Source organism: Meleagris gallopavo, chromosome 3 (assembly GCF_905368555.1).
Source record: "Meleagris gallopavo chromosome 3, MGAL_WU_HG_1.1, whole genome shotgun sequence".
Taxonomy (NCBI): Eukaryota; Metazoa; Chordata; class Aves; order Galliformes; family Phasianidae; genus Meleagris; species Meleagris gallopavo.
In genome coordinates, this window is record NC_139406.1 from 76,225,947 (window position 1) to 76,347,842 (window position 121,896).

A 121,896-nucleotide genomic window follows, 5' to 3' on the forward strand; every position below is an offset into this window, starting at 1 on the left:
CCTCATGAGGCGTTGGACATGCGGACCTTTTCATCTTTTGCTGAGAAGAGCGTGATGAATGAGTTTGGCAGCTACCCTCTGGCAAGTCTGGCTCCAGCTGTTTGTAGCTGTCTTCTGGAAAGGTTGTTCTGCCAGAGCTCTTGGGGAAAGCAAACAAATTTCTTCCAGCTTCTGCTGTTCCTCGGCTGTCCTGGGACACCTCCCAAGCTGCAGCTGAACCTTACTTGTGCATTACCTGGTTCCAAATGAAGCTGCTGTTATGTAGTAATCTTCAAGCACAGTCCTCTTATTGAACGAAGTCTTTCCCAAAGCTGTCTATTGGTATGATTTTGATTGCTACTTCATTCAAAATTCTCAGTGGAACTAGTAATAACTGCTTCTGTAAGTAATAGATTCTGCTTATTGTTTTTTGTTTGCACCAGTCAGAAAATTTGTGTGTCAAACTTCCACAATGTTTGATGTAAATTCTTTTTTTTCCTATTGATACTGTAGAGAGGCTTTGAATTTGAAGAATCTATCAATGGTTTAAAAGTTCTTTTTGTCAATTGATTTATAACATGATTTATAAATTATTTATAACCCAGCATGATTCAAATCAATACTTCAGTAGTAAGAGGCAGGCTGGATGCTTTCTAATACATATTTGGGATCCCATTCTTTGAGCTGGTGAATTCCAATTTCCAAAGCTTCCAAGGAGAAGTAGTGAACCCAGCTTTGGTTAAGATTTACTTAGAAGTAATTCCAGCAGTATCTCTTTTTGGACATTCTGTGCAAATTATGCCTAAGAATGTTTGCAGTTTGTACAAAGCAAAATAATAAGTATTAGGAAATATTATTTGCTCGAGCATTTTTTTAGACTTGGTATTTGCAGAAATAGATGAATAGCTGTGGGTTCTTGATGTGGAACAAAACGTTAATCTGAAATACGGACTAAAACATTAAGAAATAAGTAGTAGCTTAGATGAACCAATAAATCTAGTGTCAAATTTAACGACACTTCCTAAATATAACTTCCCACTTCTCTAATGTGTATGGTCCATGAAACCCGAGTCTATAGTCAGATGTTACCAAGGATTAAGCCACTTAAACATAGATATGTGAATGGTTTTCTGGATAGGTTGTTTTTGGTTGGTTGGTTGTTTTGCTTCACTCTCTTTTTCATTCAAGAGAATGCTTTCTCTTTGACTGTGTCTTGTGAATTATTTTTTGTCCTGATCTCATTTCCCTTCTCTCAAGGAATTTTGGTCCTGCGTAATGGCCTGCTTAACTGACTATTCCTGATACTGTAACAAAGGTGTTTTACTTACAGAGATGGTTGTTTAATCTTCACAGGGATCACCTCTTGGCTGTTGTCCTCTGGCTCAAGTTTGTCTTCTGCTTCCCCGTAGCCACTGTCTTCTGTATCCATGCTGTCATCATGGTGCTTCAACAGCAGTTCTTCCCTAGTTCCTAATTTGTTCTCTTTATAGCCCTCAATCAGGTCTGATACTCTGTTTGAACATTTTCTCCTTATAGTGGGAGATAATTTCCAATTAAGAATTTTGTCAATACCATTTGATTCTTCTTTGAACTTGGTCATCTCTGAGCTGCCATGGTTGTTCTCATATCTGCCACTGAGGAGGCTAACATCGCTTGCTCTTTCATAGGCTTTACTTACAACAGTTTTCAGCACCTCTTTGCTTTTAATGTTGACCTTTTTAAGAGCTTCATCAGATTCTCTTGACTTTTTTTCAGCATCTCTTGTCACCAATTCATTTGCTGAGGATTTTTCATCATCCCTCTTGGTAGATGGAACTGGCTGTTTTTCAAAGTGTCTTTCTTGCACTGACTGAGCTGATATGTCTCCTGCACTGGGGACCCACCCAGGGGGTTCTCGGGCTTGCTTTACATTGTGGTCACTTGCCCACTGCTGCCATCCTCGGGCTAAGCTGAAGACAAGGCTGGCGGTTCGGATCTTGTGGACAGCTCTTTTCACAGGAGTCGTGCTCGGTTTCTTTTCAGGAGCCATGTTGTTGTCTGCCGCCATTCTGCTGTTTAGCTTTCTGCTAAGCACCTCTTGAAGGAACTTTCTGAAGCAAGTAACGTCCAGCAAAGAGAGCTGCAGAGGTTTAAATAGAAGTGGGAGCAGATTGTGCCCGTGGAAAATATGTGAAACACTTCTCACAAAGATACAGTATCCTCACCATGACGGAGTTCTTTTTTTAAAACAGGATCACATTTCATCACAGCAGATGAATGATGCATGGTGCAGACAGGGTGACACAGGCCTGCGCAAGAACAGTGAGAAATTCACAGCTTCTTTGGGCTTTCTTCCCTGGGACTGTTCAATTCCCAGTTTGTTGGTGTGTGACTTGGTCTTCTGGAAGTGCATAACTTGGGTTAAAGATATTGAACAAGGTGTCTGATACGGCTACATGTTAGATGCTGTCAGTTGCTGACAACTTTGGCCAGAGCAGAGACCACTCAGCATCACAAGTGCAGGGTTCCCTTACAGTGTCAACAGTCTATGAATGAGACATCTTTAGATGCATTTTCTAAAATGATACTAGGTGATTTCATTTTATTGTTCATATATCCAAGAAAAATAAGTTTGTTTTTTTTTTTTTTTACAAGGCATTTACGTGCTCTATTTTTTTCTTATCTACTTATGTCTGCCTAGGAGAAGGGCTGCGAAGATGAGACTACAGGGGAAGATGAGAGGGGCACTGAGGTCTCTTGTTTTTGGCCCAGAGCAGAGGAGCTGAGGGGAGGCCTGATGGCGGCTGCAGCTCCTCGCAGGGAGCGGAAGGGCAGCGCTGAGCTCTGCTCTGTGTGACAGCGCCAGGGCCCGAGGGAACGGCATGGAGCTGCGTCAGGGAGGGGCGGGTGGGGGTCAGGGACAGGGTCTGCACCAGAGGGTGGTGGGCATGGAACGGGCTGCCCAGGGCAGTGGGCACGGCTCTGAGCTGCCAAAGTTCAAGAAGCATCTGGACAGCGCTCTCAGACATGTGGTCTGATTTTTGGGTGATCCTGTCCTATGTGGAGCCAGGAGTTGAACTCAGTGATCCTTATGTATCCCTTCTGACTTGGGATATTTTATGATTCTGTGACTTACAATGTACCTCTAGGGGGTTTAGGAACACTATCGTGTTTGATGTCAGCACTAAGAGTTAGTGAATAACTATTTCTAGTCCAAAGATGAATAAGAAGATTGACTTGATTGGATAGATGAATGACCTAATTTTTATGTCAGGCTTTGAAAAAAAAATAAAGCATAACCTATTTCATTTCTGGCTTTTTTCAAGGGTGTCATGTACAAAAATTATAAAAAATAATATTTAGTTGTATGTTATTTGCACCAACATTATTCTTAGTACTTACAATATAGGAAAAAAAAAAAAAAAAAAAGAGGGGGAAAAATTGTTTCTTTTTCATTCCAGAGGACTTCCTGGAGAGCAGTCATACTCAGATTTATAAAATTATTTGTTTATTTGGTGAATTGATACATCAACTGTTACATAATAATAAACAATTTCTGAGTTACAGTCCTATAGTATTTTATTTCCTAGTATAATGTTTCCTAAATGGGAAATGAAAATGGCATTGCTTTTTCCATTCATCATACCTTGCAACACAGTGACTGACTTGCCATGTGGCAGTCAGGCAAACTGAACTTGAAGGAATTCTGTTGGCTTCACCGGTGGCGTACCAGAGATAAATATGGACTCCTACTGCTCTGCTTCTTTCTCTTCTGTCTATTAAAGGCTGTGCTGTTGGAAGTAGGTTAGATCATATTTAGTTTCTGTTTAATAATAAAAGGCTTAATCATACCTTTGACTTCTAGGCAGAATTCCTCATTAATCTCTTGGGTCATTTCCTCTTCAAAACTGGTGACATAATGTAGGTTAAGTATTGCTATTTGATATTTACTCATACTTTTTTTTTAGCAAGAAATGTATGACCTCAGTATACTGTACAATCTTAGCTATTACCAGCTGCATCATAATTCTGATATGGCATTGTGAGGTTTACTGGGACAACCTGATCAAGAATTGTGTTATTAAATGTTTATTTATTATTGCTAAAGGCTAGTCAGGAATTGGAGCTTCTTATGTTTAAGAGCACACTAGTGCATGCATGCATACGTACAGGGTGATGCAGTTCCCTAATTGCTACAGAAGATGAAATAGAAAGAAGAATATAATGTGTGTGCCTGTAGGATATAATTTTTTTTTATCTATTATTCCAATTTTTTTTTATCTATTTGGTATGATGAATCTGATTTTTAATGCCTGTTCCAGTGTTCTTGCAACTTCAGTAACAGAGTCATCGAATGGCTTGGGTTGGAAGGGACCATAACAGTCATCTAGTTCTAACCCCTGTAATTCATAAGCATATTGTTTGTTTCATTTTTGGAAATGAGCAAAAATAACAGGTATGTTTAAAGGAAACAGTGAGCACATCTAGTTTGTTGGAGAGTTATTGTTATTTGTTTTCATGTGGTTTTCCAGTTAATTTTGTACAATTCCAATGAATTTTGCAGGTGTGACAAAAATGAAAACCAACGTTGCATTTGCTGCACTTACCCATCCATAAAAGATGGCCATTTTTTGCTATAAAAAAAAAAAAATTAAAATCTGTTTAATGTGGTTTTTCAAGTCAAAATTGTTTGTACCTCTCCTTGCTGTAGGGCTCTGCTAGATTTATTACTGTAATTACTGTTGAGGTTCTTGAACTACTTTACTCTCCTGCCATCTTTGCAAGTCGTTGTCTTGAAATTCAATTCATAGTAATGAAAAAGTATTCCACTCCTTAGGAAAGTTTGGAAGTTACAACCCATTTCTAAGAATTTATGAATAAAGAGAATTTATGCTTTTCTAATAGGCTTTAATGTACTAGTCATTATCTCACAGACTTAGTGCTTACAAAGTTTAGATAAATGGTAGCAAAAAGTCACAGACTATTGAAATTGAACACCAAGATTACAGTTGCAAACTACTGTTAATCTATGTTGCATGATAGTATGTTAAGCATATGTTTAGTTTAAATTTGCCACTATTTTAAGCTGAAGTTTTAACATCAGCTTAGGCCAGTGAAACTTTGAACTAGTTATTCCATGACAACTTAATGTATTATATTTAATTTTTGAGTGTGTAATCATGACTTGAAAGTATTTAATGGTACCTTTTTTATATGATGACATTTCCAGTGAGAAGTCAATCGTGAGAAGAGTCTAAGTAAAGTTTGAATCATTCAGTCCGATTCATATTTTGTGGGTCAATTGCTTATGTTTCACTGCACTATGAGTAACTTTTTTTAAACATATATACATATACAATTTTTTTTATTCTTAGTGGCCAATGCTACATCTGAATGTCTGTGCCTAACACCCTTACTGGCACTTCTGAAAGCCAACAGCCAGCTACTAGGGTGTACCTCATGTTCTAATGCACAGCAAGACGTGGTGGTGTGGTGACTACATCACGGACTTGAGGCACAATTTATTACAGAAGGTGTATGGGAGGAATCATGTCTGGAGCAGGTAAATAAGTGAGTAGGCTTGACGTCCTGTTTTGGGATTCAGTCTCTGACATCTTGGGACATGTCTTCTCAAGTTCTTAGGTCCTCATTGCTCCTTTTGAATTGCTGCACTGCAATCTGATTTCCTGAATCTGTTCTCATGAAGGACCAGCTGAGAGCTTGCCACTGTTAGTAATAGAAATTGAGGGTTTTTTATTTGTTAGGAAGCTGTTGGTTTTTTCCCTATACATTAGTATTAGTCTGTAGTAAAAGCCGTAATGTAGAATATTATAATGTAATGTAGAATATTAACAGTCTCTGAGGGGCTGGTTTGTTGTTCATTTTCTTTTTAAGGATACTTAATTTTAGAAAAAAGACAATATCCTTCATTCACCATTTTGCCTTATCAGACATTGTACGTAAGTTATTCTATGTTATGACATATTCTATGTCAAAACAAGAAATTTCATTTTCAAACAGTTCTAAGTATATGAAGGATGCTCTTTTCCTCCCCAGAGTTAGTGGTGAAGAACAAGATCAGTCTGTGTTTCATAATGAAACATAACCAACTGCCACTATCAATAAGGAATTTCAAAACAGAATTTTCTTTTCCTCATGACACTGATAGAGCATGCTGTATCACATCACATCATCATACATCGTCAGTGAATGCCGAAAACTTGCGTAATGAGTTAGAGTTCTGGATTTATTTTTAGAGCTTGAGTTGAACGTATCACTTCTAACAATAGTAATGAGCAACTGTGCTTCATTCAGTGTGCAGTTTTCTCTATAGTGCCGATGTCTGAGCTCTAAGAAATGGACCACTCTTATGCCTTTGAACTGAATCCTCTCTATTTTTTCATTCTTGTTTTTTTTCTTTTTAATGAAAACAGTCTACACATTTCTTGGTGCAGTATTTTACACTGACATCCTTTTATGTTTGAGTTTAACCTCCTTTTTTTTTTTTTTTTTTGCTGAGATTCTGTTGTACTGAGTCATCTATCCCTCTGTAATTAACAGGGATTCTTGAATCTGCATTTGATTATGTGTAATTTCAATATTAACTGCAAGAGAGACTAGAGTTAATCCATGATCTATCATGACAGCCCTCCTTTGTGAAGAAAATGCACCAAGTACCAAGAAAACCCTGTTCAGTCCTTCCCTGAAGGACTTCATTTTGGAAGAAGGGGCTGAGACTGAGAGGGAAAAGCCACCATCCAATAGTGCAACTAAAGTTAAATGAATTGTAGGGTACAGCCCCAAAACTTATTTCATTCTGGGTGAGACAGACCTAGATGAGGGTAAGATGAATGACAGAAAGCAGCCCTGTGTAATGTGACCTGACTAAAGATGAGCATTCAGCATGACTTTTCGCTGTAGTCTGGTAGAGAGATCTGGGTGTTACAGTGAGAGAAATCCAACTCAGGACACAGAGCTGTCTCCATATATCTTCAAGCTCCCATGTGTGTCCTACTGAGGTGATAAGTCTTTGTGGTCTTTAATATATTCTTCCTCTAAAGTTGCCTTCAATTTACAGAGAAGGAAAAATAATGCTGTAAAGCAATTTGATACTCTTTGATACTACTTTAGCAGATAGTGCCCTTTACTTTCCATGGCAATTGCATGTCCACATATCCATGATTTAATTAAATCTATACAGGAAAAGAAAGAGGCTGTAAACTCAGATTCTTCAAATATCATTGTGCCTTCAAGGACAAACACATTTGTCTGAATATCTGAAGGGAGTGAACAGAAAAAAAGAAGCAAACAGTAATGAAGAAAATTCATTTAAAAGTGAAAATAAATATTTGCAGGAAAGCATTTGCATTAGGCATTTCAAACTGTTTGCAGTTTGAAAGACTTTCTAAAGATTGTGAAAACAGAACAGCCTTTATTTATTATATATATATATTATTTATATATATATAAAAATATATATTATTATATACATTTATTATACCTGAAAATATGCTGCTATTCAGAATTATGTTGATCGTGTCTCTTTGTCATTGAATGATCATCTTTTCTTTTTCTTTTTCTTTTTTCTTTTTTTTTTTTTTTGTAATAAGAAAATTGTTTAATGTTGTATTATGAACAATTTAATTTTGGAGTTCTAACTTGCTGACGTATCTTAGCTTACCATTTACCAAGTAATACTTCAGTGGCTTTGAGAGTATGAAATTATTGGCTGCTACTGAAACGTGTCCCTGAACACAACATTAGATATGAGGAATTTAAAGTCTTCACATAAATCAGCAATATGAGATGGATGGGAGCCATACCAGAATAGAACTTGAAAACAAACCCCTAGATGTAATATGCTGGATAATAAATGTATTTTAAACATTTGCAAGAAAGAAATAACAAGTTAAAAAATGTGTTACTGCTGTTCTCCAAAGACAAAAGGCGTTACAATTCTGGAGATGAGATTTAATCTGTCAACTATTACTAAGTCAGTATGCCCATGCGTTATGACTTGTAAGTTTTTTTTTCTATTCAAGGTAACTGCAGATTTCTGTTTATTGATGTTTCACAGATATCAAGGTGACAAATGTCAGTAGAAAAAGGAGTTTTCAGTTTTTCAGAAAGTTTCCTTTCAGTCTTTTGTTTAGTACAGTTTGCCTTAGAGCAGAACTAAATTAATATTTTCCTTTACTTTTGTCATCAGTCTATTTAAAGAGCACTTATTTCCAGTTGTTACTAGATATGAATCAGCTTGTTTTCCTGTATTATCTTCATAGTGTATCAGCTGTGTTCAATAACTGATAGTACAGAGTATAAAATGAACATAGAAACAAAATAAATGTGCCTTTTCCATGTTATATCCAATGATTCATAAAGACAAGAACAGGTTTCTGAAGTATTCTTGAAACTCAAATTTAACCCAAAAGCTTCTAATTATTTATTTATTGTCTTTATATAACATTTGTTATCTTTTTTTTTTTTTTTTTTTTGAGAACTTAGTTTTGAAATCACGGTTTGAGGAAAACAAACTGAAAGAGTTAGGGGATGTTCTGAGCCCCTCAAATGCAGAAAAGCTTACACAGAACAGGAAATAAAGGTCACAGAGAAACATTTTTTTTTTTTATATATAAAATCCAGTACTTCAAAATTTCCTTTAAAATGTTTGAATTCAGAACCAGACTCATAGGAAAGAAACAGGCCATCTCAATATATTTTCAGGACTTTTTTGTGTGTGTTTTTTGTCTTGTTTCTTTGTTGTTGTTGTTGTTGTTGTTGTTTTTTAATAACCACTGAAGGAAATTTCTTGTATTAGACAAAAAACAAAAAAGCAGTTCTGTTTTATTCTAACAATTAAATAAAGCAATTAGTATATTTCCAGTGCTTCCATCAGAATTAAACTGTTCTTTTGATTTCATAGCCTGAGAGGTCTTAAAAGAAAGCGTCTCTTCCTTGTGAAAAGAGAATTCTAGGAATGTTTTTGTTTGTGTATTTTTGGGCCCAAATCTGTGTACACAGCAATGTGACTCTTGTTAAAGAAGTTGTAAAATGGGAACTGAATTCTGGTGCCTTCTGTCAGGGAAAATCCATTCTTGCGTATGGCTAAAATCCCTTCAGCCAAGGAGGGAAAAGTCATTGCCCTTTCACCCAGCCTGGTGACTTGAGATATTGTTCCCCCAGATCTGGAGATATCGGTGGTAGAAAGCAGAAATCCTCTTGACAAGTACATGACGATGATTCCAAAAGAACAGGGGATCTCATTTACAAAGCAATGCTAGCCCACTCGAGCTTTAAGCGGAGGATGCAGTCCTTGACCTTTGGGTAACAAAAACAATCTCTTAAGCACTTTTGGCTGTGTCCACTCCCCCACTATCACATTCCACTGCACCACGCAGGACACACTATTATTTATTATTTCTTACTTAACCACCAACTGCTTTAACAGCATGCAGCTGTGTTATTGTTAGTAGAGGTAGACCCCTAACTTTACATGCCTTTAGCTAGGCAAAAGTCCTGTGGCCAGTATGTGACAGGAGTGCTGCTCCAGGAAGCTTGTTGCGTGAGCCCGGCTGACATTTGGTGTCAAGAAGTGAATGATGGGAATTCCCAGGAGGTCAGCTGGTATTTGCACTGCTGCCTGGGTATTTCCATGGCTTGCAACTGGTCTTCAGCTGCCAGGGAAGTTAGAACAGATATTCCCAAGGCTCTCTGGGTTTGGTTTTGATCAAAAAGATCAAGTTATATTAAGTTACATGGCTACATCCTTCTTAAGGAGTCTGTCTTATTTGTTATATATGAGTAATTAGAGGACTGTGCTTTAGTCACATAACTCTTTGCAAGAAACTTTGCAAGAAAGAAAGGAATATAATCTTGAGGACTGTCCCTCATGGATGTTATTTAAAGCTATCCATCATTTGACTGCATAAAGGGAGCAACTTCTACTTTCCTCTTGAATTCAAAGATAGGTAATTGCTGATAACAGCATACAAGCTGGAATGAACAGTTCTATGAGAGGATCATAAGTATTTCAACTAAATTTTCTCTTCAGCTTGCACACAAGTATACTGATCAATCTTGTGTTTGATTTAGTGATTTTAAATATAGATCAGTGTATTAATATAGAGAGAGAGAAGAAAAAATTGGCACTTCAGTCCTTTTTCTTGACTGAATCAGCATTTTATGCACTTCCTTCACAAGTAGCTTAGGCCTGCTTAGCATAATAGAAGGTTTGAGGAGATGGTGAATTTTCAGGAATTGCCTGAAGAAGGTGTATGACTGGTTGGCTTGAGGTGTTTTGCTTCTTGGAGAGGTAAACTCTTCACAGCTCTCACTGGACTGGACCTTTCTACCTCTTTCCTGGCATCACTACTCATTGCTGACTTAGTCCAGTGTTGTATGCCTCAGGAGACGATTAGAAGATGAATGTGTAATGGGATTAAACTGAGCAACAACAAACTTAGCATTTTTTAACAGCCCCAGAATACTGCCTCAGCATTTCTAGCTCTTTTCTTAAAATAATGAAAACCACAATGAGATTTTTACATAAAGAGAAAATAAAGAGAAAGGAGTAGCGCATGTTTATGTTTGAAGAGTGTTATGTTTCTCATATCATTTGACTGGATATGGTAATTTTGGAGCTACTGCATTCATCTTTTTTTTTTTCTTCTGTGGAGAATGTTCAAGTTTGTGGCAGAAGCCATTGAATCTGTCCTTAAGGGCTTAACAGGTTTTCTAATACAATAACAATAGCTGAAACTTAAAGCAGAACTGATCTGTTTTTGCTCTTTCTTAGGCAGATGATGTCAATGAATATTTGTTGCTGAAATTGCTGCACTATATCAATATTAGCCTTTATTTTTCTCCTGGTATTTCTTTTCACATGTGATTTATAAAGTTTGAAATTTACTCAGGAAAGAAAAAGAAAGTGACTGGGAGATATTGAATGGTAGGAGAGAAGTAATAATGATAAAAGACTTGACATATATTTTGAAAACCTCTGGGAATCACATAAGAAGCATTTCAGTGACTGGAATTCATAGGCAAAGTTTGGCACAGGAAAAAAAAAAAATTGACCCAGCATCTCCACTCTCAGGCTCACTTTTAAGGGCTCTTCTATTTTGGGAGTTAAATAATCACAAAGGCAAAGTTGAGTTGAGCCCCAGGGCTACAGTATTCCTCACATTTGACAGCTTAGGAAAAGTTCACAGGAAATAGGTCCACTGTGTACATTAAAAGCACAATAAAAATAGTTGAATGTAGAAAGAAAATTTCTCATTGTCATTGTTTTGGACATGTTGATTATGAGCCTTTGAGGGTATGTTCTCATGAATTTAATCTGCTAGCATTTGTGAGAGTCACAATGAAAAGACATCAGGAGAGGTTATGTGCAGTAATGAATGCTCAGTGCAGGCTCTGTTTTTGCGCCACTGTTGCTGTCCTCCTTAGCACTGAAGGTCTTTTAAGAGTGTCATGGGATGCAGACATTCACAGAAACATGTCAACCAGTCACCCAAAGAGATAAAAGGGAGGAAGACTTTCTGTTGGTTATTAATGGCAAATTTGGATTCTAAGCTATTCGTATTCCTATTACTAGGAATAATACTTAATGGTTAAGGAGTTTACCAATACATAAAAACCTCTAGGGGAAGATTTGACTCCTATGCCTGAATTTATTTGGTCATAGTATCTATTAAAACTACCAATGCCAACTGTCTTATGCAGAAAGATTTGTCTGGGTGGTGAACTGCAGCTCTGTGCAGGATTTCAGAATTACTTGTTACATTTTTCCCCTTGTGAAATAAAAGCATGCTAATGATTCTTGGTCTGTCTCTTCAGTTTTTCTATGTCCTCAAGCTCCTATGAGCTTTAAATATTCGTTATTTATGTCTTCATATTCTGTTCTATTGTTTCCACAGAGACTATCTGGTAAGTAAGTGAGAAGCTTGCTTTTTGCTTTTTCTTCAGGTATTCTTTTGTTCCTAGGGTCTCAGAAACCATCTGTTTTTCCTCTCTCTCTTTTGTATAAGAAGCAAAAGTTGACTCCCCTCCTTTAGGAAGCCTGCTTTTGTTGGTTAACACCTTAGATGAAGAAGAAGCTGAGGAAGGCAGTTACTTGAGTATCCCATTTTCCCAGTGCAACTGCTGCATTCCTTGTTCCTTGATGGATTGTGCCAGTGGTCCTCCACCCTGCCCATCCACCTCCCGTCTTTGAAACACATCTGCAGTCAGAGAGCATGAGCTGTGTTCAATATGGGCCGTGTTCCAGTGGATCAGTATCAAAGGTGCTCCTCACTAACTTAGTAATGCTGAATTAGATTTCCCATTGACTTTTTCAGCGTTTCAATGCACTCCTCAAGCTGAAGTTCAAACAAATACTTGTGGCTTGCCAGGAGAGAGCTAAGTCATCCAAAGGCTAGAAGTAGGGAATGAATTTTCATATCTCTCACCTTCTGGCAAAGCTCTAACCCAAACCACCCAGCAAAACCCATGTGAGAACGCTTAACTAGGGTAAGCAATTCTGGGTTTTCACTTCATGTCCAATATCACTTGTACATTTTATCCAACCACTCATCAATGTAGTGTCCAAACTAAAATTTTGTCTGTGAGAACTTGCTTTGCTTTCCATCAGCTTGAAAAGGCACAACCAAAGCTGGAAAGTGCTAACCAGAATTTTGAGGGAATACTGCCACACTGGCAAAATATAATCTATTATGTCCAGCTATGCCTTATCAGTATAGGTAACATCTGTCCAGGCACTGAACTATCTCCACCCTCTTTCCACAGGCACTGAACTATCTCCACCCTCTTTCCATACTGGTATATTATTGCCTGCTCATTCTTGGGCTCAGTATGTTCCCAGTAACAGCTTAGCTCTTTTCTAAATTTCACCTGCCTTCTTGAACAAAACGATTTTCATAGATTAGTCAGGACTAGCTCATAGAACTGCATATAATTGTTACTTTCAACACTTTTAATCGTTTTCTGATTTCTTGCACAAATCAATTCACAGGTTAGATTGCCTTGTGTAATGCTAACTGTCTTTACTATATCTTAACTATATCTTTATTTTATATATTTAACTATATCTTAATTATATCTTTGAGGCACTGTAGCGCCTCAAAAGAAAATCTCCCTGTTAAGTGTGACCGTCTTTAAAAAAAATATTCTGACCTCCAAGTCTGAGTAAATAGATCATTTATGAGAATATATAAATTACTGCTGAAGTCAGGCTTGTTCCATATTCTTCTGTGAGCAGAGAGCTGGATTTAATTGTGATATCAACAGTCACAAGGTTAATGAAGTCATACCGCCAAGGTCTACTCTGGGTTTCCTATAACATGAAAGACTCCGCTCTGATCCTGACTGGAACATTCAGTTTGGGTCTGGAATGGTATTGCTGCTATCTGTACAGAAACCTGAAACCACCTTCAGTGAGCCCTCATTTTGCTGTGTGATGCCATCAGAAGAATATATTCCTCTGCATGTTAAATCATTTAGACCAACTACCTCCTGTTGGTTGTAAACATGTTCATTAAAGAGAGAGACTCACTAATGGAGGTCCTCCTTTTTCAAATGTGGAGGGTCTGAAGAGTTCATCCAAAAAGATTATTAGAGTTGTGGCAAAAGATGTTGGGGAAATCTAACTATCCACCAGGCTGTCAATCAGCTCTATTTGAACTATGTAGAATGCCACATATTACATTGCAAATTAAAAAGTTTTTAGAATCAATAGCTCATGTCTGAAGAATGGAAATCACGAACCTACCACTGCTGAAGGTTTTATAGGGTCTGACTCATGTTGGCAGATAGCTGCCATGAATATCAATTATGATGTTCTCAGGACAGTATGTCATAATGAAACAGATAATACAAATACAGTATAGTGGCTTGTTTCTATGCTTTTTGTGTCCTGTGTATTGAATGAGGATAGGTTTCTGATGGAGGTAAAAGTGGACAAAGTGTTTGAGCTCAGATAAATGCCTGGGAGAGAGAAGAGTGGAGTGGCGGAAGCAGAGTCTCCTTTAATGTGGAGTAATACTCCTGATATTACAGGACTACAGATGTTCAACAAAAACAGTTATTTGCTTGTCACACAATATTTTTATGAATTCTCTAGGAAATTTTCCAAGGATCACTTTCTCTATTAGGATATAAATTTAACTGAAAATCAGTAGTTTCTAGTTAAGAGCTCAGCTTCAAAAAACTTCTGGCAGAACAACAGCAATTTTCAAAACTATATCTTTTGGTGCCAAATCAGAAAGAACCTGCCTTCATCTGCCCTCTGAAGTACACTTTGTGTTTAGTGTTATAATAATGTTACTTTAGATATTACGAAGTGCTATGGTCAAAATTTCTGTTGATTTTCAATTGTTTGATTGATTGAACCTTGCTGACTCCCTCCTTTCTGTTGGCTCATCCGTTTGATATGTTGTTTCTTTGGATTGCTCTGCAGTAACTCTTGGAACAACCAATATCTATTTAAAACATTTGAGAATCAGCATCATAAGAGTTTTATTTTCTTTTGTTTAAAAAGAGCTTTCAGATTTAAATTTCTAATAAAATACTTCAGATTAGATGCAAAGCATCAGCACATTTCTTAATTGCATTTTACTCCAAAAGGTAACTGGTCCTAAAGTCTTCTGAATGTGCAAGGTAATTTTAAAAAGCAAACGCTGTATATAATGTGATTAAAGACAATTTTAGTGGTACCTTGATCCAATTTTCTGTTCCATGGTCTTTCAGCTGATGTAAGAACCATGGAGAACTGCTTTCACACTTCATTAAAATGATCCTGACACCATTCAGGAGCACTCTCCTGTTCCTGTTGCTTATACATTATAGCAGAACCAAGAGTGTAGAAATGCTATGTAGCATAGCACTACAGTGGAGTCCCAAATCCTCCATTCCCCAACAATCACAGAGAAAATGCTAAAATCATTTACAAGTGTCTCTAATTGAAGGTAACACTTTAGATCAGTCACAACATAGTTTCTAGCCACAACAAGGAATGGAAATGATTTTAGAGTCATTGATGGATGGTCCCCTGTTGGTAATAGATGCTGGGCAGGAACTGATCCTTGTTTTTTAGAGCTTTTTGCAAACCACAGAAAAACAGTAAGACCTTGAGAAGTGTACTAAAATCTGATAGATTCTTCTTGGAGGTCCCCAAAAGGTTAAGAAAGGAATGTCTGTCATTACCCTGTCTTCTTCCTATTGTGGTATTCCATGAATCTTTTTTTTTCTCCCAAAGCCTATCACAATCTGTTTGAATCTGTGAGGGGAATAGATGAGGGCTGTGGCTGGATGCTGGCAGCTGAAGGCTGTGAAAGGACAAAGGATAAGCCTTGTCACCTTCCTCCCAAATTATTTCATGTATTGTTGTCCCATATACAGCTCCTGTTCACCTAAACTCTTCACTGAGCAACCCGGAGCGGCCTTCAAAGTTTAAAAAGCACAGGTTGTGAAAGCATGATTGGTTTGGTGGAACTGTCTCAGCTAACAGTTAAGGGCAGAACTGGCCACTAACCATCACCCAGAGCTGTTAAAAAAAAACTGTTCCATCTCCTTCCTAGGAGATGGCACCAGTGGTTGTTTTGCTGTAGGCACAGGATGACTTCAGCTCCTCTGATGACTGTGAAATTGGACCCCTTGGGCAGCTGTGGCCATGGCTATGCTGCCTTGTGGTACTTGTTGCTGTTGTCAGCAGCTGAAGCTTGTGGCTGGAACCAGCTGCTGCTCCTTCTCCACCAGTGGTGCATAACTCAGCTTTGAGAGCACCAGCTGCAGCCTATTATTTCTACTTCTAGTATCTTGAAATCGTATTAAGTCTGAATAATTGAGGACTGAGGCAGTTTGACATCAACAGCAAGATCATACCCTGGAGTCATCTGTCTGAGTGGCTCCCTCAGCTGCAGACCTATCCTTACGACTGCTCTTTTCAAACTTTTGAAGACCATTTTTTACTCGTTTCTTCTCTTCTCTTCTCCTTATAAGCTCCCTTTAAGTACTGGAAAGCCGTAATGAGGTCTTCCTGGAGTTTTCTCTTCTCCAAGCTGAACAAGCCCAATTCCCTCAGCCTTTCTTCATAGGAGAGGTGCTCCAGTCTTCTGATCATCATCGTGGCCTCCTCTGGACCTGCTCCAACAGCTCCACATCCTTCCAGTACTGAGGACCTGGACACTCTACTCAGTTTTGATACAGCTCAGATGGGAGAGGAAAATCTCATGGTTTGTTTAATAAGAAACAACTTTCTCTGTCAAAAGAACTCACTCCTGTCACCCGAGCTGGGAGCAGGCTGGGTCCTTCCCATTTCCTACTGAAGTTGTTTGCTCTGGGAAAATACACAATAATTTTGCAAAGCACTTAATCAATTGATGTTCTGTGACTTTCTGGAAATATTTCAGCTAGCAAACTATGCTAGTCCTACAAGAAGAATTCTGGTTGAAGGGGAATGCTAATAAACATGGGGCTAAATTTATAAGGAATGAAAAACTGCTAGCAGTGCCTCTCTGCACAAGTTGTGCTGCCAAGCTATTCCTCCTGCTGTGCGGTGCCCAGCAATGCCTTTGCTGGGACATTGCTTGTGAAGTTTTCTGCTGCAGCAAGGACATCTGCTGGTTAGGGCCAGGGCTCGTACTGGTGGCATGGATGGCAGTCACACTGCTGGACAAAATTCACCTCCCTGCCCTGCATTTGTGTCAGGGGGACGCGCTGAGACATGGTGGGAGCTGGAAGCCCCTCCCCGTGTTCTTTGCTCATTCATTTTGGTGTCCCACAGCTGGCTGTCTGAGGTGCTCCAAGCAGATTAGGTGCTGCAAATAGGTTGTGTGTTTTCAGTGCACAACGACAGTCACCAGTGGGCACTTCTAAAGATGCTGCCTGGCACAGCTCTGCAGTTCTGCCTCGGTTAGCAGGGTGTAACAAGGAAGCATGCAGTCTTCAGTCTCTTTTGTCTCTTGGAAGCAGCCAAAACAGTTTTTGGAACATATCACTAAATGCAGCAAACAAATCAATTGGATGATAAAAGTAACAGCAGTGAGTATCCACTTCAGCTTTTGGTTTCCTGCATGACTTAGAACGATGGGATATTTGATCTTTAAGGTTATTGATGTGTAACTGTTTGCCTATTCTGATTTTTCCTTCTCTTTCCAAAACCTCCTAACTAACTTTCTGGAGTAATTTTCCATTGCCATTTATTTTCTTTCCTGGGCACATAGCATAGTTTAATGTCCTCAGCTGTTGCCAGGGAAACAGGATTTAGAACCTGGCTTGTCATGGAAATGAAGGAGCAATTTTTTTTGGAAGTATTTCTATAAATTTGGATCAAAGATGATCACATATTTTTGTAGGTAGTGTTAGTAGCACTCTTCTGTGTGACTATTCAACACTCCCAGTGGCAACCCCTATTCAGTATGACATTTAGGTGCCTCATTTGGAAAGTCCCAGCAAGCCTGATTCAGCTCTTTCTGAGGAAAGAGAAAAAAAAAATATTTTAGATGTTAAACTAACTCTTACTGCCATCTGTAGCAACCACTCTAATGCAACCAGTGTGAAATTTTCCAGGGATGAATCACGCTGGTGATAGAGACTTGGAATGAGGAGGGACAGTGTCCTCTCAAGTGTTTGGGTTAGCAGATGAAGATGCAGATGTCCCTTTCAGTGGTGTCTTCCTTTCTGTGGTCAGCAGAAGTGAATGTGGAAGTGAGGACAGCCATCAGTCTCTGCTTATACCATGCGAGGAATGTCCAATGGGAAATGTGCTGCATGGACAGCTTGGAGTCCTCTCATTTGTCTTCTGATGTCCAGATGAGTACACAGCATCTCAGCCTGGTGTGGAAGGCCTTTGCTATGCAGCTTGTTTCTTTGATAGCTTTCTGTAAAGGCTGGTAGAGGGACCAGGGAAGGTTCCTGGACAGTTAGCAGCAGATCTCATCTCCTTGTTCACATTTGGCTCATTTCCATATTTAGAGGCAGATGGAGAGAAAAACCTCAGAGTGGAGAAGACAATTACAGAGAGAGCTTTGCTGGAGGCAGAACCCCCAGAGACCCAGAAACTGGAATCGGGCACTCCAAGATGTTTGAAAATCCTTACAAAATACCTCTCGCTTGCCATCCTGCCACACACACAACAAAAGAATGTATATTTTTTCTTTAACTGGAGCTTCTTTCCAAGGGAAAGAAAAGCTGGGTGGCAGGGCCACATCATCTTGGTATCCAGGAAGACTCAAAAGCAGCAGATGCAAGAGTGAAACAGAGGTGTGAGCAGTTGAGGTGTTGCTGAGGTGAGCAGCATCCTGTGCAGCATCTCAGGCTCTCTTAGAGAATGGGCAACTCATAAGCTCAGGGGATATTTTCACCTTCTGGTTGAGTGCCTGTACTTTCCTATACTGACTGCATAACCTTGTTCCAAAAGCAGCAGGTCGTGTTTCCAATTTGCTGTGTTGCTATCTACAGAGTCTTCAGCTCTAGCATTAAAACAAATAATAGTAATAATATCAATATTATCTTAAACTTCATATAGCCATCCCAGGGAAAGTACTCAACATAGACCTTTAAGTTAAAAGAGCCTGCACTGTTTTTACAAAAAGCATCTTATACTTTATTTATGTTAAATCCACAAGGATATTTTTTTTTCACTTACTACTGTTTGTCATTGAAAACCATTATGCACTCAGAACTTCATCTTAGTAGTGGACTTACTGAATTTTGTAGGGATTGGATTTTTAATGTTTAGTAATGAAAAAATATTTCTGTAAAACTGAGAATAAAAGTAATAAATATATATATAGACTGTCAGTAACTTATGATTTAGTTAAGGTAGTTGATATAAGCAAACTCTTTCCCAATGCAATCTCACAAGTTGTGGTACAGTGTTTCCCAAGCCCTGACTGCAGGACACCCATTGAGTCAGACTGACTCACCAGCATCCTGGGAATCCTCATGAGAAGTGATGTGACACTCTACTCCTACATAATTTTCCAAAAGAGCTGCTGGAAAATCTCATAATACCTACCCTTTTCTAGCATGAAAATTTGATCAAAAAATGTCAACTCGGAACAATTCAGGGTAAACATTTTTATTTTTGTGTTCACGATTTTTGTTGCTGAAATGATTTTGTCATTCTTTTGTTTTTCCTGCCTTTTTGTAAGATGTAATTTTAGACCTGTTTGCATGCTTACACTGATAAGTGTTTTGAGTGATTGAGATACAACTTAATAGCAATTCTTTTTATTATTATTTGAAGTGATCATATTGCTGCCTTGCTCTTTTTCTAAGTAGAAGAAACAACAAAAAAAGGAAAATAAATCAAAATTAATTTGTGATCAAAAGTGTCGATTTCATTTAGAATAAGTATTTTGGGAAATACTGAAATAGATTTTCACTTGACGTTCAACTAATACCCTGTAGTTGCAGGTAGGCAGCACCAGTGCTTCATAGTATTGAGGTATCCATAGAACCTTTCCTTAGTGTGGAACAGACGTACAGACATGACCCTTTTTGTTACTTATTGGTTTTTGTTTCTGAAAGTCTGAGTACGTAGAACATTCTGTGGATGTTTGGACTGCATAATTTTCCTGAAAATATCTGAAACTGAGTCCTTTCTGCTTATTCTCCTGTTGTGAGAATTAATTAGCTTCAGTGTTGGTTTTGTTTTGAAGTGTTCTTTGTTCTGCTGCTTACAAAAGTGAGACCAGTGTAGAGGACTGATGACTGACAGCAAAGGTACAAGTGCAGTAACTGCTGAGTTTTCCCAGCCAATCTTGACAGAGCTTCTTTTTGGAAGGTGGAAATATAAATGAAGACTTTGATACCCAAAGAAGTTAGCAAAGGACATATTGTCACACATTAGGTCCCCTATTGAAACTGTGTTTTTTCCATCTCTCAAGCACTCTTCAAAAGATGAAAAATAAGTTAATTTCCACCTTAACTGAGAAGTAAGCCACTTTCAGTTAATTGGCTCATATTTACCATAAGGCATAAACTGACTACAGAGGTAAAGAGAGAAATTAGGTAGAATAGCACAAGCTTGTCTCTTTGCTGCCTTTTCCTTTCCCAGCACCTCTTCACTTACACTGGGACTGGGCTCAAGGTATGCCTACAGGTGATCCACTGACTTACAGCACTCAATTGCTCTGCCAAAACCAGCACAAAGTCACCCAGATCAACCCATCTGTCCTTGTGAAGCAAGGGAAAATAGAAGGGCCTTTCAGACACCCCTACCCCATGAGCAGACCTGAGTAGAAAAACAGGGTTGATTTCACTCCCTTGCTCAACTTTTTTTCTAAAGCCAGTTGAAGGAAAGGACTCATTAAGTCTTTTAACTTCCTACTTAAATAGTCTTTTAGCCACCTGCAAGAGGTTTTTGCCTCCTGGTCTTGAGGCTTCTATTCTCAAGTGCTTGCTGACACCTGCTGGCCTCTTGCTCTCACAGAACTCAGGATGTTGTAGGAAATTTGAGTGGTGAGAGTTCTTTAGCCCTATTGTTATTTCACTGCTGCTTTTTGGCCTCTGTGTTGTTGAACCTCTAGAGGAAATGAGTAACTTTGAACAAATATTGCTTGGGCCAAGTTTACTTTTGTGCAAAATAGAGGCTGTCCCACCTCAGTACCTTTGAGCAACTGTAAGTATGGTTCTTGGGTGCTTCAGTATTCCTTTTGAGCTCCTAGAGAGGGCCAAACTATGCTGGTGAAGAGGAGCAGTGATCTTGAACTCTGTGGATAGGGCTGGTTGCTGTAGGCTGATGTATCCCACAGTCTGTGTGCCATGAACATCAGCAGTGCAGAAGCCAGGCAATTTAAATTGGTTCATCATTTTCTTTTGATGTGAAGCTGTTACTAGTACTGACAATTTGCCATCATTAGTGGCAGGTAACTGCTGCGTTGTTAGACCCACTTGATAATATCTGACCGTACAGAAGCACTCAGTACAGTGCTGGAATCAGGCAGATGTTAAGCTTGATAAAATTCAGTATTTGTTCTCCATCAAGTCTGAGTTGTGCAGATGGCAAACTCTCTGATGCTTTGCCTGAAATATGTTCTTTTATTTAGCATGCTAAAATAAATACAGTATGCAAATAACATTGCACTTCTCTAAATGACAGTTCAGCCAGGGTGGAAGGAGATGCAGAGCGAAGGTTTCATTGCAATATCCTTATGTACATGTGAATATCCTGTAAACTGAAATGAAACAGGAATATTTGTGTTCTTCCTTTTACATGGTGGGTTCAAACCTCTGAAATGCAGTACAAACCAGTTACAAACTTGTTGGAACCAGAAAAGAAATGAAGCTGAACATTGCAGTTTGTGACAAACTGCCCTGTAGAGTCTGAAATGCTGTTTTTGAAATGCTGTTTTGGGAGTGACCTACATTTAAAATCACAGTCCTGGTCCTAGTTCGGTTGTATTTGTATTGCTGCAGCTTCAGTGGTATCAAAGTAAAAGAGAAACGCTTTCTGTGAGCTAAGGAACATGTAAGCAGGAAGAAAGAAGAGCTGCCATCTTGTGTAGAAAACTGAGACTGCACTAAAAAAAAAAAACAACAATATGAAGTTCAGGTATTATATTTTCAGAAACACTTGGGTGAAAAGTTTTCCTTTGTAATAACTTATTTCATCATTTTTTTTCTTACATATGGTATCTTTTTTTGACTAATACACTTGTCACTTTGTTCACAAGATCTGTTTTCCTAGCTTTGGCTGTGCTGCAAGATTGTTGAGAGGATGTCAATGCAGCTGTGACCCATTCTTTGTCTCTGTAGCTGGACTGGCTGAGCAAGAGCAGGATGTCTTGCACCCACAACAACAGTCCTGCACAGAAAATATCTGTAGGCAACTTTTATATAAAATATGATGTGCAAAAACAAAGTTATGATCTGCTGCATCACGCTGATAGCAGAAAGAGCCTTCCTTTCAGGACTCATGGTAGGTTCTTTGTAGGGTCTAGACTCTAGAGAGGTCTTCTTACTTTAGCAGCTGGCTAAATCCAAACAGTAAGTTGGACTTCTAAATCAGCTACCTCTTGTGGAATCTTACTGCTTTTTCTATCTGAAGTTTAAGAGCAATACTTATGGTGGTCTTTGTCTTTATTCAGTTGTCTGAGTCAAGTTAACACTTTTTGTTAATGCAGTTAAATAAATAGTATTGCCTCTAATTCTTAGGTTTGTGGAGACAATTCCAACTGTCTGCTGCTAAACTGGTGCTGGGAAGGAAACCCTGCTGAGCTAGGGACTTCTAGGGAATAAGGGACTAGGCATTTCTTATTCCTTGTTAAAATTGATCTTTCTGAAGGCCTTGCCCTGAATAATTAGGATCAACCTAGAACTTATTCAGTCATTCCAACTTGCAACTTTCTTTTTAGACTCCTAAGACCAAGGAGGAACCACTGACACTACTTGAGTAGTCTTACTTTCATCAGTGACAGTTCAGCTATTCCCTCTTTCCTTTCTAGTAAATGATAAGCAGAAGAGAGAATTAAACTTCCTACCTCTGCCTAAGCCACAATTTTACAATGAACAAATATCAATCTCCAGAAAACCTTACATGTGTAAATGAGAACTGTGGACATCAGGCATTTCTCCCATGTAAATTATGATCTGATGTGATACTTTTTTTTTTTTTCCCCCCCCTAAACAGACAATGGTTCTTTGTGCCTTACAAAGAGGCTCTATTCAGCCCCAGGGGTTGAAGATACTCAAACCTCCTGTCAGACACAGCTGCCCTGAGCTCTCCCTTCACATCTTATTGCTACCTTATGAGATGGTATTAATGCACCTTCTGTTGGAAATAGTTGCCTACAATCTATATTGTAAGTTCACATTTGTAGTATAATATTTGAGAATACATAGTCATTTTGTGATTGCCTGACTGTCTCACTGCATTTCATTCCACACTTTGAAATTAGTTTATACCCACAAATTCTTACTAGACCTTATGCACATGAGCATGCACTTGGATTTCCTCCTGCTTGTAGTTCTGTTCCTTACAACCTTACAGTGCTAGTGATTGCCTGTTCTTATATGATATTTTGATCTCCATGTTGCATGATGTTGCTTTCCAACCATGTATCACTGACAAATCTTATAAGCATGCCTCTTTTTTTGTGCCAAAATCCTTCATAAAACTTCTCCCAGAACCGAGCTGTGCAGGGCTGCATTTGAGCCCTTTTCCTTCTCTGTGCTGATACTTCTCCTTTCAACACTACCCACAGATGTTTTCAGTCTTTCATATCTCTTTTATTACTTTCCATTTTTTATCAATTGTCTTTTCATGTCTCAGGTAATACTATATCACATTCACTGAAGTCCTGGAAGATCAGGTCTTTGCTTTTCTTTGCCTAGAAATTCAGCAAAGAAAGATATATGTACAGTGTCCTTGATGAACTCATACGTGTTAACCCCTTTGTTTCTTTTATTATTTATTCCTTCAAATTTTAGGGTGGTAAGGGAATACATTCAGACATGAATACTTTTGGGGATGATAAAATGAGACCTATATGTTGCTTTTTTTTTTTTTTTCCTGTATCATATTTAGGTAATAAGATATATTAATATATTAAAACATATCAAGAATTCTTGTCAGATTCCGATTCCGTGTTTCCATTTCTTCAGTGTTTTGAGACTGAAACCAACTCTCAATTTTTGAATTTCAGCACAGGAGACAATGTCACTCTTAGTGTGGGCATTAAATATTCAGATTGGAACTAAAAGTAATGTCTGCTCTGGCATTAAGAAACTTTCTTCACTAGGAAGCTCAATCTGGCCTGTTCTCGAAACCATAGAGAAGGTCTTGACATGCAAACACAAATCTGCTCTATGTGTGCATATCCCAATTTCTCATATACTAATTCTTACACACATGAATCAAGGAATGCTCTGTTTGCAATCCTAACTCCACGCCAGAAAAGTCTATGCTTTTAAATGTACAGTTTTTGTAATTAGGCTTAAGCTGTTTAAATTCAGCACTAGAAGCAGATGTGGCCAGTCTATCTGAGTTTATGGAATTTTGTTAACCAGTTGAGATAAGTTCACTTGCATGTCTGGAAGAGAATTAAGGAAATTTATTTCGATTCACCTAATTGTGTCCTTTTGTGAAGTTCCCACCACAGATCAGAGAGTCTTAGCCAGGAGGAACAGCCTATTTTTATAAACTCTAGCCAGAACTTCACACTGCTGTGATCTGTGATAAGTTTTCAGGTGCTCTGTTTTCTTATTATCTGTCTTCTATTTGAAAAAAGAGAGATGATAGGATAGAAAGAGAAACAAAAAAAACTCTAAATCTTGCTTTACTGAGGAAAACAACATGAATGGAAATACACATAAATGTAAAATCATTTCAAAACCTGAATGAATTAAATCTACTGTAACAAGCATAGTAGAAAATATTACGAAAAAATGTGAAAATATGGAAAGATCTAGGAATGTCTGCCAGATTCCTGCAGAGTACTTTTAGCTGGGATTGTAATTTTGATTCGATCTTTCAAAATAGTGATGACCTTGCAATTTCCTCTCTTCCTGATAACAGAAAGATTACAGTTTCCACTCCTCACTCGCAATTTTTATTCTTCTCTTCCCAGAGCTAAGACCTCAATGTGCTTTAAAAAGCACTTGCATAAAGCATGAGTCAAGAAAAGTGATGGGTGGCCCAGCAGGACAATTCTACCACTGTTAGAAATTACCTGAGTTCCCGGCATTAAAGGAACAGCACTTCATGTAGTTCTCTTCCCTAAAATAAATTATTGTATCCATATTAAATAGTGACTTAGGATTTACCTCACTGGGAAAATGAATCCTTTGTACTTCATTTTATGCTTTCTTAAATATGGTAGTGTTAATTGTACTGTATCTTGCTGTGTATTAGGATATTCCTCACGTAGCATGGTAAGAAACAATAAAAAAAAAATAAATTAATAATTAGAAGGTAAAATTTACTTATGGTGACATTCAGAATTCTACTCTCAAGTATAATTCTAAATGAAATATATGGGTTTTTCAACAAATATTAAGGCTACTAAATCATGAAGGTCTTATTTTCATGGAGCTCAGTGGGTAGCTACTTGGTACTTTGAGTCTCCTTTCTCGTTTATTCTCTGATGTGCTCTACTACAATGGAGCAAATTGTGTGATCACATACTCTAGGGAAGAGTAAGTGTGAACTTCACATTTTTGGGTAGAGGTAGTGATGTTCAAACTCTAAGTTGGTGGTGAGATAAATTGGGAAGATGAAGGTTCCTAGCACATTTCTGCTTGTTTCAGTGCTGCTTTTATACACAGATTAGACTGATGTTGTTCAGGGATCTCTGGAAAGGCTTGCCACACTTTCTTCAAAATGATTAATGCTACCTTCATCAACTCCTAACATTTCTGTGCATGAGTTAAAATAATTCATCCTACACCTGGATCATGTTATCAAACTCCTACCAAGCCTGGGATTTGGATGTGTGTCCTTGTTTGTCAGCAAATACTTCTCCTCTTAGGCTATAAAGCTGGCTCTCTGTGAGTGTAGTTTTGAAAATGTGAATGCACTGGACCATGTTTCCCATAGGATTAAAATAGCACGCAATCCTAATTTATTGCATTCAGTGATTGAACATATAAATTCTTCCTTATGTATTCAAATTCTCGTCCATCAGCACTTTGAAGATTGAATCAGTAGAGCCTCTCTAGTAATGTGGAGAAATAACTTCCATTAACTATCACACATGGTGTTACTACTACTTGTACTCAGCTGGCTGCAAAAAAATAATTTGTATATTCTTAGTTCTAACTTACTGTTTCTATCTTGACAGCAAATGTAGTCACTGTTCCTCCAGTCTTATGAGGGTAACAGAGCACTATACACACCTCAGACTTGCTTGGAGATAAATGCTACCTTAAAAGTAGCATTTATTTCATTTGTGAGAAAAGCAGATGTCATACTATGTAACAAGGAGAATAAGTAATATTTTCCTTTGAAGTTGAGGCTGCATTGCAGACTTAAGCTGGGTGCTAGAGAGACTGGGGTCAATCTGTTTAGATTCCAACCACAGCTGCAGTGGAGAGTTCTTGATTTCTTATAGCCTTGTTAACTGTAATGTATTCTGCGGTCACATCCGCCTAGGTGTTTACAGTATGCATCTTTATTTTTTGCCTGCAGGTATTATTTGGCTTGATCTTAGAAAACTGATTTTAAATTCTTTGCTTTGGCTGTTTTCATCCTACTTTTTTTTTAAGGTTCTTGCACTTTGCTGGTAATGAATGTATCTATCCTGCTCTGCCCAGCTCCAGTAATTTCCTAACCAGAACCATTCATTCATTTAATATGCTAAGTTCTTGAACTATTTGCTAAACTAGTCTTACTTAATTGTGATATAGCTGGAGCTAGAATATTTTTAGTTCTTCCAGTTCATTATGAAATGCTTGCAAAATGCTCAGTGCAAAGCACTTCCCCACTCTTCTGAATTGCTGTATTATTCTTCTTGGCTACAGACTATTTCAATGCACTTCTCAGAGACTTCCCTACAGTTGTTTGTAGAAGGAGTTTCATACAATAGCCTTTTATTGATGGGTGGGCAGTGCAGATACACTGCTGGAAGTTGAGTAAAAACTTCTGTTTCCTTTCAAGTATCACACCTACAGGATAGCAGGACATGTCTAGCATGAGGAGAACGGAACTTCATCCTGCTTTAAATTCAGACCCTAATGTCAATTGCTACTGTCAGTGGACTTGATTGTCTAGAAAGTTCTACTGTGTGATGTATGTTTTTTCCAGGTTTTCTTGTAAGCTCAGTTATCTCTGATTTTCACTTTTACTCTATCTCCATCTCTCTCTGTGTCTTATTCAATAAAAAGGCATTTCTAGCATAATTTGCCTCTTTAATGATAGTATGGAAAGGCTAAAAAGTGTTCTTGAATACTATTCATAAGGACCGCAGAACAATGAGAAATGTTTAAAATTATCCATGTGGGCCAAAGCTTTGTTTGCTGGCAGAAAAATTGAAGTGGGGTGTTTATTTCGTATTTAAGAAATGCATTTGGGTATTTTTCATTCTTTCCCACAACAAGAAAAGGTAGGATAATGCAAGGAGCTCAGTGCTGCTCCTTGCTCAAAAAATAATAAACAAATATATGATAACTGCATAATTTTCATGGGGGAAACAGTTTGGGACAAAAGGATTATCTTTCAAGAGATCTACCATTTCAGATGTGTAGGTTATTAAAAGGCAGAAAAAGGCGTTGAATAGGACTCTAGACTTGCCAACAGACTTCTGTGGGATTGCCAGTGGTATAAGAGAGTCAGATTTGGCTGAGCTCCTCTAGGTTATTCGCGGGTTGGCAGACATGAGAGCTTCTGGAAAAGGCAACTTTTGTTTCTTACAACCTGAGGCCACTGAGATTATTTACATAGACCTGCATGTGTATTTTGAAGAAATGATGTGCTAAAAGTAGAATTTGAAAAGGAATTCTTCCTTACTTCTTTCTTCAAATACATATGAGATAGGACCTTTTAAGCTAGGTATTGGTATCATATACTTGTCTATCTGTTTTTTCCAGGTGTGCTCTGAGAGGAGATGCCTTTGCCTTCCAGGCTGAAAGCTCATGGCTCTCCTGCCCTTACACTAGGGGAAGGCTATGGTACTTTTGCATTTGAGTATGTTCATCCAGAAGACAAGCCAGGTTATTCTTGCTTCTGTAAGGACATTTATTGCTTTGGGAATGTGAGAAGCTACTTCAAATAAAGGGCTTTTTACTCTTGATACAACATAAAATGACAAAGTATGTTTTTAAAACTAAAATTATAAATGAGAACATGAATACCTACTGATTGGAGCTTTTCACTTCTGTGGGCTATATGCCAGTTTGTTGCAGTCATTTCTGTTGCTTACACTGCATCTTTATAGCTAACCAAAGACATTTATTTCCATTGCTTGGCTGAGCCATATGAACTAGTTCAAAAACACTTAGAAAGCATAAACAAAAGTACTGACATTAAATGCACCAGTTTGACATTTTGGCTAAGAACATATTATCTGACTGTTGCCTTTTTCACTATTGTTGCTTTCATTTTCTTCCAGCTCTGCTATTGAGTTAATGTTGCCTAGGCCTATAGAAAACATCTTAACAGGCAGATCATGGCATTCTGATGAATTATTATGGGGAAAATGAAATCTGTCACGGAGGAGGTGAACTGGAACTGATTTTAGGTTCCCACTCAATTTCACAAGAATGTAAGACTAGAAAAGCAAGAAGGGGGGGATGGTAAGAGCAGAAAGACTTTAAATAGTATTCCTGACATTTTGAAATAATGATCATTGGCACTAATGCTGAGAAGTTTATAAACCACTGCCTTATGTGGATTAGAGAAGTAAAAAGGCCAGCTCCCCGGTAAGCAGTGTACTTTGTAGTATTATCTCAATTTTGGGGATTAAGATGGGTTTCAATAGGCTTGCATTTCCTGCCCAACCTACGACTATCAAGGCCTCTTATAGCTCTCTCAGCACAAATCCAGACCACCTGCAAGAGAGAGAAATCTTGTATTGCTGCTGAATATAGTGCATTTCCTGAGCTGTTGTCTACATATATCCTGTATCGTGTAAAGTAATGTGGATTATAACATAACTGGAGAGTAATGGCAACACTGACGGGTTAGTCTGGAGCTCTTGGCAATGCAGAAGAATACAGATATGAACAATTTTTTTTCTTTTCTGTGGCATTTGCACAGGTGGCCCAGAGAAGTGGATGCTCCATTCCTGGAAGCTCTCAAGGCTGGGTTAGATTGGGCTCTGAGCAACGTGGTCTGGTAGGAAATGTCCCTGCCTGTATGTAGGGGTTTGGAGCCTGAGATCTTTAAGGTCCCTTCCAAATCTAATCTATGATTCTAGAATTCCTTCAGTCATTTTTCATCTGCTCTAATCTTCAAAATCTTTCTTTTCTATGCTGCAAAATGCTCCTGCTTTCTGTGTTTTGTTTTGTTTCCAAACAGCTTTCAATAGCTTTTGAATTACTGAGAAATTACACCTCTTTCAGGGTTAAACTATTCTTTCCAATCTGCAAGCAATTTCAGTGTGCTTGCAGAGATAGTCAGGCTGTCTTCTCTCCTAGGAGCCTGACCAAGAAGGCACTGGTGGAAGTGCAGTCAGCTGGTGGTACTCGAAGGATAGGAAGCCCTGTTACAACTAAGTGTTTCTCACCAAGTGTAGGAGAGCTGTACATGCATAGAAATCAACCTGAAGGGAGAGGCAGGCATCTGTACATAAATATTCTGTGACAGAATGTGATCTGCCTGTACAAAATTATAAATGCTGCTGAGGACTGAGTTCTGAACTTGCCATAATCTCCAAAGAGCTCACAAGGATGCTTGGCATGTTGCAATCATGACCAGGTGAGTGCCCTGCTGTGTCCTCAAAGGACAGCTCTGGAGATAGGACTGTGATCCCAGGGGCTACAAGCACCTTGTTCTGAAGGGGTTGAGGTCATCCAGCGCTGTCAGCTCAGCCCCAGGTACAGTCCTACCTCCTTCCTGTGCACCTAGTGTTGGATAGGGAGGAACCGGGGTAGAGAATGCTGCACAGGATGAAGTTTAGTGGTTCACACGTCTTAACAGAGACACTGACTTAGGAAATCTCTTCCTTCTGTCTCCTTGCTCCCCTCCTCAGACTCTAATTCCCATTCTGCATCACAGCATGCTCTTCCATCATCTGTATTACAAAAATTGCTTTTGAACAAGCTGTAAACATGACCTCTATATAAGGGTGCCTTTTAAAGTTTTCCCATCGGCTTTTCCACTACCAAAAGCACTCACAGGCAGTTTGCACAAGCTAATTCATTAAAGAAAAACACCTAATCTGTGTTATTTTTATCCTCAGTTCATCCTCAGGGATTAGTTCTGCACCTGCCTGAGCTTCCTGCTCCTCCTGTTGGGCCTGCTATTAAAAACATGACTAATTCTACCAATCTGGATCATTAAATCTTCAAAAAATGATAGATTCTTCTGGAATGATGGAAGTGGAATAGCAGGAATGAGAACTAGGAGATGTTTTGGAGACTGGAATGATTAAATCTGGCTGCAAGAGCTATTGCATTGGGTACATAGTCTAAGAAGCAAGGTAGTTCCACTTGAATCTCTTCAGAAATGCAGTCATTTTTTGGAAAGACTGTTTTACAGATGATACCAAAATAATGTAGCTGGTGTAGCAGAGACAGTTCCTCCCTCTGTGAACAATAGGTAAAAACTACACACTTTTCAATCTTCTTCTCTGTTAAGGGGAAGTGAAACCAGTGAGTTTGTCCAACAATCTGTAGTAGAACAGTATTGTCCAGCAGGATATTGGACTGCAATGTAATGGATGACTAATGTTAAGAGAAGAAAGTTTCATTTCATATTTTTGAAAGCATCTTTTGAGATGCTTCTTTTAACAGTTCCCTCTAGGCATTTTTTTTAACAAAATTGTGCTTTTTCAAAAGAACTCAAACTGATTTATTTTTTTTCCTGAAATCCCTTAAAACACTGAGATTCCTGTCTCAGAAATAGACCTGAATAAATTTGATGCTAAGAATTTGAAGATTTCTTTAGGACTTTTGACCTGAAGCACTAGGAAAAAAAAATGCTTAGAGATAATGCTTCTCTGTCATTGCCTAAGTAAGAGTTTGGCACGAATCAACTTTTTGACTTGAGTTCAGATACTTAAGGCTGTCATACATAATGTCTATCTGGTCATAAATGAATGACACCTCTTTGCTAAAAAGAGCCTTTTCCTTAAAGGTAAGCAATCAAAGGATTAAGTGCAGTACGTATGGGTTCACATTCTGCAACTGAAGTCCAGACCAATCTTTTAAAAGACAACAATATTTTTCACTCTTCTGTGAAAAACATTTGCAAGTACAGAATAATTTGGAGAGTAGTGATGTACGTTTTTAAAAAATGTAAGAATTTTTTTTTTCAAACATGCAGTGTAGTTTTTTTTGCTGTGAGATTTTTAACAGAATATACCAAGTCTTAGTCAAGCAAGGCTACCAGGAATGGCTATCAGATATGGATGAAATTGTGACCTAGGACAGAAAAATAGCAAATTTCCAGGCATGAGTGGATATCCGTCTTAAGTGAAAGATGGGACGTCCATCAGTCACTTAACAGTGAATTATGAAATATTGCATTTTCTCACCAGAAATCCATGATAGATTTGGACCAAATCTGCAACGCATATTTACAGTTTCAGTTATGCTATTGTTAAAGATTGTGGTGGTGTTGTGGTGCTTATGCTAGGAAAAAAATGACTTGTACTGAAGATTTTCATGAAAGTGGATATGTTAGAATAATTATTTCTTAATTTTTTTTTCTACAAATATCTTAGATTAGGAAATTTTGTGTTAATTTTGAAGTTACAAGGACGTCAGTAGTTTGGGTGTGGAAACAATGTTTCTGCAATTTTAGGTTTTCTTATATGTGAACACAGAAGTAATTTCCTTCCATTTATCTATGCAGCCTTTGATTTATAAAGAATATGCTTTCATTTTTCATGATGGACCTTTGACTGCTCTTTTACTTGTTACAATACGGTTTAAAAAGAAGAATGTGCTTTTCAGCAACATGGTGTACTAAAAATGAAACTCTCTGGAAAAGCTGAGGGAATTGGGAAAATCAGCAGTCTACTCCTTAAAGCTGGGCAAGAGAAAATACAAATAGTTTGGCTTTCTAAAGCAGATCTATTTTGAAAAGATAGATATAGAAGGACTAAAATACTACTCTCAGGTAAATAACTTGATCCTTCTTCTCTTTGAATTGGCTTTGATTAATATTCCCATAACAGAAATATATTTTGTTGAATTTCTGATGTTCAGAGATGTTTTTCACTGGCCATGACCATTATGATGCTTTGATTGTACGTATAATTTTTAACAAAGCCCATGCTGATAAGCTCTTTTGTGTCGCTGATTACTGTAAATAATTTAGATTTTATCTTTTTTCTTTGCAAGTTTAAAAGTTTTTATAATCCATATCTGTGCAATGCAAACGGACCACAGCTGAAACTTAATGATGAATCCAGAAACGTGTCTTACAGCAGCTTCTTCTTCCTATATTGTGATTTGTCTGCTGTGTTTTCATAATAGAAATTCCTAGATGGACAGCTGAGGAAGTAGTAGTAGAAGCAACTATGTTCTAATGATAGATGCACAATAGCCTGGCTGAGAAAGTGCACTCTGATCGTGTTACCCAGGAAGAAGCCCTTAAGGAAAGCATCTGTGTTTGTATAATCAGTGATTATGCCTCAGCATTTAGATATGAAAGCATAATTAAATTGTTATGCTACTGAGGGTATCATTGGAAGTCTCACTTAACAAACATCCGCACAATACAAGTCTCCCGACCCAAAAGAACAGTTAAACGTACACATCCTTTAGGCGTGGTGGCTATTGCTTGGGTCCTGGAAATAGACTGAACGCCCTGTGGTGCAGCTTTCATGGGGAGAAGCAACTGTATCTTTTCTCCTGACACGGGGTTAGAGGATGAGTTCAGCAGAGGAGGTTGGGCAATCACCCAAATCAAAGAAATAAATATTAGCAGAGTGTTCTCATGGGAGGTCCATAGTGTTTAAAATTGGCTTCTTTGATTGGTCTCAAAGTTTGGCAGATCCATGTATTTTCTCAGGCATTAAGTGAACACAGCTTGGATTATTTCCTTAAATGTTTTCTTTCTTCTTGGTGAAGTATAAAAAACTGTGGAATGAGTTAAAAAAAAAGGAAGAAGAAGAAAGAAAGTGAAAATTTTGTGTCCTGAATCTGTATTTATCATAGAAAAAAGGACTATGAAAGATCTCAGAAGGTCACCTTCTCTATTTTCTATTTCCAAGGCGGGATTAATGATACATGAAGTAGAGTTCCCACGCTATGGTATACTGGTGATGCATGAACCCCTTTAAAGTGAATGCAGAGAGTTACAGCATTCTGGGGCAAATCTTCAGCGCACAGGAAATACTATTTCCAGGAGATCATTTGGGATAGGCTTGTCGAGGCTGCTACAAAGGGAGGGAGGCCTGTAACTAATTGAGGGTGTTCAATGTTGGAGAAAAGTGAGAGCAGCTGAGAGTGCTGGATGCAGTGGGATGTGTCCCTGCCTCCCATTGCTCAGCTAGGCTTTCTGCCTGGGACAGATTTCCTGGCTTACTTCCCCCAGCTTGTGCCATAGCTACAGTCCATGGGATTCTCAGACACTCTCATTAAACCAGCACAAGCAAAGTAAATGTGTCCATGTCCATTTTCAGGTAAATGCTTGGAAAGAAACAGCTTTTGTCTTCATTGTTACAGTCGCCACTCCCCAAACAAGGAGACTGCTTGCAGGACAGTTGTCTATTGCAGTTGACCCATGGCCCATGTGGGTCCCCAGGCTGTGAATGGGAGTCAGAAAAACACATTTTTTGGGAGGCTGAAAAAGAACCAAGAACTATTCTAATAATTTTACACAAAAGGTAACTGAGTCCCCATGCCTGGGAACATTCGCTGTTGCAACTAAGTTTATTTTGATACATGTAGACCCAATCCCTGCAAGTGCATCTACTCCCCCTCTTGCAGACTTTCTTTGTGCATGATCTTTGTGAAATTATTTTATCATCTTCATCTACTTGGGACTTTTTATTTAAGGAGTAGGCTTTTCTCTTGCAGCTTTCTAGTCTGTGGCTTCCTCCTACATTCAAGACTCTCTCCCAAAGCTGGGATGTCCTGTACCACAGAATGATGCAGACAAGCATGGTGCTACTCAGTGCTGTTCACTTGTCTGTTGATACTTGCTGCTGTGATCTCTTCAGCTTTTTGTGCCTGCTTTGGGGATGCCTCTCCTAGTCCTGTGATCCATATTTCCCTCAGGGGTATAGGGCAGTGATAACACAGAAGTGAAAAATCACAGATTTTTGGAAATGAGAGTTGCTTTTGCTAGTCAAGGGAAGAGAACATGGTAAAAGGTTGCAAAAGGTAGGGAATTTTTTGGAGGAGGATGTTGAATGGGGTACCCATCTGAGGAATGGATGTAGGAAATGATGAAGTAACAGAAAGTCTAGTGGTTGGACATTATTCATAACATTCACAGAAAAAGACAATCAGAAAAGCACTTGAGGTAACATACAGAGCTGCTGGATCATCAGGGTGCCAATGACAAGTGCTTCTTCAGGAGTGTAACCCTGGCACTGGGGTAAGAGGTGAAGGCTGTGTTATCAGATTGCACCAGATTGCGTAGGATGGTGTTTTATCCACTTCTGTTATAGCCTCATAACCCATATATCAAAATTCAACAGCTGGCAAAAGAAGACTTTCTGAATAAGAGGTCACTTTTTTAGATGAAAACATTATGTCTCCTCAGAAATATATCTGTTAGAGGTTCAACTTTTGGAGCTGCTGAAGGAGTAGGAGGAGGAGAAATAGAGGCACCTGTATGACCATGTCTTGTGTTGACATAAAAATATTTATCTTGGAAAAAGGTAAAAGCTGGCAACTTTCACTGTTGTGAAGAGGAATTGTGCTATTCATGCTAATTTTCTTCAGAGTAGTGCACGTGGTCCTATGTTTTGTATTGGTGGTGAAAATAGTGTTGAAAATACTCCAATGTTATTTCTGAGCAATGCTTGTATAGCACCGAGAACTTTCGTGTTTCTGACATTTCCCTGCCAATGGGGAGGCTAGGGTACTCAAGAAACTGGCAGGGGACACAATCAGGACAGCAGACCCAGGAGGATTGAGGGGATATTTCCACAGCAATAAAAGCTGTGGAAAAGAAAAAAGAGGATGCGTGTGATTGACAGAATGGCATTTGCCTTTCAAACAAATCATTATACAATACGAAGCCTTGCTTTCGTGGAAATGGCTGAACATCTGCCTGCTGATGGAAAGTAGAGAATTTGGCTTTGCTTGTATGTGCAGCTTTTGATTTAGCTATAAAACTGCCTTTATCTCAACCCATAAATTTTCTCACTTTTACCTCTCTGATTCTCTCCCCCATCCCTAAGAGAGAAAGTGACTGAGTAGATGGGTGGTGCTCATCTTCCAGTTCCGGATTACACATTATAGGAAATCAGGGAGGCAGTTCAGAAAGACATGATATGCTATTATGGTACCTTTATGTGGCAATAAAATGGGAGATATAAATTTACAATGTTAGCCTTTGATAGTGACCATTTGCAGTATTCTGTGAAAAAAATCCAAGGTAGTCAGACATAACTAATTCTAGGACCCAGAAAGCTTCAGGTTAACAGCTTCTGGAATGAGATTATCATCTTGACATTCATTCCATAGTGTATCTCTCCTCTATTGCAGTAGAGGACAGAGCTATGCTGAGGTCTCTTGTTGCTCAAAAGTATATTTCTTCTGAGAAGTAGAGCTAACAGAAGCAGAGTTTACTTTGGCTAGAATTTGATGAACCCTACAATGATGTCCTTCAGCTTGACATAGACTTCCTTTCACTTGTCCTTTTCCTAGTGGGATATTGTCATTTGACAGAACATTTTGGCAACCTGATCTCTCAGATAGTTTAACATCATGATGTTCAGAAGACAAGTGATCCTCTGAGAAGTGCAGTTTTTGTGCTATTAGGAGACACTGTAATTACTGACTGCTGAAATGTTAGCACTGAAATGTAATATATAATAATTCCCTATCCTGATTTTATGAACCACAACATATTGCATCATGATTTATGATGTGCTCAAGGTATTAAATTATTTACAGACATTCTCTCCTAAACCCCATAAGGGAAAATGTGGAGAAAAAATACCTACCTTTTAAATTATAAATTAAATTATAATATTTGAATATTAAGGTAGAGCATCTACCAGCTTGTGAGCAGTTCTGACACTGTCATCAAACGCCAGGAAATCCAGCTGTTCAGAAACAGGATCATAGTTCTTGTACTGACTATCTTCCTGCTTTGTCCTCTTATATATTTTTGTAGGACTGTTCAAGTTGTCAATTTCTAGACTCTTAGCCAAATGAATATGACTTCATTTACCAATTGAGATCTTTACACGTATAAAAGTTAGCTATTTTTTCAGTAACTTCAGAAGAACTCTGTAGTGGCTGAAAACCTTGAGACTGAGGAATAGCTTTATTATGTTTGTGGTTGTAACCTAAGTCTTTAACACAGATAAATATTTTTAACATAGACATTGCTGTTATATAAAATATTGATCACACTTTAGTGATGTTATTATAATTTGCCTTCTACAAGTTGTTGTCAGGGAAGAAAGAATTGTATGTATGGGTTGAATTTCATTATTAAAACAACATTCTGAAGTTTGGTGTGAGACTGTGAATTATATTTTTGGAAAACCAAAGAACTCAGCACTAAAACAATTTATCAAACTGAACACAAGAAAAAAATTCTTTGATCATTTTGTCTTTAAAATAGATTTGTTGAATTTCAACAACTACTGTTAGGAAAACAAATTGAAAGTCTAAGTAATCCAGAGAGGAACGTGAATAATTATGAGAAGAAAGTGAACAAATAACTGAGTTATGGTTGGAAACCTCTATGATGAGTGTTTCATCAAATATAACAACAACTTTGTCTTCTGCAAAAATGTTCTGAAGTACTTCTGAGAAAAGTGCTAAATACATTGCTGTTTTTCTAGTTGGCTAGAGTCATTAACTACACACTGAAATTTAACTTGTATTTCTTAGTATTTTTTTTTTTTTTCTCCAGACTTACTATAGATTCAGATGGGAATATGGCTCCTATAAATTGTAACTGTTTAACAACCTTCTGTTGCAGAAATCTTAAAAGAGTGCCGCAAAGTTTTTAAGAGTTTTTTTTCTCCAGAGCTTTTTTTTTCTTCCCCAGTCTTCTTCCTTCTCAACTCCTTTGATCACTTTTTAGCAGAGTTCAGTCTTTGTAATGATGGGATATAAGGAAACAACCTCGCCATTAGCCAAAAATTTTAAAAATGCCTTCATAGAAAGAAGATGTCTGTATCCCACAAAGGGCTTCCATCTTAAAATCCAAATCCTTCAGTCTGATGTGGAGAAACTATGTCACCTGTATGGAGACACTTGAATGCAAAGGACATTTGAAGAAAAATTATTAAATGACCTGGAAAATATTATCTAAGATGGAAAATGTATAATGATGTTCTGGCAATAATTCTACTGCATAAGCACTAGGAACATCATTATGAACATCTGTTGAAAGCACACAAACCTTGCTTATGATAGTTATTTGGCACCCATGTGACTGATGTTCTGCTGAAATCTGGGTGTGAGATGCCAAAAGAGAGAATAAGACAGATCTGCTAGTTTTTATAAATGCAACATTGGTTTTTATAATGGTTACTAGTCTTTAGAATGCCATCAAGTATCTAGAGATACTTAAACAGTCATGCTGTTACATCACGCCATTATATGAAAAATGTTTAGAGCTCTGAGATCAAATGATTACCAAAATTGCATCTATTTTAATGTTAATAAGCAGTTAAGCATAAGGCATAAGCATATAAGAATCAATGCTTTTTTGTATTTATTTTTGGAGTGAGGATATGATTTTTTTGAGATTGACCATGAAAGAGAAAAAAGGAAGATAATCTAGGTGTGACTGAGATGTTCTTGACTTGCCTACCAGTTCATTTCCATTAATTTCTGTGGCAGGAATCAGCCTGCAGATGTCTCCAAACACATGTTGTGCTATGTCCAGTAGTTCAGTGCTGTTGAAAGCAGCTATCACATTTATAAATTACCAACAGCTGAAGTGGAAGAGACAAAGAGATGAAAAGCTGCCCAGGAATGGCCATTCTGTGGGAAGACAGTGAAGGTAATGACAGAGTGAAGAGCATCTCAGACCAAGAGAAACATGAGCTAAGCAAGAGCTGATAAGAGAAACAGAAATAAGAGTTATACAGAAGGCTGAAGACAACAGAATAAGGGAGCCAAAAAATGACACACTTCACTGTGGCTCGTAGATATGGAAATGATAGATTTTCCTTTGGCCTAGTGAACCAGAATTGACCTTAGCACTGTAATACATGATGAAAAGTACGCTGTACTTCCATAAACTGACAAGTTTGTGAGTACATAGCTTCTCTGACAAAACCAAAAGGTTAGTGGGAGAAAATATATCTCAGCCATTAATCATCCTAATAAGATTATGTATATTGTATATCAACCTTTAACTGTGTTTTGCTAATATAATTCAGTTCTGATCAGTGTCGGTACCAGCGGTGAACTGCCTGCATATCTTTTGGCAGAAATAGTTGAATCCTGAATATAATTCAGAAACATGAGTGGAATCCCAAATAGTTATTTACTTCACCTATTTTGCAATCTATTCTTTTCCAATAAACAGTCTGGTGCCTTTTCATGTAAAAGTTTGATAAATGAACTTATTTATATCAGTACACACGTTCATATTCAAAGAAGTGCATTTGTCAAAGGGAAAGAATATCCACTGGTCACAATACACTATTTACTCTGTTATTTGTCAGCTTGATCATTTTTCTTCTGCTCCCAAAACTATCCAATGAGGACTTTGAAGAATACAGAGTAAGCTTTCTCAATAAGCTAATGATGGGTCAAAGAAAATGGTAATGAGTGACCTTGAGATAAAAACTTCTAATTCTGTATACAACAATATTTCAGAGAATTTATGCGCTACCCTACTGCTCTTCAATCACAAATCACAACATGGTAAATAGAAAGTGGGCTGCAGCACTCATTTTACAAGTGTGGAGTATGTACCACGAAGTCTGGAGCAAATCTCATGATCATGACAGATTTGGGTCTACCCATGTCATTGCTGACAGATAAATAATAATAATTAGTCCTTAAAGCCTACAGTAGTGGGGTCTCCCTAGCCTCTCTCCAGGCAAACTACGATGATATTTCACTACTGCTAGCTTTAGAAAAAAACTAAATTTCTTTGATCTTCTTTTCTTTATTGTACTTTCTGGTCCATTGTGGCCCAAACTGATGACAAAACTCAGTAAAATATTTGTTTCTCTTCTAATGATCACAGAATTGCAGAGGGTGGCAGTGACCTCTGCAGATCATCAAGTCCAACCCCCTGCTAAAGCAGGTTCCCTACGGTAGGTTGCACAGGAAAGTGTCCAGGTGGGTTTTGATGAAGACCAGTATACTGGAAGCCTGAGATGTTTCGTTCTTTCCTCCATTTTCCTCTTCCTTAGGCTGAGCAATCCTGTTTCTCTCAGCCTTCCCACAGTACAAATTTTTGCAAGATTCTGATTGTCATTTTTCTCTCAAATCTCCCCAGCCGTTTGCATTTTTCTGGAGGGAACAACATCATATTATCTTGTCATGTTCAGCTTTCCCATAACATCCATAGATGCTTCTGCAGAACTGATATTTTAATTATATTTTCCTCATTACTTCTGCCTATACTGAAATATTTTGATGATAAATCATAATCACCTATACTTGGTATTTTGGTGTTTTTCAATATACTGAAGGTAGTTTTCTGCAAATATCTCTTACTTGATCTCCGTTGAATCAATGTAATCCTCCTCTGTAGAGGTGGAAAATAGCATAACAGGTATAAAATGTAAGTAGGCATTAAGATATCTTTATTTTAGTAGGATTTTAGGGATATTATTAGTGAGGAATTCTTGCTGTCTGTTACTCAACAGTTACTCATTTGTTATGAATCAGAATGACTTTCCCGAAATCACACATAAAGCATTTTGATGTAACTAACACAGTACATAAACTGAGATCACATTCTGATCAAATCATAAACTAACAGTGAAACATAATTAAATTCTGAAAGCACTAAAAAGTCATTAAAAGTGTTGTCAACTTATGTATTTCTAGAACTGTATTTTCATAGATCAACCACAGTAAGTTATTCTTTTTTACTTTGTGCATGTGTATGTGTGTATGAAAGGCACCACTTTAATGCTTCCATAAAATTAAGTTCTTGTAATTTATAGAGGAATTTGTTAAAAAAAAATTCCACAAGAAGAATTGTGTATCAGGAAGCATTGCCATATTGCATGCCAATGGTTTGTTAAGCAGCTTTTTCTATTTTTTCTCAATCTGAGGATAAACTAAGATGTATAAATTTCTGCAGGCCTATTGTTTCTGACCTGTGAGAGGAAGTGTAAGTGAGCTCTTGTAGGTTGAACCCCACTCTGAAGGAATGTAAAAAATTGCATCTAGCTTTCAAGAAACAAGTTACACACATGGGACTTACCCTGAAAGAGCTGTTGAAATGTAAGGTGCTAAGACTTTTATAACAAGGTAACCACATACGTGGACCCTTCAGTATGATTGATTGTGTTTTTAGTGGGCTTTTTTGGTGTTTTTCTCTTTTTTTTTAGCAGTGGTGATGTATTGCATGTTGCTTTGTTTTCTGAGGCTAACCTGTCAGTGGATTGTAGGAGGCAAGAAAAAAGAGACAGCTTGAACTGCTGACTGCTTCAGTAAGTCTGAGGGTAAAAGGGACATCTCATTTTTCATCTGCCCTCCAAAATCTACTTGGGAGATTGAGGAAGGCAAGAATCTGGTTTGGCTGAGCAGTCCGCTCTGATTAGTTAGTGAAAATTAGAGATAAGTGCTAAAATTTACTTCTGGACTGCTACCCTGTCAAACATTTCTCTCAAAGTCAGAGCAGGTGTGTGAGAGTTGTATTTGATAAGGATTGATTCTACGCAGTTAACCCAGAACACTGAAAAGAAGTTTCACTTCAGGTTGATATACCCAAGCAAGTCAGCTTAGTTGGCTGAGGTGCAGTAAGAAAAGCTGGGAAATTTTCCCGAGTTTCAGCTTTTTGCTGTATTTTGTGCTCCTGTCTGGTGACCTTTGGCAAAACGCTCTTAGAATAGCTTTTCTCAGCAGCACAGTCAAGGATAAGTCCATAAATTAAACAAATCCACTTCATCTGTTGCCACTATGGAGTTCACACATTTATTTCTCCTAAGCAGGTGGGATTCACACTATCAATCAGTCAGCTACTCGCTGCTTCCACTTGTTCTTGTGTTTCTCAGAGTGAGGGGAAGTTGATCTTAGCACTGGAATTTTTCCTCTCCAGTTGCATCAGAATGCAGAAGGTCATTTCTTTCGCTGACTCCACCACAAATACAAACCACTGGAGTTTCAGCGTTCTGAGACAAGACACCAAGGGAGCTGGGGATATATGCCATATCCATATCGCTTTCCTTCTTCTGACTTAGTCTCAGTACAGGCCTGTTCTCTGTTCTTTTCCTTCCCAATTTAATGAATGTATATTGATCTGGTTATTATGACATCAGAATTAATTCTCTGGTTATACAGCAGATATACAAGAAATTCACATATTATTGAGAGCTTTCTTAACAACAACTAATATTGTATTTGGAGGAAAAATTGGCTAGTTTGCTAATTACAATTAATAAGACAATATTTGGCAATGGCTACTATGAAAAGTAAAAGAATAAAAGAATATAGAGAGAAAAAATGGAGAAAGACAGACAGGCAGGAAGATATACAGAGACAGCAAAGCAGTTCACCACTCCTCATTCTAGTGATGTCTTGGAGTCAGGTGCTGATCCTCTGTAGTGGCAGATCATCCAAGGTTGTGTTTGTCAGTTGATGACTAACAATGACAGCACAAACTCTTATAGTCCAAAGTGGTCAAGCTTACTCTTTTGGAGTGACAGCTTCTGGCTTTGGGATCTCAGCAGGACCTCCTTTGTTCACATCTTCCAGGCCTTGGAGGTTTAAATGAACAGATAAAAGGAAACAAGGAGATGCCACCTTCTGTCTGGCCTTCACAGGCAATTTCCTATATCAGGCTGGAATCGTTTGCTCCCAGGCCAAGTCTTCAGCCAATGAACATTCCTGAACACTCTCATTTAAGGCAAACAACTCCAGAAGAATGCTTTCAAATGTACCACAGAATGCGTTGACTGCCTCCTGTTGATTTGAGACATTCTTTTCCAGCCTTAGCCAACTGTTCTGGTTGTTTGTTACCAGGACCTCAGAATGAAGGCCAAGAGGAAATTGGTGTGGTTATCTTCTGCCAAGAAGAAAATGCTGTGGTTATTATCTACCTATGTACTTTAGTTTTCTTTTGAAGGAACTGGAGATGAGGGCTGACAGGAATTTGGGCTGGGGTGTGGTATGCACTCAACCTGTATCACCACCATAGCCAGAGTATCTCCATGAGACCTCTTCACTACATGGAAACAGCACTGATATCACCAGCAAGGGAAGACCTTGGCAGTGTCTGCAGGGAAATCAGCTGCCTGTGCAATGCAAAAGTGGCAGAGCAAAGCATCACATGTCCTCACAGGAGACTGTGTGCAGCCCTGGAACACTTCTCTCATTACTATCACAGCAAACACTCTCTCCTATCCAGATACCTTTCTTTTGACCAGAAAGAATTCTTCCTATGAGATTGTATTATGTCCTACTGTACCCTCTAGCAAGAGTAGGGCTAATAAGACCTAGAAAGTAGCCTTGCTTCAATTCAATTTTTAAACAAGATCTTAGCTGTTATAAATGCAATATACATTGTTTTTAAACTTGATCATTTATAAAACCTGAATTTCTATTGTATTATATGAAATATCTACAAAGATATAGGACAAGAATAAAATGGAAAGAATAAAAAGCCACAACTTGTGATTACACAAGTGCTCTTTTTTCCCCAGTTTTCATAATGATGATATGACAGAAAGTTTTAGTAATTAATTAAAATGGTTTTGTTCATGATAAAGAAATTATACAACTTTGTTGGCCACTTACTGTAAACATAACACTACAGATTCTGAGGGGAAGTTGAAATGTAAACAGCACTATATTACGTAAACACTCAGCAAGAGTTTTGCTCTTTTTTCATGAAAACTCTATACCAGAACTTGACTGAGAACCTAAATTAAATTGTTTGAAGACTGGGTTTAAATTTTTTTGGTACAGATAAACACTGTACTTCAAAGTAAGCACTTTCATATGACATTTGCAACCTTAGGAATATACCATTTTAATTGTTACTTCTGATTCTATTTGTTTATCGTTGGCACAACATCATTAGTGAAATTGAAGTGAGATTACCTTTGATTTTACTAATATGAATGGATAAATATTTTTAATTTGTAATATTTAAATAACTAAGTTTCCCATGACTCTTATGAGGATAGGAGATATTATTAACTGTCAATATTAGGTTCATGTGGATGATGAACAAAGCAAAGGCCTGGGGCTGTTTTATGTGATAAGGGAGAAGGTGGTCTGAAACTCACTTGCTGATATGTTTAATTTCTTCTTGTGTGTGCTGCTATATTTTTCTTGTACCTGTAGTTTTCTGTGACTGCTTGCTTTCTACAACCATGTTATAGCCTCAAGGCAATAATTCTTCAAGAACATGTAAAGGAGAGCCCGTTTTGTCCTGGTCAACCCACACCCAGTTAATATCTGCTTTTTTTTGCTGGAATGTAGAACAAAGCCTGAAATGATGCATCCACATTTTTCCTTACAAAATATCTGTCCATTTAGTTATGTCTTAATGTTATTCTGACTGAAAAGATATCTGTATATTCCTCATGTCTGGAGGAGTGCAGCACTCTTGTAATGTAAATGACCGCCACTGTTATATCTGCAAGAAGCAGTATCACATCATGTTGTGTCTTGAGTCTCTGTCCTCCCACTCAGCTCTCCTAAAGTGGCTTTTTTATGACAAGTGTTGCAAAACAGAAGCCAGTGTGAAGCATGCCTTAAGAACAGTAACCGTGAAACTGAAAGTCAGAAGCAGAGAATGAAAGGTTAGTTTTCCTGTAGGAAAGATAACAGCTTGAATCTCTCTCCCTCTTCTCTTTCCACATTAGAAGAGGGTACACTAGCGAGGTTAGGTCAGCACACACATGTTTTAAATTAGTGGTTTCTAAACAAGGAAGTGACAATTATTTGTTATGATTATTTGTCAAATAATCACATCTGTACTTAATTACCACATATGCACCAGTATCTGCGTTTCTCACTAGGCTAAATTGAGAGAGAATAGCTCTAGATAGTAAATTGTGGGACCTCATTTTAGTGGGCACAAAGAATTACCACAGAATTCCTTGTGTTAAAAGTTATAAATAAAAATGCCATATAGTGACATAGGTTCTGTGATGTGGGCTTCTCTCATTGTCAAAGCCTTTTTTACCAGGTAAATATTAGTCTTGTTATTTTATTATCAAACAGTGCTCTCTCTTTGTTAATGCATTTATAGCTCTGCTAAATCCAGGTCATGCAATTGTTTCCTATATTCTTATTTTTTATACATTTCTTTCTTCTGTCATTACATGTAGTCCATTCCTTTGGTAACACAAGTTTTCTCTAATGGTTTACTTTCCAATGACAGCTGTAGTCTTAACATTCTAAGTGTCACAAGCTGAGCATGAATATCAAAGATTTTTTAATGCTCATTTAAAGAAAAATAGATTTTTTTACATTGACCACCATCTCCTTTGGAAGTTCTTATCTCAGATTCCATCCAAAAGTATATTTGGGGAAAGTGAAATTTTAAGATGCATTTATATGAGTGTTTGTTTGCCCCAGAGGTGTTTGTGCTGTCATTTCTTTAAGTGTTTGAGTTTAAGAGTCACTTGGGGTCCGGGAAAACATAACACACACTTTAATTATTGCAGAGCTTTGGACTGAATCCTTGGAGTATGTGCGATATTGTCTTCCCTGGTCTGAAAGAATGCTTTCCCAGCTGTGCTGGGGGTTTTAACACTCAATTATGTCATTCCTCTGTGTCTTAGAGGGAGGCAGAAGGAGATGTGTATCACAGTCCTGTTTGTGGTCATAAGGTGTGTCTGTGACGGATGCAAATGGGGGAACTTGGTGGGAGTCCTTGGCTGGAGGAATGCCTCCATGTTTCAAGCTTGTCTTGAAGTGTCATCTTTCCATGGGGATCATGCTTTGGTAGTGTCACACTACCTTCCACAGTGGGAAGTCTGAGGCCTTGCTGGTCAGCCACGTCCATATAGTTTTGGTCTCTTTAATGTCTTTAAATGAACTTCTTCAAGGGATAACTTTTTGGCTTCTTTTTCTCAGACCCCCACTGCGGCTTCTAGCCCCAGGCTGCAAGCTGCAGTCAAGTGGGCAATAATGTGATACAAGAGCTACAAAAACAAGTTTAATTGCAATGCAATGTGTCTGTGGAATTACTAACCAATCACTGATATTCACAATCTACAACGAAATTACGTTACATTCATCACACATTCCACAATCTTTCCAGATAAACTGAGGCACACAGGAATAATCTCACATGCTTTTCTGTATCGATCTTACTCCACTGATAAGAGGAAAAAATTACCCTTGATCCTTGATCCACCTGGAGTTAAGCTCTTCTTGTTTAAGTCCTCTCTTGGCTTCTCACTTATCATATTTCTGGTTTTAAATGGTACTGTCCTAGCTTTATTGAATTTTGAATATTTCTAGCCTGTCAATTTCCACCTTGCTCTGTGTTAAAGTGGATTCAAACTACCTATATCTAAGGAGAATATAAAATCCAATTTTCCAATGTTCTGACCAGATGTTCTCATGAGGATGTCACTACTCCTAGGTAAATGTCTCTCTTTACATTCCTCTGTGTGCCATTACATCATCTAAGTGAGCGATCTTTGCACCGGACTCAGTCTGTCCAAGAGAGCTAGGATTTTCAGCATACTTACTGGATTGTTATTCAGTGGGAATTTAGATAAAATTCAACCTTCTTTCACCAGCAGTTAGACATGCTCCCTAGTGCAAAGCACTTCATGATCCTCTTTAAGATACTCTATGTTATGGCCCCAAAAGTCATTGCTTCATAATTTTAGGTCCTTGAGAACAGATGATCCGAATCAGGAAACTTATGTCTGAATTCACCCTCAGTTTGAGTTGTGACAAAATTTATGTGGTCTGAATTCATTCACAGCTCAACAGAAACAAGATCTCCTTTTCCAGCGGGAACAAGTTGATACATAAGACAGAAAACGTTATGCTGACAGCAGAATGGGTGAAATTTGTCTTGCAGTTGTAATCAGATTTCATGAGAAGCCTTGTGTGACAAAACTATTAAAAACCACAATCTATTAGGGACCAATGAGAGACATACTGTCTACTTCTTTCATTCCACTGACTACTAAGAATGAGCATTTCAACAGATAGCACAGAACATGGTTATTTAGGTAGCAGATCGTGCTATTTGGCAAAGTACATGTGAAGACACAGCTACGTACTGAATGGAATGCCTGTGTACATTACCATGGTGGAATTCAACTTGAGTAGATACTTAGGTCATATTGTTGGCTATACTAGAACTTCACGATTCTGGAATGATAAATGGCTTTCTTTTTTAAAATGAAAAATTTTATGGGAAATTCTAGGATTTCCCATATTGTCAGGAAAGTATCAGTACCAAAATTAAAATCTAGTAGATACACAGATTGTAAATATTGTAAGAATTGAAGCAAATGACCTCATACAAATAAATACGTAATGTCTTAAGGGACTTTAATTTCACAAAGCTGAAATTAATTATGAGTCAAATCATCCAAAAGAAAATTTAAACAGAAAACTATGATTCATAACTGAAAATGCTATAAAAAATCTTTAGCAAAGTCCTCAAAAACCACAACAGGGTAAAAAAATAGATGAAGTTGATTTTAAAAAAAATAATACATATGTATAATGATCTGGTACAGAGAAAAAATTCAATTACCTAAGTTGAGTTTGAAAGCAATAGTTAAAAGTAGTTAAAAGAGTCAGGAGAGGGAGAAAATTGCTCTTTTTTTTTTTTTTAATGAAGTATATACTTGGAATGAAAAATAAAGTATATTATTGAAACAAACAAGCAAAGAAAAAAAAAAAAAGGGAAGGGAAGGTATTTTTCCAATGAAGTAAAGTAGAATTTAAAGTATTTTTCCTACAAAATGTCAGTAACAAGGAAAAATAGAATTAAAATACTGAACTGAATAACAATACAGATAACTTTTAAGTGTTAGTTCCATTTTTATTTATTTTATCTTTACCATAAAAGGATGTGATTGTATAATGGCATGTATGTACTTTATTTTCCACTTGTTGTAAGGTAATTAATGAATGTAGGGTACTTTTAAAATTAGTAACTCAAATACATTCTGTCCAAAAAAATTTAAAAGTTATGAGCTGTCATATATTTTCAGTAAACCAGGGAACACTGAGCAAAGTAACCTCATATCAAGCCAAAATTGGGATACGGAAAAATTTGAATAATCCATAGATCTGTCATTATAACTGTGATTGTATGATAGTCAATTGTTAAAGAATTAGAGGTGTTAGTGAGAAAAAAATATATAGTTAAGATTGGCTTGTGAAAGATCTAATCATGTTAATACTATATAATCACTTGGTCAATAGATATAATTTTAATGATAAAGTATGTTTAAAATTTTATTAAATATTTGTCACAATTGTGATTTTGCTTAGGAAAAATTTCAAAATTATTATATGCTAAATGAATTAAACCCTGATTAAATGTAGGTGTATTTTAGGATTTATAAAATAAATTGGGATAAGAGCAGCATTTATTAAAGTGCATTTTGTTGTAATGATTCTTAGTCCCAAGGCTTTTTAAAGCTTTCATAAATGACTTGCAATAAGCATGAAATCATCACTGATTTAAGTCACATATTATTCCAGGCTTAGGTGACAAATAAAGCAGATAACTGGAGTGATCTGGATCTGCAAAGAACTAACCTATGTTATGCAACTCTATTTCGTGGCCAAAGGATAAATGTGTATTCAGTGGAACTTAGTATTTCATGCTTCTGCACTCTCCATAGGTGTTCAGATCTGTGAAACACAATTCAAGAAAAATAGTGCATGAGGATCCAAAAACAATTCAGAGAGAAATCAATTGTTAGTAAGGATATGGCTTACAGAGTGAGACTGAAAGATGTCAGTTTATTTATCAGGGAGAAAATGTTGTGGTAACTGACCATTTTTTTAAAGTATTGTATATGAAAAGCTTTTTTTCACTAAAAAATGTCTGTAATATAACAGGAAAAGATACTATTATAAGATTTCTATTCTCCGGATAGAAAGTAGGCAAATTCATTCTAAGATAAAATGTTGATACTTATGAGTGACACGAAAATAATGTGAATCACATTTATTTATTTGTAAGAGCAATATTATATTGTCATTTGATATACAAAAGTAATATCATAGTTGGATATGAAACAAAACAGCTGAATAATAATGAGAGATTCTCAAAGCTTATGAAATACCTCTCTCTAGTCATTTTAAATAACACTTCTTTGTCAACAAGTTCTCTCTATGATACATACACCTCATGAAAAATCACATGGTCAAGATTATGTAGTAGGTCATTCTTCATAATCATGGTGGCCTATGTACTTTCCTTTTCATCTATGTCATGGTGAAAACAAGGCCGTGGTCAATCTTACCAAATCAGAAAAGAACTCATCTTTCATGAGAAAAATACTTTCTGGAAGAAAGTTATTGATACTAATAAAACTATGGGGCACTTTGGTGGTAACACACAACTCTAGACTGAACACATCTCTTAATTACCTGCTGCTGCTCCTGTTAAAATACATGCTAGTATGATTTGAAACTTTAACCACAACTTTTCTAGGAGAAAAGCTTGCTATTTTTTATCTGCACAATAATTTTAATGATAAACACAAGATAACTCCTGAAAACTAAAATTGTACATTGTGCAGTCTTGCTTTATTCATGTTTATGCAACTGCACCCAGCAACTGTGTCTAAGCATGATTATTCTAATGACACTGTTTCTGATGCGTTCTGGCTTTTCCTCTGTGTGCCATATATTTGTTCTGATGACACAAGGGGCATCAGATTTGGTTTGTGAAAGACCTCTTGAGTGTTTTAAAACTTTCACGTTGGTAGAGTGGTTGTCACTGCAAAATGGTTCCTAATATATCACTCCCTCCCTACACTTCCAACAGAAAATAACTGTGTGTATTTTTTGGCAGATGCTGATTTCTTAATTGTTCCCAATGGCACTTCCTTCATGTAATGCAATTTTAAGGACTAAAATTTGCCCTTAGATGAACTTATTTTCTGTGTTTTTTATCCTGCAGTTGCTTTCCAACACTAGAAGACTTCCAAAGTGACTTGTGAAATGTTAGTCTGTAACAGTGAAATGTTAGTCTGTAATAGACCAGTGTAAAGGGTTATGCACTGTTTTGGAGCAAGTGGTCAGTAATTGCTGGCCTAGTGCTCCACTGGAAAGTGAAATGTCTTTACAGGCACTGGGGAAAGCATACTCAAAAGCAGCCTTCTCATGGTTTTCACAGATGTAGGACTGGTTCCTGACGTACTTCCTAGAAAAATGTTGGCACAGATGTTTCCGAGATAGATGGCCTTCTGCTCTGTCAGTATCATCCCTGCTTCTAGTTAGATATGGAGGGCCACTGGCTGCTGATGACCATGGGAATGTATCACCCTGCCACCCAAAACTGGGTGCCCTCAGCTCTCATCTCCCAGGAGGTGGCTTTCAGGCCACCAAGCTGTGCCGCCTTCTCAAGAAGGGAGGCAGCCTAGGACAGCAGCCATCATGACACTGCAGAGGTACAGGTCCCAAGAACAGCAGTCAGTTCAGCTAGAGAGGGAAGAAAAAACTCTCAATACACAGAAAACATATATATATATATATATAAAACAACAACAAACTTTTAGCTCTCCTAGAATGGAATTTTCCAGAATTCTCCTCACTTCCCTCCAATTTACTCTTTTCACGGTTTGAAAGAAAAGTAAGCACGCAAGCAAGCAAAAAAAAAAGAACCCTCCAGGAAATCTCAATTATACAACAGCTTTACTTATGCTGCCACTTGTTCCCCAAGACTGTACATTCATGATGAACTACATCAGTATATTTTACATTATTTTTACAGAATTTCTCCTCGAATCTGACTGTACTCTGAGAGGGATTCTTTTGAAGGCTGTGAATGATTTTAAGGGTTGGTAATTTCCCTTGGGAAAGTTTTTATGTGAGCTGAACAATCTATAGAAGCGTGCAAGTGTTCTGAGTTAGTTTCTACATAGGCATATGCGTGCATAACCATGATTACTGCTTTTACTTCTTTCTCTCCCTTTTTTTTTCCTTTGGATTTCAGGCTCTAAAATACTATTTTTGCTAGCAGAATTTGCAAACACTTCCAAGTCTGAATCTTTGAGATTACTTCTCTTCCCAAAAAGCCACCACCAATGCCAACAGAGTTTATGGATGACTGGATGCTATAAAAGTTGGAATTTATCATTTTTATGATAATACTGACAGCTTAATATTAAGAATTGAAAAATAATATTTTATTTTCTTTATTTTTTTATCCACCTGTTTGAACGTTGACAGATCTGGTTGCTGCTGGGTGTATCTTTTTCTGCTTAAATCTTTGAATGATAAGAAAATTTATTCTGTGTTCCAGAAAAGTGCTGCCTGGTTATTATCTTGGTAATTGTTATTGCAAGTTTACAGCATTCTCTGAATTCTTAAAGGTGATTACACAGAGAGAGCATTTGCGTGGCACGTTATGCTTTGGAGTAGATCTTAGATCTTGCTTCTCTCATTTCCATCCTCCGGTACATTAAGTCTTCGTATTGAACATGTGTTTTACAATTGCTGTTTCAAATTTCCTTAACAGAGATCTTTGTGTTGCAACAGGCTTCAGTCAAACCAGGATACTGGCATAACTTCTGTGAACTAAATGCAAACAGTTCTGACAGCTTCGTGGCTCTTTGCCAGCAATTTTGCTGCACGAGTCTCCTTACAAGTTAGGCTGCCACCTGCTCATGATGGCTCTTCATGTGCTGGGCTCTGCTTTCCCCTGTGCCCTGCTCTGGAAATGGATAATGTGCTGTCAACCATTCAGCATTTTGCTTTCTCTGATACCATTCCATAAAGAAGTGTCTTTTGATATTAACTCTGAGTTTAACAACAGCAAAGGTACAAGGCAACTCCCTCACAAGGAACAATACAGAGTTGAGAAAAGGGTATTTGGCTGTTACAGTGATGCTACTAACCTTAGCACTGAATATATTGCTTCAGACTTCTTGTCTTCAGTTCATTAGCCAGAACTCTTCTGACATTAGCATGGTATTGCTATGTTTCTATCTCACAGCCCTTGGTTCTGTCAGTTTGACTTTGTTGCTATGTATAAAATCAAACTGAGCCTTGTTTTACAATCCCAGTGTTGTCTGTGGAATCTGAGCAGAGCAAGAGCTCCATTAGCAATGTTATTCTTCTCTATAGTCACTGTCACACTCAGTTAAGCTCCAGTTTTATTTTCTGTCATAAAACAGCATTCTTGGTCACAGTAATTCTGTTACCACAACGATCTGAGAACCAGTAAAATATATTAATGAATTAATAAAGATGTATATGGCTTAGTTTACAGTCCCCAGAGGATGCTTTGCCAGAGGTGGGATGGCTGAAGGCATTATCCATAAGTATCCAGCCCTGGGGTTAACCACAGCTCAGTGAGCTGTCTGAGAATGGTCTACTTTGGTTGGGCACTGACTCAGGCTGTTGGGGGCTGGGAATCCTGAAGCAGCAGCAGGTCAGAAAAGATTCTTTGTTAAAATGGCTGTGGGTAGGAACGTCAGGTTACAGCTTGCAGGTAAGAAGAGCTCTTTCAAGAAGGGAGTTTTGGGATAAAGTCCCCAGTAAAATACACTATCCAAAGGCTATAAAACACATGAACTGAAAACACATTCTTGTGGCTGTCTTTCTCTCCCTCTAGTGATAGATGAACATTGCTCTTTGTGAGAGTTCAACAATTTATTATTCATCTGCGAGATGATTATCATCTTACCGATCACACAGTGTTATTCATTCTGAACTCTCTTAGCTGCCTCCTAGCTCTTGGGTGCACTGGCACTTTGAATCTCCTGTTGCTTGCAGTAGAAAGAGAAAAGTGAGAATGTCTTGGCCAAGGCACTGGTTAAAATTAATGGTACCGTAGAGACTGATATGGCAGAAAATTCCTTTTTATAGCTTGTCTTCTCCAAGGAGAATAGAAAGAAGTTGGTACAATTTGATGAAAGGAAGGTGCTGTAAGAAATGTCAGGTTTTAAATGATTTCTTCTTTATTGATGGGCCTAAGAGAAAGACCCATGTAAGTATAATAAGTATAATAATAAGTATAAAGCTGGTCTCCCTATGGGATCAGTAATAGCAAAACAAAAAAAAACTTGTTTTGACTAGGAAACTAATCTAGTATTTTCATTTTGCATTTTTTGGACAGCAGAACTTCCAGTACTGTTTTGTTCTGCTTCATGTTGGGACCTTCTCCTTGCTTGTGCTATGAATCTGGATGGACTTTATCCTCGTTTGTATGTGATCAAAACAGCTTTTTCCACGTGACAGCTGTAGAAGAGTTCATTAGCTAATCAAATCACGCTTCGTTACCATTTCAACCCAAGAAAACAAAATTCATATCCAGGTATTGGCAGTAGGTGGGGCTGCAGGGTTGGATGCTTTGAGAAGAGAGTCACAGAATGGGCTGGAGGAGAACCCAAGGATGATTAAGATCCAGCCCCCCTGCCAGAGGGCAAGGCCACCAACCTCCAGATCTGGTTCTAGACCAGGCTGCCCAGGGACCCATCCAACTGGCCTTGAACACTTCCAGGGACAGAGCACCCACAGCCTCTCTGGGCAGCCTGTTCCAGCACCCTACCACTCTCTGTGAAGAACTTCCCTCTGACGTCCAATCTAAATCTTCCCTCCTTAAGCTTAAAACCATTTCCACTTGTCCTTTTACTATCTACCCAAGTAAAAAGTTGATTCCCCTCCTTTTTATAATCCCTTTTTAAATATTGGAAGCTGCAATTAAGTCTCCTTGCAGTCTTCTCTTCTCCTTTGTAGGAGAGGTATTCCTGCCCCCTGATCATATTTGTGGCCTACCTCTGGACCCTCTCCAACAGCTCCGCATCTTTCCTGTACTGGGGAGCCCCAGACCTGGATGCAGTGCTCCAGATGGGGCCTCAGAGAGCAGAGAGTAGAGAGGGACAGTCACCTGCCTTTCCTGGCTGGCCACCCCTCTTCTGATGAGTTTAGGATACCATTGATCTTCTGAGCTGCATGAGTTCAGTTCATGTTCAGTTTTTCATTCACTAGGACCCCCAGGTCCTTCTCTGCAGGGCTACTCTCAAGGAGTTCTTCTCCCAGCCTGTATACGTATCTGGGATTACATAGATGCAAGTGCAAAATCTTGCACTTTAGTATGTTGAACATCATTAGGTTCACAAGGGCCCACCTTTCAAGTTTGTTGGGGTCCCTCTGGATTGCTTCCCTTCTTTCTAATGTGTCAACTGCACCACTCAAACTTGCTGAGGGTGCACTTGAGCCTGTCATCGATGTCATTGATGAAAGTGTTGAAGACACCTGAGACTGCCCTATCCTGGACACAGCCAGTCACAGTGGACTTACTACAAGACACAGCTGAACCATCAGCCACGGTGGTTGGTGCCTCTGGAGAACACATTTAATACAGGGCAAAAATACTGGTCATGTAGTGAGGAGTGAGGGGAAAAAAAGGGAGCCCATGTTGGAGCAGGTTTATCTTGAAGAACTGCTGACTCTAGAAGGACCCATGCTAGAGCACGGGAGAAGTCTGAGGAGGAGGGAGAGGCAGAGGGGATCTCTTACAGAGTACTCATGCCTCATCTGCCTGCACTGCTTGAGGTGGAGGAGCTGAGAATGAAGGAGTGTTGTTAAATCCAGCTGGCGACTGGTCAGGAGTGGTGTTCCCCAAGGGTCAGTAATGGAGTCTATCCTGTTTAATATCATTACTGATGATCTGGATGAGGGGAATGATCTGCAAACTCACCCTCAGCAAGTTTGCAGATGACACCAACTCGGGAGGAAGTGTCAATCTGCCTGGGGGTAGGAAGACCCCCAACAATAATTAAGGAAATACTTTCCTCAAGAATCCATCATCCCTTCAAATTTTCTCTTATTTCTTCTGTTTGTCAAGTTTAAGTCTAAAATTACATCGATTGATTTCTTTGGATTGTTGAAAGAAACGTGAAATTATTACAATCATATTATCAGCTTTGACTATAAGATGCATTTGAAACCCAAGATAGGATTCCAATCTCATAAAATAATAGCAAGTAATATTAAGGTGTGGATTTTCCCCCCTATATTCCTATATGTTATATCTTAGTTTTAAGAATTCATGGTATGTTCTTCCTGTAAAACTTGATCTTCCATGGACGAACAGAAGGTTTGACAAAGTATTTCCAGAAGTTGATTCACCAGCTTAATCACGAGCCTTAAGGTATTGCCTCTGTACTGACTACAGAAGAAAGCTGAAGGATAACCTTTGATTATATACCTAGCTTTGAGATGTCTCAAGTTGTTTGAAATAAACCTTGTAAATGACTAAGGTTACAATATGAATTGATAGTACAATGTGAATATATGTTTTACAGAAACTGATTTATACGCTCAGCTCTTGTATTCTCTATGCCAAGAATACTTTTTAATTTGATCTGTGGAGTTTTCAGCACCTTGTAGACATGATATTGATGAATGAATAACAGAAAAACAATGCTTCTTTTTCCAGAGAGTTTTTATTAGCATGAAAAAATAATATTTCATGGTAAGTAAATTGTTCTTTCTGCTGTATAATCAGATAACACTGAAATCTCACAAGAACCAGTGTGAATTGTATGCATCAGAACTTCATCCAAAAACCAGTTATGACTAAGAAATTTTTGGTGGTTTTGGTTTTTTTGTTTGTTTTGAAAATTTTTCCTTTCTATCATTCTACAGTGTATGAATAAATTTACTCAGTGAAGGAATTCTTAACAGATGGTTACCATTTCAGTGTCAGATGGCAGTAAGCCCTAGAACCAAGCAATTACAGAGTTCTTTGATGCAGAACCAGCTGAACAGATTTTAATAATTTCTTCCAAATTGGATGCACCTGGCCCCCCAGAAAGTGCTGCAAGCTGGATGATGGAGGTGTACCATAGAAATATATTCTTGATGTCACCATACACCATGAACAAGTGTATGGTGACAAAATTGTAAGAATCAACAGAAAAACAATTTAAAAATTATATTTTGTTGCTGTTACTTTCTACTATTATGCAATGCAACATTGCAATTGAATGAATAAAATGATTTTAAAAAATACTTTGAGGGAAGATTGTATTGTTTTGGTTTTCTGTTATAGAATATGGTTTACCTCTCTTCAAAGAGTGCTGTACAGGATATGGATATTCAACTGTTCCAGCTTTTATTGCTCACCTTTGTAATGCTCATGGGCCTAATATGGAAAAGATCAGGAAGCACATGTAAAATGTTACTTTGTCTTACACTTATTCTATTTTCTTGATGAAACTCCTGCATTTGGAAGATTTAAAATACTCTCTGGATTGCAATATGTGCCTAAGAGAAGGCATTAGGCCAAAACCACTACTGTGACACTTCAGCAGCAGTTATATTGCCAGGAGAGGAGAGGGACAGCCTAAGTTACTTCTGAGATTTAGCTTCATCTGAGTCACCAGAAAATTCTTTCATTCTTTTCTCCTTCATTCAGCTCTGTCTCTTCTACATTGCATATTCCTGTCCTTGTCTCTGATATGAGGCTTGCAGCTCAGGTCTAATATTCTAACAATGCTTGATATAGCTGAGAAGCTACAAGGGAATTTTATAATATGGTTGCTGGACTTCATAAGACATGAGTTCACGTGAAAACCTGCAGTCCAGTTTTACTTAAAGCATCTCAATTTCTTTGTATGATACATTAGATAAGTTAATTTTGTTTGTATTTGTAAAATAGTAGGTATTTTCTGTAATGTGAAATGTGTCTGTAGGAATGCAGAAGTGAGTGTACAAAATGCTATTTATTCCAAGTGGATCTGGTGAATTATTTTGTTTGAGTTCATAAATATAAATGTGATCATTGAATGTGTTTTCTGTGTACTTGCCAGTTCTCAAAGTTTCTAGAGAAACAACTGTTTTACAGGCAACGTATCCTCCTTCATCCCTGCACCACAATAGCATTGCTGAAGACCTCGCACTTTCTGGAAAAGATTACAAGGCACAAAAAAGTTAAACTTTATTTTCTCACATGACAGTACTTTGAACTGTAATGAAGTGGGGTGACTATAAATGATGGAAGAAATATCCCCATTCTCTTTATGGAAGGCAACCTCTTAATCCAAACTGAACATGGCTAAAACTTGCATCCCAAAGCAATCTCTACACAGAGAGTATGGCCAAGATAAAGCATTTTCTAAAAGTTGACTACTTTTATGTGTTCAGAATCAAATTTCGGGTTCATAAAAATCAAAATCAGAAGAGCTCCCTGTGCATAAAAGACACAAAAACTCAGCACAGACATCGCACAAATTCTTTTGGATTTCCTCGACCAAATTGTATTTGACTGATTTATGGTATGTTATCATACACAATGGCTTTTTACAATGTGTATCTGGCAAAGATAGCTATTAAACTGACTATAATAAGCATTACAATGAAATAAGTTTTAGTTTGAGATTTGGAAATTAGTTCCATTGAAGCTGATTGCTTTTCACAATACAATCAATGTGATTGCATGCTTTTTCTATTCATTGGAAAAACCTAAGTAACATAATTGTAACACATAATAACACAAAAGTAACTTAATTTGATCTATTATTTTTTTCTTTCCTGCAAAAAGAAATCAGTAGAATCAAACATATTTCTGACCATTTTTACTGCCAATACAAAGGAAGTCTGGAGGGAGAGGAACCACCTCATTCCATTTTCTCATGAGGTATTTTCACATAAACAAGCAGAATGCATAAAAATATTTAATCTCAGTTATACTACTATTTTCACCTTCACTTTAAATATACAAAAAACAAACAAACAAAAAAACACAATTGGACATACAGTGTATCTCTTGTACTCTAAATCCTTAAAACTCTTTCTCTTCTCTTGTTACTTTAATGCTTTTCTTTCACCCCTATAATTTCTGTGAAATAAGAGTGTTTTGTTTCTATTCCCAGGATTTTAAGATTTTGGGATGTCAAGACTCAGATGATGTCACCCATTTTGGGATGTGATTAACTGCCATGATATTGCAGAAGCAGGGATTTAAAGGTTGCACTTCATGATGCAGGAGATAGTGCCGTTGAAAGAAAAGTATTTGGAAATCTCCATTAAGATAGAATGGATTATCAGGCAATTGGTGATCCTTTCTGTGAATGAGGTGCAGGTAATGGTGCATCTAAGTGGAAAGAATGTGCAGCCTTTATCTTCCTGTTTGAAACACAGTTTCCCTTGAAAATGGGATGAGGAAATGTTGGGCTGAAAAAGAAACTTTGCTCCATTGCAACAACTCAGATATGTAAAGATGAGAAATGGTAGTTCCAGAAAGGTGTCAGACAGTGTGGAAGATGTATACCTTAATTAGGACATCATTTTGCACTTTCACAAAGTGAAAGACAGCTGTTGTGAAAACAAAAGCAGCTATAGTTTGTGAGATCTGACAGTACCATGTCTTCAAACTGGATCAAAAGATAAATAACAGTTAAGTTAAAATCTAAATAAAAGCTATATAGTATTAAGGCTGCTTCCTTTATAATAGACACTGAAACTGGCAAATATAATTAATTCTGATTTCATTTCAAAGATATTAACTACTTAATAAAGAACATCTGTTAGATCACATTAGATCCCCAGTATGCTTAATTCTTGGACAGCATTTATATAAGGTCAGAGTATGAGTTGCTGACTGCACAGTTACTGGCTTGTTCAATTTCACCCTTCTGTGATGATAATGATTCTTTTTTTCCATCAGTGATACCATCGTTATTGTTGTGAATTGTTTACTTCTATAAAACAATTTGACCTGGAATCATGCCACATAATTGCTTACATTTGACTGAAGTATCTCAGTTAGTAGATAATTACCTAGGACTCTCTTGAAGAGAGGGAATATACTTTCCCTCCCATTGCATTTTGAAGAAAGTATTTCCAAGGTAGGTATAGCCATGGTCTGTTTCCTGCTTCTGTCCATTCCTGTGACTGATGTACAGTAGTCATAAAAATATCTTCATATGATTCCAGGAATTCATCCACCTTATGCAACTCCCTAGGCTGGGACCTTGATCATTCATACCAAAGAGGACTGTAATCTTTGGTTGCACTTGGTACAAGTGAAGTTGAAATTATAGTAGCTCATGCATCATGCAGTTTTGGAAAAGATAAAAAATACAGTGATATTCTCAGTGATCTAGTCATTCCAAAATGTTCTTTCAGTCTCCAAAGTTTTGTGACCCAAGAACATACTGAGCCTGCAGCTTTGTCTCTGTAAATAAAGAATGTTAAAAGAAGAGGGAAAATGTAATATTCATTTTGCCCAGTGATGTTACAATAAGACAGCACTATACCAAAATAAAATATAAGAGTTTTGCACACACTCTTAATAATGACAGTAGTGTTGGTGGGAAGCTACTGACCTCTTCCCTCGTCTTCTGCTCCAAATTACTGTCACTATAGCAAAGTTGGCAGAAGATATTTGGAGTCACTCTTGGTACTCTGCAAGCACATTTTCTGAAGATGCCCTTTGTGATTTAAGATAACTGTGATCTGTAGCAGCTGAGGATGGGGCAAACTGAATTTTCAGACATACCTACTGTCAGCTGCATGGTGATTTTCAGCAAAGGGTCGGTTAGGATAGCTGAAGGTGATAGTGATTTAACACTACTGTTTAAACCAAGGAAGCTCTAACTTCCAAAGTAAGAGATACAGTCTCAAATGTGATCTTGATATGAACTTCTACATTCAACTTGAATTAGGCTTGAAAAGAAAAAAATCTGGATTCTCACTCCTGTGAGCTGAGGACTTTTGAAGACCTCTATTCACTTTATAAAATTTTCAGCAGCCCAAACAATGGTGATAAAATTCAGTAAAAACATATCTGTTACTAATTGGCATTTAAAACTGCTAGGGAGCATTATTTGGCAGTAAATATACTGTGTTTGAACAGGAAGCATACTTTACTAAATAACACATGCATGTTTGTAAAACATCTGTGCATTACAGAAATTTAAAGGATAATGAAGTTGTTAAAAATAGGCATAGACTTAATAAAAAATATTTTACATTCAATTCCCTAATTAGACTGCTGTAGCCAATTTAGCATAAGTTCAAACTCTTCCTTCCATGCCTTTTTTTACAACCATATCACATTCCACCATAAAAGGAAAATCTCTGTTGATGGTACTTGATATTCTTTAGCCTACTGGAGCCAACAGTAACCAAATAATATTTTCATTATATTTCATATTCTGCTTACTAATATTTGTACTATGTGGCTAAGTTTCACTAGAAAAACAGACAGTGTATCCAGCAACAGAAATAGAATGGAAAAAAAAGTAAATTAAATACTTGTTTCAATAGCATAATTTGTATAGATTAAAACAGTGTAAATCTTAGACTGCCATGCATTTCCTGATTTCTCAGAAGAGCACCTATGGGTGTCCATGGTAGGGTAAAATGATAATATTTGTATTGGTTTCTTTGACTCTGGCCTTAGCTATAAATATTTCAATAATTTTTCATTTACAATAGATTTATAGCTTTCATGTCTTGTTTCCATAACCTTCCCAAATTTTTGTATCCTCTTGTAAGAATGCTTTGAATCATTTACTTATTTTGATGTGCCTAGAATAATTCTGCAGCCTGTCCAGATAGAACTGAAATCTAAAATTAATCTGTAAATACAAAAAGAAGAACCAAAAAGAAGATACCACTTGCACAAAATGTTTCTGCCTACTTCTGTTTGTATGTGGTTGTCAGTGGTTTATGGGCAGGTTCGGCCAGGTTCCATGACTGGGCAAAGGGCAAAGGGATTCATGAATCTGCACCTCTGGAAAGGGGAAACAGGGGACCCTGAATAATTAAAAACAGCAGCAACAATCTGAGGAGAAACAAACTAATTTACTAAATAAGATATTGGAATGCAAGATAACACACAATAACACAATATAATTAAAATTGAAGCTAATAAATCAAATACAATGAGAGTGTCTGAAAACTGAAGACCTCACCATAACGCTGAGGTGAGATGCGCAGTCGGGTCGAGCTGCAGCGAGGAGACGATCAAAAAGAGGGATGTCAGGTGAACTACCAAGGTCTTATATCCTCCTTATACTCCTCCTGAGCAGAACTGATAACAGAACAGGAAACAGTCTTCTGCGGAATGCAGAAGTTCTTCTCTTCCAGGACAGGTACCTGGACCTGAAGCATTAACTCTTTAACTCCCAGTGCACTACATGATGTTGTGATGTGGAATACCAATAACCAAAAATCATAAAATCATGACAGTGGTATTTCAAATTCCTTCAAAATGTTCAGGCATTTATTCCTTGAAAATTTTAAGAAAGCTGAGAAAATATAGGCTTCCAGTGTGGGCCTTTCAGTTGGATGGGGTAAATCTAGGACATGCTTGACATTTTTTTCAAATATCTGTAAAAACTGGACAAGCATTTCTTGGGACAGGCAATAGATATTTTTGTTCTTGTCCTGTTACTGCCACAGATCTGCTTTCTTGCTTCAAATAACTCATAGTGCATTGGTTCATTTTCTATGTGTTTGATTGGTTTTATCTTTTGTGCCTGCCATGGATTTGAAAGCAAAATAAAGTAAAAAATAACCCCCACCCTTACTAGGCTTGAGACTGTCACATTCTAGCAGTCTGTGAAGTAGCCTGCACAACCCAGTCTCAGTCCCCATGTAGAATCAACAGTATTCCTGCAGAACCAGGTTACTATATGTAAACATCTGGGAATTCTCAAAATTAAGGTTCATGGATCCAAAAATATTAAGTATTGTTTTTCTAGTCAGTCACTCTGAACTAGATTATTCTTGGGAATTTTCAAAAGATATTTGTTGTATTAGAGGACAGTATTCAGTTACTGTAACACCCACTGTCACTCATCATTAAGAAAGTTCCTTCTTTATGACCAAATGCTCAGGAGAAGGGTTTATGAGGCCTTTATTGAGTAAAGAGATAAAACATCAAAAACAATGAAAACTACACTCAAATTTATAATTGACTTGGTGCTAAATTCTGGAGAACCTTCTAAGCAGTTTCTAACTATTCCTACTTGCTAACAGAAATGCCTGGGCCAAATTTTTAGGAAAAAGCAATGTCTCAGATGGAAGGCAGCTGTGGCATTCTGAAATCTAAATTGATTAATTGGGTACTAATTAAAATGACATATCCTCAATCTTTTCTCAAGAAGATCTTTCTCTTCATCAAAGACTATTCTGAGTGGGGAATGGATATATGAACGACAGGGATGTCAGATGAAAAGACTATGAGGTTTCACTGCTTTTAATAAAATTTTCGGAGATCTCTACAAGAATCTGGTTCAAAATTTGTTAGTTGTCAGACATGCGTCACTATAAAGTTGTATAAAATAACAGTGTGTGCGTCAGTAGATTTAAAGACAGCCCACTGCATATTACGCTTGGACTGGAAAATCTGCAAGCCTTATAAAGAATTTGTGCCCCTCCAAAAATAAATAAATAAATAAAAAATTAGACAATTCACATTTCTTTCTCTCTCTCTCTGAACTGCTTTTAAGAAGTCTCTTAAATTTCCATAAGACGAGTGAGATAGCTCTGAAATGGCTGTCATTCTCCCAGCTCCCAAATATGAGTTTTAAATAATGGAGCATGGAGAAAGCACTTTACTGATCATAGCAGTGATTACATTAATCATTCAGTTCCTGAAAGTAAGATAGCAAATTCAGTGGAACAGAATGGCTTATGTCCAAGAGAATGCAGTAACCCATGCAACATTTTCACCTCATGAGCTACTTCTCTGTGCTACAAAAGCAGCTTCAAACAGGAGGACTCAGAGATATTCTTCATGAAATGTGGTGGACATTGTAGCTTTCCATTTTGCAAAACAGCTTCAAAAGTCTGGATGAACACACCACATTCAAACCTCATTATTTTGCTTCTCAGCACAAATGTCATCTCACTGGGATTCCTGGGGATCCAGATACTTTGTACATATTTGGATATATGGGAGCTTTGTTGGAAGCAACTTTATCATGTAATGCAAATGCTTCCCAGCACGTCAGCAGTGAAGGTATGTGGTAGTGAATTATTTAAATTTTGGGCTTGGAAATCTGCATCTCACCCTAGTTCCAGCTTTCATGTACCCTACTGCAGGAAACACTTTAGCAGAGGAGTCTGGGCCCAGTTTGACATCTGTCCAGAATTCCCTGTGCTAATAACATTTTATTACATTTTAGGGAAATCATAGCAAGTTTCCTGGATAACAGTCTGAGACAGGTGGACACCAGACTGCAAAAATGCACTACTATAAATTTTTTAGTAAATTGGATCCTATATGATGACTATTACATTTTAATTACTATGATTATTTTACAGGTATTTGAAACATAAATTGTGTCATCACAACTTATTACTTAATTGAAATTAAAATGCCTTTCATATTTTTCTGTCTCGGAAGGAAATCTTCTCCCATGCCCCTCTAAAATGTGCATGCTGTTTATACAGAAATTACTGCTTGTAATTGTAGTCTGAAAGGTTAGCCAGCTGGCTACATCTGACTTCTTGTCTTCATTAGAGAAAAAACAGTGACCCAAGTGTGAGCACACTGTTATTATAGACTAGATTAAAAACTTCTCTTTTGCCTTTCATTTATCACTGTAGAAAGAAAAAAAAAAACAACATTTCTATTACAAGTTATTATGACATTCAAATTATAATAAAATTGATTTTCCCAGAAACACAGTCTTTTTATTAATTGTCCTGGATGAAATGTTTTACATATAACATATTTAATATTACTACAATTCATTACTCATTGCAGGAAAGAATAACATATAAGGAAAAACTTATACTAGTTAACATCATTCTGATTTAATGCTTATGTAGTTTAATGTCTGTGCTTTTGTATTTGCTAATATATATTATATATATATATATTTTTTTGATAACCACAAAACAACAACAACAACAACAAATTAGGTACAACAGACAATATGTCTAATCGAAACGTACGTAAAAAAATATTTTGTGTCATTTTTTACAGTGACACAGCACATGACTGGCTTTTCTGCATATTTGGAAGACATCATAGACTTGGTTGGTAGAGTATCCCAGCAGGTCTGCCTGTGATAGTGAGATGGCAGCTAGTGCATGTACGGCCTTTGAGGCAGAGGGTTTGCATTGTTAGAGGGTGCTTGAGTAAGTACTTCATCCCTGTTTCTTAGCATTTCTTTGTTAGTATTACTTATTCAAAACCACTTCTTATTCACATAGTTTCTCATTTTTCTAATGCACTTTGCAGTACCTACTGGCGGAATTATATTCTTACAGGTTAGAATGGAAAAGATAAAGATGTTGGAAATGAGAAAACCCCCCTTCCCCTCCTATTTTCTTTCAACTCAGATGTTCTTCTCTTTTTTTTTTTTTAATTTATTTGTTTCTTTGATGTAGATTTTATTGCTGCATGAGTAGGTAGCCAAGCATATAATTAGAATAATAGAATCATAGAATCACATGGTTGGAAAGGACCTACAAGATCATCTAATCCAACCGTCCTCCCATTACCCTTACTACCACAAGCACTAAACCATATCTTGTAGCTCCTCATCCAGGCACCTCTTGAACACTGCCAGAGACAGCAACTCCACCACCTCCCTGGGCAGGCCATTCCAGTGCCTGAACACTCTCTGAGAGACAAAGTTTTATCCTCATGTCTAATCTAAACCTCCTTTCGTACAAATTGAGCCTGTTTCCTCAGGTCCTGTTGCCTGGGAGAAGAGGCCAAACCCCTCCTCAACACAACCTCCCTTCAGGAAGTCATAGAGTGCAATGAAGTCCCCCCTGAGCCTCCTCCAGGCAAATTAATCATAGACTATGAGAGTTTGTAACTAAAGTAGAAATGTCCTACTATATTGCTTTGGTTTTGGACATATCTTCCTGTTCCTGATTCATTGCCTTACATATTATATTTTCAGATAGATAACCTTATTTTGGAAGTACTGGGCTGGTAACAGCCATGTTAGAGTTTATGACCAGACTTCACATGAACATCATCAATGAAGACATTTTTTTATGTTATTTAAATTTGAGCATGAGCTATAATTAGTTTGTTATATCAGTGAGAAAATGTTACTGCCAATCATAATTCTAAAAATATTGCCAAAATTTTCCAGTCCTTATCTCTTTTATTAAAGGCATCTAATTCTTAGAAAGACTTCCTGGAAGAAGATCTGGTTAGTACTTAGGGCTGTAACATGCAAAAGACTATTTTTATTATCTGTTGAATGACCTTCTCAATGATCAAGCCTGAGACTTGCCTCCCTTATTTTTGTTAATATAAACAATTTAATAAAGCAATAACATAGAATCAGAGTGGTTTAGGTTGGAAGGGACTTTAGAGACCATGCAGTTCCAACCCCAGCCATGGGCAGGGCTGCCACCCACCAGCTCAGGTTGCCCAGGGCCTCAGCCAACCTAGACTTGAATACCTCCAGAGATGCGGCACCCACAGCTTCTCTAGGCAGCCTGTGCCAGTGCTTCACTGACCTCTGGATAAAGAATTTCCTCCTAACATCTAATGGAAATATACCCTCTTTTAATTTAAAACTGTCCCCCTTTGTCCCATCATTATCATACCATATAAAAATTCTGTCTCCCTCTTGATTATTATCTTAACATATTGGAAGATTCATATACAAAAAGCACAGTGATAATTTAAAATATAGATTCCTTATGTAAAGCATAAGGCAGCAAATTTCTACTCATAGGCATGCGCACTTACGATTTGATAAAAGGTTAACTTCCAACACTAAAAGAGAAAAAATTTTTTTCACATTGATCATAGCAAGGTAAGTTTTGCAAATGGAAAAATACTGGGCCAAATATGCTGAATTCCTGTCAGAGATACAAAGTGATACTTGCAGTTGTATGGGCATCACCCTTTCTCTCTGTTTCCAAGGTGCATACTAATATGGAGTTAAACAACAGATTTTTTTTTTTTTTTCCACTGAGGTACAATCTCTGATTTCACTTTGGAAAACTAGAATATCACAAGCAGCCAGTAACAGAACTTCACTCTATCTTCTCAGTCTTTGTGTGTTACATAGCATGGCTTCGATCCTTAAATATGACAGAGAAGATGTCCGAATTTGATTGAGCTTGTTTATTTGCATTTACACATGCAAATAAATTTACTAACATAAATGGAATATTGCTGCCTATATGGACAAATAGTAGTATATGGGTCTCCATGTAAATCTTTCCTTAGAAAAAAAAGGATTTTTTTGTTTTGTTTTATATTTTTACTCTGAATAGCACAAAAATCCATGCCAGATGAATATAGTTGAAAAATAAAAGGTAACTCAAGAGCTTAAAAGAAGAAGAAACAGTTAAATGAATGTTAATAATGTGTTTGAAAAATTAGATGCATAGACTCTAAACTTTGAATATCAAAATTTGTTTTTACAGTTGACATGTTTTAATTAACTTAAAGTTTTGATTGTGCTTTAAGTTATCATCTGAGCATTTTTTCTCGATTATACAGTGCTGCAGCTACTAATCTGGGCACATGCTGGACTTGTGACACTGTCTACAAGCATGAAGGCACAGTACTCTCCGCCAAGAAGAGTGTCTTAATTAAAAATGTCTTCATTAGTTTTCTGAAATTGTAATTAAACAATGAATGCTAGACAAAAATGGTTGCTTTAAAGAAAACTAAGAGTAGATAAAATAATATAAATAATATGGAAGCACATCTTCAAGGCAAATACTGCAACTTACAAATTGTTGACTGTTGGGCAGTATTAGGTTCAACAACGTGTAGAATGATTTAAGGTTTTGAGGGTTTGACCCTATTGAGATCAATAGAAAGAATTTCAAAGAATTTTGAGGGCTCTGGATAAGATCCAGAAATAAGCTGATGCTTCCGGGGGATGATTTATTTATTTATTTGCATGCCTCCTTTGGTTGGCATTTACACTGGACTTGAAACTGTCATTTACCTTAACATTAATGTAGAGTTAGTAGGGAGCATTTAGCAATTTGCACTACAAAAATTATTTCCACTACAAAATTATTACAGAAAAAAGTATGCTTTTCAGACTCTTCTTTGCTTGAATAACATCTAACCTCTCTGTATTTAATAACATCTAATCTTGCAACGTGCAGTAGATTAAATTCCTTGCATGGCATTCTGTTGAATGCACCTAGAAAGTAAATATAACTTTTTCTTTAAAGGTATTTGCCTTTACAAATGAACTTTTAATTGTTTGTTGTTTTAGGCTTAGAGTCTACAAATAGAATAGAATAGAATCTGAGCTTCTGGTCTTTCATCTGTCCCGATGGGGATCACACTGAAGACTGTTTTATTACACAACTTGTAGTCTTGTTTGGTAAAGATTATTATCAACCGTAATGTTATACTCGGGTCAGTAAGTGAAGAGCTTCGCTGACTGAAGGTCTCAGATTTGTTTTCTTCAAACTAAGAATGTCCTTGGAAACATTTTTATGTTACCATTATGTTCACTGTAAATCACCAGCCTGCACTTTTAAAGTGCAAAAGCTGAACAGTTTGCATGCTGAAGCTGTCACCAGTTTCTTCACTGCCTTCTTGCTCATAGTGGTTCATAATGCTAGTCTCTGTACAGGACTTGTCAAGCTTCCTATGCTGATTTAAACTACTTTATTTCACAATATAAGGTACTTTTCTGATCCAATTCCCCAGCATTAGATCCATGGAATCATCTGACTTGTGTTTCCAGCAGATATTAACCTCTAGCAGACCGTAGATGCATGAAACTAATCAGAAAAGGCATCTCTCTGCCGTACTTGACCAAGTCAGTCATGAGACGAACTATTATTTACTGTTGGGTTTTCATTTCTCTATTCCCTCTCTGCTGGGTTTTCAGCTTTCTGGAAGAAGAGAATAACGCTTTTTTGCCCTCTGGGATGTACTTGGGGGACCCGAGGGGAAAGATTTGAGGCACGCCTCTTGAAGCTCTGGGTTTCAATTAGGATTGGAGCTTGTTTTGGAAGGCTGCCAGCAAAAATGGATAATTGAGGTGCTGCATCCCTATTACTTTGCTATCATAACAGAACACATTAAATAACCTTGGCTTCAGAATTGCACATACAGTTTGAGGAATTTATTTTGGAGCCATAAACAAATGTTTTTTCATCCTGAAACTCTCTTCCTCAAGGCCAGTAAATTTGGCAGTCTTACCTGTGACTGATACTGTGGCAAATGTTTCATCAGTAAACTGCGTGTAAAACCTAGCCATCAAGAACAGCTTTTAAACTTAGCTATTTTTTCTAGGTTTCAGTACTGTTTGAAGACAGATATTACACAAATCCTGTAGTTTCTGGACTGCTCAGAGAGATCAAAATCACTGGTTAGGAATAGTTTGAAATAGATATGCATACATGACTGATACTTTTTCCTTGGAAAACAACAGATTAGAATTGTCTTTAGAACTGCATTTTCATTTCACCTTATTTACGAAGAAATTTAGCAATTAATACATATCTTTAGTTTTAATTTGTGTGCTGTATCACACATTGCAAAACTGAAATAACTGCAGGATATTACATCTTAAACTTTTTTTTTTCTATTTTAGTTTTTTTAATGATAAGAAGTAGCTTGTATGCTTAAACAAAATGTTTACCTAAAATGCTTTTACTTTGTCTTGGAACCAAGTGGTGAATATTGAAATGATTGCTGACATATCTACAAACTCTTTGAAAAATATTTTAAGGTACAAAGGATAAAATATCAAATTCATTCTGATTTTTTTTTTTTAATTTAGATTTGATCATGGCATAAAAAATACCTTTTTAAAAACATGAAAGTAAATTTAAAAAATAATCCAAAAACCTTAATAAGTGTAAAGATTGATTAAGATCATAGAATCATAAAATCATAGAATGACCTGGGTTGAAAAGGACAATAATGATCATCTAGTTTCAGCTTCTTGCCATGTGCAGGGTCGCCAACCACCAGACCAGGCTGCCCAGAGATATATCCTGCCTGGGCTTGAATGCCTCCAGGGATGGGGCATCCACAACCACCTTGGGCAATCTGTTCCTAGTCTTCTTGCTAGTTAATAGATAAAACTTACCAGCAGAAACACTGAAAATATTTCTGTTATCCTCAAGTTTTTTGCACCCTACTATCTATTTATCAGTATACCTGTGTTTTTTTTTTTTTGTGTGTGTGTCACACAATAGAAGCTGCTTAAAAAGATTGATATTCAGTTGTGATATTACCTGGATTTATTTTCTGATATATTTGTTTAGTTCAAATACATTAAATATCAAAAGAAACATTACAAGTGGGTGGGAGATTTGAAAACATGTTCCTGTGCAGCCCTCTAATCAATAGACATCACCATAACCTCGAAAGAAAAACTTGACTGAAATCAGTCTCAGATGGTGGATAACACACAGTGCTTTCAGGAAATATTTAACATGGAGGACAGTCCCAGAAATGATTTTAAAATGAAGTGCATTAAGTGCTATTCAGAGGAGAGAAAGATTTTTCCTGGCTGTTGCGCTACTGATGTCAGTCATGAGACTGACAATGCAACTGCTCTCCCTGTGATTAAACAGCACTGAGCGCACACGACACAGCTGAGATTTGTATCTGCTCTGGAGTAGATGGGGATAATGTGAGCCTTATGTTCTCACTCTGACTGTGGCCGGCTATTGGCAAGCACTCATCCTTAACATGATCTAAAGTTGACACGCTCCAATACTATTAATCTGATTCATCTGTGTTTGCCTTTCAGATACACTAAAATGCATCCTGAGGAAGAAGGATGTGTTTTTTAAAAAAGCAGAATATACTAGCCTGCGGGATGATCTGTTTTGATTATGGTCCTTCTATTTGCCATAGCAAAGAGAAAAATGATTTACTGAATCAGGCCAAAAATATTTTGCGTTTCCAGCCTTTCCCAGTAAAATATTATGCTTAATGCTCTCACTACTTTTGAAGGCACGGTCATTAAAACTGCTGCTTGACAGGTTCTTGACTCATAAATCTGTTTTTCTTTGGCCAGGATCTGCAAAATAAGATAACAAATGTGTTAATAATAATGTCCTGATGTGCAGTTATTGAAATAAATATAAAATTTTCAAATGTTTTGAAGCTAATTAATCAACACTGAATTTTGAAGTAATTTAGGCAGTTAGACACAAAATTTCATTGTTTCTTTCACTGAAATTTTTGCAGAGAAATCAACTTCTCTTCTTCCTTATGTTTTGCTCCAGCTAGTTCTTGAGCAGTGCAGTGCCCAGCTCCTGTATATCAATCCTAAAAGGATGGGGTGAGTGGAATAAAGATGTCCCTAAGGAAGGGATCTTAAAAAATATTTAGGTGGGAAATGGTCACAGGTTGTCAGGGAGACAGATGCTAGTTAAATCATCAAGTTACAGGCTGTTCTGGGTTAGGATGCTGTCAGCCTTCCCATAAAGAGTTGTTCTAGTTGGTATAATTAACTGAGTGTTTACCAGGCCAGAGATACCATGACTGACTTGTAACTATCCTCTGAAATGCAGGGTTCATCAGTAAATTTGGATTTACTGTCACAGGGTCTGAGCTTTCACAGGCTTTTCTATGTGTTGCATTATAGCTAGCAGCACAGTCCCATTTAACTCGATAACTAAAGTTAAACAAGCGTGTCAACTTCTGTAGGGCTGGAGCCTAAAAGAATGAGAACAATGTTTGTTGAAATAGATACTTCTCATTTATTATGAATCTTGGAGTTCATCATCTAACTATAGCCTAGTAAATTAAGTATTCCTTGAGCTTCCCTGGAAACATTAATTAGAGCTCTGCTTAGCAAAATTCAGTATAATATAATAGGAGGGTTGTATTCTGAATACAAAGTCTCAAAATCTAAGCAAACTTTAGTACATGCCTGGCCAACTCCCTGTGCAATAATAAAATCTGGATCTAAAGAGACCAAGATTTCCACATTGTCTCCAGGCCCTGGGGAGATAAGAGACCAATTTTGCACACAAGTGAGATCCAGGTGGCATGATCAGTCCCTGTCCGTGCTGCCCAGCTCCCAGATATCGAGCAGATAGGCTATGACTGTACAGATGCAAGACCATCTTTCACAGCACTGTTTCTTTTAAGTTGAGATTTAGAAGTCATAATAACCAGGAGGACACAGAAGCACAGAATCACAGAATTGTAGGGGCTGGACTAGAGATCACTGAGTCCAACCCTCCTGTAAAGCAGGCTCCCTACAGCAGTCTGCAAAGGCAGGTATCCAGATGGGTCTTGAAAATCTCCAGAGGAGAATCCACAACCCACCTGGGCAGCTTGTTCCAGTGCTCCATCACCATCACTGTGAAGAAGTTCCTTTGCATATTGGTGCAGAATTTCCTATGCTCAAGTTTATAGCATTTCCCTTTGTCCTGTCCCCAAAGATCACTGAAAAGAGGTTGGTCATGTCCCTTTGACTCCCACACTTAAGATATTTATAAACATTAATGAGACCCGCTCTTTTTTTCTCAAGGCTGAACAGACTCAGGTCACCCAGCCTTTCCTCAAAGGGGAGATGCTCCCTTTATCATCTTTGTGGCCCTCTGCTGAATTCTCTTCAGGAGAGATCTGTCTTTTTTGTACCAGGGAGCTCAGAACTGGATACAGTACTCCAGGTGAGGACTGTCCAGGACAGAGTTGAGGTGGGAGATCACCTCCATTGACAGGCTGGCCACGCCTTTTTAATGCACCGCAGAATCCCACTAGACTTCTTGGCCATCAGGGCACACTGCTGACTCATGGCCAACCTGTCATCCACCAGGACCCCCTGGTCCTTATCCTCAGATTTCCTCTCCAGCAGGTCATGCCCCAACCCGTACTCATGATACTGATACTCATGGTTATTCCTTCCCAGGTGCAATGGAGATGTTGAACAAGACTGGACCCAATGCCGACCCCTGGGGAACAACACTAGTCACAGGTCTCCAGCCAGACTCTGCATAGCTGATCACCATCCTCTGAGCTTGGCGAGTCAGCCAGTTCTCAGTTCTTAACTGACCTCAAGCCAGCCAGTCCTTAACCCACTTCACCTCACTACAAATTGGAGATTTCCTTGGAGCACATTTTTCCTTTTAAAAAATAACAACTCCAAATGTCATTAAAAAAAACCTAAACACTTAGAACTGCGTTGCTTATTGTAGTTGGTCGAGTAAGCTCACTCTGACATACTGAATGCATTTGAGTTGCTTAACATTTGCTAAACATGATCACTGCATATAGCTCCTCTTTAAAAACTACTTCTTTCTAGCAAAAATGCCCAAGCTTGGTTTGGAACTGCTTAACTTCTCCCAGCCTTGTTATCTCCTCCTGGATTCTGTCAGATGGATAGCTGCTAGTGCAGCAAATGCTCTTTTCCTTCTAGGAGACATGACTCTCCTCCATCTAGATCATCTTCCTTAGACTATAAGGGAGGATAAGAGGAATTTTTGGACAACATTATTTTACTTGCTAAGCGATACTGAAGTTGATTTTAAGACTGGGTTTATAGATGTAACACTTCATGGAATGTCAGTCATTAATTTCATGAAGAATATTTAAAAAGATAATGAAGAAGGATGTATACTAAGTCAACAAATTATCCTACATCGGTCAGCACAAAAAATCTGCTTTGAAAAAAAAGAAACAAAAAACTTTTTTCTTACCTGATTTTTGCATAATTGTTTTGTCTTCCATGACTCATAGCTAGTTCTATTTTCCTTACTATGGGACTTACATTCTGTATTATTTGACATTTCAGCAACTAATAGAGAGTTTTACTATCTAGTCTTAGAGATGAGAATTCCCAGGATCACCCTGAAGGAATTCAGTTTCCCAAAGTGTTATAGAAGTTGCAACTGTATCACTAAGCACTTATCACTAAGTACACTGAGTTCTTTAGAATATCTGTCAATTATGCCACAAAAGAAGGCTTCCCATGGCAGAAGGTGGTGGATTTTGACTAAGGAATGAGTACTCTTTTCAGTGGTAAATTGAACAAATCTGTGTCTCAAAATAATTCATTATACAATGTGTTCTCTGATCCCTGACATCTCATACAGCAGCTGAAGTTGTCTTTGAGCTAGCTGGCATATTTTGTTCTCTCATTATTCCTATTGGCAGTGTAACAACAGAACAAAAATCAGTACTGAAGCAGTCCAAGAAACCACCTGATCTCAGCTCAATTCTGTGCATGGAAATCAGGCACTGGTCAAAGCCAGCATCATGCTGTACGAAAGGATATGTCTGTGGCATGAAAGGCAGGCAATTAATGAATTGGACTGGATCATAATTTACTTTGTCCTCTTACCAGGACTGCTGCCATTCACTGCAGAGCATGTTGTATGCCGAACACATAGTAAGCAGATTTGCTCAGTTTCTCTTTCCAGAATTCATGATCTACTTACAGTGATCATTATTTATTTGTCTCACCACCTCCTTGATATCATTAAGAGGCTGAGAAGCTCATTTCCTCCTTACTGCCTCGGTCTGATGAAGTTTCAGATAACTTGGATGACCACACTGATGCTACTGTTAAGTTGAAGTATCATTTGTATTTGCTGCCAGAGTGCAGACCAAAACCAAGCAGCCCCTTACTCCTTAGATCCACTGCTTCCATTGTAGAAGATTTCTGTATGGTATAAAGTGATACAGGAAGGCCAAATTTCCTTCACCAGCTTATAGACAGAATTAAAGCTTCACCAGAGTTATAGACAGAAGGAAACACAATGTGGACTAAGTCAGAAGAGACTCATGAATGTGTTAGTCAGTTGCACAGAAAGAAATGATCAGTGTCTTATTCCTGTGTAAAATGGAAAACCAATGGGAGAAAATGCTTTAGCAATCAGTTCTTTAGAAATTTGTTTCCTTAGCGATTTGTTGTTTTTCAGGATATTGACAGAGATAAATCCATATCTCTTCATAAAGCTGTTCATCCTGACCACAACTAGTGAAATGCTTAATAAATATGAGTGTATTTAGACTAAAGAGAAAAACAAAGAGATACTAAAGCTATATACTAAAACTGGGGTGTGGATAAAGGTGGCAGTCTCAATTGTGACAATAGAGGTGATTTCTCTGACATGATTTGTTACTGTAGATTTTAGAAAAAACAGAATTTTGAGAAAGAAAAATTAGTTCCCTTGTTCTTCTTTTGAAACAATAATTGCATTTAACTAAGCAAATTATGTACTCCACCTACAACACAGTAAATAATTTTAGTATATACTTTTAGCTGAAGCACTGAATCATTTCACAAAATAACTATTTTCTCAGGATGACTGCAGTATGGAGATTTTTTTACACAGAGATTTTTAATTTCTAAGGGACTCACAAAAGATAGTGAATATGTAGTCTTTAGATTTAAATAGGGATATGCCTGGAGCTAGGCTTGTTGGGTGTTTGCACATTGACGCACCTGTTACAGCATATCATAGAATCATAGAATCAGCAAAGTTGGAAAAGATCTCTAAGATCACATAGTCCAGCGGTCAACCCATCACCACCGTGCCCACTTAAACCATGGCCTTCAGTGCCACATCTACACGTTTCTTGAACACCTCCAGAGATGGTGACTCTACCACTCCCTTGAGCAGCCTATTCCAATATCTCATCATTCATTCTGAGAAATAATTTTTCCTAATATCCAACCTGAACCTATTCTGGGGCAACTTGTGGCCTTTGGCCCTTGTTACCTTGGAGAAGAAGCAGAGCCCTACCTCGCTACACCCTCTTCTCAGGAAGTTGTACAGAGCAATAAGGTCTCCCCTGAGCCTCCTCTTTTCCAGACTGAACAATCCCAGTTCTTTCAGCCACTCTCCATAAGACTCTTCCAAGCTTCATTGTCCTTCTCTGGACACACTCCAGGGGCTCAATGTCCTTCTTGTAGCGATGGGCCCAAAACTACTGACCAGCCACTGGCTGGATTTAACTTCATTCACCATTCAGGTATTCCACTGAGGTACCACTATTATAACCAAAGGCAGATGTGGGATGTAAGATGCCCGAATTCAAATTATATGTTTGAACATCAAATAAGAGAGAATAATTCAATTTTGATTTAAGGCAAGTGGATAGTGATGGGTTAGTGATTGTACAAGTATGTCCATTTCCTTATGTTCAAAGAGAGATCTCACACCAGAGAGCCTTGGACACTTAACTAAAGGAGCTAAGATAGAAATAAAGAGGAACACAAAATATAAGTGTCTGGAGTCATCATTTTGCTCCACAGATCCTGAGAAAAATATATATTCCATGTCTGGGCACAAGACTTCTACATGGCCCAAAATAGTATGGCTCCTATTTTACTACTTGCTTATTAGTCACAAAATCCCCCTTTTTTTCTGCACTACCAAACTTACTGCTTTACTCAGTATTTGGGAAGGAGAAGCAGAATAATCAAAGAGTCAGAATAAAAGGAAACATTTCCCTTTCCAGATTTTGAAATTACTGTGTCTTGTCATGCTATCATTTTCATCCTTCCAAGCTTTAAGAGATTAACTTATTTTATGAGTACTGCTTAATCTAGAGAATATAGTGAATGTTTATCTGTGAACTGATTTCTAGGAAGTTGTTCGTATTTCCAGATATACTTTATCAAGGTCTTCCCATTTGAGATCAATGACAGTTAAAGTCTTGCTTGGTTGATCTCTTTTCTTTTGCAGAAGATAAGTAATTTATGTTTTGCAAAGAGAAATCAATATCTGTTATTTACAGTAAAGTGTTTTCATGTGAGATAAAATATGTACATTTAAATTCCAATTTCTTATATTTCTTGGATTTTTTTTTTTGGTTTTCTATTGCCATATGTTATTTGAGTTTATTTCCATGTGTTTAAGTTTCATTTTAATTATTTCTTTCTCACAGCATGCAGAGTTCTAGTGATCATGTTCCTTAGACAAATACCTTTTGACATTTCACAGGTAGCTTCAATAAACAATTCACAACTGTAGTATTTCTATTAATGTTGAAATTAACTGAAATTAATTTCTATGTGCTTGGCAATTGTGTCTGAACTATGTTGTCTTTATATGGAAAACTGGAATTGTAGCCCAGTCCTATAATCATGATTTGTAAACTCTAAAGATCATATTGTAGAAGCGTAGAATGATTTAAATGAGAAGAATCCTCCTGAAGTAATCTAGTTCAACTTGTTGCTCAAAGTTGGGATTACACTGAGATCAAATCCACCTTATAATTAGATCAGTTGTAGTGCACATTGAAAAGCATTGTCCTTTTCTTCTCTCCATTTTTTTCTTCGCTTTTCTGCAGTGAATACCTTTTCATCATTGACACTAGAAACTCTTGATAGAATAACTGACAGTGTATGAAGACAATGACCTTGGCAGTATTCTAATTCTGCCATGTAAATGTTTGATTTATAATTCTTCCACATTAAGTATCTCCAAAGGATAATTAATTCCATCAGAAAAATGTAAGTCTAAACTATGTGTTAGATACCTACTGTCTCCATAGTCTAAAAATTGATATTTGATATAAATGCAAATAACTTCTGACTTAGAAACAGTCAGTTTTAAGTAAAAAGTGTTCCATGTCTGTTCAGTCTAGTCTTTATTCTCACAGGTAGATGAAAAGAGCAAGCTGGGCCCTAAGAACTGAGTTTGCAATGGAAAGGAGGTGTGGCTCTTTCTGCCTGGTATGGTTTTGCTTAGATTAAAAAGAGCTCACTGAGATAAAGCATGAATTCTCTCCAGTGCAAATGGAAGCAAAATCAGCCTCTTGGTAACTGTTTTTCATGCTGGAATGTGATATTTATTTTATATCCATCTTCTGTTCTATGAAAAAGTGACTTGGTGACAGCCAAAAAGGCTTAGGATAGATTAGACCCAGACTTGTGACACAAAACATTTATTTTCAGCTGGAGATTCAAAATGTTCTATTCAGCAGACATTAAAATAACTCAAAATGTTATTCTGTGTCTTTGATGTAGGAAGCCTGAAAAAATGTGGCTGCCAACTTTATCAGATTACTGAATCTTTATGGTCTGACACATTCTAGGATGCAGAGTTCAAAAGATGTTAGTATTAGAGTATACAGGTAACCCAGGAATTGTCAAACTTGAGCAGAGCAGTTGCCCATTATCCTTTTTCCATGGGTAGAAAGTAATAGCAGCTTAAGGGAAAATTGCTAGAGAATGTCAGTGGGAGAGGTTTGCATACTGTATTTAGCACATCCAACTCCCTTGTTGCCATTTAATACAATGTGTCAGTAGGTCAGTGGATGCAATTCTTCATGAACTAGATGTACTGTTTTGTTGTTTCATTACTTAACTTTTTGATGTCTTAATCAATCGGATCAAATTAAGAAGAGAGAGGTCTGGACTTAAAGAATCAAAACAATCTTTACTTCTTTCTTTTACCCTTTCTATAACATATTTGTCAGGAGATGGATGCTAAGATTTGATGTGGCAAACTATGTTTTATTGATGCAAACTTTCAAAGATAATTTGGTCTTTTTATTTATTCTTTTTTTCCTTATTTATTTTCCAGAACCTTAAAATAATCTAAAATATTTTCAAGTGTTTGACATGTTCAGAGGGTCAAACCAATGTCACTAGCTTTTTTCATTACCATAGGCATTTTTTCCTCTTATCTTGCTTTTTATTACTTCTGTATTCTGCCCCCACCCTGTGCTATCAATCTTTAATATTTCTCTTTTTCATCACTTCAGTGTTCTATTCTCCCCTTTTAGGTGAGATCAGTTGTCCTTTGTTTTCAATGTTTTTTTCAATTGGCCATAAAATCTCTTTCTTTTTATTAAAAACTACTGTTGTTTGTCTGGAACTCTGTCTTGCCTCAATTCAGTTTCCTTTTTCCCCAGTGTCATTTCTCAATTTTAAGAGTGAATGTCTTCTTAAAAAGCTTTGTATCTCTCCTGCACACGAATTTATTTTTTTTTTCTTTCTGGCAATCTGAACATCTGAGAAAACAGTCCACCACATAAATGATCTCTGCCCCACAAAAAGGTATTTTTTAATGCGAAGGATGCATCCTTTTTTAGATCAGTGCTAGACAGCTGAGGTTGGGCAGAAGATAAATCGCCTCTAGAGATGTTAAGATATAATTGAATTACAAGTCTGTAGTAGTCAAACTTGTTTAGCACAAATATATTATAATTCATGGAAATTTTATTAGTCAAAATTTTTTAGATTATAGTAGAGAATATGCTTACAAACATTGTGGACTTTTATTTTCATAGAACATTTGAGTAAGATATTATTTTAGTAATATATCAAATATCAATGTTACGTTGCTTACTTTCTTGGTCTTCTTTTGAATGAATAATGAGAGCAAATGTAATTGTATACTTTGCAAAGAATTGGGCACAGGATTTCTGTCAAATAGACAAGCTCTTAGATTATATCATAGCATAAATAGACAATGCCCCACGAATTGTTCATAACACGATTAGCCATTTAATAAACCTTTCTGGAAAGAAGATTGACATCTTTCAGTGTCCAAAGACAGTTCAAGGAAAGTAGGCCTACTGAAAGACTTTTCTAAGTGCCTTATATTAGGTGCATTCTACCATTTAAGCATTGTTTAAAAAAAAAAAAAAAAAAGACATTAAATACAAATAAATTGTTAATAAAAAATATAACAAACAATTCAATGCATGCATGTGTTTTCTGCCTCATCAAAACAAAATAAAACAAAACCATCAGAACAACTTTTACAGCCAAGAGAGAAAGGGTTAAGGAAGATCATTCAGAAACGGTTAAGCTAGATCATTCAAAATTGCTTGAAGGATACTTTCCCAACTTTGTTCCAGTAGACTTACTACCTGTAGAATCATATGGTTCAGTTGAAAGAGACCTTAAAAATCATCTCATTCCAACCACTCTGTCGTGGGTGGGGACACCTCCCACTAGGCCAGTTTGCACAAAGCCCCATGCAACCCAACCTTGAATGCCTCCAGGGATGGAGAATATACAGCTTCTCTGTGTAACTGGATCCAGTACTTCACAACAGTCTGAGTAACAATTTCTTCCTAATATCAAATCTCCACCTTCTTTAGTTTGAAACTAGAAGGCTGCAACAAAGTGACCCTGGATCCTTCTCTTCTCTGGGCTGAACAATCTCAACTCTCTCAGTCTGTCTTCATATACATAGAAAGGGAACTCCAACGCTCTGATTATCATTGTGGATCTTGTCTAGGTCAATTCTAGCAGGCCCATGTATATTTTATGCTGGGGTCCCCAGAGCTGTATGCAATACTCCCCATAGGGATCGCAAGAGAACAGAGTAGAAGGAGAGAATTACCTTCTTTAACCTGCTATGTGCACTTCTTCTGACGCACCCCAGTACATAATTGGACTTCTGGGCTGCAAGGTGCACTTTACTGACTCATAATCAATCTTTTGTTCACCAGTACACCCAAGTCCTTCTCCATAAGGATCTTCTCAAGCCACTTATCACAGCCTATATTTATGTTTGGCATTGCCCCAGCTCAGGTGTAAGGCCTTTTTTCATGAGCCTACTTCTAAAGCCTGTTAAAGTCCCTCTGTATGGCATCTTTTCTCTCCAGCATGTCAACTGCATCACTCAGTTTAGTGTTATCCTTTAATAGGCCGAGGTTGCACTCAGTTTCTTGTTAAATAATACTAGTTCCAGTAGAGACCCCTGACAATTGACACTCATCACTGATCTCTGCCTAGACATCTTGCATTTGACCACAACTCTTTCAGTACGACCATCCAGCCAATTCCTTATCCCCTGAATGATCCATCCATCAAATCCATGTATCTCCAATTTAGAGATGAAGATGTTATATGGGACACTGTCAAATGCTTTGCACAAGTCCAATGAGGTGACATTAGCCACTTCTCCTTTACCAGCTTTGTTGTAGAAGGACAGAAAATTTGTCAGACATAATTTGTCCTCGGAGAAGCCTTGTTGGCTGTCACTAACCACCTCTCTATTTTCCATGTACCTTAGTATAGTTTCCTGTACGATCTCCTCCATATTCTTCCTGGTGACGGAGTTTAGACTGACTGGCCTGTAGTTTCCTGAGTCTTCCTTTTTCCCTCTTTTATAAAAAATGGGGGTCATATTTCCCCTTTTCCAGTCACTGGAAATTTCACAGAACTGTCATGAATTCTTAGATAACATGGGTATTTGCTTAGCATTATTCGTCCTACATATTTTGATGATCTCCAAAAGCTATTCAGTGTGCTCAGACAGCTGAAATAAGAGGTCTTGTGACACTCCAATTATAAGCAGATTCTGTTGGAATGCTGGTGTTAGGCAAGGTAACTGATAAATATGATTGATTAGTTAGCCTGATAAACAACCCCATAAACAGCTGCAGGTGGTGATAAATTGTGCTTATCAGACAACTTTGCATAAGTAATATTTTCTCTTCAACTTAATTTTATTGAGACTGCCATTGACATTTCAAACATTCAAGGAGGCAAGAAAATTGTCAATAGAAACAAAATAAACCGAAATAAAAAAATATTCACCTCAGATCCCATAGGAATGCTTCTTCTTTTTTTTTTTTCCCCCCTCTGAATGTCAACCTTCTCCCATGTCATGAAAATATGATAAAGGCTGTTGAGTCAGTGACAGGTTTAACGGGACTAGAAATGAGACACTGATACCATTAGAAAATGAGAATTACCCTTGGATTAAGTGAATATGTTTGTTCAGTTCTAACCTTTGAAAAACACTAGATAATAGACATTGAAACTATTGCATTTGTCAAAAAAAGACACCTACTTTGGATAAGTTAGATTTTTTTTCTTTTGATGCTTTTGTTTCTGCTCTGAATTCCTTTAATGTTTTATTTTGAGAACAGTGTAGGAAGTACATCAGTTAGATATTATATGACTGTGTGCCTATAAATACATGGCAGTCTCAGATTTGATGCCAAAGCCTTATGGGCTCCAAGCTATAACTGCACTTAACTCAATTGAGTTGCCTAAATTAATGTTCCTAAGACATCTGAGGGTTCATGTAATCATCCTACTTTTATGCAAACCGGAACTTTACTGCAGGAATGAAGGAATGTCAATTAAACATCTACTAAAATCACTGGAAATTGGAACATTCCCATTACAATTCTGTGCCCATCAGTTTCAGCAGACATGTTGTATTGACATTTCTTGGGTAGTGTCTTACATATGTATACTAAGGAGGAGTGTAGAAATTCTCCTCAGGCAGTAGTAGCGAGGTGTCTGTAAAGTTAGGCTAAGACTTCAAAGTAATGGCAAAAGGCCCTTTTCTAATGGCACTCTGTATTTTATCTCCCTCCATCTAACCTCAAAGTCCTCTTTCACTGTATTTAGTCTGAGAGACTTTCTAGCAACTGTTTTCTAGATATTTTTTTTTTTTCCTCTGGGCAAGCCAGTATCTCCCTTCCTACCCAGTCTTATTTCTCAGGAAAGACTCAACTGCATTGCCCCCAAATCTTAACTATTCTCAGTTTGCACCAGATGCCCGGTGGCCCAAAGTGTAAATCACTGAAATAAGAGACTCATGATAAGAAGTCTTGGGGAAATTTAGTGACTGATAACATTGAAATTCTGTCTAAAACAGTGTATAAACTAACTTAACTTTTCTAGCTGAATTCTTGTTTAAAAAAGATAGGATTAATTTCTAATTTATTTATTTATTTATTTATTCTTTCTGCTTTTGTTTTGTTTAAATAAGAAGTCACTTAAATTGAACTCATATCTATTTAAGGAACTTCCACTTTTAAGGTATAGGAAGCTGAATCTGACTTTGGTCAAAAACTATGAACATTTTATATATGCTGTTGAGCATCTGGGATTGATCACACTGAACCTGTGTTAAAAAGAATACATGAGATGAATCCCAGATGTTTTAATATGGCACTACTTCCCAGACTAACTGGATCATGATGGGAAACAAATGAAAGTAAATGTTTAAAAATTAAAGACCTAAGTGGTTTTAAATGTAGGCACCTCAAAGGTGATGGAGGTGGTGGCACTGAGTCCAAGTAGGTGTGGGGTCCCTACATCTCCATTTGGTTGTTGAGGTTTGGAATCTCACACACATATGAAACTAGAGAAAAACATTTAATATTTCCAGTGAAGATGGTCTTTGGATCCGCTCTCACTGACTGGTACCTGTTCTTTAGTCCTGTGTTATTCTACAGATAGGCACACTAACTGTTTACTAGCAACCTTAATGGAAAGGTGATAAGACACATTAACTCCAAGGATAAAAAGAAGAAAAGCACGAGTCGTATTTGAATATTTTCATGATACATTTTTACCAGTATTATGCAGCATAAAATGAGATAGATACATAGAAAAGATAATCAATAAAAAAGCACACTGTAAGTTTGTTAACCTTTTTCTTTAACTGATACATACAACCACAGTAATGCTTTTGCATCATTTCTTTTATGCTGTTTTCTTACATATAGCATTAGTTAAGCCAAGCATTTCAATGCTCCAGAAAATAATCCAACATATAATCTTCTCTGTTCTCTTACCTCCAGCCCAGTTAAAATACAAGTCAAATCTTATACAGTAAAAAGTTTGTTGTTGGTTAAGGCAGAAGAGTTGTCCATACTTTTTGCTAGTACAATGAACATGCTCACAATGTCTTTTGTTTCACTATAGCTGTTCATCACCAAAAGTATAGTTGTTACATTGCTCAAATTCTTTATAGGCCTAAATAGCCAGTGCTCATGATCTGAGGCCTCTGATTAGGCCAAGCAGAGTTAACAAAAACAATGGAGAAGAAAACAGCATTGACTAAATATTGCAGTTCAGGCCAGATGGGAAAAAACTTGAGATATATTGAAATAAAAGCTAATTTTCCGTTGCTTTTGCTTAAGAAGTAATATTTTTTAGCTAGAATGTCAAGTAAAATTTATCTGTAAGAGTGGACTTGTTAAGCAGAGGCAACACAGTTTTCCTGTTCCTTTTCACCAGGAGTAGCTTGGCTTGGATGACATGAAAACTTGTCAGATTCACTGATGTGTATTTCCTCAAAGTAACTTACAGTTATCTTGTTTCCTCTATTCTCATACAGTATTTATTTGTCATGTATTTTTCTAGGGAATCCTGAACATTTATCTTTATTGTCTGTAACACATCTACGTTTTAGGTTGCTCTGAATGTAATGCCTCCTTTCTATTTCCATGGAATCTACAACAGATACAAAGAGCACAACAGCACAACTACAAAACACTATTTTAAAACATAGTCAGCACCATTATCACTGCAATTTCACTGTTAGTTAGCAAGAGTCTACATTATGGGCTCATGAAAATCCGCACCGATGGAGATAGCTCACTGTTGCAGTCACCGCTGCTGAAATGAACCACCCACCACCATGTATCCACTGTTTGGTCTCCATAAAGGTTCAGCAAATGTCAACGAATATCAAAAGGTGCCATTTTTTTCCACATGGAGGAATTCAATTTCATGCCTTTTCTTCATGTACACTTCTGTGTCAAATGTCATTTGTCAGATTGTCTCTGTGCAGCCATCTGTCCAGTGGCAACAACATGTAATGGAATACTGGCAAGATTCAACCTCTGCCATACCACCAGCATCCACCGCTGACTTTGTGGCTCACCACAATAAAAAAGAAGGTATTACTTTTGGAACAGCCTTCCTATTTTCTTTATTTTCTGCTGTGCTTGGTTGAACTTAATTTTTGAACTTATTATTTATAGCTAGAAATAATGTATGTACTGTCCTTTAAGTGTGTGCATGTGTGCCTGCATTTGCTACCCTGCAGAGCAGTATTGAAGAGAGATTCTTAGCATCATATGAGTCAGTTTCACTGGAAAGTATGTGCTGCATTATGGAGAAACAAAGTGTTTCATTTTCTTGGATGAGAATACACTTTGAGCCTGTACCTACAGAAATACATACAAGTGCCTTTTCAGGGTCCTGAATTTTATACTAAGACAAAGTAGTTAGTTTTTATAAATACGATTTAATGAAAAAAAAATAAAATTATCTTTAAGATGACTAAAGTATCAAGAAGTATTTTTCCTCTTGAAATACAGAGGTGTATTTGCATACAAGACAACTCTTAGGGTAAATACTATGATTTAACGGTGAATAAAATGATTAAATCATTAAATTAAATTCAAAGACACTAAAAGGATACATTTTGAACTACATAAAAGACTTGATTTGCTTTACAAGGAATTTAAGCCAATATATTAAAGGCACATAAATCAATAGTGACAACACAAATATAACATGAAGACAGACCTAATGTAAAATAATATCGAAAGTACTACTACTTCATATGAAACATTAATATCTAACTAGAACAACTGAGGCAAAAAAAGTTATAGATAAGGCTGCTATGTTAGTCTACTCCGCCTCCTTTTAAAGTGTCTTGTAACAGTGACTAATGTTTTACCATTTGGCATGGAATACCATCCAGGTAAAATAGAGTAAGTATAGCTGGGAAAATTATTTCTCTTATTGTTTGGACTCTCATAACGGTGGTTGTCATGGATCCAAACCACAGATTCTTCTAGCCCAAGATCCTGTCTCTGACAATGCCAGTAGCAGATGTTTCACAAAAGCGAATTAAAATAGAGAGCTTATAACATGATAGTTCCCATGGCATAAACTCCCAGCAACTGGCAACCTGTGAGTTGGGGAAATTCTGAGCCAAAGGTCATAACCTTTCATATACTTTAAATAACACTCTGTGAACTTTTTTATGATTGTACATAATAACTTTTTTAACTGTTTATGCTTTTGGCATCCAGTACACCTTGTAGCAATGGCCTTCAGAATGGAAGCAGGCAATTTAATGCAAGTGTATCTTCTCTTTGCTCTTAAACCTAACTTCTGAATAAGCTGTTTTGTTTCTTCTTTATTCTCCTAGTAGGAAAATTAGTAAATATTCATTAACTATTCATTTTCTTCTAGTCACTCACATCTATATGTTATCTCTAGTAGTACCTCTACTTGATTGTCTTTTCTAATGATTTTTTGAATTTTAATCTATTCAGATCTTTGTCCCTGTTGAAGTGATTTTGATCGCTTTCAATTCCTGCAGAACACCTTAATGTTGGAGGAGATTAAGCCAAGTCTAAAGATTGAAATTTCAAACTGCATGAAATTCTGAGCAGGCAGATGGGACTTCCACAGCTCCTAACATAGGCACAGTGCAATGGGTAGGATGTAAGCATTGTGCTTTCTTTCAGTATTGAGGAGAGATTATTCTGTAACATTTGTTATTTTGAGGTGGATGGTATTTTGAGTGTATGATTCTTTATCCAGTGACATCTTGTTCTTTGGAGAAAGGAACCCAGATTTGTTTTGAGTGGAGTCTTCTCTGGCTAAATGATACAATTCCCCAGAGATCTACGTGAGATGTAGATGCTCTTCAAAGAAGAAGTGTTTAAACTTGTTGACTGAGATAGCTGGGTGTCATTTTGCTCAGTGGAACAGACAGCTTCAAATCTAGTCAGCTTTGTTTGTTTATGTAGATATCATAATGCAATACTGAAGTGCTCAGCAACGTATTTGATATTTGAAGATTCTCTGCTAGGTCAGGAATTTAAAAAATGTCTGCCTTATCAGATTATTACATATCTAGCATATTAAATGAGCACTCAGAGCTACACTGAGGTATGAATACAAGTATCAAACACCAACAGAAAATACATGAGCTGTTATAGAAGCAGGTCCTCATGCTGTTTTCTTTAAAACATATCCGTTAAAAGCCTAATCTCTCTGTATGGTCAATGGAAAATGATAGATCTCTTGGGCAAGTGAAACAGAGCACAGAATCAAGGATTTCTCTTTACTGTATGACAAACTTAGGTATTAGAATGGGTAACTAATCCATACTAGCATTATATGATCTAAATATTTCCCCAGAAAAATTAAATATTGGTGCTAAGTCTCATAATCAGTTTGAATCAAATCAGAAGTTTTAGAATATCAGTTTTTATGTAGGACAGCATTAATCAAATGCCTATTTTCTACAATCACTAGTGGCATATTCTGTCTCCAGAAAAGAAAAGCACTTACCCATTTGAATTTTGTGACATCAGGGAATTAAATCTGAAGCATAGTGCAAAAATCACCAGTGCTGATAAAAACTTTGATGTTGTTAAAAAAACAAAAACAACTCAGGGTTTATGGCTGGCTTTTAACAGTCTATTTTAATACTTGCAAAACTAAGTAATTCTGGATCTAATTGGAAATAATTGTGTATGCAGTATCCAACTATATTCTGAACAAAATGATTGCTACTTAGATGTAACAAAATGGCACCATATGAACTATTCATTTTTTGAATTAAATGACACAGCTGAATAAGAGCCACACAAATAGAACGTATTGAAATAGGATGGAGGAGATATGAGATTGGTCATCATTTATAAAAAAAAGTGACAAAAATCATAGAATCGTAGAAACACAGAATGGTTTGTGTTGGAAGGCACCTTTAAGATCATCTAGTTCCAACCCACTGTATGGATACCTCCCCCACGACAAGCTTGCTCAAAGCCCCATCCAGCATATCCTTGAATGGTTCCAGGTAAGGGACAACCTATTCCAGTGTCTCACCACACTCAAAGTAAAGAATTTTAATCCTAATATCTTGTCTAAATCTACCCTCTTCCATTTTAACGCCCTTTGCCCTTGTCCTGTCACTATCTGACCTTACAAAAAGTCCCTCTTCAGTTTTCCCATAGGCCCCTTTCTGATACTGGAAGGCCACTATATAACCCCTCCAGAGCTTTCTCTTCTTGAGGCTGAAGGGTCAAAGAGACCCATATTTCTGAGTCTGTCCCTGTACGGGAGGTGCTCTAGCCCTCTGGTAATCTTTGTGGCACTCCTCTGGACCCGCTCCAACAGCTCCATGTTCTCTTTTTGTTGGGGGCCCCAGAAATGGATGCAGTGCTCAGTTGGGGTCTTCACGAGATGAGAGTAGAGGGACAGAATCACCTCCCTTGACCTGCTGGTCACACTTCTCTTGATACAAACCAGGATATGGTTGGCCTTCTGGGCTGCAAGCACACACTGCAGGCTCATGTTGAGTCTTTCATCAACCAATAACCCCAAATTGTCCACACATTATTCTTGCTACCACAAGCACTAAACCATATCTCATAGTTCCTCATCCGACAGCTCTTGAACACTGCCAGGGACGATGACTCCACCACCTCCCTGGGCAGGCCACTCCAGTGCCTGACCACTGTGAGATAAATGTTTTTCCTTATGTCTGATCTAAACATCCTCTGGCACGACTTGTGGCCATTTCCTCAGGTCATGATTGTTGCCTGGGAGAAGAGGATAAATACCTCCTCATCACAACCTCCCCTCAGGAAGTTGTAGAGTGCAACGAGGCTCCCCTCATCCTTCCCTTCTCCAGACTTAACAATCCGAGCTCCCTCAGCCACTCCTCGTAAAATTTGTGCTCCAGATCCCTCACCAGTTTCATTGCCCATCTCTGGACACGTTCCAGGGGCTCTCTGTCTTTCTTGTATGAGGGGCCCAAAACTGAACACAGTACTTGAGGTGCGGCCTCACCAGTGCTGAGTACAGAGGGATGATTAGCTCCCTGCTCCTGCTGGCCGCACTATTTCTAATGTAGGCCAGGATGCTGTTGGCCCTCTTGGCCACCTGGGCACACTGTCGGCTCATGTTCAGTCGAGCATCAACAAACACAGAATCACAGAATCACAGAATGGCCAGGATTGGAAGGGACCTCAAGGATCATGAATCTCCAACCCCTCTGTCACATGCAGGGCCACCAACCTCCCCTTTAATACTAGACCAGGCTGCCCAGGGCTCCATCCAGTCTGGCCTTGAACACCTCCAGGGATGGGGCATCCACAACATCTCTGGGCAGCCTGTTCCAGCACCTCACCACTCTCATAGTAAAGAACTTCCCCCTGACATCCAACCTAAATTTTCCCTACCTCAACTTAAAACCATTTCCCCTTGTTGTGCAGTTATCAATTCTTTCAAAGAGTTGATTCCCCTCCTGTTTATAGGCTCCCTTTAGGTACTGAAAGGCTGCAATGAGGTCACCCCACAGCCTTCTTTTCTCCAGGCTGAACAAGCCCAGCTCCTTCAGCCTGTCTTCAGAGGGGAGGTGCTCCAGTCCCCTGATCATCTTCCTGGCTCAACGCCCCCAGGTTCCTTTCATCTTCACAGTCATCCAGCCACTCTGACCCAAACCTATAGCACTGCATGACGTTATTGTGGCCCAAGTGCAGGACTCAGCACTTGGCCTTGTTGAACCTCATCCCATTCACCTCAGCCTAGTGATTCAGCTTATCTACATCCCTCTGAAGGGCCATCCTACCCTCAGGCAGTTTGATGCTTCCTCCCAACTTGGTGTTGTCTGCAAACTTACTGAAGGTACACTCAATCTCCTCATCTAGGTCCATCAATAAAGATATTAAACAAGATGGCCCCAGTACTGACCCCTGGGGGACACCACTTGCAACTTGTCGCCAGCTGGGTTTAAATTCATTAACTATTACCTGCTTGGCACTGCCCTCTAGCCAGTTCCTTACCTGAGGAAGGTTAAACCTGTCCAAGGCATGGGGAGCCAGTTTCCCCAGGAGAATATTGTGAGAAACTGGATCAAAGACTTTGCTGAAGTCTAGGTAGACTTCATCAACAGCCTTTCCTCATCTACCAGTCTGGTCACCCAGTCGTAGAAGGAGATGAGGTTGGTCATGCATGATCTGCCTTTCATGAACCTGTGCTGGCTGGGCCTGATCCCCTTGATGCCACACACATGCTCTGTGATCTCACCCAAGATAATTTGCTCCATAATTTTCCCCGGTACTGAGGTCAGGCTGACAGGCCTCTAGTTCCCCAGACTCACTCTGCTCCAAGTCTATACCTCTGCATGATCACTAGTCTTTGTGTACACTTGGACACACGTAGGGGTATTTTTGTCAAATGCTTAAACTGTATTTGGTCCTGTTTTAAAACTATATGTTCCTCTGAATGCTCTTTAGGTAGTTCTCCTGCTAGAGCTGCTTGCATCCGAAGGTCTCTAAAGAAGCCTATGCTGGCACATACTCCCTCTCCATAGGAACTATGATTACCTCGTGGTGCTTTTTACATGTGAAGTCAGAGTTCATGTACATAAGTAGGCTGTAGTGAAGAACAAAGTTCTGCACCCAGAGCAGATTCAGAATGCTGATGGATGTCCTCCTTTTTAGTCATTGTTTCAACATTTCATAGGAAATGGGACTGAAAAGCTGTAGTTTTTCCTCAGCCTGAGGAATCTGTATCCAAACAGCAGAAGAGTACTGTAGCAGAAGGCTACACAGCTTGCTTTTACTTTTACTTCTTTAATTCACAAATGTGAAATTCTCCTTAGAACAGGAATTGAAGTGTGGGACTCAAGAGAAATGTGGGCATCAAGGATTGCTTTTATCTTCCACACAGCCAATCCGAATGAGTCCAAGTCTTCTGTTTCTCATGTAAATGCTCCAACAGTTGTATTTAATAGTTTTTTTGTTTTGTTTTTAATGTTTTATATGTTTATATGTAATACATTTTTATATATACACATAACACACAAACATACATATATATACAAATAAATGTAAATAAAAATGTACATCAGTGTAATCTCCTTCCTTGACTTGGTATTCTTAATGTATATGACTAGGATTCAAACATGAACACTGATTAAAATTAATGATGCCAGTCTTCACAGGGTCACATTCTTAAAAATGCTTCTAAACTTTTTGTTTGTACTTCTTTAGTTCATAAACACTTTCAAAATATTGTTATGGTTAGAATGAGTTCTCAGAATCACAGATTTTGTCGAAAAGATAGGAACAGATTAGCTCCTAGAAGGAAAATTGCAGTTTCCATTATAACCTGTCAAAATAAAGTAAAGCCAAACCACTAAAAAGTACAGTGCACTAATCAGATTAGTCCAGTGTCAAGGTTTCTGTGTAAAACAACACACTAAATCAGAACAATGTGGTGCTAATGTGATAGTACTGCTGTTACAAGAAGACTTGTACTGTGGATGCCATCAGGACACTTTATACACTGAAGGGCTGCCAATACCTTCATGGCCTTAAAATGTGTTCCTTGATTCTGTAACTGTATCCTTTAGAGATTATCTTTTACTTACTGTAATACTAGTTTTCTATGTACAACTGATTTATCTCATTATTTATTTTTATTAAGTTTACATTGAAAATAAAGATGAGAGGGTATTCCTGCATGCTTTTCCTAATTATAAGTGTTTATTTGACCCTATGCCAAGAGGTAAGCATCTTAGTCTAATCAGGATTTTTTCATTTTCACTAAAAATTTTAATTGCCCAGATAGATTTTCACCACAAATCTTCAAGTATCAATTATTCTGAGTAATAATTCTTGTTCTTTTATGTTGATCAGGAAAAGTAGATATTATTTAAAATAAAATATCACTTCTTTCTCAAGAGTTCTTTGTGAACACTTGGAGAAGTGAACTTCTCCCAATTTGAGATTATTTTCTGATTATTCACTATTAAAAAAATCACAGTGAATTTATGAAACAACTTGGAACTTGTGTTTCTTGGACTCTAGTAATAAGGACGCTGAGAAAACTTCACTTGCAAATTACATTAAGTGTAGAATTTAGATTTGCTGTGTGCGGTTATTATCTTCGTTGTTTGACCTTGCTATGGTGCATAGCATAAGGATGTTCTTTTTATGTCTGGCTACATAATAAATAACCTCTATTACGTTTAGTTCTTTAGGGCAAGTACTATTCTACCACATGTGGCTAAACATGAAGTTCTGATGGTTTGTGTTCTTTTCTGTTACAAATGACCCAAAGTCATCCCCATTTTCCAAAAGAAGAGTTAAATATTTATTCTTGATCATTTTAATAATTTGATATAATTTATCTTAGGTAAATTTTGTCATTGTGTTATTTATTTTACAGAGTTTAAAGACTAAGACTGAAGGCTCCTGCTAAAATAGCTGCACCAAACCAAACCACTATAGCAGTGATAGACACTTCATATTGATGGTCTCCAACTTTTCTCCCACAAGCAACACTTACCTCTGATGCTGAAGTTGGCTCTTCATTTTTCTTTCCACATATATATTCTTTTGTAACAGGAGTAGAACACATCATGATTCTTTCAGTGCATTGCTCCCTGGGAATGGTAACGGTCCCTGGAAATGGTAAGTGGAAGTTTGTTGAACAGTTACAGCACTTGGATGGAACAGAGATGTTTGGAATCTAGAGAGGAAGGTACACTTAGTATCTGAACTTAAATTTTCATTTACTCAAATTCATAACCCTCCTTTGGACTGATCTTTAAGTATGGTCATGGAACCCATACAGGTATGAAAAAAAAGAGAGAATTCTAAAGATTCTTTAGATTTCCATCTACCAGTCTGTTATATTAATGGCATGATTTACTTTCTCTCAGTGCGCTAAATGATCTCATTATTATGCTGTGAGAGAATAGGTTTAAGTTGGAAATAATGTCACATAGCATTTTATTAGCTATACTTATGAAGGTATTAATATTATATCAGGGAAAATAATTGAGCAGAAATCCTGAAAAATGTGCTTTATATTATAAACATCCATAAAGCAATAACAGCCTTTGCATTTGGCGTAACTGATTTCTTTGAAATTCCTTCTGTGGCACAAGAACAAAAAAATCATGCACTGTATTTTATTCTTGTTCTCAGATCTCTTCAGCATTGACTCACATGGTTATGGCATATGACTGCATATATGTGTAGATGAATGTGTAAATAACTACAGAGAAAATTAGTTATTTCATTACTTTAATCTTCAGCTAGATCTGTTGATGTATCTTCTTGACTAAGGGTTTAAATAGAGTAAAAACAGGATACAAAAGACACACTAAAAGAACTTTAATATACTAAAAGATCTAATGTCAATTCCTGTATGAAAAATACATGTTATACACAGTACCTTCTGAAAAGGGTGTTAGCATCTCATTGAAGAATCTGTGGTTCTTGGTGAGACTTGTGAATTGGGAATAGCTTAGCCCAGATATGAGAAGGTGCAAAGCATCTTATAAACACCTGAATAAACTTCTGAAGGGAACAGTAAAGAATATGGAGCCAGACTCTTCCCAGTGTGTCCAGCATCAAGACAAGAGGAAAAGGGCACAAACTGGAACACTGGAAATTCCATTTAAACCTAACAAAGAGCTTTTGTGTTGTGAGGTGGTCAAACACTGGAGTAGAGTGCCCAGAGATGTGGAATCTCCATCCTTGAAGGTAGTCAAAACCCAACTACATACAGCCCTGAGCAATCTGCCATGATTGATCCTGCTCAAAGCATGAGTGGTACTGGACAAACTTCTGAAGTGCCCACCAGCATCAGCTCCATACAATGACACAGGAGGTAAAGCCTCTTCATGACCAATTGTGAATATTCAGTTATTGCCTGTGGTTAGAGTTATGTAAGAAAAAAACTTTAACATTTAATTTTGAATTAAGCATCCCTGTTGCTGACATAAATGTCGCTTCATGCCCTCATTTGTTTTATTTCTGGACAATGCTTGAAATATATCTAATAGTTCCTATTTTATATTTTAACTGGTAACAAGAAGAATATTTGTTTTCTACCAATTCCTAATGTAAAAAACTTTTACAGTTACAGTATTATTTGGTAGAAAAAGCTTTAAAAAGCTTTTATTGATGTAAAAGAAAAATTAGAAGTAGCATGATTCCTTTCCCAGGAATGTTATAAGAAGACAGGATAATCAGATTGAGAAAAGTATACCTGTAAAAATTATTGCAAAATATTCACTTTAGGTTTATAAAACTACTACAAACTGTTATTTGATGAAATAAGCATCATTTCAAAAATAAAAGAAGATGGGAGAAGGAAAAGAATGAGGTTTGTAGTATAATTTATATTGCTATTATTTTCCTTCCTAAAAAAACATCCAGTTTAAAACCTCATTATTTGTGTGAATCATATCTTTTATACAAAAGGTCAAAATGAATTTTCATATTGTGAGGTCATGTTTCCCTAGCCAGGATAAAATATATTGTACAAGAGAGGTTATATGCTTCTTGGCTACAGTTCTCTTTGGAATATATTCATTTTAGATGTTTTAGAGGAACATTACAGAAGGATATTTTAAGTTAATAGATATATCAGATAACAAAAATGAAACTGCTGTTAGCTCATCCTAACATATACATAGTGCAGAGCAAGCCAAATACATTTAAAAGAAGATTATAGTTTTATATTTAGAAGAGAAATGTACAGATAATTCCTCATCTTGATGAAAGTGGTGAATTTTCAGTTCAGAAAGATCTTTAATTTGCAAAAATGTACCTTGCCTCTCCTCTTGCATTAAAAGTCCAGACTCCATCTATAAATCTTTAACTCTATAAAAAAAATTCCAATAAGCGTATACTTGCTAGTCTTAAATTCTACAGCAATTTTTGATATGAGGTTACAGCTACAAAGAGGTATCTACTTTCAGACTACCTGGGAAATATGATTAGCCAAAAAGTCACATTTTCAAGGAACCAGATGTGAAGCCAGAAGTGCTGTTTGAAGTGCTAATCTTAATGTTTCTTCTACTTAAGAAAAGATTTCTACCTCAGCTTAAGGTGCATCTCATGGTAACATTTGTTCTTCAGCCACTCAAACCAGCCATGTAAGCCCCTCTCGCCTTGCGCTGTCCAAACCCAGAAAAAAGCCTTAATTTTTTAATTTCGCTGAACACTAAATTTGAGCAGCTGCAGAGCATACACTCCCTGCACATTCTTTCTTTCCCAGTTATAATTTTAATAAGGTAGAGTCTTCCAGTAGAGAATGTGAGATGATTGAATACTGTACATTGTTTAAAACAGCAGTGGAAAAACTCCTGTGCAGAAAATATAACACTACATTGAGCTCCTCAATTCTGGAGACCATACATGTTAGTAGAAGAGATTCCCCACGTGCTAGTAAAGATCTCCAGATTTTAGTAGAAGAGAGCTCCACGTGTGGATATGCAGTCACTTTGAATGCTTCTCCGTGTTTGTTAGTGCAAATTGTACTGACATTGATCACTAAATGTAACACCAAAGGTCACATCACGAATGATCCTATTAATCTTGTGTGATCTCCTATTTCACTTTACATTCTTGTGTGATCTTCTTGTCAGATGAGAATCCATCACCTTGCTTTGACTAATGTTTTCTTAAATTTTAGTGAATGTATGTCACAGCTTGCATATTGAGTTAAATGCTGGCTTGCTATTGTAGAAGCCAGCACTGCTGTTAGCCTGTCAACACCAGGTTTCAGAAGAAATTCCTTTGGTGAGTCTGCCTTCAGCATGGTGCCCTTCAAATTTGCAGTTCAGCCCTACAGAGGGTTGTCTTGCTGGTTCAGTGTCTGCACTTAAAGCACGACTTTGATTTCAGTTGTTTTCCTAGTACCTTCCACTTACTGAATTAATGTTTTCTTTACAGAGCACCTTCAGAGGCCATTTGAAAAGATACATTTTTAAAAGATACTGGGAGAGGAAGGAACGCTGAGGCTGTATACAGGTATTTAAACAAAACTTTTTTGTCCTACATTACCTTTGAAGACACTTCAGGAAAACACATTTTGTACTCAAGTATTCCATGCCATAACTTTGAAACTAAAGCAATCAAGAAACAATTTAAAAAAAGAAGAAAAAAAAAAAAAAAAAAAAAGAACTACTATCTCCTCAAATAATATTACCATACATTTAGTACTTATTTTTCCATAATGATAAAAAATAGTTTCATTATTGTAAATGAGCACTTACGATATATTTTGGACTTACTACAAGAACTGTTGAAGTGAGGTATTGGGATGTCCTGAATAATTTTCTTTAAGCTTTACTACTCTTAAGTAACCTGACTATTTCACATGAGTGCCAATACAGCCTTTATGCCAATCCACACCATGCTATCCAGTTATTTTTCCCTCCCACATCTAATCTGCTTTTCAGCACCTGTACCAAAGCCAAACTGCCATAATGAGAGTCTCAAGTTCAGAAAGTTATTTAAACCTGAGAATATTTGGCATAAGGGCGGTAAGAGATTTTTGTGAGGAGTATACCAAAAATTTGGGTCATACTGAAGAGAACAGGACAAATTCTGCTATCATATATCAATGTAACTGCTATAACTGGTAGGTTCCTTTGTGTTAATGAGAGGAGGACTTGGCTGAGCATTTATCTAATAGGTTAAATGTAAATACAGTCCAGTAGAGAACTGCATTTTCCAGACTAATCTAAAGTGCTGCTTTGAGTTATGTGTCCCTTTCTTATTTTAAAGAGAATGAGTAGGATAAATATGATCTAATCACTTGCTGATATTTCTTAGAGGTGGGAGTAGGAAGAGGCTTTAGATTTCTTCAGCTATTTATTCTACTTTATTTTTCTTCTTAACATGACTGTCTTCTCAGGAAAACTGCAGTTTTGGATACAATCGCACTGAATCTCTGCCCACTGCTTAAATCAAATTGAATCTGAGCCTTTCCAGAAGACTGGGAGAAGATATGACAATTGTTTAGAGCTCAAATTAAAAAAAAAATGTCATGTCTGCACTGATGTTTAAACTGGGAATATGAACTTGGATTATGTGAGTCATCCTTACAAAAACTCCTGAGTGGATACAGCTAGGAAAATTTAATGGAGATGCAGGCATATTGTAAGTGGCCTTGATGCCAAAATCAATGATCTCTCTGTATATTTATTCTTTACATCTGGATTTGGGAGAAAAATTTGGTATGGCAGGGTTGGGGGAAGGGGCCTCTGTATAAGGACAAGCCCCTTCCCCTCATTGCGGGGCCATGGAAACGGAACCCCTGCTTTCCAGTGTGTGCTTGACATTTCATCAAGCTGGGTTGTGAAATTAGCTAAACCAGAACAAAAGCAATATCTGATGAGTCTCTTGCAAATGCACAAGAAGAGCTAGGAGGAACAAAGGTTTAACTGAATTGTCATGATCAGCTAGAAAAGATTATCAGAAGGGGTGTTAGAGCAGAAAAACCATTTAACTGCACAAAGCCATAATACAATGTCTAAATATGGACTGATTTGGCACAGTAATAGTTTGTGAAGTTGTAGCACTAGTGTATTTTTTTGTTTACTGTTTTACTCTAACAATATTTTAGCTTAGATTTACAAAAAAAAAAAAAAAAAAATCAATGTAGGAGGATTTTGTCCTTTGTCTATATAAATAGTACGTGTAAAATGTTTGCTAATATCACAGAATCTTTACAATTATTTGTGGCTGGCAAATATAATGCTTATAAAGTTACCTTTATATTCTAACCTGTCTTGTAAATTCATTTGCATTTTCATTCATGCCCAAATGAATATAGACACACTTGGACAGGGTTTGATCTATGAAGAATATTTATGACAAATTGCCATTTTTTAAGAATCCTCTGTGTATTTACACAGTTGAAATTTTTCCATACCTCCACTATCTCTACTATTGATGCCCGTTGTTTTTTTATTGTGGTAGCAGCAACAGGAGGTAAAGCTGTCCCTGGACACTGAAGAAATGCCACACAGACTCTCACAGCACAAAGAAATGGTGAAAGGTGGAGGAGATGTGGAGAAAGAATGATGTCATTCCATTATAATCTATGTAACAAAGTAAACATACAGTTAGCTGGATATTTTGTGGAGGGCAAAATGTAAGTTCTTACTCTGTCTTGTTTATAGAAACACTTGCCAAATTTCATTTTAATGCACTGGTTGACATTTTATGTTTGTGTTTTTTTGTTGTTGTTCTTTCTTTCCTCCTTATTTCTGAGTTGGATAGACTCAGAGTTCCTCTCAACTAAGTTTCTGCAATTAAAATTTGAAGAAACTTATCTAGACTATGAATTGATGAGTCAGCTCCAGACAGCAGGAGTGATATGTAAAATATTATGGCTTATATCTAAAGCTAGCTAATGAACTCAAGATACTATTAGAATGTTTAAAGTGTAACTGTTCTCTCTTCACTCCCCACCTGATATTTTTTAATGCCTTCTTATTTCACAGATAAATTAGTGAATTACAAGAAAGTGTTGTTCATTTGTACACTTTTATCAATGTAGAATGACATCACTTTACTTCTGTTGCTCTTATCCCTTATTGTGATTCAATTACATTTAAATCTGTTTAGTGTCTTAGTAAAGATCACATTTATCCATTATTTTAGCTAACACAACATTAGATGTGTTTTCAGAGTTTTCAGTACTGTTTTCAAAGTCCATTTCCATTGTCAGAAAGGATATATAAGTATCTAAAGAAAGAGAACACAATCCTCTGTTCTGATCCCTTTCCTTTGCCCACTTCTGCAAGAGGAATATGCAGAATTTTGAAACTGAGGTGACTGTACATCTAGTTTAATTCAAAGACCTTTTTCTTTGACAGAAATTTATCAAAAAGAGAAACTATCTTACTAGATCTTATTTTTAATTATGAAACATGGTTATGAGATCAACAATTTATTGGGAACAATTGATTTGTAAACAACTCAAAAATTATTTTAAAAAAAAAGGCAAGCAGCTCTAGCATCAAGTGTTTTCTCTCAACCTATGACAGTGACTGTAAAAGCAGCATTAAAATTAAAAGCAGTACCCTACAACTAGGTATGAGGGAATACTGTGAGTTTTAGAGTCAACCTAATCTGTAGCTGCTTTACATAATGTACATAACGATGTTTAATACAGAAATTAACATTTGTTTGGCCCTTTAAGTACCTTTACACTGTATGCAAACTAGTATTCAACCTAAATAAGGGTTGTTCAAGCTTATATAGGCTTTTTATGGTGAATTTTTAAGTCAAACAGCTGCCACTGATTTCTTTATCAATGTACACTCTTGGTAAGTTCAGCACTTATAAAGCAATTCTATCTGTCCAATAAATAGCTGGTGACTGCGAGTTCATTGTTCACAATTACCTTAGGAGTATTCTGCCTCCCTTGTTAATACCTACTTACTATGTATAAAGACCGCTCTGAAAGTAATGCTTCCTATTTTATTATGTTGGCCCACAGCAGAGGTTGAACCGTCCTGTCAGTATTCTGTTACACTTTGTTACTGTGTGACAGATGACAAAAGAGGGATCAGTTTTACAAAATGGCGATTGACATGGAACTGCATATGAAAAAAAGTGTGGAATTGAAATCCTCCAGGCAGAAATACTTGCACCCATTGACGTTCATTGATACTTGCTGAATGTTTATGGAAACAATCAGATGATGTGATCAATGTGAGGCGGTGAGGTGGTATGTTTCAGCAGTGGTGACAGTAACAGTGGATCACCTCTGCTGATTTTTACGAGTATAGAATGCAGACTCTTGTTTATTGCTGGCAAAAAAAGCATAGCTAAAGATAATGGTAATGACTGTGCTGGGAAACAGTGTTTTGTAGCTGAGAATTTTCTGTCAGGTAGTGTAATTGTACTCTTTGTTGCAGTTTCCGCAAAAACATAAAGGAGTCATTGCTTCCTGAACAGCCTATTTGCAATGGTGTGCTTTAAGACGCAGCTTCTTAGAAGTACATTTATTGTGCTGCCATCTCTTGTGTCTACATTTTTTTTCTTTGTAGAAAACTAAGGACTGTTTACTACCTTCAGATGAATCAACAGTCAATCCCTGCTTTAGAGTTTATGCTGTCCAAGAGGGACTTAAATTTTATCTTAACGGGCAGAAGAGAATGAAGAAAGGGCTATGTTTCTCATTTTATATACAGTATGGGTTGGATGAAAGCAGGAGTTGCGTAGCATGTAGGGAGTATTGCTCATATCTCATAAATGTGTATTGATACATATGGCATTATTCAAATCCTTTTCATGATGAAGATAGTTCCAAATTTTATTGAATTTCTAAATGAATTCTCTTCTATCTCTAGATGATATTGAAATCTCTATCATAATCAGACCAACTTCCTCTCTTCCTCATACCTAGATCACTTCAAAAGATGTTACCAAGAATGCTTTCTTCCACAATGAGAATATATTTGTGCTAGTAGGAAATATTTTATTTTGTTTTCTCTTCATGGTACCACTTAACTTTGACTAGTGTGCTTTTTTTTTTCTTCCTGATTTACTACTAGCAAGGAATAAAACTCTCTTAATTTCACATACAATTCAAACAATATCATTTTCATGTGTAGATATGGGGACCTACTATCATTTAGAGATTTCCAAGTAGAACATACTATTTGTAAGCACAGTTTGCAAAAATAATCCTTTATCTCTGGAATGGTGTTTTTTTGAGCTGAAAAGATGTAAGATGAGGCACTGAAAACTATCTGGTAGTAGGAAGTCTGGTGTGCTCTAAATAGACAGCACAGTGTTGTCTGAACATCCATATGCCACTCACTACGTGTTCTAGGAGGTGTGTATTTCCTGACTGCTCTGCACAGATCTTGTCCTTCTGTCTCAAAATACTTAAGAGAACTGGAGTAGAGTCAGAGAAGGATGTCTGAAAGTGTAGAAGAACTTCAGAACAGAGAAAATCTTTGGTAGAATAGGACTTGCCAAATTGTAAAAGAGATGACGGAGAGGATCTAGAAGAGGACTGTAAAACTGTGAGAATGCTATTATGGATTGAAATTAAAAAGACAGAGATACCACTTGTCATGTCCAACAGGTGAGTTAGACACTGAGTGATATGGAGCTTGACATTCCAGCTTGTTAAGTTGTTTCTGCAGGTATATCTGCCAACATCGGGACATACTGAATATAACTGGCTGGTATTTAACTTGGTTTATTTCATTTCTGCCCATATCTTGCCTGGTTTTGTTAGTGCTGTTCAGTTCCTCATAGCTCTAAATGCTAAAATATATAATCATCTCAAGAAAGCATAAAATAGAGATTTTCTTTTTCATTCTGCCTCTATCAATCATCTCAATTGTTGAAAATATTGAATAAGATGAAAACTTGTCATAAAATGATTACGTAATCCTTTGCATCAACAAGTAAATGCTGTTGTAACAGATATATTTTTAATTTTTAATCACAGTATTTCTTTTAAAGCTTTTATTCATCTTCTGGCAGTGCTTTATTCAGTACATGTGCATGAGTCATTTCTTCTGCATGGATGGATGTAAGGGAATCTGTTGATGTGAGACCTTCATTCTTTGCTGGCAAAGTAAATTCCTCACTGGATTCCATGTGGTTGAAGGTAAAAGTCACATTTTTCTTGGTTGCTTTTTTATTTTTCCTCACCAGAATTCTCTCTCCCTTACAGATGGGATAATTCCCCTAAGGTCTTCAAGTTTAATTAAAGATAAGAATATGCACTGCTAAATTAAAACTGTTAAAAAAAAAAAAAAAGAAGGATAGGTGCAATTAGCAGTAGTTACTTCTGTAAATCAAACAGTCCCAACACTGTGAAAAATGTAAGAATAACAGCAGAATATCTTTTTTTCTCTGACTCTCAATCCGAATTTTGGTCATTTGCTGTGGAGACTAGCTTCAGAGCAGGTAAAGTTGCACTGGGCAAGGGATCTGGAGTGAAAAAGACCAACAAAAAAGCTCTTTATAAGGCTTTTTTGAAGCCAACAACACTGCTGCGCTTGTGCTGAGGAACACAAGCAAGGAGTCCACCTTTGTCAGGTGTGAGCAGTTGGAGATGCTCAGCCTGGTGGTGGAGCTCAAGGAGGTGGTGGAGCTCAAGGAAGATGGTCCTAAGTAAGGACCATCAGGGAGTGTGAGTGGGAGATTGACTGGTGGACTTGCTGGCATGCCAGAGGGAAGGGTGCCGGGGAGGTACCCCCAGAAAAGTGGTTGACCCCCTGTCCTGTCACAGTCAGACAGACCTGATAAAAATGAGGAGGGCTGGAAAAGAGTCCCGACTCGTTGTCACTGGAGCTTCCCTGCCTGCCTATCCCGCTTCCCCAGCCCCCACTAAGCAACAGGTTTGAGATGCTGGAAATTAAATGAGAGGTGAATGGGAAGAAGATGGAGGATGTGCCTAGGAGGGAGCCTTGAGACTGTATCTATCAGGAAAGAAAGGAAGGTGGTCGTGGTGGGCAACAGCCTTCTCAGAGGAACTGAAGGCCCCATATACAAGTTGGACTCAAGCCATCAGGAAGTGTGCTGCCTTCTTGGGGCCCAGATCAGGGACATAACTAGAAAACTCCCAAAGCTGGTTAGGTTCTCTAATTACTTTCCATTACTCATAGTTCAGGTGGGCAGTCATGAAATTGCTCAGAGAAGCCTGAGAACTATGAAAAGAGATTTCAGGGGTTTAGGCTGTTTAGTTCAAAGCAGCACAAGTGATACTTTGTTCTATGCCTTCAGGGGCAGTGTAGGACACGAAGCAAGCTTGGAAAGCACAATTGGCTCAGAAGCTCGTGTTGAGGCAGAAACTTTGGGTTCTTTGATCATGGGGCAGTTTACTCGGTCCCTGGCCTGTTGTCCGTTAATGAAACCCACCTATCTCAAAAGGGGCAACGAATCCTAGTGCAGGAAATAGCAGAGCTCATCAAAAGAGCATTAAACTACCTACAGCGGGGGAAGGGGACAAAACAGTGCTTACCAGAGATGAGACTAGGGGAACAATGCATGGGCTGGGGTGAGGCAGATGACTCATCTGAAGTGCATCTACACCAATGCATGCAGTATGGTAAACAAGCTGGAAGAGCTGGAAGTGATCGTGCAGCAGGCTAGTTATGACCTAGTTGCTATTACCAAAACATGGTGGGACTACTCCCATGACTGGAGTGCTGTGATGGATGTTTACAGGCTCTTCAGAAGGGACAGACTGCTCAGTCTGGTGGTGGAGCTCAAGGAGGAGGTGGAGAGAGTGAGGACCATCAGGGAGTGTGATCGGGAGAAGGAAGGAAGGGTGATGGTGTGGCTCTTTATATTAAAAAGTGTTTTGATGTTGAAGAGCTTCGGGTTAGGAATGATAAATTTGAGTGTCTATGGATAAGGATCAGGCGTAAGGCCTGTAGGGGCGATATCTTGGTAGGGGTATGTTATAAACTGCCTAATCAGGATGAAGAGAAGGACGAGGCATTCTATGAGCAGCCTGTCAAAGTTGCGTGATTGTCAGCACTTGCTCTCATGAGAGACTTCAACTTCCCTGATATAGCTTGGAAATACAATATAGCACAGAGGAAGCAGTCCAAGAGGTTTCTAGTCTGCATGGAAGATAGCTTCCTTACACAGTGGGTACAAGAGCCTACCAGGGGCGGTGCCCTGCTAGACCTGGTCTTCACTAACAGATGACTGAAGGGAGAGATGAAGGCTGGGGACTGTCTTGGACAGAGCTGGGTAGTGCTTGACCAACCTCATCTCCTTCTACAACTGGGTGACTAGACTGGTAGATGAGGAAAGGCTGTTGATATAGTCTACCTAGACTTCAGCAAAGTCTTTGATCCAGTTTCTCACAATATTTTCCTGGGGAAATTGGCTCCCCATGCCTTGGACAGGTTTAACCTTCCTCAGGTAAGGAACTGGCTAGAGGGCAGTGCCAAGCAGGTAATAGTTAATGAATTTAAATCCAGCTGGTGACCCATTGCAAGTGGTGTCCCCCAGGGGTCAGTACTGGGGCCATCTTGTTTAATATCTTTATTGATGGACCTAGATGAGGAGATTGAGTGTACTCTCAGTAAGTTTGCAGACAACACCAAGTTGGGAAGAAGCGTCAAACTGCCTGAGGGTAGGATGGCCCTTCAGAGGGATGTAGATAAGCTGAATCACTAGGCTGAGGTGAATGGGATGAGGTTCAATAAGGCCAAGTGCTGAGTCTTGCACTTGGGCCACAATAACGTCATGCAGTGCTATAGGTTTGGGTCAGAGTGGCTGGATGACTGTGAAGTTGGTTGATGCTTGCCTGAATATGAGCCGACAGTGTGCCCAGGTGGCCAAGAGGGCCAACAGCATCCTGGCCTGCATTAGGAATAGTGTGGCCAGCAGGAGCAGGGAGCTAATCATCCCTCTGTGCTCAACACTGGTGAGGCTGCACCTCAAGTACTGTGTTCAGTTTTGGGCCTCTCACTACAAGAAAGACATTGAGTCCCTGGAACGTGTCCAGAGATGGGCAATGAAACTGGTGAGGGATCTGGAGCACAAATTTTACGAGGAGTGGCTGAGGGAGCTGGGATTGTTAAGTCTGGAGAAGGGAAGGATGAGGGGAGACCTCGTTGCACTCTATAACTTCCTGAAGGGAGGTTGTGATGAGGAGGTATTTGGCCTCTTCTCCCAGGCAACAATCATGACCTGAGGAAATGGCCACAAGTCGTGCCAGAGGATCAGACATAAGGAAAAACATTTATCTCACAGTGGTCAGGCACTGGAGTGGCCTGCCCAGGGAGGTGGTGGAATCACTGTCCCTGGCAGTGTTCAAGAGGCGTCGGATGAGGAACTATGAGATATGGTTTAGTAGCTTGTGGTAGCAAGGGTAATGGATGGACAATTGGACTAGATGATCTTGGAGGTCCTTTCCAGCCTTGTGATTCTATGATTTTAAGTGTCGTAAGAAAATATTATCCACTCATTGGAAACAAGACTTGTCAAACGTGAATACAAACATGAACATATCTTCAAATATCTTCACTGGTATTCTGGAACCATTCTTTGACCTTTAAAAATATGTTCCAACTCAAACAATTCTGTGATATCTATGACGCTTTCTAATGAGCTTTAGCAGAACTAAATTGGAAAGTGGACGAAAAATTATGAGCTGGGACTTGTACATCTATGGCAACTTCTGGAAGTATTGTGTCTATTATCTTCATGGTGGTGATGCACTGACATTATCACAATGTATTAAAGCAATGCTACACACCTCATTCATGTCACTGACATAAATTTTAGTTACACAGAGATGACTGTGGTGAACAGGCTGGCAATTTTGTTTTCTTCCTACTTCTGGATTCTTATTTATTTCCATTGAAAGTTTGAATAGCCTGATGTCTGCCATACTTAAGCTAGTTTCCTTTCCCATGCCATTTCTCTTGCAGCTTGCAGTAGTAGTTCCTGTTATGTACAGAAAATTTTTGCCTTTTAAAAAAAACAATTTCAGCATGAGATACAATTTGTTCTAAAATGATGATAAAACTACACTGATATTCTAAGTTTTCTGCTCTATTTAAGACAGTTAATTGATGTTGTCAATAACTCCAGTAGAGAGCATTCTGAGTTTCAGTTTTTAAGTTTTAGGGAGTTTCCAAACTGTAGTTGTATATTACAAAGAAAAGCAGTACAGTAAAAAGATAGTTGCTGTAGCCAGCAACAACAAGTAAGTTTCCAACTTTTTGGACTTAAGCATCTAGTTGATTTTTTTCCCAGCCAAATGGTTTGGTCCTTCGTTCTCCAAATTCTCAGAAATATAAATAACTGCATAAGAATTAGGTCATTTAGATAATGTACATTACTGTTAGAGCTGATCTAATGTGAGAAAAGTCTAAGAGTATGAAGAAAAGGTATCCAAGCCCAGGACTGAGTGTCTGGGTGAAAAATATTTTTATTAGCAAAACAAACATAGTCCCACTGTATACTACTTATTTCTCTATTGAAAAATGAGGATAGTACCTAATTTTAATGACAATAACATGTCTTCATATGGTGTAAATCTATTACTAAGTCTGAATATTGAACCCAGATGAATATTTACTCTCATATCCTTTTCTCTTCAAATGCTCAGAAATGAAACGTCTATAATCACTGTCTCCAGTACAAATAAGTTCTTTAGGCTGCTCCCATTTCACAACTGAGATGAGTCTTGGTACTCAGGAAGACAAACAGCTCTGGCTTATACCTGTGCTGGTGCAGGGGTCATGCAATCTTTATCTCAGTGTCTATCCAATTTATATTAATACACCAGCTAAAAATGAACACTAGCAAATTAAATAGCGAGTCTAAAATGTTGGCAATATCTAAAGGAGATTATGATACTATGACATTGTATTACCTGTCTTTGGATGTCTGATGAAAAGATGAGCTAAACAGTCTATGCTTCAGTCTATATGTAAAATGCTTATTGTACAAAGCATTTCCCTAAGCTGAACTCTCTCTCACTGCTAACACTGTTGACTGTTCAACTCCTCCTGGAGCTGGATAAGTCAATCCACTTGTTTTTAAGTGGCTTCTGGCACTTTCCGCTATTCTTAGTAAAAAGCAGTTCTTAATTTTAAGCAACCTGGTCTAGTGGAAGATGTCCCTGCTTATAGCAGGGGGTTGGAACTAGGTGATCTTAAAGGTTCCTTCCAATCCAAACCATTCTATGATTCTATGATCTTGCCAAATAAATATACGTTTCCAGAAACAGCATATAAAACATTACACAGTAAAAACAAGTGGTAGTGTTTAAAGTAGTCAGACAAAAATATTGTAACTGGGAAAAGATCTTGTACTGTAGACAACAGGGTAAATATGTTTGAAGTAAGTATATCATTTATTCTTTATTGTCTATCACAATGCAGTCGGCAGTAACAATCTGAGGTCATGAAATGTTAAAAATGCAACTTTGAAATTGGAAGCATGTTTACATCATTGTTGCTGTGTATCCAGAATGAAAGCAATACAGTAACTTTAAGCTATGCAATATAATTTGTTAACATCCGCCAAAATCTAGACAGGTAATCCTGTTGGTGACCATAACGAGAATTCAAGAAGTTTATTTTTCTGAGAAGGACTTAGTCAGAAGTACCAAGGCAAGTAAGGGTTTCAGATGTTGAAGATGTAAATATTTTCCTTTGCAAAAAGTTTACATGTCATTCTCAGTTGCTCAGGGAAGGAAAGGGAGATTGATGAGCTTTTTTGACTGCAAATAATGCGAATATATTTTCTGATTGCATATGTCTATAGGAATTCTGAATAGCTCTATCCTACAACATTATTAAGAATCTAAATAGAGAATTATCTATAAGAGCAGCCTTGTTCTTGTTGCAAGAATTAAAGACCAGATGGAAGAGGAAAATCACAGAATCAAAGAATTGTAGATGTTGGAAGGGCCCTCTAGAAATCATCAAGTCCAAACCCTCTGGCAAAAGGGTTCCCTCCAGCAGGCTGCACAGGTAGGCATCCAGGTGAGTCTTGAATATCTCCAGATAAGGAGAAATCTTATGCATGTGGAAGTTAAAATGTGAACCTGCAGTATATTTTTCCTGTCTGAAAATGAGGGTAACGATTCAAAGCATAAATCCAATTTTATTTATCCATGGTTGCATTTCTGAAATTCTGAATAACTTCTAAGCAAATTATATTTTTTTCTTAAATCAAAATTAGCAAATTGGCGCACCAATCAATCATCTGAAATTTTTCTTATTAAAGAAGTTCTTTCTAGATACTTATGTATGATGTCCCTGTATTAAAAAAAAAAAAAAAAAATCAAAAAGTTACTAGATCTATGAATAGTAGGACAAAAAAAACCCCAACAAAATAAAAACAGTTCCACACCCCCTCAGAAAATCCCACAAAATAATATCTGTCAAAAAAAAAAATAAAAAAAGTAAAAGCTAACAAAATATCCTGGTGCCAGCAAAACTGTTAGTTTGTTAATACCATTTCCCATTTCCTCACAATGAAGCCCACTATCCACCTCTTTTATGAGAATTAGAGAATTGTTCAGTCTTGAAGTTAATGCCATCCCTCTCCACTGCAACTTTTCACTGTGAAGATAAGAAGTAGCCCCAAAATCTGGCTAGGTATTTCTAATCTTGCCATTCTGAGTTTCCAGAGTAGGCATGCCTGTTTCCTGCTGTCACATGATATACTGAGTGGATTTTCTGTAGACCCTAGTGTCTGTGGTAACTCCAGTCTCACAGTTTTGGGTGAGAAACAGGACAGTTATTCTTGAGTTATATTGAGCCTTAAGGTTCCAGCAGCCCTGCTTATTTCTGCGGTCTCAATAAGTGATATAGATTTGCTTTGAAGTTATATCAGAATTTGATAATGGGAGCTGAGGCAACCAGCCATCATTATAGCTAGGAAAAACAACTTCTATCCTAAAACAAGCCAGCCTTCTTGTAATACTACACAAAGATAACAAAAACATTCAGGAAAAAAAAAAGCCTTGTCCAGATTTTATAGAAGTTGTATTACAGTAGAAGAAGATGACCCTTCATTTTTGGCTTTCTTTTCTTCTCTCAGCTCTTTCCTGAAGCCATGTTTTGATGGGTCAAATAATTCAGCAGCAGTAATTGCTCAATCACTCATCAGCACTCTTAGACCCATGACACAAATTCCATTTCCTGAGTACTGACACAGTTGTCTAAGTCCATGATGTGGGCAAGGTAATCAACTGGATGATGCTTTCTGTTCTTTCTTTTTTCTTTTTTCAGTCAGAGAAAAGAGGATTTTTAACTATGTATCTGATAGTAAAATTTAAGCCAGGGAAAATGCATGGGCTATTTTTGTTGAGACTTCTGAGAGAAATACATATGGGCTTCAGTCCAAAGTGAGATTTTCATTTTTATTGTGTACTTCTTTTCCTTTGGCTTCTTGGCTATGCTTTACTAGCAATGAAAAATCAAACTGCTTTTATTTTCAGTGGAACCAGGGTTCTACCTCAAGTTCAAACCAAAGAATAACACCAAACCTTGGAAAAAAACAGTTCACTCAGAAGCCTAGATAGTTAAAAATGAATTCAAGAAAAAGAGAGAACAATGAGACAAACAGAAATTTACATTCTCATAATAAAATAACCTCATTTTCAGAATGCTGAAAAATCAAGATACCTGATAAGTAATTAGAATTCGAAGTTGAATACCAAGCAGAAGAATACAATATACACAGGCGTTTCATACCCTATAACAAAAAACTAAATACAGACCTGCGCAGCTCAGAGATATTCAGAAATATTTTCAGTACAATATTGAAACACTTCAGTGTATCAAAAGCAAAAATACTGTGAGCCTCTGAAAGCCGGAGGCCATTCCTTCAGATGAGGTGACAGTAATAAACTCAGATCTGGCTTTCAACCCTGCCTCAAATAATGAGAAAAAACAAGTAATAGGTCACCTAAAATGCTTTCCAGCACTAACCTGTGGAGATATACTGTAAATCTACTAAAAAAGTAGGGAATTTTTCTGTTTTATTACCAATGACAGTTTATAAAATGAAATAGTATTGTTATAATAGTACAGAATAACAGTTTATGGTGTAAAGATTAAAGGCAATATCTTTTCCCCTCATTTTTGACAGTAACACCTAATTCCATTAGAAGCAACTCTATGTGGCTATTTTTATCTTTGTCAATAACTGCAAAATCAGTTTTCTTCCTTGACAACCAAAACTAAAATGCAGTTAAGGGAATTTTAAGTATTCACGTTCAGGTTTTTTGTTTTTTTGTTTTTGTTTTTTTTTTTTTCTTAGGAGAAATTTAATTTTCTTATTAAGATCAAAGGGACAAAATGAAACACTAATTTAGTTTTTAAGCATTTCTGACTGAGGTGAATATATACCATGCTCATAATTTCAATGGGAATCTCAAAGCTAGCCAATGATTTTAGGTTAAAAGACAAAAGAAAAAAAACCAATTCACTCTTTCAATAACTGTAATTCAGTGCTCCATCTGAGAATTACTTTGATTTTGTTGTTATTGTTGTTGTTATATGTTCAAGTAAAGAAATCTGTACTCCACATAAGAATTAATTTCTTGCAGATAACTGAAAATCTTGTTTTCAATCAGTTTAAATTACATCTTTAGGTATTGAAAACTAGATAATCGTTGAATGTCAATAGATAACTGTTCTTAAGTATCCATTATTTTGTGTGTTTTGAGGAAAAATAAAAGCATCTCAATGTGAGACAAAACAGTAGATAAATGGCTTGAAAAAAAAAACAGAAAATCAAAACACATTAAAACAAGTAAACTGAAATTGAAGGGGCTTCAGCTTTTTATATGGTCTCAGTACAATTTTCCATTGATAACTGTATGAAATAACAGTAAAATCAAAGAAAAAACGGACCTATCAGTATTAAAAATAATGCGTAATATGCTGTTATACTTCAAAATAAAAAAGCTATACAGGAAAATAGAATATTCTTTCCTACCTTCATTACTGGCATCTCAGATGTTTTGTAGGGTATAAGATGAACAGTCATTTAAATACTCTTGTAGAAAATTATTTCATAGAATCATAGAATCATAGAATCACCAAGGTTGGAAAAGACCTAAAAGATCATCCAGTCCAACTGTTCACCTATTACCAATAGCTCCCACTAAACCATGTCCCTCAACACAACATCCAGTCTTTCCTTGAACACCCCCAGGGTCGGCGACTCCATCACCTCCCTGGGCAGTCCATTCCAGTGCCTGACCACCCTTTCTGAAAAGTAATACTTCCTAATGTCCAGCTTGAATCTCCCCTGCTGTAGCTTGAAACCATTCCCTCTGGTCCTATCACTAATGACACGAGAGAAGAGGCCGACCCCCAGCTCTCTACAACCTCCCTTCAGGAAGTTATAGAGAGCAATGAGGTCTCCCCTGAGCCTCCTCTTCTCCAGGCTGAACATTCCCAGCTCCTTCAGCCTCTCCTCATAAGGCCTGTGTTCCAGACCCCTCACCAGCTTTGTTGCCCTCCTTTGAACACGTTCCAGGGCCTCAATGTCTTTCTTGCAGTGAGGGGCCCAAAACTGGACACAGTACTCGAGGTGCAGCCTCACTAGTACTGAGTACAGGGGAACAATCACCTCTCTGCTCCTGCTGGCAACACTGTTTCTGATGCAAGCCAGGATGCCATTGGCCTTCTTGGCCACCTGGGCACACTGTCGGCTCATGTTCAGCCGAGCATCAATCAATACCCCCAGGTCCATTTCCTCTACGCAGTCCTCCAGCCATACCGCCCCAAGCATGTAGCGTCGCCTGGGGTTGTTGTGGCCGAAGTGCAGGACCCGGCATTTGGTCTTGTTGAACCTCATACTGTTGGCTTCAGCCCAGCTCTCCAGTCTGTCCAGATCCCTCTGTATGGCCTCGCTACCCCCAGGCAGATCCACACTTCCAGCCAATTTGGTGTCATCTGCAAATTTACTGAGGGTGCACTCGATGCCCTCATCCAGGTCATCAATAAAGATATTGAAGAGGACAGGCCCCAGCACCGACCCCTGGGGAACACCACTCGTGACCGGTAGCCAGCTGGACTTAACTCCATTCACCACCACTCTCTGAACCCGGCCCTCCAGCCAGCTCCTTACCCAGCCAAGAGTGTACCCATCCAAGCCTCGGGCTGCCAGCTTCTGCAGAATATACCGTGGGAGACAGTGTCAAAGGCTTTGCTGAAGTCTAGGTAGACCACATCAACAGCCTTTCCCTCATCCACCAGATGGGTCACTAGATCATAGAAGGAGATCAGGTTGGTCAAACAGGACCTGCCCTTCATGAACCCATGCTAGCTAGGCCTGATCCCCTGTCATCCCGCATGTGCCGCATGATCTCCCTCAAGACAATCTGCTCCATAACCTTCCCTGGCACTGAGGTCAGGCTAACAGGCCTGTAGTTCCCCGGATCCTCCTTACGACCTTTCTTGTAAATGGGAGTCACATTGGCAAGCCTCCAGTCTTCTGGGACCTCACCAGTCAACAAGGAGCGCTGATAGATGATGGAAAGCGGCTCAGCTATCACCTCCACCAGCTCCCTCAGCACTCTTGGGTGGATCTCATCTGGCCCCGTAGACTTGTAGCAGTCCAGTTGGAGTAGTAGGTCTCTGACTGTTTCTTCCAGAATCACAGGGGGGTTAGTGTGCTCCCCAGCCGAGATTGCCAGGTCAGAGAGAGGAGTATCCTGAGGATAACTTGTCTGACTTTTAAAGACAGACGTAAAGAAGGCATTCAGAACCTCCGCCTTTCCCTCATCCTCAGTGGTCACATTCCCAACCTCATCCAGCAAAGAGTGGATATTCTCCTTTGTCCTCCTCTTACTGTTAATGTATTTATAAAAGAGTTTCTTATTCCTTTTCACCCCAGCGGCCAGGTTAAATTCAAGCTGGGCTTTTGCCTTTCTGATTTCACCTCTACACATCCTAACGACTTTCTTGTATTCATTCTGAGTTGCCTGTCTCTCTTTCCACAGCTGGTAGATTCTCTTTTTCTCCCGGAGCCTCAAGAATAGCTCCCTATTCATCCACGCCGGTCTTCTTCCCCACCAGCTTATTTTGCAGCTCAGGGGAACTGCCTGCTCCTGCGCCCTTAAGACTTCCTTCTTGAAGAGCAGCCAGCTCTCTTGGACCCCTTTACTCGCTAAGACTGAATGCCAGGGGACTCCCCCTATTAGTCTCCTGAACAATTCAAAGTCCGCCCTCCTGAAGCCCAAGGTAGCAGTTTTACTATTCCTCCTCCAGGCTCCACCATGAATCGAGAAATCTATCATTTCATGGTCACTCTGTCCAAGACAGCCTCCAACCTTCACATCTCCCACCAGACCTTCCCTGTTTGTGAACAGCAGGTCTAGTGGGGCAGTTCCCCTCGTGGACTCTCTGACCAGCTGCATCAGGAAGTTATCCTCTATGCATTCCAGAAATCTCCTAGACTGCTTCTTCTGTGCTGTACTCCCAGCATATGTCAGGGAAGTTAAAGTCCCCCATGAGGGCAAGGGCAGGCGACTGTGCAGCTTGTGCCAGCTGCTTATAGAATACCTCATCTGTCTCTTCATCCTGGTTTGGAGGTCTATAGCAGACACCCACCAGGGTGCCTGTCTTGTCAGCCCTTCCTCTGATCTTTACCCAAAGGGATTCAACTTTATTGTCCCCAGTCACAATCTCAATAGCATAAAAGCATTCCCTAACGTAGAGAGCCACCCGCCACCCCACCTTCCTTGCCTATCCTTCCTGAAGAGTTTGTAGCCATCCATTGCAGCGCTCCAGTCATGGGAGCAATCCCACCACGTTTCCGTTATGGCAACTAGGTCATAGTTTGCCTGCTGCACAATGGCTTCCAACTCTTCTTGCTTGTTGCCCATGCTGCGTGCATTAGTGTAGACGCACCTCAGCTGAGCCCCTCACCTCTCACCTAATCCCAACACCACTTCCCCAGGCTGATCTGTAATAGGCCTGGCTTTATCCCCTTCCCCCTTCCTATCTAGTTTAAAACTCTTATTTATTTCTAGTTTAAATTTCTTATTTACTCTTCTTGTGTTTTAACTGGTAAAATAACAGGTAGAAATCTGTCTGAATTCTGTTTGCTATGGTATCTTTCTCAATCATATTTTGAATTTTTATTGTTTTAAATCTTCTATTTTTGAAGATTGCAACATACACAGTTGGAAATGGGCAAAATTAAAAATAAAATAACTCTCTGGAACTAATGCAAAAAAACCATAATGGGGGTTACGGTCAAGAAGAAAAGATGTCTGAAAAAATTTAGTACATTGTATAAACAAAAGTATTTGTCATAGAAACAAGTCTGAACATATTTTTAGTGAAATCTTTTCAAGAAGGATTTTTAAGGAATTCACAACCAAAAATGATTTTGGATTTTTCCAAAACAAATACTTTGCATAGAATATACATTTTACTCCCATAAACCACAAATAAAAGAAAATTGGTATGAAATAAAGCTTTTTTATTAAACAGTTGTTCAATTAGGATTTTTGGCCCTAATCCTGTACTTATTAAGACTGGTGGCAAACATCCCTTTTTTTTTTAAAAAAAAAAGTCTAAAGTGTTTATGACATTCAGGTAATCCTGGAAATGAAAGTAATCATCCTCAAATGTCTCTAATATTTAATAAGGAACATGAGTTCACTGAATTTTTATTATGATCTTCAGAAACGTTCTCAGTTCTCAGTGGAAAAAAATAATAATTGGGCATGTCTCAAGTGCTGAGAGCCCACAATTTTTCTGTCGAAGAGAAGATGGAAGATCTTGGAGAATTTTTGTTCTGTTAAGTTTGTACTAAATCTCCAGTAACAATTACAAAGTTTTAATTATATAACGGGTGATGAGGTAGTCTCCATGATGTCCAATAGTAGAAAAATTCTTGATTTTTAAGTACTCTTTCAAAGTATTTTAAGATGTGATTAGAGGATTGGGAAGCTGGGAAACTTAAAGCCAGAACGTTGGGGGCCAGAAGAGCTGATTCTTTATTGTCTGAGGTCCTGATGGAGGAAAGCCCTTTTGGTTGTGCCTTGGAGAAGCACTGGGTGTGTGGCTGAACTTGTGCCCTCTCTTCTAACCTGACACAGATGAGCTGTAGCCAGGAAGCCTTCTTGCAGTGTCTGGTTGCTCTGTTTCCAATTTCTCAGCTGGAAAGTATGGATTGGGTTAGCAGCCCATTAATGTGACCTCTGAGTTTGCAGAGCATGGCCGGGTCACATCAGGCTAGTGACGACTGCAGACAAACTGAGCTGCACTCACCTGCTCAGGACGTGGCCTTTGCCTCTGACAGCATCCAATGGTAGCTGGAACAAATTGAATAATCTTTAACTTTATAAATAAAGCAAACAAATACATTGAGGAAGAAAAGAAACAGACCTGTGGTATTTGATTTTGCCCTGGACTGTGGATGATCAGAGCAAAAAATTATGTTGAGTCATGTAAGTAAAATTTAATAGAAAAATATATTTCTGAAATAATTTCTTATGAAGAGTTATCTATTCATATCTATATTAAGATGAATTTGCATTCAAACCATTTCTCTTGGAAGGGGAAACTTTTTTTCCCACTCTGTTTTAAAGTGTTCATGAGTTATTGCTTTGATGTGGATCAGAGAAAATCCCTTAAAGTTTTGGAATAAACTGGGGATACTCTTGAAATCTACATCTACAGTACAGTAAGTTTGTGAAACTATTTCAGTTTGCATTTCTCCATGGAAATGACAGTGCGTAAATCTACAATTGTAGCCAGGGGAAAGAATGTTATAAACGAGCTCTGACAGTGTGATTTTAAAACTGAAATGCCCAGACATGAGTCTGTACATGTTGTTTAATCCCTCATTTTATAGCATTAGTTTTAACTGGTAATAAAAAAGTTGTCTAATATCCTTCTTGACTGATCAAGTCCTTGTGGTAAAGTACATAGATATGAAGTCATGCACAAGAACTTCTCAGAATCATCATAAATCAGATAAATTGGTGGGGATGTAGGTAACATGAACTTTTTTACTACCATACTTAATTCTGATTACATTTAATTCAGAAGCTCTACATGCTAGAACAGACTTAATAGAAGATGCTGGCCTCTGTGATCATTTGCAAAGAGTAATTTTATTTCCATTATGGGTAGACAACCTAACAGAACACACTGAAAAATAAATGGATAGAGTGACTTTTAGAAATGAAGCTGTATAATTACAATATTTTATTAAATAAACAATAATTTATTTTAATCTCTTAGCTGAGATGAATGTATTTGGAAAAACCAAAACTGTTTGCTGGATAACATAATATAAACAACTTATACAGTATACCTATTACTAGTACAGTAAATAGTACCGTTGCTAACAAACCTCTAAACATTTTAAACTGATGTTTGATTTGAAATTAAACCAGTCGTCTTTCTTCTTTTTAAGCACACTTTTTCTTTTATTACTTCTCATTTATTATTAGTGGAAACTGAAATATATTTTTTGCTGTTATCTTCGTACTTTCTGGTTTACATTCACAGGCATGGGATGTGCTTGTTATGTTTAAGAAGTTGTTAGTGCAAGCTACCCCTATCAGAATCTGACAGTGACTCCTTGAAGCCCATTAATCTGCTTTGATAACCACTTCTGCTACAGACACATAAAATTCAGTCTTGCCTGCGTGAGGGAAATAAGTAAGTTTTAATTGTCCTATGGAAATTACTTGGTGTCCCAGACGGAATTACTTCTCTACGTTATTTCAGTGTAATGATTTCAGTGTGTCAAAGAGACTTCCAGTAAAGTCTAAGGAAAAGAGGCCACTGAAGTCAATAAGCCCTGAATTAGAGCCTTGGATTTGGTTCATCTCTTATCCCATGGGTAAAATAACAGTACTTCAAAAATAAATAAGTGGAAGTCATCTTTTAAATTAGAACAAAGGGTCAAGACAAATCTTTAGTTCTTAGATAATGAATGTATAAAAATTGCTCAAAGATCTTCTGTCGGAATAAAGATTAGAAAAAGTTTTCCTATAAATTCTGCTTTGCTCATCATAAGACATCAGCAAATGTTTGCAGTCATCATGATCTTCACCATATCATTCTTTTCATCTTAATGAGTCTAAAATTTCTTGCTCCTGAGACTGATTTTGTATCTATGGTAGTAAAAATAAGAAAGAGGCAACAAAAATGCTGATGCCTAGAACTCCTTTTCTTCCTTCTGCATCTTTCAGATTATATTATTTTTTTGATCAAGATAATTTGAAAGGCCCTACATTTAAAAATCTGAAGGAAAACAGTGATCCACAGTAAATTCAGGAAGGGGACAGATCTGAGATTTGTTCCTACTTGGGGAATGCTTTGTGGCTTGTAAGAGCAAGCTGTGAGCCTGTGAGCCTGTGAGTTTGTTACATACATTCACAATGCCAGTAGGGTCAACTAGGTGGAAGGTGGCAGCTTAGTTGGCAAAATTCATTTAGCAATGAGTTTGCCAGCACAGAATTATCTTGATCCTGTTATCACATTTCATCCCTTCTCATGAATTCCCCACTTGGAACTCTTGTTCTGCACAGCTCAAGACCCACTAGAAAAACCTACCATTCTTCTGGTAGCCTCAAATAAAAATGTTTAATTCATATGGATGTCTTAAAACAATAGAAGACTTTCAAAAATAGTATTTAAATATAATAATTTTTATTTAAATATTTTATGTTTATGTTTAAATTTAATATTTAAATACATCTACACTGATCTTTCAAAGCAAGACTGAGAATCACTTACTACAAATGTGGATTCTTAGTATATTAGCAGTCATAATGATGGATCTCTGTAGCCAGAAACATACACACAAAAAATTACTTCCTTTTCATACATAACATTTCTGTAATTAATATCAGAAATGGAGAAGTTACCTGTGTTCAGAGAATGCTTAGAAATATAGTTTTGAAATCTTTCTCTGAGGGAGTATCTTTATGAAGAGTTAATCTTAAAATTCTTTCAGCTATGCATCTCAGAACAATCAGTCTTCATTAACTTATGAAAGGATAAGGGTGTAAGAAGGAGAACACTGATAGGAGATGTCAATAATTGGCTGTGGAACTGGCATTAGCAAGTGAGTTTTGATTTCTGTGTCCATGAGACCTTATTTGGGAATCACTGTTTGCCTGGGAAAGACAGTATGCACCTAAGCCCTAAGTGATGTGAATACATTTTTTCCAATAGGTTTCGTCTGACCTCAGAAGAGGTCTAGGAAGGAACAGAGAGGGAGAAGATAACCAACAGTCCTGTGGGTGGATGTCACAAAAGGCTGATGAACAAAGAGCATGGTAGTGATGTGATAGGTAGAAATCATAAAATAAAAAAAAAAAATGAGGCTTAATCAGGATCACCAAACATGCCAAGGGCATTAAGGGCAACAGGAAGGGCTTTTACAAGTATATCAGCAACAAAAGGCAGAATAGGGAAAATAGGGATTCTCTAATGAATTAAACAGGTAACTTGGATACCCTGGACAGTGAAAAGGACAAGATAGTCAATATCTTCTTTGCCTCAGTCTTTACCAGCAAGACCACTATCAAGAAATCCCAGGCCCTAGAGAGCAAATTGAAAAATTCAAGCAAGGAAGAGGTATTGTTGGTGACAGGATCAAGGCAGGGATTTGAGGAAAGTGGATATATTCACAAGTCAATGTGTCTTGATTGGGATGCACCCATGAGTGCTGAGGTATCTGGCAGATGTGATTGTGAGATCACTTTCTGTAATCTTTTCTAGATCACGAAAACTGTGAGAAGTGCTCGAAGACTGGAGGAAAGAAAATGTCATTCATACCTTCAAGAAAGGAAAGAAGGAGGATCCGGGAAACTGCAGCCCAGTTAGCCTCCCCTTGATCTCTGGCAAGATGATGTAATATGTAATCCTGGAAACCATTTCCAGGTACACGAAGGAGAATAAAATCAACAGAAATAGCCAGCTTAGATTCATCAAGGGGAAATCATGCTTGACCAGCCTCAGGGTGTTCTATAATGAAATTACCAGCCTAAAGGATGAAGATTGGATATTTTCTTCTTGGACTCATTAAGAACTTTTACACTGTCCCCATAAAATTCTCATGGAGGAGCTGCTGGATTATGGGCTAGATAGCAGATAGCAAGGTGGGTTGGAAACTGACTTGTTTTCTGGACCCAGAGAGTAGCAGTCAGTGGTTAACAAAATATCCAAAAGCACTTCTGTGCTGTGCAGGTGATGGAACACTGGCACGGTTGCCCAGAGGTTGTGACGTCTCCTCCTTGGAGATGTTCAGAAACCATCTGGACCTCAGTATCCCTGTTGGAGCAGGGGTTGGGCCAAATGGACACAGAGGACCCTGCCAACCTCAGCCATTCTGTGACTATGTGAATATCAAAAACTAAGGGGAAAAAAAGCATTAAATATGTCTGCCTTTTTCTCATCTTCACTTGTTTAATGACCATGTTTTCCTTAGACCTCCTCTTACTTATAAAAGCATTACTTATAAAAAGACTTACTTATTACTTTTATATACTAATTACTTATATAAGATCTACTTATAAAAGCATTTTTTGTTGTCTGACACCACCAACTCTGATTGACCCTCTCATGGATATGAATGGAGGCAATATGTGGTCTTGAGGCACACCGTGGATTTGGAGCGAGGAAAGAATACTTACCTAGTTTTGTTTTCATTATTGTGTTTTTCAGATCCCTGCAAATATTTCATAAAACATGATACATGAAATTTACAAACTGAAATATAAGTAAGACATTCTGCAGATGTGAATGGTACTTTAAAGATTGCTTTCCAGCAATTTAAGATTGAGTTTTTTGGTCAGAGGATCATAGAAGTTCCATTGTATTTGAGAAAATATTATTCTATATAATATATCAACATTTTTCCATCATTTATAATGTAATTTTAGGATAATGAGAGGTCAGAAAACATGCATCATAGGAAAATTAGTTACTTTGACAGGATATATATATTTTTTCCCCTGCTCCTTCATTGCAATGATTTATCTTCCTTGGTGATTAAAAAACGTAACGTACTATTTTTATTGTACTGAAGATGATTCCATTCTAACAGACAGTGTCAAGAGCAAATAACTTTGGCTGATACATAAAATATATCACTTGCAAAGAATTTTAAGCAGAGGTGTTGATAAATATGTCAGTATTTGGCCTTCTTTCCAACACCTGTCTAGAGATTAAACAGGATGTAGTTTGTGTTTTGTCATTTACACTATGGATGAATTTGGCTTTCAAGCATAACTCAATAACCTTAAAATACACAGTAGATAAACACTAAATACCAGGCTATCAACAATTATATTCTTCATTGGGCTAAAAGATGACAGGATGCCAATATTATAATGTAGCCATCACTAGGACTGGTTATTTCATTTTCCAGAGTAAGAACTGGTGATAATTAAAAGCTATGATTTCCTTTTGTCATGTCTAGTCAATTTTTTAGGTCTCAGTTGAGCAATAGTGCTTCTCACACCTCATTTCCTAGGTAGCTGTTAGAACTATGCCACTTTCAATTGCCAGATGTTCCTGTCATCAGCTTGACTCTGCAAAAAAAATTAAACCAAAAGCTGTCTCTTGTGATTCCTTTATTTTCGAATGAGCAGAAAGAAGAAAGAGTGATGAGTGTTTTATGGGTCTGAACATATGAAGACGGTCAATTTATGACTACTACTTTCATTTGAAATTTGCAGCCCGTTCTGTGGTCTTAGGTATTAACATTACTCAAAATTCTGCATGGATCTCTCTGAATTCCACTTCAGCTCAGAATCTGTAGAAAGTCTCATGTTATGTGAGTACAGAACCCCAACCCAAGGTTGCTCATCACCAGAGCTCCCAATGATGTCAGCACAGGGCATTAAGCATGGATGCAGTGCCTGAGTCAGCAGCCCAAAACCCTGCTCCTTTGCTAGTTGTTCTCAACCTCCAATCTTTTCATTCAAAACTTATACCGATGAAGTTGTGTAAACTGATGTTGAAATGTAGCCCAAACTTTTGTTTAGTTGTTCTTTAATAAAGTGAGGCAAAAAACAAGCAGGAGTAACTTGAATATTCATTTATGTTATCTACAGGCTCTCTGTCTCACTCTCCTTTCTGTCTCTGTTTATCGTTTCCTGTTGTTCTATGCCTTGGAAGCTGCTATAAATACATAAAGGACTATTATCATGATTCTGTCTAAGAAGAATATCTAAATCCCTTAAAGCCATTAGAAAGTTCTCTTTAACTGATATGTGTGTTTTGTAAGGTCTCATTTGCAATATTTTCATTGTTTTCTTTTTCCTTTTCCCTTTCCCTTTCCTTTTCCCTTTCCCTTTGCCTTCGCCTTTGCCTTCCTTCCTTCTTTTACTTTCTGAAGGAATCTTTTTATGATTCTGTTAATGAACTTTTTACCTTTTTCTTGTTTAACACTGAATAAATTATCATATGAATACCCCTGCCCTGAAGGCATTCAAGGCCAGGCTGGATGGGGCTTTGAGCAACCTTGTCCAGTGAGAAGTGACCCTACCTATAGCAGGGACATTAGAACTAGCTGATCTTAAAGGTTCCTCCCAACCAAAACCATCTTATGTGACTGTGATCCTGTATTTGATTCATTAGACTCTGGCAGTTCACTTCCATTCCATCCTTACTCTGGTCAGTACCTCTCAGACTGGATCTTAGTAATGTGCAGTGTCTTCAGAGGATATCGAAAAGTTCACATATGACAGTGTTGACATACAGAGAATTAACATCTCATGAAGCACAGTAACCATAGGAAAACACCAAGGATTTTTCTCAAAAACTCCACAGAAACACCAAGGTTGAAAAAGACCTACAAGATCATCCAGTTCAACCATCCAACTATCACCAATAGTTCTCACTAAACCATGTCCCTCAACACAATGTCCAAACGTTCCTTGAACACCTCCGCGGTCGGCGACTCCACCACCTCCCTGGGCAGCCCACTCCAGTGCCTGAATGCTCTTTTCTTTCCTCACTGTAGAAATTATTTACTGTCTGATTGTTGCTTATCACTTAGCATATTATAATCAATCAATAGTATGTAGCATTTCATTCTAAATAGAAAAGATCAAGATTGCAAAATTGAACCCTTTGCTTGTCACAGAGATAAGACCTCCATGAAAACCTGAAAAGTAGGCAGTCAGCGTTACTGGCATCTATGGTCATTCTACCCATATAAAGAAACTTCTTTCTAGCATGTGAATCTCCAGTGCAAACTGGCTTCAGATCTGCTGAAATCCTACTGTTAAGTAACATATAGATTCCTTCCAACTCAAACTAACCTCTGATACTGTGATTCTCTGATACAACACTGCTTTTCTTTTTGTAATATCTATTGCCAGATCCAGAAGTTATTTATTTCTCCTGCAGATGTGCTGTTCTGGCTAGTTTCTGCACTGAGATATGATTTTTGGCTGTCTGCATATGCATGATCGTCAATCTGGCCTTTTCTTAGAAAATGTGTTCTACAGTTGAAGAAAGAGCTGGTATAGACATAGCTGACAATTACATTATTGATTTCATTGTAATTTTATGTGCAACATTATCTACCTTAGGAATTTTATGCAAAAGATTCAAAACATGTGATTGCAATTTTCAACAATAAAGTCTTTTGAACATCTCCAGCTGAGGTTATGGTCATCTGTTTGAATGGTTTTCTACAGATAAAACTTAAGGAAAGAGCTGATCTCGTGATTGAATGTACATCAATTATAAATTCACATTTCTGCCTTTGTAGTTATTTAACTTTAATCCTGCTCCCTAGATCTCACTTTATCTAGCATTTTATTACAATTATTGATGTTTTCTGTGCTTAAAAACTTGGCAAAAAAATTCTTAGAAAGAGAATCATTTTCTGTCAACAAGTGTAATAATATTAATTTATCACTATGTCTATGTAAAAGAAACATACAGGAAACTGCAGGAAATATATTTCTATTACCATTTGCAAAGCAATATGTTAGTTCTGTGAACAATTGTTCTCGTCACCATCTAAATTCGGAAAGGCATGAACTGCCTCCTTCCTTCTCCAGTGTTTCCCTTTTCAAAGATCCTGTTGGCCTCTTGTCTGCAAACCTTTGATTGAAAAGAAAAATCTCAATCAAGGAGGCTCTTGAGCTCCCATTAAAAGCTTTACAACATTAAAGATTGAAGCTCTGAAACAGCTTTCCTTAGTGAGTACATGCAAACACATTTTCCTTGCCTTATGTGACTAGGAATTACCAAAGCATCAGAAATGCCCAGAGAAATAAAGACATCAGAAATATTAATTAAAATAAATGCTATTCTACCTTGAGTAGAATATCATCACATGCTGATGATAGTGCATTTGATAGCACTACCTGTGACCATATTTTTGCTGATGAAGTAACAGAATTTTTTATATTTGTGCTTTCCCTGAGATCTACGTTTGTGTATTGGAGCATGGATGATGGACTCAGTTTACTGGGAGAACTCACCCAGCCTGTGGCATGCTCCTAAAAGCAGAAGCATATTTGCTCCCCTTCATCCTGCATGTCCTATACGCGCTCTGCCATTATATGTGAGCAGGAATGGAGCGTTTTTCCTTATGTTATATGGAAGTGTCAAGCCATGGGGTGAAGGAAGTTTATGTTGATCATATGACTCCAATGTCAGTACACTTCTGCCCCATTTCCCTTCCACTTGTGTGCTTAGTATATCTTTTCCACACTCCTAGTGGAATCCTTTTGCAAGGTATGACTTAAGACACCGTTTCTATTTATTGGAATGTCATGATACAACTCAGCATACATTTTGAGTTAGTACTTCACAGCAAAACTTCCATCAAGTAATGATATCAAATTCCTGTCTGTAGCACTACAGTTCACTGGATAACATATTTAAACAGGAGTGACATTTGTGGTTGTCAACCCAGTCACTAAAGGACAGATTTTTCCTAACATCCTGTCTCACGCTGAGGCAATTTCGAAGATTAGTTAACAAAACCCTAATAAAAAAAGATAGAGAGAAATTACTTTGGCCAAACATGGAGTTGGTTATCACGTTCTAAAGGAGTAGACTGTATAATATATTACATATAAATAAATAAATAACCTTGCCTTAAGTTTGTCATAGGAACTATCATTCTCTGTTAGCGACCACTGTTTTCAGAATTGTACAAGTGTTGATCCTGAAAATACAGTGTGAGAAGTAGAAGTGTCAACAGCTTCTTATGTTTGGCCCTAGATATCACATGGACATGTTCTGATTATTTCTTCACTCCTTCACATACTGATGTTCAGCAAGACATTAACAGAAGTCAGATCCCAAGTGGAAAAGGTTCATGACAACTTCAGAAATACCCCTGTAGTAATGACTGAGCTGGCCTTCCTTCTCACCAAAGCGTGTTGCACTTCTGTTTGTCATGGTTTAGCTGTTAGCAGACACTAACCAGAGAAACTGTACAAATCTAAAATGAAATGTAGTGGTTCAATTGTTCTTGCAGATTGATTATGTATTGATTATTATCTGTAACTCAGATTTGTAACCTTATCACATAGACCAGAAACAGTTTTTTTATTAGAATTTTCATTGTTCTCCTTATTGTTGCAATTATCTAGAATCATCCTCATGTTCAAAGGCTAAGTCAGAATTAAGATTGTAATGTTGAAAGTAGTACACAGGCACAGAATAATCTGTCTGAGTATTCACGCAATCCTAATTTAACTTCCTGAAGACTGAACTTCTGACCTAGAGACTTTATTCTCTAAAAGTAAATATGAAATCCTAAGTAAATGTAGAATGCTAAGTTTTCTAATATCAGACATCTGAATTTCAAGATCTCAAAATTGTAAAATGCTATAGCATATCTCCTTTAAAATGCTAGTTGTGCAAGGTATTTATATGCTTCCCCTCACATACTTTGTTTCTAAAAAATTTTTTTTACACATTTCATCAAATTATGTGAGGACTTAATAATCATGTTGAATTTGC

The 121,896-nt window shown here is 37.6% G+C and overlaps 1 protein-coding gene and 1 long non-coding RNA gene across 7 annotated transcripts in view; one reads left to right on the forward strand and one right to left on the reverse strand.

Annotated features, from left to right (window-relative positions):
• The window catches only part of ABRA (actin binding Rho activating protein), a 9,357-nt gene extending 7,231 nt beyond the window's left edge, over window positions 1–2,126 (reverse strand). Inside the window, exon 1 of the mRNA XM_003205225.5 lies at window positions 1,308–2,126. Within this exon, the coding sequence (XP_003205273.2) occupies window positions 1,308–2,026 (719 nt within the window). The 5' untranslated portion in view covers window positions 2,027–2,126. The remainder of the gene's footprint in view (window positions 1–1,307) is intronic.
• A 13,160-nt stretch (window positions 2,127–15,286) lies between these two features.
• On the forward strand, window positions 15,287–119,567 carry LOC146544778 (uncharacterized). 6 transcript variants are annotated; one of them, XR_014882645.1, is made up of 8 exons: window positions 15,287–16,995; window positions 89,862–90,106; window positions 93,386–93,463; window positions 94,353–94,597; window positions 95,423–95,594; window positions 98,954–99,080; window positions 104,717–104,937; window positions 115,675–119,567. It is a non-coding gene; the product is annotated as an uncharacterized LOC146544778 (long non-coding RNA). The 6 variants fall into 6 exon arrangements; XR_014882646.1 differs by having other exon boundaries at window positions 104,717–104,925; XR_014882647.1 differs by having other exon boundaries at window positions 94,353–94,528.
• Window positions 119,568–121,896: the final 2,329 nt, after the last annotated feature.